Source organism: Nannobrachium achirus (assembly GCF_963921795.1).
Source record: "Nannobrachium achirus genome assembly, chromosome: 9".
Classification (NCBI taxonomy): domain Eukaryota; kingdom Metazoa; phylum Chordata; class Actinopteri; order Myctophiformes; family Myctophidae; genus Nannobrachium; species Nannobrachium achirus.
The window spans coordinates 24,240,238-24,382,737 of NC_137818.1; the positions used below are offsets into that span (position 1 = coordinate 24,240,238).

A 142,500-nucleotide genomic window follows, 5' to 3' on the forward strand; every position below is an offset into this window, starting at 1 on the left:
CCTTTCTCCTGTCCAGGAGCAGTTTTCAGAGGTGTTGGATGCCATGTTTGAGCAGCGGGTTCAGCCCCAGGACCATGTTATTGACCAGGGAGACGATGGAGACAACTTCTACGTCATAGAGAGGTCTGTCTGTCTGTCTCTGACTGACTGTCTGTCTGTCTGTCTTGACAACCTTAACCTCGCAGTGTGTGGGAGGAGGGGGGGGGGGGGGGGCTAAAATAGTTAATAATTGTATACTCTCATTGTGTGATTCGGCATCTGCCTTTTCATATACAGTATTATGCATTTGTGTGTGTAAAATGTAGGTACATTTTCATTGCCAGACTTAACTTACTGTAATTGTTCCCATGTCCTTTCAGTGAGCGACAAGTTGATTAAATGTATAGCAGGGTAGGAAACGATCTTGTAACCCATCGGCTTAATATTAATTTGATTTGTCATTTATATACAGCATATTTTCGCTAATGATAAGCCAATGGGCAATTTCCCCAAATTCGTCTTTGTTACAACTTGAGATACGAGTTGTAGTAGAAGGAATATGAAGGTTTACAGAAAACTGCGAAAGACTACGTGAGAGAATGTTCTATTAAGTAAATAAAGTACGTAAATATTGGTGTTGCATCAACACGGGGAAGAGGAAGTAACCCATTCCCCTCAGAGGCTAGCCTGTGACTGATCGGTTCTGAGACTCATCCACCTAAAAAACTATTTTTACCAGCCTTAGTTATCTTAACATACCGGTCAAAATCCTTCTCAAACTGATTGTTGGTTATCATCCAATTGCTAATTTCTTTCTGTTGCCTATTTGTACCCCCACATATACCCAGCTACAGTACCAAAGCAGTCCTGTCCTTGTCACTTTTCATCTGCACACAGCCAGAACAACACAGTTTGTTGGCTACACATGCACTAGGCACACACTGACCTTTAACGAGAGCATGCCTGCCTGATTCTATACCATACCAGGGTATCTACTCAACTGTGGAAACTCTGCTTATGACATGAGCAGGATTCATTTGGTGATGCACAATTGCATTGTGACTAATTCTATAAGATTACATCTTCACACAATTATCTTAAAAGTGAGTGTGTTCGTACGTCCATGTATGCCTTTTCTCAAGACTTTTAAAGCTGCCTTTAATTCTTACATTTTAGGTGGATAGAAATATTGCATTAGGGCAACAAGGGTTATCGATACGGACCTTTAGGAAAATGCTGTTAAGTTGGAATAGGATGTTACAAAGAACCTGGACCCTGCGAAGGGGATTAGTGAGGAACTTGTTGAAAGAGGAAATTCTGCTAATCGCGTACATATACATGTCGCGCTAGCAAGCACCCACACACAGAGTCAGTCTCTCTGCTGACAAGTCCTGTCCTTAGGCTACAGATAAACTGTGATTGGCCAGTTATTTAACAAGTCCAGAGGCCGACGCCCACCACTGATGACCTTTAATCTTGTCAGGGGGCTGGTGGGAAATAAATCACACTCCACTTCTTCTGGCTGGAGGTCTCTTCCTCAATGTAATGTGCTGTGTCTTATTCTGCTCTCCTTCTCTCTCCCTCCCTCCCTACTTTGCTGTTTTTCTGATGTTGTCCTTTTATTGGGCCCTCCCTCCTATTTGTCCTTTCTGTATTTTCTTCCCCTCTATTCCTTTAATGTTATCATATCATCTCTTCTTTTTTTCCCTCTCTCCATATACCCACCCCTCTCCCTCCATCTCTTTCTTTCTCTTTCTTTCTCTCTCTCTCTCTCTCTCTCTCTCTCTCTCTCTCTCTCTCTCTGTGCAGGGGAGTGTTTGACATATTGGTTAAAGGAGTATGCGTGGGACAGTATGACAACAAAGGCAGTTTTGGTGAGCTGGCGCTCATGTACAACACACCACGTGCTGCAACCATCATCGCCACCCAGGAGGGGTCGCTATGGGCACTGGTGAGTCTAAAACCCTTGTCTTTCTCTTCATGTCTTCTTCACTTACTATTTTCTATCTCTGACTCTCGCTCTCACTCTCTTACACAGAGGCATGAGCCATCCTGGACAGTTTTTTACTACATTTTTTACTCAACTAATGCAAACTCGTTCATGCACAAGCACTCACACACACAAGAAGTACAAGTCAAATGTGTTCTATTTTCTTCTTTGCCATTTGTTATTTTTAATTGTATTATTCAGTGATCTTTGTACAATTACCATTTTTAGTGGCAGAAACCCAATTTTTATAAACTGGTGGTATTGGTTATTCATTTTAAGAATGGACTATTTTCTCTCTATGAATGAAGTTACTCTTTTAACCACACTTGTTTTGTAATGTTGCCACCCTGTGGTCATAGTGAGGAAGTGCAGCATCAATAGTACAAAATACATTTTAGGCATTTTTCATGCCTTTCTTTTGCAAAGACCAATAAAGATTAAAAAAAGAGAGAAAACAATGTAAACATTTAGGCTATCAGACTTGTGTCCAGAGCGACATAAAAAACGACAGGGCCAGAGTAAGTACTGTAAACCTTGGTCAAACCAGCAACAGGCCAAGGACTTAACCACATTAACCCTGGTGTTGCCATTTTGGGCATGTCATTTTAGGTGGGGAAAAGCAATCTAAATATTTTCATATATTATTAAAAATAAATCTAAACTAATGAAAATAACAGCTCTATTATAAAGAGCTATAACAGCTCGTTGGCTATTATCGTTATTTGTCATACGATATAGGGTTTACAGGGGAGTACCACTCATTTTCAACTGAAAAGCTCCACCGGCTGCCTATCTGTCCGTCACGTCACACTTTTGCCCCTACTCTTATCTCTGGCACCTTTGGCCCTATCGATGCCAAACTTTGCACACACACTCCTTGGATGGCAAATCACAACTTCCACCCCTGACAGGCCAATTTTTGCAAAACACATTTTTGAACACTGCTCCTACAGATTTTGGCCCAGAATCATGCAAAGCGCTACACAGTATCTCTAAAGTCATGTCATCAACATGGATCTGTCCCATTTCCCATATTCCCTCCTGATTGGCTACGATTGCCTTCTAAAGTTTGTGTATGCGACGTGACGGTCGCTTATCTCCCGATTAGGGAGTCTTACTGGTTAATATACCTTAGAGTTGTTGTGTGGAAATAAGGAAAGGTCCCCCCTCCTGTGTTGCCAAGAACTGGAGGATTGATTGTGGGGTCATGTGATCAGTGACATCATGAAAGTGTTCTCTTTGGCTTGCAGAGTACACTTTCATGATGTCACTGATCACATGACCCCAGAGTATGACATAATGGCCACCATTTCAGCTGAATTCAATAAACACACAATATGCATATGCTATATACGGCTCACTGGAATATTGTTTGAACTCCGTTTTTCTTCCCAATTTAGTCGTTATGTCAATTAATTCCTCCGTTGTTTGTGCATTTGTGTGCGTGTGTCCTTGTTTCTGTTAACTCCAGGACCGCTCAACGTTCCGTAGACTCATTGTGAAGAACAACGCCAAGAAGAGGAGGATGTACGAATCCTTCATCGAGTCTGTACCACTACTCAAATCACTGGAGGTGAGGAGGAGAAAGGGAGGATGGTTTACATTTGTGGTCCCTTAGCAACAAGACTTCCTTCTTTCTTTCTTTCTTTGCATGTGTCTTTCTCTATCTCTCTTTCTCCTTTCATGTCTTCCTTTTATTTTTTCACTCTTCATATCTCCTACCTGCTTCACTCCCTAGTCCCTTGCCTGGTACCCCTTACTCTCAAAATTCATATGTGCTTTATTGGCATGACCAGGCTGGAACTTATGTATCCAAAACAGAGCAGGAAATTACATTGTGTGTGTGTGTGTGTGTGTGTGTGTGTGTGTGTGTGTGTGTGTGTGTGTGTGTGTGTGTGTGTGTGTGTGTGTGTGTGTGTGTGTGTGTGTGTAGTTATCAGAGAGGATGAAGATCGTGGATGTAATAGACATGAAGCCGTTCGCAGATGGAGAACGCATCATAATGCAGGTAAGGATCATTACTATAAAGCAGAGGTCTTCAACAGGGGGTCCCCGACCCCAAGGGGTAAAATAGCTCTATATTCTGATAGTAATCATTGCTACAGAGTGTTTGGTCAGTAACAGGAGTCTCCATCTCTCTCCAGCTTTTTATCAATCAGGATAAAGAACTCAGTCAGGATACAGACTAAACAAGTGAACAAAACAAAAAACAAAACAAACAAAATAAAACATTTTGTTTTAACCAGAAAATATCGCTTACCCTACCTTCAAGTGCTGGACTCATTGTGTGTGTCAGCTTTAAGTGTCAATGAAATGAAAAATAGCCTATATACAGTATGTATATTTTTTCTCACTTAAAAAGTATTTCCGTGGTCATAATGAGGACATACCTAATGGGACTATCAGCTGAGACTGTGATTGGTTGAGGCACAACAGCTAGGCCTCCTTTTCATACTGGAAACTTAAAAATGAACAAAAAGGCGATTCCATCATGATGTCTTTAATGCTTTTTGTAATGGCCAGTTGAACTCTATTCTAGTCATACTGTTAAGAGTTAATTTATTTTCTAGGATAATTGATGAGATCAGCTGTCTTAACCACTTAAACACTATACTGTATATTTCATTGACCGGAGTCCCTCAGGGCTCTATACTAGGCCCTTCTCCTTTGTTCTCTCTATACCAAGTTCGCATTTTGAGACAATTTACAAGCTCACAATGTGCTGCTGTGTCACGCACTGTATATCTCAGCACACAGCTAAGGGGTTTTGTTCTGCCCTACGCAAAGAAGTAGAGAGCTGATAACCCTCTTAGCTGTTATATAATCACAACATAACATGGCCTTTGATAAAATGGTTACCAAATATGGCAATATGAAAATCATAGACACATTCCAGTTAAAACTGTTTTTAATAACAATTTCTCTGGGATAATGTCATTATCTTTATTGTTTCTACCTTGCTCTGGTGCTCTCTCAACACCCATTTCATATTTATAACTTGTGGGGTGGGCGGAAAGGAAATGAATATTTGTCCAATATTAGTTTTGTGCTTGCTGGTGCTAATCTGCAGTTGGGTTAAAAGCAACTCACTCTGGACCTTTACATATTATCTTTTGTTTTCATGACTTTGTATTTATGGTTTTATCTCAGTGCAAATACATAAACTTGTTGTGGTGAGTGTGTTTGCTGTTTTTCCACAGGGAGACAAGGCTAACTGCTTCTACATCGTGGAGTCTGGAGAGGTGAAGATCATGATGAAGAGTAAAGTAAGTTCACCATCCTCATTAATCCTTTCTTCACTCAGTCCTCTCTTACACACACGCACGCATGCACGCACAAAAACATGGTGCATTTTTAAATATATAGTTCCTTTATCCAAAGTGCTTTACAATGTGCATTACATTAACCCATTCACACTCACATTCAGACATAGATGTCAGAGAAAACGATACAAGGCACCAACCTGCTCATCAGGAGCAGGTAGAGGTTCAGTGTCTTCAGCACTATCCAGGGGGGCAATCAAGAACTTTGCGAATCCCAAAACGGCCTCTCAGTCTCTCCCATCTGAGTAACTTCCACCCATCTTCAGAATTGTATAAGCTAAAATATGGAAAGTGATTTTGAAATTAACACAATCCTTGCCAGCTATTTTGAATTAATCCAACGGTTTACTGGCAGCGGTTTTAGTGTTTTTACCGTGTTTTCCAACGGCGACCACACTTGGGCGTGTGTGCTCCGTTGCCGAGCACACTGTGGCTGTAGTCTGTGTGAGCGAGTGGAATGTTTCCATCCTGTTGTTGTAGTGCCGCCTAGGCACCACTACACAGTGTGTGGATGGGAGCATGTGGTGCTGTGGAAAGCTAGAACCAGAGGAAAGCTTGTTTTTTTTCTGCAGAAGAAGAATTGAACCCTATGGGGAAGTGAATTTCACTTCCGGTTTATCTCGGCATGCATTCGTCCCCTAGCAACCGAGGATCGCTCGGACAGTACAGAACAGCAATATATTTATAAGATTCATTAATAAAGACCAATGGACAGAGATCTCTGTCTATGGCACAAATGTGCTTACTTTTGAAAAGAAGGACATCTCCGTCTTTGGGAAGAAATTAGTTAAAATAGTTGTTTTAGGATCTAATCTTTGCTGTTGATAAAATAAATGTACAGTAAGGTAAACAAGATGTGTTTCAGCGGTAAAGTCCCCAAGGTGGATCCATGTCTACAAGGGAAAAAAATAAATTTGATATTTGGCTAGGCCAGGCCAAAGGCTAAACTACTTACAACACCCAGATAAAAACACACAATTTTCTCCAGACTGTTGACCGTTTTCCACAAACATCTTCTTCTATCGTCATGTCTCATCCTCCTTTCTCCCCTGTGTCTTCAGACAAAGGCAGACCATGCAGACAATGCGGAGGTGGAGATAACCCGTTGCAGTAGGGGTCAGTACTTTGGTGAGCTGGCCCTGGTCACCAACAAGCCCAGGGCGGCGTCAGTCTATGCTGTGGGAAACATCAAATGTTTGGGTAAGGACACGCATGCTCTCTCTCACACATGCACGCACGTACGTGTACATGTCAAGATTAATTGTGCTGTGGTTTGTGGGATGTACAGGTATAGATCTGTCTGTATTTACAACTCTAGTTATCATCTACTGTATATCAGTGGTGCTCAAACACCACCCAAGAACCCCACTTTGTGAACCACTGATCCAGATACCTTTCCCCTATAATGTTAACTTCTCTCTCTCTCTCTCTCTCTCTCTCTCTCTCTCTCTCTCTCTCTCTCTCTCTCTCTCTCTCTCTCTAGTCATAGACGTGCAAGCGTTTGAGCGTCTGCTGGGCTCCTGTAAGGAGATTATGAAGAGGAACATCGCTCACTATGAGGAGCAGCTGGTGGCACTGTTTGGCTCCAGCATGGACCTGAGAGACTGAGCCACCCACACAACACTCCGTGCCTTCTAAACAAACATCCACACACACACACACACACACACACACACACACACACACACACACACACACACACACACACACACACACACACACACACACACACAAACACACTCTCTCAAGGGCATACAGGCAAATGTACGTTTCTTAAAGCCAATCATACACACTGATCCTGTATCTGTTTAATAAGCTTTACACAGACCAAGTTAATGCATAGACACATACAGTACATACAGATAAGCGTGCACATACAGATGATGACGTGCAGTGATGATAAGCTTACATGGATGTTTTTAATTTACATTACCATAGAGACACAATCTTATTCATTTACATTACATTGACCCTTGCACGCGCACGCACACACACACACACACACACACACACACACACACACACACACACACACACACACACACACGTATTTATTAGTTGACTCACTCTGACACACATACTAGTAACACATGCTTTGGTAATTGGTATGGTCACTTTAGTCAAACTCACGCACATGAACTAATATACAAACATGCACACACACACACTCACACCCACACAGAGCTGTAGACAACATAGATCAAATTGTCATTGTTTGAGCCAGCTTCAGCTCTTCAGAAACCATTGTGTTCCTGCTGCAATGACTAACATACACACATACACATCAAAAACACACAAACATGCAATACCACGTGCAGGCTTTGCTGTCACACAAGCAGATAACACACAACAAGCCTCAGCCAAGGACGGAACAATACAAACACACACACTCCTACAGTACATATACACACTCTCAAACACAAACAGGCACCCGCAGTTGCAAAAAGAGACACCTGGTGGGGAAAAACAAGGACAAGGAAAAAACTCAAAAAGAAAAAAAAAAGAAACAAGAAAAGTTTAACGGGGGAGAGAGAGGTTTTAGAAAACATTTTATGAGATAAACAAGAAAAAAAAGCTTTGATAAAATATTATTTAAATAAATAATTAAAAAAATGTGTTTTTCCCTCTTTGGGAGGTTGGAGGTGCGGACGTTTGTGAGCGCACTCCGTTTCTTCTACTGTCGTTGATTGAGTTGAGTTGCGTTCGTGCTGGTGAATATTGCAGTACCACAGAAGAAGTTTAAAAACCAATAAGAAGCCCATGTTTCTGGGCCATTGTTATTCTGTCACAGACACAACATGCATTGTCTACATCATTGTATTAATTATTATTAATGTATTATTACCAACATTATTATATATTCATTTATAGCTTTTTTCTGAGTTTACTTTGACCGATTCTGATTAAATAAAATATTTAAAAAGAAATCACCATCCATCTCAGACAAAATGTAAAACAGAATAAAAAAAATAATCAATCAATTATTAAATACATTATTGCATATTTTTCCTTGATTATTCATGAATGAGTTGTCCTGGATACAAAAATGACAAAAAAAGAATAAAGCAAAAATTTTGTTAAAGGTCTTGTGTGTGTTGAAATTCTGAAGCATGTACTGTATGATGTCTTTTTAGTGACTCAAAGCTAGCATGTAATAATATACTGTAATACACTATGTATGTATGCATATTTGTCACATTCCCATTCTTTTATTTGCCCTGGTTTAGGGGACGGAGAGGGTAATAGGCTTACTCTGGTCAGCTGCTGTATAACCCCCACCTCCCCCATATGAATGTTCTTCTTTTAAAGATTTCTATTGGAGCTTTTTTTATGCCTTTATTGATAGGACAGACTGACAGGAAATGTGGAGCGACACACAGCAAAGATCGCCAGGAACAGGACTCGGACCTGCGACACACTGTCAGGCATTAGAGCCTATGGGCTCTATTTTGATCCTATTTTTATGCCTAAACTTCTTTGCCTTTTTTTTACTATTTTGAAAAACATTTTTAAATACCGTATGTCAAATAGCTGATCTGCAAGCTCACAACATGCAGATGTATCAGCATTTGAAGTATTTAAAAATGTTTTTCAAAATAGTAAAAAAACGGCAAAGAGGTTTAGGCATAAGGCATGGATCAAAATAGAGCCCATTATGTGGTATGTGCCCGGACCGCTAGGCCAGCGGGCGCCCCCTGCTGTATAACCCTGTGTGAAGATATGGTACCTGACCATTCATCACAAGTTACTACTGCATACGCACCAATCCAACTACTTAAGAAACTCACTTCATTGCCCTGTCAAAAGTTCATGGCTGAGGAGAGACACTGGAGTATCTGACTGTCCAGTGTCCACAGGAACCAGTGACCTTCAATGGTTCACTGAATGGCTATTATTATGGTGAGGATGGCAGCCAGCAACTGCACCTGCAGTGTTTTCAAACCAACTCCCTCCCCACACTGTTGGGACCTGTGGGCAAATAAACCTGTGTATTTGCACAAGGTTATCCAGCCAAGGGCTGAACCAGGGGTCATTGCCATGCTGGCTTGTGGTGGACATACAAAATGAGTGGACAATAATTTTACCAGAAACGCCTAAAGAGCTAGTAGCCCTGAATGGAAATCTAATATTTCCAAGTCTTTGCCACCAGACCATTTGTCTGTGTACTGACATTGATGATCCCTGACCTGAACTGAAGGCAATTGTTGATGCAGCCTGTCCAAATTTGGTTGCAGATGATATTTTTCAAATCAGTACATTTACTCATCACAAATCAAATTCCAGTACTGTGGACATTTCTATAGACTTAAGTTATTTATAAATAATAGATATTAGGAACTAGTTCTGAGGAATTCAGAACAAGTGTTAAGTGATGTAGAAGCAGATTTGAGAAAAGTAAGCAAATGCCACCCCTCTATTTGGACTGCACCAGAGAGGGAGAGTTGCTTTGTAAAGGTTCATCCTTCAGGAAGCATAAATGCGCTCTGCAAGTTTCAGATTAGATTTTCAGATACTTTCGACCTTAAGGGTGGGGGTGACCAAAATAATTGGGGTTTAACCTTAAGGAAGCATGAATGGATAATCCAGCCAAAATGTGTGTTGGGTGGGCTAACCGCTCGATATATAAAGATATATAATATCTATTCTATTCTCTCCACTCACAGGACTAATAACCAACAGGAAAAACTTTGTATAGAGTACTGGGAGGTAGGCTGTACTTTTATATATACCAGTAAGACCCCTTAAGGGCGAGGAGCGACCTCGCCATTGGGTGCATGCATGCACACATTCGCCTGGGTGACAGCAGACTGCTGAGCGCTGGCGCTTTGGCATGGGATCAACTTTGACCCAAAAAATGCACAAACCTGGTTGGTTGTTTTAAGTTGGACAAAATGTGGCCATATTTTCACAAATACCGTACGTCAGAGATGACTGAAGTCTGACATCATAGATGTTTGACGTCATAGACCACATGAGACTGACACAATATGTCCACATATGGGCATTCCTAGATATGGGCTTAATATTGATGACATCAGGGATCTCCATATATGGGCATAAAATGGACAAGAACAGAATTAATTTGCAAGAGTACCTTTGATGACATCAGGGATCTCCATATATGGGCATAAAAGGGATTGTATGATGTCAGACGTCATTGGTCTATGATGTCAGACAAGGACATATATTTATAGGCCTATATACATATATACATTTTTTTTCCGTAGAATATATTAAATACCAAAGTGTATTTCTAAATGCAAGTACTTTTTTTTTTATCAAATAGATGAAGTACATAATTTGACAGAGCAACTGACAGTTTTGTCCACCACTTGTGTTTGTAGTAACGCCTCCGTACAAAAGATGGCAGAATATTTCACAGACACCCGAGTAGCTTCGGCAACGCTCTACCTCTTCCTCCAAGGGCTGATCCTGGACCAGTGAAACAACTGAGATCCCCTTTTTGTATGAAATTAAACCTGATCACAGTTCAGCTTGTCAAACCCTTTCGAAGAAGAGCTCTGTGGACCAAGCGTCAAGCTCTAAAAATGTAGGTATAGTATGGCTGGCTACCGCTGATATTTTTAATCTAAAAAGACATCGTTTACTCACTGCATCATATAATAGTATAAAGGCCAACAGCTCAATAAAGCGTAACCGTTAGAAATACACTTTGAGGTGCTTGCTTGCTTGTACAGCTAGTAGTAAAGTAGAACAGTTCGCAATGAATGAGCATTGAATGACAGTGACAGAGTGATAGAGTGATAGTTGTTAATATTCACTGGCGTTGACAAACTGATACAAAGATTGTCTAATTTACGTTCGAGTGTCATTGTATCAGGATTCAGGACGTTCCGGGGGTTCTTTATTATATTTCTGAGTGTGACTCTCTGACCTTATATGGAAGTGTTGGTGTTGCTGTCAAGGGAGGAGGGGGGACTGGACGGGGACAGTCACAGAACCGATTGTTTAGTCTTATACCAGTAAAACGCCCTAAGGGCGAGAAGCGACCGTCAGGGCGCGCGGAAACAACAGACTTGTAAGGGGGGGTGGGGCTTCAACAATTACAGCTCGTGACACCAAGTTTGGAGACGGCACCATGCTTGCGAAATGCGAACTGGAGTTATGGCTGTTTAAAGCCCAGCCAATAGGAGGAAAGAGGGGGCGTTTTTCATTATCAGCCACAAAGTCGTAGCAATTCAATGTACACTTACCACTAGGCTGGTGGTTGTAAAATGGTTCCATATGCTCCTGTAGAACCCCCGAGTATGTATGCAATCACTCTAGTTTTAGTAAAAACACGTTTTAATCAAGATCGCACGGAGAACAACTGCATTACCCATACTGCTAAAACTATACATCCGGTGAAATCGACCTCTCTGATTGGTGGAGATTCTTCTTCTTTTGTATATCTTGCGGTTGCCGCGAAAATAGTCTCGCGTGGCCAGACGGTTGCCTCCGCGATTTGGTCAAATGCTCCCAGCATACAGTCTGGCAAAGCAGAAAGATAAAAATGAGTGCGAGATGAAAGCGGAAGTGAAGCCCCCACGTCACTTCCGTTTCAGTCTCACATCACACATATTTATCATGATATAAATAAAAATCATATAAGCATGTTTAGCTTGCTGCTTAGCAGAAATGACATTTTAAAATATATTTTATTGAACGGTAATGCCCGTTTTCGATACTCGCCGTTAGGGAGCTGCTGTTCCAGACTCTATATAGCATTCAGAGATTGTGGAATAGTTGTCTGGCTACGCGAGACTACCGCGAAAATAGCTACTGCCCCCTGTCTGCCCGGCAGATTATTGCACTTCAGCAGAACTCTGTGGGCGAGTGTCTTTCTTTTACAAATATGATGCACTGTGTTAAAGATGACGATAAGAGCGTCCACAGAGATGACAATCACTACATGTCAGGCCATATGCTGGCCTGGATAACTAAACTGAGCGTGATTTAAGGGATATATTTCAGGAAACAAGTGACATTCGCAATGCATTCTGGGAGTGTAGTTTCCACAATTTTCTAACCCTTGTACCCTGCCCTTTTTTCAGCTTTCTAATTCATTGTTGCATTCAAAAAAATAATAATATTGTCATGATTCGTCACCAGCCGAGGTGGCTTTGTCCAAGGCTTAAAAACGTTTAAATAAATACTTTATGAAATGTCTATGGAAGAAATGAATGGGGAAAACGCTTCCGACACTTGAGTGAAGACGGGGTGGGGCTTCAACTGCGATGCTCTATGGCGGTCTAAGTCCAGACACCAAATTTCGAGACGGTACCATGCAGTTATGGCTGTTTAAAGCCCAGTCAATTCCTAGAAAAACCTATACCTGATTTATGTCACACGACTCACACCCAGTCATTAATCTATGTCCAGGACAACTTGCATCAGTGACATGAACTTTGAGTCCCTTATCCTTTATAAAACAACACATTGAAGGTCAAATTTAACTGAGGATTTTGCTGTGAGGATGTAGGGATGTAGTTTGGCACATGCCATGGACAGGGTGAGTGAGGTTCCATGGGTTCTGTTCTGTCTGTCTTGAACATAAGGAGTAACAGGAATGTTTCAGGACTCAGGAGAGGTGTAGATAACAAGGAAAGACCTCCAAAGGTCTTGTTTTAAATTTAAAAGGTCCAAACAAAAAAGCTTCTGTTTCCCTCTGTTTCCCTTCAACACAGCTTTGTGCTTTATGCATTGAATGTAGACTACACAAATAACACCTCCCAGTAGGCCTGGACAATACAGTATATCCATATCTATATTTGTCAAAAATATTGTGATATTAGATTTTTGTCCATATAGCCCAGCCCTACCTCCAAGTGTGTATGTTAGTCTCTGAGAGATGTACTTTTTCAAGTCATAGACAAGGCAACCAGGCTTCTGTCAAATCATGTCTTGTTTATCAGCCCAACACCAGTTTCCTGTTGCATTTGTCTTAACATCCCTTTTTTAGGGTTGTTTCTTCTGTGTACTGATGTGTGTGATAATAATTGAACATGCATAGACAGTGACACTTGACAAGTTTCAGGCAGTTACTGTAGTGAGTGTCAGTTGTCTCTGAATATCATTGCGCACTGTTCTCTCGTTCTGGCGTTCTGCTTTGGTGAGTTTGGATCAATAATATTTATCTTGCTGCATTCAGTGAGCTCCCTTAGTGTTTGGACAACATCCATCTGTTTTATCATTCTTTTGTGCTTCTCCTATGTAGTTTAACATTTTTTAATACTCTTTTTATTGGAGTTTTGGGCATATCAAGGTATAATTAACATCTTTTTTTAATAGGTCCATAATTGTTAGGGGTAAATTGTAGTGTACAATTATGATGGAAAAAATCATGATCATAACAATCTGACTACTTAGGCCTCTGTTGGATGATCAAGCGTACTAATAGTAACCACATTATCATAGTTTGGGGAGCTGTTTATCATTCATAGTTGTTTTATTTTATTTTGTTTTAATCTAACTTTTTATAGCATTAGGCTTACAGGATGAAATGTGTTCCATTTTCCTCTGTGGATTTGTTGTGATATTATGTTAGTCCTCTTTATACGTTTGGTCCTGTATTTACACCATAGTGAGAAGGAGGTATCAGTTTATTAATCCATTCACTCTCATTGAATGGCGAGAGTGTTATAATCACAATCACAGTGGCACATACACAAACAAAGTAGATTCTACCATTATATTAAAAGGTAAGGCCTAAAATAACACTAATCATTACAAAAGACATACATGTGTGAGTAGAGAATGTTTATCCCTAAAAATTATATATAATTTACGTGTGAGCATGTATGTGTACAGTATGTTAGAAGTTCACCTTCGTAGCTGTTACAGTACATCTTTGCAGGGTGACAGCCATACTTTTAAGTTAGTTTTAACGTGACATTTTGCAAAAACAAATGTGCAAATACACAAGTAGAAAAAAAAGAGAAAGACATTGCATTGGATGACATTTCAGGTTAAAATAAATTATAATAAAAATTATTATAAGCCATTATTTTTAGATGGGTCTTAAACGTGTATGTAGGCTACTGTATGTACAGTATGCCACTCCCTCATTGCATGTGGTATGCCATTTCCAGTTACTTCCCTTTACTGACAGCACATTTTGTCCCAATGTGGTGCGTCTATATGGCATCTCACAGTCACTCTAGTATAGTTTTGATTGACAATTCAACAATATGTCCAATTTAGCAAACAGAGGGCTTAAATGTAAGCCCTTTGTTTGTTAAATTCCTTTAAAGGACATGGGGCTAACCCAACACCATATATAAAGCAATCATATTTAGAAAATAAATAATTAAAAAATATATAGATATTGATTTAATTGACAAGTTAGTAAAATGTGAATGCCGACAGAATTAACTGTCAGAAATGACCTGATTAGCTTAACACCTTTTTCACATGATATTTATAGGTTAGTGTGCAGTCCAGTGTGACACAAGATGCATGAACTACACACACACACACACACACACACACACACACACACACACACACACACACACACACACACACACACACACACACACACACACACACTCTCACTCTCACTCTCACTCTCTCTCACACACACACACACACACACACACACACACACACACACACACACACACACACACACACCATGACACAGTGGTTCCTGGCAGTGTAGACACGCGTATGTCTTAATATAGTGACAGCATGGTGCCAGAGAGGACATGTCACTGACTGACTTCACTTTAGGAAACGATAATGTTTTATGACACCGGTCCTGTTGAAATAATTACCATACTAGTCTTTCTTCAAAAGCCAATGCTGTGTTCCAAATCCTAGAGACGGTGTGTATGTTGATGTGCAAATGATGATCCCAATTTCAAGTCGGCACACAGTAAAAGTGAAATCTTAAAAAAGTCCAACTTTAAAATAACAGATCAATCGATTTTGCATTGTACTTGCATTACAGTATAAGTCAGTATATAATTAGGCAACTGAACTGGTTTAGCCAGGTCTGTCATTTGTTCTGACTCTGGATAAAGATTCAAACTAAAAATCAAGGGTAACAGTAGAATATACTGTAGTATAACTATCCAGATTGAGTATGAGTTGGTTAGCAGTGCCTTGCTCAATGACATTTTCCATGCATGTCTGCAGCAGAGATTGAACTCAAACTCTTCGGTCATGGAACAGACACCTCAAGTCCATCCTGCTAAACCCTGGCTTAGTACAGAGGAGAGGGGGATGAACAGAAAAGGTTATAGAGGAATAGAGAGGGATAGACTGACAGATGGATTAGGGTGAGATCAGGACTAGCTGTGCTGCCGTGGGCTCAGGGTTGTCTGTGACCACGTTTGAATGCACGCCTGTATACCAGAGGAACTACCAAAGTTGTAGACCGAACTAACAGATACAAATAGATAGTTTAGTCACATCCGTGAATAAAAACTGCATGTCAATATTTTTGTTGTGTGCCAGTATCATAGCATTTGTTGACTTAACTTGTATTTAGCTCCATGACTGATTATTATATGTAAATAATATACTCTAATACTAATTACTGCAATACTGTTCTTTGCATGTCTGAGTTATTCATTGTTTGTTATATAGACGGGTTTCTTGTTTACAAACATCAGCTGACTGTATCATGTAATCAATTCCGTCCAATCCCCAAACCTGTTGTTTTGGGGAGCGCTGGTTTCATTAGCTAATTTTGGTACGGACCCTGCGCACGCATCTAGTTTTATCAGTGTAACGTGGACCAGAAACCCATCTATATATTTGGCTATATATGATCCCTTCATAGAGGTTTTGTTGGTTCAACGTGAAGTGAAACAATGGAATACAACAAATAATACATTAAATCAAAAATATATAATCCAGGTGCTCAATAACCTGCATGCACACACACTCACTCATTCATTGATTGGAGGAACTAAGAACTGATGTCACTTAAACCCTAAATCATCACAGGTGTGAGTCCACAGCATCATCATTAGCAGTAGAGTCCAGGACAGAGGATGGCGATGGGACGGAGGACATTCAGCAGAACGGGCCAACAACACAAAGACAAGCTGCGGAGGCTGTGCATGAGACTCCATCACCAACAGCATTCACCCCAGAGCCTTTGAAGAGGGACAATGTGGATTCTAGATGGAACACAGAAGCTGCATCGAACGTGAGAGCTGCAGGAACAATCGCAGTAGAACCAGCTTCCAAAGATGCCCTTTCAGACCAGCCAGGTTCAGAGTCAGACCCGGCCGAACTCGAAGGGAGGCTGCGATCGCTTCCAATCCACCACCGTCCAGACCTGCTGTTGGCGTGCGCTGACCTGGTCAACTCGGAGTGGCAGCGCAGCCAGGCAGCCCGGGTCCACGCCCTCCAGAAGTCCTGCCCGGAGTTCCCAGTGTGCCTGGTTCTCCTGCAGGGGCCGCGCCAGTCAGAGCGGCTGCTGGGCCACGCCCGCCTCTCCAGGGTCGTAGGTCACGGGGGAAGCCTGTTTGTAGAGTCGGTGGTGGTGTCCAAAGTGGAGCGGGGGAAGGGCTACGGACGGACGCTGATGGCAGAGGTGGAACGCTACGCGAAAAGCCGCGGGTTCAAGCGACTATGCCTGACCACGCATGACAAGCAGCACTTCTACGCCCACTTGGGCTACACGCTGTCCACACCAGTACAGAACGCCGGCGCCATGACGGCGTTTGTTCCCATGGAGACCCTCCTTAGGTTCTCCAGGATGGCGGTCGCGGACGCGGATGCAAACGAAGGAATGGGGACAGAAAGACAGACAGGGACGCAGAGGGGAGGAGTTTGTGGTGTACCATCACTTCCTCTACCTCCTTCTTCAATCCCTCCTCCTCCTCCACCTCCTCTGCATCCTCCTCCTCCTCCTCCTCTTCCTCCTGCTCCACCTCCACCTCCTCCTCCTCCAGGCCTCCGTCCCCCTCCTATGCCTCCCTCCACCCCCTCTCCCTCCCTCCAGTCTAAAGCGCAGCAGATTGTACAGACTTTGACTGAGACGCCATACAGAGACGCTAAGGGGACACCCATCTTCTGGATGCACAAGGATATCTGAGATACACACACACACACACACACGCCCCTTCACATAGTAATGCATAACCACATAATAGGCTCTCAAATACCCAGGCACATACATACAGTACAGTACATACATGCATACATACATACATACGTACATACGTACATACATACATACATACATACATACATATATAGAGAAACTCTCACAAACTCTCCCTAGCTCTCTCTCTCTCTCTCACACACACACACACACACACACACACACACACACACACACACACACACACACACACACACACACACACACACACACACACACACGTGTTACAGACATGTACTACAGTCTCCCTTGAAAAAAAAGAAGAAAAAAAACGGATGCTTGCTGATTAGAGTCAGGATATTGCAAAAGGCTGTGTGATTCTTTTACAGTATGTCTCTTGACTTGGCCAATCAGAAGCCAGGTAGATAAGGTATGCACTATGCAGCAATACCATGCCATCTGTGGATGATTAGGTTTGTACGATAAAGAAATGGGTTTGTGTGACTAGGAGATTACCAGCTTGAATTCATGGGTTGTCAGCCACCTTGTTGGTGAAAGCCTGGTTGTCATTCTGCAACTACACATTAAGAACAAATCGTAATACTGAAATGTTGGATCTGAATGTGCCTTTACTGAAATGTCATGTGTTTGTGAATTTTGAAGAAGTCAATTAATGTGCCTTGTGTTTTAACCATGTGGTTGAAATAAAATACCTTAAAGTATTGAGTCATGTTTCCTTGATATATTTCTTTCAGTACTAATGAACTTCAATCGAATATGATAAGCAATGAGGTCAACACAGATTTTTGCATTATTTCACATTAACAGCCGGTTACATGGCTATTTTAATTGTGGTAAATCATGACTGCTTTTGCTGTTACATTTAACAATATACTGTAGTGAAATGATTTTGCTTGTATAGCATAAATACACAAGGGCAGTTCTGGGTGGTTCACATAAGGCATGAATCATGCATGAGATATTCATATTAAAGATGAATCGCAGTCACATAAAAATAAGGTTTCTAATGACAGTGCAATACGTTTTTTCACGATAATTAACAGTCTGTCCAAAGTACTAATTTCTTTTGTTGCTTTTACAGCAAACCTGTTGCAGTATAATATGACTTTTGATGCCTTTTCCCCCCTCTCTGCTCAGGAAGGACACGTCACTGCCTAAACAGCCATGGTGCTGTTTCACCTCCCTCTCCTCTTCATTCTCCTTGTCCTCCTCCCGTATCCTCCACTGTGCACCTCCATTGCTCCTCCCTCCACCCAGGAACACTCTCCCCTCCTCCCCGGCTCCATGGCCGCAGCAGAGCCCGTTCTCAGGGACCGGCCATTCGTTGTCGTCTGGAACATGCCTACCGCTCGCTGCCACAGACACTACAGTGTCCACCTGGACCTGAGAGACTTTGACATTGTGCACAACCAACGGCAACACTTCCAAGGACAGGTGACTGGATTTGATTTGACCCAAGTTCACGTTTTCCCCATTTCCTCTAGGAAGCATTCGTGTTCTAGTTACCTACCTACTGACCTAGCTCATTCTGTCCCCCCATCCTTCTTTTCTGTCCTCCCTTAATATTTTCCATCTGTCTTTCCATCTCTCCTTACTTGTTTTCTTCCTTCCTTCTATCTGTATATGTTTCTTTGTTTTCTTCCTACCTTCGATAATTTCATCATCCATTCATCCATCCATCCATCCATCCCTTTCAGGAAATGACCATCTTCTATCGCGACCGCTTGGGGAAATACCCCTACCTGACCAAGGATGGCAAGAGTGTGAACGGAGGCCTACCTCAGCTGGGTGACCTGGCAGGCCACCTTTCCCTTGCCCAGTCACAGATCTCCGACCTGCTGCGACCCAACTTCACTGGCCTGGCGGTGATCGACTGGGAGGAGTGGCGCCCTCTGTGGAAGACAGACTTCGGAGCCAAGAAGGCGTACCGGCGAATGTCCAAAGCGTTGGTGAGGCAAGAGAGACCCGAGTTGTCTGAGAATGAGGTGAGAGCGGAGGCACAGCGGCAGTTTGACAAGGCAGCCAGGGACTTCATGGGAGAGACGCTGAGTCTAGGAGGCCGAGTTCGTCCTGGAGGTCTCTGGGGGTTCTACGGGTTCCCCTATTGTTACAATGCATACAGGAGAGAGACTGGTATGTTAGGATGTAATCCACTACACTACAACACACACACACACACACACACACACACACACACACACACACACACACACACACACACATACTCCCTCAAACACTTTGTTTTGTTTGAGAGTTGCTCTACAAATAAACAGAGATTGTTACCAGGACATTCACTCTTGCACAAGGTTATCCAACTATTGCTTATTCATTCACAAAGACTATGAGACATTTGCATTTGGACCACTTTAACCACTTGAACCCTAGTGTCCCAATTCTGTGGCAAACATCTGGTGAAAATAGCGAACTACAAGTAAGGAAAATAGGAGCCTATTATACACGGTCAACTAAGTAGGCTTAATAAGTGGTTAACTGAATACATACAGTAGATTAACAATACTGAACTGCCCAGGCGAACAAAATAGTAGTCCAGCTGGTATTTCTCAGCTGGCTGCCTCGCCTTTACACAACTGACCCATCAAAGGTGACTGTTTTCCACTCTGTTTTGGTTCCATCGAGTCTGGATAAACTCCAGCGTCTCCTCAACCGTGAATTTTGCAACCATATTTGCCGGCCCAGTTTTGTACATGTTTGACATGGCGAGTTCCTTCAGCAGTAAGGTTCCTGACCAGACAGTACAAGCATATCACCCTCTCTGTCCTTTTATCACTCCCCCACTCAGGGCAAATAAAAGCTGGTTCTGGGATTAGGTTTATTAGCATCATTGTCTCCACCAGCCGAAGGCTTGGGGGAGAGTATGTTTTCCCCTTCGTCCGTCCGTCCGTGCGTCCGTCCGTCCGTCCGTCCGTCCGTGTGTCCGTCCGTGTGTCCTCACAGTTTGTGTGCAGCTAATCTCAGTCGCCGTTGGCCCGGTCGCTGCCAAAGTGAGCACACACATTCCCTGGATGCCAATCTAGAACCTCTGCCCTAAATTTTTCAAATGGGCCTTTTCTAGCGCCACCTAGTGGCCGATGTTCACAAAACACATTTCTGTGCACTACTCTTACAGATTTTGTCAAAAAATCCTACAAATCGGTAGGCAGCATCTCGACAGTCATGTGATCGACACAGATCTGTCCGATTTTGCATATTCCATCCGGATTGGCTAAGATTGGCTTCCAAAGTTTGTAGGATTGAGCCGTTTTGAACAAAATGCCTCAAATCCCAAACGCAAAGTGCAATTATCATGAAATCGCGCACACACGTTCCCACTAGGCCGAGGAAGAAAAGCCACTTAATTTTTTTTAAATCAGCCTCATGGTGGCGCTATAACAGGCCGATTTGTGGTTTTACCTATAACTCCACCGATTAGTTTCAAACTTTGTAAGCGCACTCCCTAGAGGCTAAGGATAAACCTTTGCCCTGCATTTTTCACACCAGCCTTTTATAGCGCCACCTTTGGACCGACTTATGTAAAACACATTTTTGGATATTACTCCTTGAGATTTTATCCAAAAATCACGCAAATCGGTACACAGTATCTCTATAGTCATGTGATCAAGTCCGATCCGTCTGATATTTCATATTCCATCCTGATTGGCTAATATTAGCTTCCAAAGTTTGCAGGATTGCTCCGTTTTTGAACAAAATGCTTCAAATCATCAACGCAGCTTGCGATTACCGTGAAATTTGCCACACATATTCCCACTAGGTCAAGGAACAAAAGCTACCTTTTTTCACATTGGCCTGTTATAGCGCCACCAGCAGGTAGCCTTTAGCAAAACAAATTTTTGGAACACAATGCTTCAAATCATGCATGCAGCGTCCGATTTCCATGAAAGATCTATGGTGAAGAACATATGCCACCCTTTTTACATTGGCCTATTATACAGTAGCACCACCAGGACACACAGCCTGGTGGAGACCTGTGCTCGGAAGAGCACTGCTTCTAGTTATTTGTCTTTTTTCAGGGGACAGGTACACAGGGCAATGCAACCCCAGGGCCAGACCGCGTAATGACCGCTTGGCATGGCTGTGGCGACAGTCTACTGCCCTCTACCCCAGCATCTATCTGTCTCAGGGAATGACAGGGACTAACAACACACGGAACATGGTCAAGTATGGAGATGTACACACACCTAGCCCTCTAGCTCAGCCTAGCATTCCAGCTATTAGTGTATACATACAGTATACCTATATATTCACTCATACATATACTACAGTATCTGTCTCTCTGTCTCTCTCTCACACACACACACACACACACACACACACACACACACACACACACACACACACACACACACACACACACACACACACACACACACACACACACACACACACACACACACACAATTGTTTTCATTTTGGTTTAGCATTACAGTGGATTAAACATTTCTTCTGCCAACAGACACCGGCTGCTGGAGGCCTTGCGAGTGGCATCACTTTGGCGCCATGACAACAATGCCAAACATGCCACACCTGTCCTGCCTTACGCCAGACTGGCCTTCAGAAAAACTCTGCACTTCCTCAATGAGGTACTGCAGTGGTTCTTAATGTCAACGACTCCCAAATGTATTTCGCCGTGGTCCCTCATCTGAAAATATTTGTGCTGTTAAGAAACCAACGTTTCGATAAAGTCTTCTTCAGGGTTTGTTTCTAAATGAACGGTGCCAGAACAACATCACGTACACTATATTCAACTAACACCATTTCTGCTGGAAGTTGAGATTCCTCATTGAATCCCATGATTCAATGGGGAATCTTAGAAGGCGGGCCAAAGAGTACATCAACTGTGTGTCACTGATCACATGACCCCCAAAAACGATTCTCCAGTTCTAGGCAACACAGAAGGGGTCTCCTTTTTCTTATCGCCACACAACAGCGACAATGTATAGTAATAACATATCATTTAAGGGTTCTACACCATGCATTTCAAAATAATTTATATAACATTGTTTGTGTCGCAAAAACGTTTTTGAGGCTAAATTACCACTCCTGAATACAGAGCCCCTGTCATTTCTGCCTGGCTTTCAGAGCATTTTCAGCTGCAGTACCACCTTGTCCTGAGTGGGAGGACTGCGCTATTGAGCCAGTTTTGGCCCCACACTCCTCCTCACCTCCTGCTCAGCAGGCCTGCCCACCCCTCCCCAACCCTCTCCCAGCTCCTCCTGCCTCCCTCTCAGGCCTGCCCACCCCTCCCCAACCCTCACTCAGCACAGCAGTAGCAGTAGGTCCCGTTTGTGCTCACAGTCACAATCGGACCTAAAATCAGACAGTCCGTTCTGAGACCTGCTTACATAGATCTGCCCATAAACTGAGAAAGTCACAATGGTCAGAAATAGGACTTTGTGAGGATAGAACATGCTGGTGGGACAACAAAAAAATACATACAAATTTAAAAAATCACACCCGTGTGAAGTGGAGCTGTGTGTGTGTGTGTGTGTGTGTGTGTGTGTGTGTGTGTGTGTGTGTGTGTGTGTGTGTGTGTGTGTGTGTGTGTGTGTGTGTGTGTGTGTGTGGATCATGTGTACCGATTTTTGTGACATTTGAAGAAAATATGTAGGAAAAGGAGCAAAAAGTGTGTTTTGGAGAAAATTCAAGATGGCGGACAATCTATCATGGCGCAAATGGGCGTGGCCTATATGGGGAGATGCGTCATGGCCCAAGGAATCCAGGGAAAAAATATTTTTAATTTTCCGACCTACGGTTCAAGAGTTACAGGCCAAAACGTAAAGTGGGGTGTTATGGCGCCACCATGCGGCCAAATGACACAATTATTTTTCATTTAATCCTTGAAATCATTATGAACCTCCTCTCCAAGTCTTGAAACTCTAGCCCCTATGGTTTGCGAGAGACAAATAATTGAATGTGAGTTTTTGCGATTCCCATTATAAGTCAATGGGGAAAATTAATTCACTAATAAATTAATATCAATTAAACTATAGAACCTTTCTCTTAGAAAAGTAATAGCCCACGATTCCCGAGTAAGCCGGTCGATTTGACATATGGCGCGAGTGTGTGGTGGCAAAACTGTGGGACTAGTGGCGTGCCGAAGTTTAGGAAGTTCAGGCTACATACACACACACACACACACAGACACACAGACACACACACAGACACACAGACCCACACAGCCACGTATAGGGAGCCTGTGCTTCACACAGCTCCAAAAATGAGAATTGATGAAAATTCATGGTGTAGTCCCTTTAATGTTGAAAATGAGCAGCATTACCCTTTTCTGGGGACCCCCACTTTGAGAAACTACAACAACACACATACTTTATTGACAGAAACTTTAATTGGTAACTTCTTCATACAGGTAGCAAAGACAAATTATACGTGCTCTATGCAGTACACAACCAGAACAGGTTCTACACACAACCACAATTCTACACATTAACCATGTTTGTGCTTGTGTGTTTTTGCTTGTGTCTGTGTGTTTGTTTGCATGTGTGTACACTACAGACAGAGTTGGAAAGCACGCTGGGAGAGAGTGCAGCATTGGGTGCAGCAGGAGTGGTTCTGTGGGGAGAGCTGACGTTTGCCAAGTCAAAGGTGGGCTACTGTACCTTCCTCTCTGTACAGGACAAGTAAATGGTGAGTGAGTGAATCATCACTCACTGACCTTGATCATTCAAGTTCTATTGACCGTATCTGTGTGCTTACAGTACATGCTATATGTAATAGTGTGTGTGTGTGTGTGTGTGTGTGTGTGTGTGTGTGTGTGTGTGTGCGTGTGCGTGTGTGATGTGTACAGCATCAGTGTGAGCTCCTCAGAGACTACATGCACTCCGTCTTGGGTCGCTACATCAGAACTCTGAGGTCCGACACCCAGCACTGCAGCATCCAGCGTTGCCGCGGTAACGGCCGCTGTACCCGCCGCGACCCCAACTCCCGCCACATGATCTCCTCAACTTCAAACACGATGGCCTCTGACACCAACGAGATCAACAACTCCTCCGGTGAACCCTTCCACAAGCACTTCCTGTGTCATTGTTACCAGGGTTGGAGTGGAGAGAGATGTGATGAGAGGAAGGAGGGGGATGAGGGACAGAACAGATTCTAAGTTGATAAAAAAACAACATAACATTTGGGCATCCTGGGGTAAAGATCCTGCCCAAAATAGAAATTAGACGTTTGCCCGGGACCCAAACTAGTAAAATAGTAAATCTACAAGCTCACAACGCGTCAAAATCTTTATTTTATTTTATTATGGAAATTATTAGATTTTTTTTTCACTCCTACATCTGGCTTTCTTTAATGTAGGAAATGAAAGGGAAAAAGGGATATTTACATCACACTAACGTCATAGAGACTAACGTCATAGAAAGTAAGCAGAGACCAACATAACCACAGCTGATCACAGGGGAAAAGCCCAGTTGGGCGGTGTCCCAGTTGGGCGGCGGTGTAGCGTTAGGCGGCAAGTGTACAGCTATGAGACCCCATTGATTTCTCGCAGAAAATTTGATGAGCAATACAATGGTTATATGTCACAGTTATTGTCCACGACATTGCAACGGGCGCGAAGGCCAGCGGACCTTGGTCCTGCTCTTCGCGCCCGAGCACCGCAGGCGCGAGTAGTTACGAAGCCGTGGTGAATGCAATCGTTATATTTATGCCCAGGCCGTAAGGCCTGGGCAAGCGCACGATAAAGGCATGAATGGGATGAAGATCGCTTGCTTTACAGTCTTTACAGTCCGCCTTATCGCTGCACCGCCCAACTGGGACACCGCCCAACTGGGACTAGCCCGATCACAGACTGAACAGCCCATACAAGGAGATATGCACATGTGTCATGTTTGATACCATGCAAAGTGAGCATTAATAAATGGCTTAATATTTTTTCACCTTTTGTATACATGGATTTTTCTCCAAACTACAAATAAAATTTGTTATTCTTTTTTTCTTTTTACTGCTTTACACTTTCTTTGCAGTTGACAGTAATAGAAATGTACATTTAAATGATCCAAGTCACAAGTTAGGATTCAGCAGATTACAATTTTTAATGAACCAAGTAATACAGTATGAGCACTAAGATGTCACATCATTTTCATTTAAACATTAAAAATATTAAGAGTATTTGAGGAATATTGAGCAGTATTTACTTTTTTACAATCAAACAAACAATGGAACAATGAATTGAAATTTGTGCAAATATCAACGGTAGCCTATATTGTTAAATTCACACTTTTAATACTTCTTCATTCTAACTACATGAAGAAGTATTAAAAGTTAAGCCCAACTGCAGTGTTGGGCTCGACAAAATTCAAGCTTTCTTTTCTGTCGTCTAACTGTTGCATAATAATTTGGCCATTATAGAGCATATGATTCAGAAGTCCTTTTCGTTTTTTATTTAACTCCCCCAAAGTCCTTCAGTGTACGATTTTGACATGGAATAAAAAGAGAGGAGAGCAGAGGAGCCCATAGCTGAGGTTTGGGTAGATAAGATGCTGCTGAGCTCTGATTTCTCATGTGTACTGTAGAGTCACATTTTGTCACAGGTTCCTTTCTGTGACTGTGCATGTACATGCGTGATGTGTTTATGTGTGTGTAACACACTAGTAAGCAAAGTGTATATGTGTGTTTGTTCCTCATGGTCCTCCTTTCATGGCTGTCAGGTTGTGTCTCAGCGCCTGTAGTTCCTGAATCAACTGTGATATTTCCATGGAAACTGACTCTTTTTCTCGAACTGCTTCGGTCAGTGTTCGTAGAGCGTTGCCCTGCTGGACTGGGGGAGAAACAGACAAAGAAGATGTAAACCTAAGGGTAACAGCAAGTGAAAGACAGCAAATTGCACACATGTAATGGAAGAAGAAATCTGTCAAGTATCTAGTTAAGTCTAGTACAGGGGTCTTCAACGGTTTCAGGCCGAGGACCCCTTAGTTGAGAGAGAGAGATGAAGCAGGGACCCCCACAACCTTTTCATAAATTGCATAGTTTCATCGTTTGACAGCACAATCATCAGTGTATTTTGGATTCATGTCAATTTGTGTTTTCTGATATTTAACCACTTGAATCGTCAATACTTAATAAACTTGACCTTTCACTCTGTACTTAGTCTGCTCTTTTTCCCCTCTACACCAAAGCTCTTTGCCGAAAATAGACGATCTACAAGCCCACAACGCCTCGCAGTGTTGAGCTTGTAGATCTGCTATTTTTGTCTAAAGTTCTCAGAATATGGATACTAGGGTTCAAGTGGTTAATATCACACAAAGATTTGGAGGACCCCCTGTAGTAACTCTGAGGACCCCTGTAGGGACCTTTTGTCCTTGTGATAGTTGACCAGGAGTATCTTTTTGCACTGACTGGCTTTGTGCAGCAAACCCGTAAAAAAGGAAAAAAGGAAGGTCCAAACCAGAGGGTTTAAAGTTGAACTGAAAAATGTTTTATTCCATTTTGTTCCAGGCTACAAAACATAAATTATAGACTTGGTATAGAGCTTAGAATAGTATAAGAGGCAGCAGCAACAAAAAAACAGACGTAAAAAGCTGTGAACCTCCAATCAACTACACCTGGCCTTCTCTAGGCCAGGTTCTTAAGCTCTCCTCTCCTCCAAGTCTGCACTGCAGAGGGTGACAAAGAGGCATTAGACATCAGGTATATATGGAACATGAAGGCCAGTGGAGGCCTATTGTAGATCGGCTCCTACACACCGGCCCCAATTGTATGGCGTGTATAACAAAATACAATACTACAATACTAATGTAGGGCCCAGATCCAATACCTGGAGCACTACTGGTTGCCGATGGCAGGATTAAGTTAGACGTGTGCTCTAAATAACTGAAGTCCCAAACTTGTCCTTGAGTTCATAAATCTTATATTTATTATCTCCAAAGTCCTATACTTTGATTACATAACATAAGTAAATAAACATGACATACAGACATCAGCCCAGAAACACTGCTGATCATCTCTCTTGATTAGAAGATCAAGGTTGAAAGTCCACTTGATGCCATCTTTCAGTAAGGAATTCCTGATTTTGTCCTGGTTTAGACTCATTAGGGCTTCACGCAGTTCATTCTTTGCACCGACCAGATTGGTGCCATTATCTGAACGGATGTGAGATATTTGACCTCTCCGGCATATGAACCTCCTAATGGCGTGAATGCAAGAGTCTGTGTCTAAGGAGTAAGCCATCTCTAAATGCACCGCCCTACTGGCCATACAAGTAAAGATCACTCCATAACGTTTGACAATGCTTCTTGCTCTCTTTACTTGGATCGGTCCAAAGTAATCCATTCCAACATTTGTAAAGGGTGGAAGATCAGGTATCAGTCGCTCTTGTGGCAGGTCTGCCATTTTTTGCACTTTGGTCCTTCCTGCTACACGTCTGCACACAGTGCACTTGGTGATCACCTTTCTTGCTGCAGAGTTTGCATTTGTGATCCAGTACTTCTTACGAAGCTCAGAAATCATGTGATTTCGTCCACTGTGGCCTGTGCGTTCATGTATGTGACGCAGTATCAGGGTTGAGATTGGGTGATTTTTGTGCAGGATGATGGGATGTTTCACCTGTTCAGGCATGGCTGCACGGTTGAGTCGTCCCCCAACTCTTAATAAGCCATTGTCCAACACTGGATCCAACTTGAATATGCAGCTTGTTTTTTGCACACAAGATGGCGCCATTTGCAATTTTGCCAATTCTTCAGGGAATGTTTGACTCTGGCAAATTCCAATGATGACTTTTTCAGCCTCTTCCATGTCGTCCACAGTTATGTTCTGACCACTCACAGTGGAATTGAATACTTGCATTTTTGAAGCAACTTTTTTGCTTTGGGATCGTGTAGTTACACCAATTTCCTTGATTTCCATTTCTTTCCTCTTTTTGGCAAGTTTTCTCAGAACATCTTTGAACTTCAAATACCAAGCCACTGCCTTCTTGAGTCTCAGCCAATCCGAGAAGTGTGACAGCAGCTGGTCTGTTGGGCTTTGTGTGTGTAGAACACTGGTTGTATATGAGACAACCTTTCTTTTGACCTCCTGGTCATCCGCTGGGTTGAACTGTAAATCGGTGTAGTTAGCTGGCCAGTCATTTTCAGAATCCATGAGAAACATTGGACCTTGTATCCACTGTTTGCATTCAACAAACTTCTTGGCACTTAATCCTCTGGATGCATAATCAGCTGGGTTGATTTTTGTGCCTACAAACCTCCATTGCGCCACACTGGTATTCGCCCGGATCACAGCAATGCGATTGGCTACGAAGGTGTGGAATCGTGTTTGTTCATTGGAGATGTATTTCAACACCGTCTGACTATCTGTCCAAAAGACTGAATCTTCAAGCTCCAGTTGTAGTTCTGACTTCAGCATTTTGTCCACTTTTACAGATAGCACTGCGGCTGTGAGCTCCATCCTGGGTACTGTGATCTGCTTCAAGGGAGCCACTCTTCCTTTTCCCATCATGAATGAAACGGACACTTCCCCTCTGCTGTTTTTCATCCGCAGGTAGCTCACAGTGCCATATCCATCCTCACTGGAGTCTGAAAAGTGATGCAATTGGAAGCTTGTTGGTTCTCCAAAGTCTTTTGGTTTTATGCAGCGAGGCACACTGAAATCACTCAGTTTTGTCAGACTAGACGTCCAGTCAGTCCATTTTTGAGATGTTGTTTGTGGAATCTTCTCATCCCATCCATACTTTTGTTTGCACAGTTCCTGGAGCATATTTTTCACAGGTAGGGTTAGTGGGACCAGAAACCCCAGTGGATCATAAACTGAACTTAGTACCGACAGCATTCCTCTTCGAGTGAGTGGCTTTTCTTTCAGTGCGATTTTGAATATGAATGTGTCATTTTCAACATTCCACTGTAGTCCCAGTGCCCTTTCCATGGGCAGTTCCTCCTTATCCAAATCCAACATTTTAACTTCTTTGGCTCTGTCTTCCTCAGGAATAGCAGAGAGCACAGTGCGGCTGTGGCTCACCCACTTTGTGAGATGAAATCCTCCCATGTGACAGGCACTTGTTAGGTTTTTAACCAGTTGAAGAGCATCCTGTTCTGAGGGTATGGACTTTAGGCAATCATCAACATAAAAGTTGTTATTAATGGTGCCTACTATTTCTGGGTGGAAATGAGCCTTGTTGTCTTCTGCTGTTCTTTTCAATGCAAAGCTTGAGCAGCTGGGTGAGGAAGTAGCTCCGAATAGGTGAACAAGCATGCGATGTTCGACTGGGCTTTTACTGACATCACCATTAGGCCACCACAGAAATCTTAGAAAGTCAATGTCCTTTGCAGACACCCTCACTTGATGGAACATTGAGCGGATATCTGCCATCACAGCCACTGGCTCTTTTCTGAATCTCAGAAGCACTCCAATTAGGCTGTTTGTCATATCAGGGCCTTGTAGCAGCTCAGAGTTGAGTGACTTTCCTTGGTAGGATGCACTGCAGTCGAATACAACTCTCAAGGTTCGCTTTTTGGGGTGATACACACCGTGATGTGGGATGTACCAAACTCTCCCGTCTGTCTTTTCAAGCTGCTCTGTGGGTACCACTTCAGCATAGCCCTTTTCAATTACATCCGCTACAAAGTTGATGTACTCCTGCTTGAAATGTTCATTCTTTTCCAATTTCCTTTTCAGCCCTAGGAGGCGTTGTTCTGCAACTGAACGATTGTTTGGCATGACAATGTCATTTCTCCTAAAAGGCAAATCCAAATAATAGTGTCCATCTTTCAGTGTTACACTATTTTTTGCACATTTCATGAACTTCCTGTCTTCCATTGACATCTCAGGCTTGTCCTCAGATGCCTTCTCACTGAAGTCTTGGTTGTATTGGCTGATCAAGAGCTGCTCCACTTTGGCAATTGAAATTCTATTGCATTGGACAGTTGGATGGCTGGCTGTGTCTGTGCCATCATGACGTCCAAGCGGTCCATTGACAATCCACCCCATTCGTGTTCTCACAGCAAATGGTCCATCTCCTTTGCTGTTTATTACCTCTAATGGTTCCATGACTTTTGGGGCGTCTGTTCCAATCAGCAACTCCACTTCAGCATTAATGACAGGAATGTGCACTTTGTTCAGATAAGGCCATTTGGAAAGGTCCTCCTTTCTGACGATGTTGTCTTTAGTTACAGGCATTTCCTTCTGTGTGTATATTTCAGGCAAAGCAATGAAATCTGATTTTTCCAATCCAGAGATCTCAAGACCTGTGACAAGGTGGGATGTCACATTCTTCTCCTGGCTCATGGTACGCAGCATAATGTTTGTCTTTCTGCCTTTGATGTTCAAGTTTGACATTAATTGCGTTGTACAGAAACTAGCAGTGCTGCCAGGGTCGAGGAAGGCATAAGTCTCAATAATCTTGTCACTTTTGTTGCTTTTGATCTGCACTGGAACAATGGGAAGTGTGATGTCATTCTTACCGGCCCCAATATGGCTACAAGACTGGAAAGTGACACGTGAAGTGTTTTTGTCTCCATCTGGTGGACGTTGCTCTGCCCCTGGGCTTGTCATCTTCTCATTGAACTGTATGTGCAGAACTCCTGGGTGCAGTTTGTCACACACATTACATTTGAGGCGCCTTTTGCAATGCTTGCTCATGTGTCCTTTCATGAGACATCCAAAACACATTCCATTTGTTTTCAAAAAGTCAACTTTATCTTTGTTTAACTTTGACTTAAAGCTGGAGCACATTGCAAGTTGATGCTCACCATTGCAGAATGGACAGTGGGCTGGTTGAGCTGATGAGTCGATGCTTGTGGCAAAACTTCCAGTTAATTTGGGCTTGGGGGGCTGAGCTTTGAATTTATCTCTTGCTTTAACTTGATATGAGAATGAGTCTGTGGAAAGGTTGCCAAAGATTGGGTCAGAGTAGATTCGAACTTGCTTGTCACAGAAATCTACAAGATCCAATAACCTCACTCTGCCATTTCTCTTCTCTTGCAAATCACAGGCATATGATCTCCATTTTTCACGCACTTTGAATGGCAGCTTGAGTGCTATGGCCTTAAGATTGGATGCCACATCCAGTTCATCCATGTATGCCATGTTTTGCATTGAGTTACAGCAGCCTCTGAGAAACAGTGCGTATGCTTGTAGTGCTTTTGGATCTTCAGCTTTGATTACAGGCCAGTTTAAAGCTCGCTCTATGTAGGCACTTGCAATCTTGTATTCGTTGCCATAATTATTTTGCAACAATTTTTTGGCATTTTGATAACCCCTATTAGGGTCCATATATCGACAACTCTTAACAAGGGCTTGAGCTGGGCCTCTTGTATATTGTTCAAGAAAATACAGTTTTTCTTCATTACACTCCACTTTAGACTCAATAACTTGCTCAAATGATGCAATGAATGACTGGTACTGCATAATATCCCCATCAAAAATAACAATGTCTCTTTTTGGCAAAAAGGCATTTTGTTGTTGCTTTACAAGGAGATTTGTGAGGTCATTTTGCCTTTCAAGGACTCTGTGGAGTTGATCAGACCCCAGGGTGCCCGGTGGTGCCCTTGGGGTTGGTGCAGTCGGGTGAGAACCGACATTCTGCATCTGATGAGATGTACCTTGAGCTGGTTGTGGTGGTGTTGGTGTTCTGGGGATGATGGAATGAAATTGAGTTTCAGTTTTTGGTCTGACACTTGTAGTCTGTGTTAAAGTTGGTGTTGTAGTTGGTAGAGCAAAATCGGGTTCTGTTCCATTATTATCCATCATTTCCATTTCCTGAAAGTACTCATTCATGCCATCCGTAATTTTATCTGGAGTATCTGCATTTTCCAGGACTGAGAGTTTGGCTGACGTTACTATCAGTGCTCCCCGGATATCCAATATTTCTTTTTGCCTCCTTATTTGCTCCTTCCTTAGATTCAACTTCTCCTCCTCAATTTCCAAGTCATGTTTTTCCTTAAGTGCTGCTGCCTTAGCAATTAATACTGCCTTTTCAGCCTCAGCCTGGACTCTTTCACTTTTGTTGCTCCCTTTTGAGCTTTCTTTTGACCTTTTACTTGTAACTGAGGCCACCTCTTTTTGATCAGCAGCAGGTACTCTTGGCTCAAATCTGGCCTGCCAACTGGAAAGAGAATTAAGAAAATTACAAATAATTTCCCATTTGGGTTCAAACCATGATTTGGTATCACTTTCACACTCCTCTTCACTCAACATTTGTTGATATTGTTCGTGAGCATCTTTAAACTGTTGCAAAGTGTCATTATAATTGGAGGCATTTGCTTTAACCCAGTGCACATTAGTTGGATCTTTCATCAGATCTTTGATAACATTCATGGACCGAGTGAGCTGACCCACTTTAACCTTTCGTGCTTTGCGCATTTCTTTAATTTCTTCAGCCATACTGCCTTTGTTTGATGAATCTTCTCCTGAGTCAAGTGAGACAGTTTCAGGAGGCACACTTTTAGTGGACATTTCAGTTTCCTTTGTCAGACCTTTGTTTCCTCCTAAATCCTCTCCTGAGGTTAGTGAGGCAGCCTCGGTAGGCAGATCTTTTGTGGACATTTCTTCAACCATTTTTCCTCAATGTTCAAAGTTCATTTCATTTCATTTCATTTCAGTTGATTCCTTTTCCATTACATTTCCATCTCATTTCCATTTGATTTCCACTTCCATTTGATTCCATTTCATTTCCATTTGCATTTCATTCCATTTCCATTTCATTCAGTGTTTCAATTCACAAAGGCATAGTTCACTCATTTTCCATTTCATTTGTTTCATTTCACAAAGGCATCATAGTTCATTCATGTTCCATTTTCCATCCATTTTCCATCTTTACATCAGAGCATTTATTTTCATTAGTCCATTAATGCACACAAAATCCATTATTTCACATGTCCAAAGGCAGCCAAGTTCATTGTTGGGTTGAAACAGCATGAATTCTTAACTATTTACATACCACTCTCCTTGGCTTTTTGCTTCCAATCCAGAACTTCTTCAAACAATCCATGAATCCATATTGTCCATTTTGTCCTGTACTCCAAAAAGGCAGCTTTTTACTAATGTAGGGACCTTTTGTCCTTGTGATAGTTGACCAGGAGTATCTTTTTGCACTGACTGGCTTTGTGCAGCAAACCCGTAAAAAAGGAAAAAAGGAAGGTCCAAACCAGAGGGTTTAAAGTTGAACTGAAAAATGTTTTATTCCATTTTGTTCCAGGCTACAAAACATAAATTATAGACTTGGTATAGAGCAGGGGTCTTCAACAGGGGGTCCGCGACCCCTAGGGGGTCCGCGGAGGTACTGCAGGGGGTCCGCGAAATTATTGCTTAAAAAAAAAAAAAAAAAAAGATTTCAAAAAATGTTTTTTTTTCTTTTTTTTCATTTTTCACATATATGTTAAAAAATAAATCATGATTCTATCCATTTTGAATAGCTTGAATACATGATTACTATGCAATTGACAGATTGTTGACATTGACATTGGTTCTCAGTTAATAAGTAGTATGTTTAGAAATGGTAGTGGTACGGCCCACCCTGCTCGCTGTAACTTGTACAAAAAAAAAAATATGTCGTAGCCCCGCCCCCCCCACCCTACGAGGTGGTAGGGGGTCCCTGCCCCATCTCCCAATTAGTTTGGGGGTCCCCGACCTGAAAACGTTGAAGACCCCTGGTATAGAGCTTAGAATAGTATAAGAGGCAGCAGCAACAAAAAAACAGACGTAAAAAGCTGTGAACCTCCAATCAACTACACCTGGCCTTCTCTAGGCCAGGTTCTTAAGCTCTCCTCTCCTCCAAGTCTGCACTGCAGAGGGTGACAAAGAGGCATTAGACATCAGGTATATATGGAACATGAAGGCCAGTGGAGGCCTATTGTAGATCGGCTCCTACAACCCCCTAGTGGTCCCGGACCCCCTGTGTAAGACCCATGGTCTAGTGCTAAATGGTGACTGTTCGGAATCTGTCCACATTTGTCATATCCAGCTACACATACCGGTAGGCTACTACAGCTGTTACACAAATCAGACACACAAACCTAGTTAATGTGTAAACTATTTTGGGCAAGCTAGACCTGCATATTACACTGCTAGTGAGCGAATGATCCCTATGTCTCACCTAGGAAGTAGAAGATGAGCAGTACTATAAGCAGCAGCAGTGTGACGATACCACAGGTCATGATGTATGCACGGGATGAACTGGAGTTTAACATGTCCTTTAGATAGCCCTGCCATTTACTGCTGATTGGTTGGCCTTTTTGATTGACAGTTGTCGTGTCCTGCCTGTAGACGTTCCCATTGGGTGAGGGAGTTTGAGCAGGTAGGCGGGGGGGCCTCACACCTGGAATTTTAGAAACAAGAGAATTGATATGGTATTTACAGTGTCAACTGTATTCACATTGCTTTATTTATTTACAAATTACAGTCCCACGTGAGTGACTGAGAGTGACTGAGTACCTCTGTGGCTGTGCTCAGGGTGTGTGCGGTGTAGGTCATTGATGGAGTCAACAGAATGTAGCTCTATCTCTGTCAGATCTCTCTCGCTGACTCTGTAGAAGGGAGGAGTTGTCTGTGTGGACGGGGGTCGTGACATGTCTACTGCGGCTGCTGCACAGAGATAAAATAAGTTATTTGTTCATGTTAGCTTTATTGTCTCTTCTGTAGGAGAGATGTGGGGAAGGGGGATGAAAATATGCTGTTCTCACTTTACATTACACACACACACGCGCGCGCACACACACACACACACACACTGTGAAAGAGATAAAAGTGAGAGACACAGAAAGAGAGAGAAAAGAGACAAAAGATAGGTGCAGATGCACAAAGGCTGAAGTGTGAACATAGACAAAGCATACCAGTTATGACCAGCTTGTTTATCAGTGCTATTATTAGTGCCAGTTATCAAACCCATAATGTTACAGAGCTGCTGGAATTTGAACTCGCAGCCAAAGGACAGCTGACTGGATGGATACAGACTCCTTCAAACCAATTGTTTGTCTGATTGTTTGAATAACTGGCTTTCTGACTGACTGACTGACTGAGTGAGTGACTGACTGACTGACTGGTTGGGTACCTGTCTGTCTGTCTGTCTGTCTGTCTGTCTGTCTGTCTGTCTGTCTGTCTGTCTGACTGACTGAATTATTGATTGACTGAATGGCTGTGTGACTGGCTGACAGAATAAGTGAGTGACTGGCAATCTGGTTTAGTGAATGTCTGTCAGTTTGACTTACTGGCTGACTGATTGACTGCAGGTTGTGTGATTGAATGACAGAGTGATTATGACTATAACTACATAATTGTGATGGATTGACTGACCGACTGACTGACTGAATGTGATTGAATGAGTGATTGAATTCACCATGTATCAAGTGATTGAAGTGATAGAGTAACTGATGGTCTGTTTAACGAAAAAACTGAATAGCCACGTGACTTCTGTAACTAGCTGAATGTCCAGGTGAACCACCATCTGAAGATGCCAAAACTGGACGAAGTGTCCATTGAACTCACTAGTTAGACATGTTTGCTGCCGTTACTAATTATACTGAGCTATCTTCTTGACTATGACTCCACTGTGGTGTCCTGGTGGGTCAGTGGGCCAGGATGCATGATATGTGCTTGTGATGTTGTAGGCAGGAGATCCCAGTGATCACTGTTTACATGTCAATGAATCTCTCATATTAATGTTATGTCTCTATAAAATGGCCAAAAAGACATATAATGAAATGTAAATAACCAGTGAAAATGTGCCAAATACATACCTTCTGTCACCATGAAACAGACCAGTGTGTGCGTGGGAGTGTTTGTCCCCTTGTTTCAGTATTTGTGTCTCTGAAACCATGTGCTGTTCTCCAGACTCCAGTAATTAATCCGAGGTCACACGCAAAACTCTGGAAACACAGCGTGTACGAGTAACATTGTCACCAAAGTTCATTCAATCCTTCTTCTGAATATTCCGAGTTGCTATTCCACAAGGTTCCTGGTTAAACTGTCAGAGAAACAGAGGAAAAAAACACTTCCAAGTGTTGTGACAAAGTTACAGTCCTTCCTTTAGAGACTCTCGTGGTGTGCATGTGGGTCTGTGAGAAACTGTACCCTACTTTCTCCTCCTTTTCCACCGTGAGCCTTTGTGTGTTTGTGGGTGGGTGTTTTCCCAATTCCTCTGCCAAAGACTCTCTGCCACCCGGAGAGAGATCGAGAAAGAGACACACAGAGAGAGAGAGAGAGTCCCATAACCCATTGCTCTCTCCAGTCCCCACCCTGCAGACCCCAGAGGCCTAAAATAGCTACAGAGACCATGGATGTATTATTAGGTCCTGGGCCAAAGGATTACTCACTGATCACAGACGTGGTCTAACTAGAGGTAAACATATACACTCAAATATCATTTCTCCATTTGTGAAGACATGCTGTAGCATATTTCTTAACTGTACAATTCCCGATGATGATGATCAGATATGTGTGGTATATATGATGGACATTTTTAAAAGAAGGAACAGAACACTGTAGGTTAAAACATAAATAGGACACATATAGAAAAATAAAACAGTAGCCTACATTCAAAGGCAAACATTTTTAGATACTACATAACAACCAACCATAATCACAAGAGTTTGCACATAATCAGTGCTAATCCACCCAGGGATTGTCATAATTACCCCACAGAAGTCCATTTCCACACTCAGTCAAATCAACCACTCCCAAAGCACATGCCATACAACGGCAAATGAGTGTTGCTGAGACTTGAGACAGTTTATGTGTTAAAACCTATTATAAGCATGAGGGCCTGTATGTGTTCTCAGAGAGGGACCCAAGCTTGCAGCATCATAAAGGAAAATAATAATAATAATAATAATTTGTGCAACAACAGTTCCTGACTTCAGAAGACAATCCTCTATAGAAGACACTGTACTGTCGAAATGTCAGTAACTAACTGCACCTATTAAAGGTTTTTAGATAACTTGTGTGCATACATGTGCTCCAGCCCTTTCTTTTTTTATATATTGCATACTGACCTTCTTAAAAGGGGTGTCAGTGATTAGTTTTTGTTAAAATAGGTGTTAAATACCAGTAACTCTATATTTCAATAGCAATCGTTGCTAGGCAAATTACCACTTCTTTCATCATTTTATTTTGATTATTTTTATTTTTTAGAAACATTATCATTATCACTGACCGTTTGAGGATGCTTAAGCGTCAATTCCATTTCCAATTTCATACTTCAAGCTAATACTTCATAAGCAGATCAGCTCATTGACATGTCCACAGACTCTGTCAGCTACAGCAAAATGAATCATATCAAGCCCTTAACAGTCATTATTTAATTTCAACACCACGCCTATTAAATCAAATACTTTCTTAAATTTGATGGAATCAGTATTATTTAAACATATTTTTAGTACATTTAACAAAGGTATAATTAATGTATGTGTCTTATTTCAGTCTTATTTATAGTCTTATAACTATAATTATACAGTGTTATAAGCAGATTATAGTGCATTATAAGTAGGCCTATGTTTGTAAATAATGCATTAGGCCTATTGGCTTATGCATATCAAGTGTTTCACCCCACCCATATGTTGTCCCCTGGTTGATTCAGTCAGGTCCCTGGTTCACAATCAGTTGCAAAACCTCTGCTATTTTTTGATTGAAGACTTTATTAGAAGTTTGCATAGGAAAAGGTACAGTTTCATGACGGTACAGTTCACTGGTACAAGGTCTACTAAAAGGAGATCCATGAAAAGACTAAGCTTATTTCCACTGGAAACCATTGAAGTATCTCATATAACATTGAATGACAGACAAATAGAACACAGTACTATGCAGTAGATATGTAAAGAAAAACAAAAAAGAAGACAGTAAGTCTAAAACAAACAGTAGCCTATATACAAAGAAGGGGCAGGGGAGGGTAGGGTTGGGCTAGGTTCATTTTTTTTACCAGTTGCGAACGGCTGCTGCCTGTAAGTGGTTTTTCAGGGCAATTTTAAAGGATGCTAGTGATCCACACTCCTTTATGGCCTTCGCCCTTCGGTAAGGCTTTCCACATTTTGGTGGTATAGCAGAAAAAAGAGTTTGACCCTTTGTTGGTTTTGACTCTGCATGGTTGAAAGTGATCTGTGGCGCTGCCTCTGGTGTTGTAATTATGGACATCCTTAATGTTTATAAAGTAAACTTGTTATTAACTTGTCTTTCATCTCTCCAGCTCTTTAGTAAACAGAAAATACATTTTCAGGTTGGGATATACCAATTGTATCTAATTAAGAGAGAGAACTCATAGGATGAACAAGTGAAATTGGAAGTAATAAACAATAGAAACATAAATAAACTAGAAGCAGTGCTCTTCCGAGCACAGGTCTCCACCAGGCTGTGCGTCCTGGTGGTGCTACTGTATAATAGGCCAATGTAAAAAGGGTGGCATATGTTCTTCACCTTAGATCTTTCATGGCAATCGGACGCTGCATGCATGATTTCAAGCATTGTGTTCCAAAAATGTGTTTTGCTAAAGTCTACCTGCTGGTGGCGCTATAACAGGACAATGTTAAAAAGGTAGCATTTGTTCCTTGACCTAGTGGGAATATGTGTGGCAAATGTCACGGTAATCGCAAGCTGCGTTGATGATTTGAGGCATTTTGTTCAAAAACGGAGCAATCCTGCAAACTTTGGAAGCTAATATTAGTCAATCAGGATGGAATGTGAAATATCAGACGGATCGGACTTGATCACATGACTATAGAGATACTGTGTAGCGATTTGCATGATTTTTGGATAAAATCTCAAGGAGTAATATCCAAAAATGTGTTTTACATAAGTCGGCCCAAAGGTGGCGCTATAAAAGGCTGATGTGAAAAATGCAGGGCAAAGGTTTATCCTTAGCCTCTAGGGAGTGCTCTTACAAAGTTTGAAACTGATCGGTGGAGTTATAGGTAAAACCACAAATCGGGCTGTTATAGCGCCACCATGAGGCTGATAAAAAAAAAATAAGTGGCATTTCTTCCTCGGCCTAGTGGGAACGTGTGTGCGCGATTTCATGATAATTGCACTTTGCGTTTGTGATTTGAGGCATTTTGTTCAAAACGGCTCAATCCCACAAACTTTGGAAGCCAATCTTAGCCAATCAGGATGGAATATGCAAAATCGGACAGATCCGTGTCGATCACATGACTGTCGAGATATTGCCTACCGATTTGTAGGATTTTTGGACAAAATCTGTAAGAGTAGTGCACAGAAATGTGTTTAGCAAACATCGGCCACTAGTTGGCGCTAGAAAAGGCCCATTTGAAAAATTTAGGGCAGAGGTTCTAGATTGGCATCCAGGGAATGTGTGTGCTCACTTTGGCAGCGACCGGGCCAACGGTGACTGAGATTTGACGCTCACAAACTGCGAGGACGCACGGACGCACGCACGGACGGACGGACGCACGGACACACGGACGGAGGGGAAAACATACTCTCCCTCAGCCTTCGGCTGGTGGAGACAATAAATGAACTGTGACACTTATCTTTGATAAATTGCTGTCCCGACCTGAAAAATATATAAAGCCTACATAAGTCCATTCAGTGTGAACAAACAAACCCTACATTACTATCAAAATAGAGCTTTAACTTTCGATCTCAGATACACACTTGCTGGTGCATGTATCTGACTGTATCCTATGATCTGTATGCGTTTCTACAAACCTAGAGCAAGTAGGCTAATCAGAAAACGATCACCTTATCAACTACAATTCCCACAATGCCTTGCTCGTATGGTGCTCACGGTCGGTATTTGATGTTTTTGCAGTGAAAGCAGAAATTCCTGGGAGTGCGGAGTCCAAAAGAGTTTTCGGACCTCTACCACAAAGTGTTACCGTGGCGTGACGTTTAACCAGTTTTGTGTTGGAGCTCAGCCGGCGACAAGTGTGATTATCGGAACGATCATCATGTGGACTCGGATGTTGGTTCGGGGCGGAGGGCTGGGAACCAGGGTGCGGGTTCCCAAAGAGTGTGAACGGGTAGCCTCGGTCACCCAGCAACAGAGGCATGCTTCCACTTCAGAGGTAGGCTAAAGTTAACTGGACCCATCTATGCCAGTGTTTGTCAAACTTTTTCATGTCAAGACCCCCAAATTGACACTTATTAGCCCGCGGACCCCCATTTGAAAAGACATGCCAGGGACCCACATAAGGGAAGATTTTTAACTTAATATTTCAAGGACCCCCCAGTTTGACATTCATTAGGCTACGGACCCCCCAATGGCATTTCTATCTATGTTAATTTAACTCTGAGAGTATGGGTCCATTTGGTTTCATTTGTACACTCTGAGTTACAGACCTTTCCTAACTATCATTTAGTTGGGGACCACCTGGAACTCCCTCAAGGACCCCTGGGGCCTGGGGGTCCCCGGTCGGACCCCATTTTGAGAACCACTGATCTATGCAATGAATGCAATGCACAACAAACTTGACATGCTACTTAGATCTTCTCCAACGCCTATACTTTGGCCTAAATTAAAACTATAGAAGATAGGCATATGAATTGTATTCTAATTTTGAACAAATTGTAATCATATATGTGATTGTCACAATTCTAATTTGCCATTTTGCCAAGGCTCAAGGTTTATTTGAAACCAGAATTAATGATTTCATATTTTTCAGTCAACCTTAACTGCATGAGCCCTAGATTTGTTGCTTTAACCCTTATTATACCCTCCAGTTTGCTCATGCAAACTTAATGTAGGCTACATCTGTCCCAACACTCTCTCTCTCACTCACTCTCTCTCTCTCTCTCTCACACACACACACACACACACACACACACACACACACACACACACACACACACACACACACACACACACACACACACACACAGACACAGACCATTCTTGTACTGTTTGCTCCACTAGAGAGGATGATTTTATTAAGAACACGAGTGACTGACTCCTGATTACTGTCAGGCCTTTATATTAAAGCCTCATGTTACTCATACGTTTATGATCAAAATGAATTAATACATTAATTCAGCACATTTCTATTTCAAAAATCCTGAAAATGGATTAACCTTTCCTTTTTCACAGTGAGATGATTATAATATTTCTGCCATGCTTTGAGTAAGATAAGATCATGTTCTACTGGGACAGTTTAAAGTGTTAATGTTGATTGATACAATGTAGTATGCAGTATGCAGATAGCATATCTGCATAGTGCATATCAGTCTATAAATTCATTCACATTAGGCCTACATGATTTGTGTGTGTGTGTGTGTGTGTGTGTGTGTGTGTGTGTGTGTGTGTGTGTGTGTGTGTGTGTGTGTGTGTGTGTGTGTGTGTGTGTGTGTGTGCGCGTGTGCGTGCGTGCATGCATGTGTGCGCGCACGCTTGTGTGTGTGTGTGATTGTGTACGTATGCATGAGTGTGCATGTGGGGACTGGACTAAATGATTAGTCTTCTTAAGATACTGTATATTACACACACACACGCACGCACGCACGCACGCACACACACTGACCATTCATTCAGACTTAGAGATCTGACTTTGAACTTGGATAGTTTTGTGAAATAGACAGACCTGTTGAAAAGGGACGACTGTCGGCCCTTTTCATGTCCCTTTTCATAATGCATTTCCCATAATGCACTGCAGAGATACTGATAAGCCCCCTCCATGGGCTGGTGCGAAGGTTAAAGTTTGGCATATAAAAAATAGGATACAGTGGAGTTGAGCAAACATTATTATCCCCCAAGGGAAAATTCATTTGACCCCAGCACACTCATGATACAACTGTACAAAAACAAAACATCACAAGAAATTACCCACAAGTTATAAAACATAATTAAAAAGAGCAACATAGCAGCAAGATTGTGGAACAATGAATTATGACCTGGCTTTACTCGTTGCACAGTGTCATGGCAACTGGGTCAAATTAGATAATGATTACTTTTCTGCACTCTAGAATAGTCTTTACATTCTGTACACATGCCGAAGACAGAATGCAGTGGACAATGATAGTTGTGTTAGCCTGCATGTATATTATTCAGTGATGTTTGCTTCATTCAATATTTTTCTTTTTAGGAAATGACAGATTAACAATTAAAACAAATGAAATAACGTATTCCAGTGGTTTATTTCCATTGTTTTCCTGTTATGTTCTGTCCTCAGCATTTGATCTCTCTGCACCCCAGGCTCCCTTGCAGAAGACACCTCTGTTCGACTTCCACAAGGCACAGGGAGGGAAGATGGTGGGATTTGCAGGCTGGAGTATGCCTGTACAGTATAAAGACAGTCACATCGTCTCACACATGCACACCAGACAGCACTGCTCTATCTTTGATGTCAGCCACATGCTACAGGTGAGAGACACGTGAACAGGTAACCTACACATACAGGAGGATGAGTGAGGAACTCCCACACACCCCTGACTAATTGATTAATACATCTATTTATTGAGTTCTAATAAGAGGCATGACTGTTAATTAGTGGGTTTTAGTTTTTTCTTTCATGGAAAGCTCTAGCCCCCTCTGCTGGCAGAAGCTAAAATCACTTTTGTCTGGTATTATCAGTGCTGGTGTAATCACTATGATCAGTAATAGTATAGTATTAAACAATTTTGTCTTGCTTCTTCCTTGCATGACTGAAGCTGCATTGTGAATGAGAAATGTCACTTTCAGAGAAATAGATTCTATAGAAATACAATAGAAAGTATAGCTTGCGTGTTGGTAGATTGACTCGACCAACACATCAATGTGGCTTGTTCATAATTAACCACAATGAATCCTTTACCCTACAAGCTCACAACGCATTGCATTGCGACACGTTACTTGCTACTCTGCTACTGCTACAGTATATGTGCTTCTCAACCAGGAAAATATTATGGTTATTTTGTTAACTGTTAGTGTTAACTTGTGTTTTCCATGTCAGACCAAAGTCCATGGCAGAGACAGGATAAAGTTCATGGAGTCTCTGGTGGTGGCGGATGTAGCAGAGCTGAAGGACAACCAGGTGAAACCAAACATCTGTAAACTAGATGTGTGTGTGTGTGTGTGTGTGTGTGTGTGTGTGTGTGTGTGTGTGTGTGTGTGTGTGTGTGTGTGTGTGTGTGTGTGTGTGTGTGTGTGTGTGTGTGTGTGTGTGTGTGAGAGAGAGAATGAATGAATCATTTTTTTAATTTGCGTATCTTGTCATAAGACCCATCCCTTACGGGATTATAAGACACCAAAAACATAAATAAACAATATCACATTAAATTTCTGGAAAACAGAAAGCTGTTTGTTTGTCCCATGCTTTCTCTAAATAGTCCACAATTGCGAATATCTTATTTTCAAACATCCATGAAAGCTTCTCTGCGTCAACATATTAAGTCTGAGTTTTTACAAATGTTATAATTAAGTCACAGTAGGAGCAAATCCGCTCTTCTTCTATGACTCCTCTGTACCTGCCAGTTTCAAGGTGCAGTTTTGTGTGTGTGTGTGTGTGTGTCACACACACACACACACAGTGTGTGTGTGTGTGTGTGTGTGTGTGTGTGTGTGTGTGTGTGTGTGTGTGTGTGTGTGTGTGTGTGTGTGTGTGTGTGTGTGTGTGTGTGTGCGCGCGTGCGTGATGTATTAAGCTTGTTGTTTGGCTGCACTCATGCGCACTGGATAAAGTGTTGGCTAATATGGAAATGCTAGGAAACGTTAACTCACTAAGGTGGAAGTGGGGGCACTCCAAATTAAGAGAATGCAAGACAAAGTATCAGTTATTCATTCTTTGTTTTTTTGCTCTGAAGAAGGCCAACAAATAATTAATTACTGAGCCTTTATCTGGTATTCTCTTATTTTGGAGTGTCACCTCTTCCACCTTAGTGTGGTGACCTTTTCTAACTAGTCGTTTTTGTGGCTCTGCACCCACTGCTCATGAAAGCGTCCAGAGGAAGCGCACATGCCTATCTCCCTATTATGTAAAAGCCTTTGACTTTGTCTGTCTGTCTGTCTGTCTCAACCCTAGGGATCACTGTCCCTCTTCACCAATGAGAAGGGAGGGATCATGGATGACCTGATCGTCACAAAGACAGACCGGGGCTACCTCTATGTTGTGTCTAACGCTGGCTGCTCTGATAAAGACTCAGCTCATATGAAGGTACAGACAGAGAGGGAAGTAGCTAAATAGACTGATAAGGGTATGGTCACACAAGCCGCCGGGGTGGATGCGTGATTGGCTGAAGTAGACTTCAGTGGAACTTAGTTGACTGACTATCACAAACCATACAGAGCCACCTCCCCGACAATATCGCACAGACCGTTTGTTTATTTTTGGACCACAATGCTTATTTGAGACGATTTTAAGATGACCCAATGTTATTCTCCTTAGAGAAATTGCTTCCGTGAACCGGGGGATAAGCGAGTCACCTCATGACTTCGCTGCTCTATATACTGCTTCCCCCGAGCCAGCGGGGCGCCTTATGGAGGGGAAAGGAACTGGTTGGAATAACGTGTACTGTTCCTTCCACACGCTACGTCCAACCAGGGAGACTCCCCCCTGCCAGGTGAAAAGAAGTGACTTGGACTCTTCATGCATAGAAGGAAGCATGAGGTCAGTCCGTTGTCTCCCCAGGTTGGCAGAGGGAGTGTAGCGCCCAAGATTACATTAGATAATTGACACTGGGTGAAAAATGGCTTTATCGTGGGATAAAAATGTAGAAAATGAAACAGTGTGAAAGCTACCTAACTTCAAGTCGACAACTGACCAATGTTGACAATGTTGAAGAATTTTGGGCTGTTAGGCTTTTAACTCTTTTACTGCTTCGGACGTTCCCGCTCGCCTCAATTTTGACGGCGGCGCGTTGCCAATACGAACGGACGTTCTTTTACCTTGTCTGATGACTGTAAGCTGATGAGAGGTCACGCGGGTGTGTACAGTAAAAAACATCTCCCGTAATGCTGCTTTCCACCACACGTAAACATCAATGATGTCCAATTCACTTCCTGGCTGTTCTCTGTGGACCTGATCTAGATTATGCATTTCTATGCTCTGAACGACGGAAAGAGGGGAGGGCCATCTCACATCCATTCCTTGCATAAGGCTTCCCCCTGCCGCCAGCTTGGCTAAAGTACACATATAATAGGTCCAATGAAAAGAAAATCGTTTGGAAATAAATAATCAATAAATCTTTTTCTATAACATCGCAAAGGTAAGCTGCTTTTTGCTGGCACCAGCCCCAATAAATAAATAATAAATCTGGCAGTAAAACTGTTAATGGGGAAAAGACATCTAAAATGTATGCATGTGTGTTTTGTAGGCCAAAGTGGCAGAGTTTAAGGCAGCAGGCCTTGATGTGGATCTGGAGTTCCTGGAGGAATCTCTTATCGCTCTGCAAGGTGACATTTCTTTCTTTCTTTCTGCTTCCCTGTTCTTTATGAAAAATGTACGAATGATATCCTACTTCGCCACCAGCCTCATGCCTACCATTAATTGGGTTATTTAAATAATTGACTGACGGCCTAAAAACTGTATGTGTTTAGGTCCATCCATGTCGCGGGTACTCCAGGAAGGGTTAAAGGACAACCTCAGTAAACTGACCTTCATGACCTCCACCGTAGCCACAGTGTTTGGCATTAAGGACTGCAGGGTCACCCGCTGTGGGTATACCGGAGAGGACGGAGTGGAGGTGAGCGCCACTATCTATGGTTCTCTCCATCGATTAATGGATGGATAGACTGATTGACTGACTGACTGACTGACTGACTGACTGACTGACTGACTGACTGACCATATTTTTCCTGTACTTGATTTGTGGCATGGACAACACACCATGAAGTATATAAAAACACAGTAGTTATAAATAGAAAGACAGTAGGCAGATATAATACAACTGTAAACAGTAAAGGCATTAAAAACAACACACAACAATGGTTGTTATTACTGACTGTGTTAATTTCTATCATGTTGTCTTGTTTCTCTGCGTGTGTACAGTACCTTCTCAGTTCTAACTCTCTCTGCCTCTCTGAATTTCTGTGTCATCTCCTGTCGGCCTAATGTACATGTAAATGTGATACTAGCAGAGACGGCCCCCATCTCTTATGTACCTGTACAGCTCTCTCTCTTACATTATGTCTTATGTCTTCCACCACTTTGTCAGATCTCAGTGCCCAGGTCCAAGGTGGTGGAGCTAACAGAGAAGTTACTAGCCCACAGTGAGGTGAAGTTGGCTGGCTTAGGCGCCAGGGACAGTCTAAGGCTGGAGGCAGGGCTTTGTCTCTACGGCAATGATATTGATGAGACTACGACTCCTGTGGCGGCAACTCTAGTCTGGACTATAGGTGAGGCTCTGCTTTTCCTTTGGCTGCTCCTGCTCCGGCCTCCTGGCGGGGATAATAAACAACCAACAGGCAGCAATGACTGGCAGCAGCATTCGCCTTGCCCCGTTTAGCATGCATTTAGCCTCATCTACTCGAGTAGGTATTTCGCTATGAGGAGTCAATGCACTGGACAACCCTGCTTCTGAGTAGGGTCGGTCAGTGCACGCACTCAGTGCACCTACAGTAGGGTGCAGTGCACTGTAACAGCGGCAACGCACCGAATGCAATGCATTTTAAAAGACCAGAGAGCACAATAGTGCTCTCAGTGTATACGAACGCACTCTGAATATTAACATATTAACACATTTTTATTTCAAATTTATAACAAGTTCAAACTCCTATAGCATGGCGGTGCTACAGTATATACACAATGGTCAGGGGAAGACTGTGTGAATATGTGGGGTTTTATGTTCACTGCAGACTGACATATTATCCAGTCTGGATAATGTTTATTTTTTTTACTCTAATATCGATTTCCTTTCCTCTCACAACAGGGAAGCGTCGCCGCCAAGCGATGGATTTCCCAGGTGCTGACATCATTGTGCCTCAGATTAAGGCAAAGACGGCCAGGAAGAGAGTTGGCCTGATCTCTACTGGACCTCCTGTCAGACCGCACACTCCAATACTCTGCCCCGAAGGAAACGTGATAGGTCAGAGATTAATGACTGTCTTGTTTCAATGAGAGAGGGAAGTTGTGAGTGAGCAAATGACTGAGTATGTGTGAGGAAGTAAGTTCTCATTGGCTTTTGTCTTCAGGTGAGGTGACCAGCGGATGCCCATCCCCCTGTCTGAAGCACAACGTTGCCATGGGTTACGTGGATGCTGCATTCACCAAAAACGGAACGGCCGTGCAGGTGGAAGTAAGGAAAAAGGCAGTGCCTGCTACTATCAGCAAGATGCCTTTTGTACCCACCAACTACTACTCTGGCTAGAAGGGGACTCACACACATGAATGCACACACACACACACACACACACACACACACACACACACACACACACACACGCTTGTACCTACACACAAACATGTACTCCTACAGTACTGCAAGGTGTACTGTAGTACAGCAAGGTGTACTGTAGGGGCACAAGACATATTTTCCTACTCGTTCCCATAGTAATGCTGCCCCCCTGTGTTTACCTGCAGCAATGCAGTATTAATGAGACCTAGAAGAGTTCAGAATCAACTTTATTGTCACAGGTTTACAGGTGTAAAACAGTGGGTAAATTCATTTTGTGCAAATTCCATCGTTTTTGGTATTTCCATAAAAAAGTATGGGAAGAAGAAAGGGGGTGGGGGCAATTGGTTAGAGAGATCAATCAATAAAATTAAAATATCTACGTATTTACTAAGGGTGCAACGGTTTACAACTTGTACGGTTCGGTTTGATATTTTGGTGTCACGGTTCGATACTTTTTCGATACAAAAAATAAAGAGAAATGTCCTTGATTTATAAATGTATTTTTATAACTACGTATTTTTTTGTTTTAACTTTGAACAATATGGTACCCAACCTTGGGTAGTGGTTCTCTAAAGTGGGCTCTGCGGACCCCTAGGGGTCCTTGAGGGGGTTCCAGGGGAATGTGGATGTTGAGTGGTATTGTATTGTTCGGTACAGGGTCATTCGGTTCGGTATTCGATATTCGGTTCGATATGTTGCACCCCTAGTATTTACACATGGTACCTGAGGTAAGACATTACATAAGGTGTGGTTAGTACCTGAAGCAAGACATAAAGGTGCAGCAGATATACTGTATACTGTACATGATATGTTAAGGTGCGAGAAAAACAAAACAAAAGACGTGCGTCAACTGAATGATAAAAGAAAGAAAGAAAGCTTTGTCTAAATTCATAAAAGAATGTGAACACAGGTTTTGTGTGAACTAGTGACTATCTCTGCTATATTTTCTAAATCTCAAAATCATGTTATTCAACCAGTGCAATTAATGCACAGGAATTTGCAGCCACGCACACACATACACGTGTGTCTACACACACACACATGCGCGCGCACACACACACACACACACACACACACACACACACACACACACACACACACACACACACACACACACACACACACACACACACACACACGTAAGAACAGTTCATATTACAATGACAACAGGGCCTCATTAGCCAAACAAAAGGCACACTGCAAGCAAACTATTGATAGAATACTTGTAGACTACATATGTCCCTACTGTATGTGCAGCCAAACAGAATGGTATACTATACAGTGTGTTAAGAGTAGACCGTTGAGTGGTGATGTATAGTCTGTAGTGCAATGGTCCAACTTATGTTGAATGGAATGAGATTGAACTGATCGACTGTGAATGGTTGTCAATATTGACATTGTCATAAGATTGTTTTAATAAGAAATGTGCAGCCCTCTCCACCTTTCCTTTATTGACATAACAGTATGAAAACTGAGAGGGAAACCACATAAGGGAGGCACAGAAGAAACTGCTATGTAAATGGTTGTGTGTGTCAAAATATATGGTTCCACAAGAACTATTTTAACATGCAGTACATTTATTGAGAGTTTAACTGACCAACAAATCCAGGTTACATACGTAAATGTGTAAAATACATGAAATGTGGACTACATCTTTTATATATATTTATCCTTTTACAATTGTACTTAATGTACTTTTTTTAATGGAGCTTATAATAACAATTGTAACTTTTCTAATGAAACTGTAAATATTCACCACCAGACCAAAACAATTCGATTTCATATGGCTCTTTTGACATTACATCACCCGATATTTGGTTGTTACCATTAGGTGATGTGACTTGAGTCTCTGCCCTTGTCTGTTGTTTTTATTATGGCAATACTATGGAATGAAACATAATGGTCACAACTGCATGATAAGGATATTGTATTGACATCTTATCCAGTGTTTTGTAACCTAATGTTCATTTGACAAACCAGCTCTTGAAATTGAATGGAGAAATAATTGCATAATAAACATTTAATTGGATGAGCCTTGGGCTGCTCTCTTAATGTTCACAAGAGCCAGATATTTGTCATAATATCTAACATGGTTATCCTGTTAAATTACAGGAACTCTTGAGTTGATACTGTAGCACCTTGTTGAACCACAGAGAGGATTCTTTTTGTCGACCTGACATGTTTGTTCTGTTATTTAGCCTACTACTGAAATGTTTGATTATTTAATTTTTTTACTTAATCTAATGATGTTGTCTTTGACTAACAATTCCAGGTAGTTTTGCACATCTGGTGGATGTGCCAATAAATTGAAAGGGAGATACAGTGTGTTGACCTTTCTTTAATGGTTTATTGGGCCTATGCCTGCTTGTCTGTCTGTGTCCCTTTTATTCCCATATATGGGGTTCTGTGTCGGTTACCCATGCCCAAAATATGGAGTCCAGGCCGGCGATGTCAGTAGGCTATATGAAATCATGAGGAGTACTTGATGAGTACTCCATATATGGGGATTTGTGGATGCATGCATGTATCAATATTTTGGACAACAGCCAATCCCAGCAATGTCCCATTGGCACAGTCTCCCACAGGTCCTCACCTCAGCAATATGCACACAGAGTTTAAAGTTGATGGGTCAGACAGTTCTCGAGTGCAGGAGAGACGGACAGATTTTGCTCATTTATTGATGGATGGTTGTCTTATAGCTGTGAAGCTTTGATACATAAATTATAAAATGAAAAATTGCACCTGTGCCAAGTGAGCAAACATGACACACATGCATTATCTCCTTGTATGGGCCGTTCTGTCCGTGACATCAGCTGTGGTGATGTTGGTCTCTGCATACTTTCTATGATGTTAGTCTCTTGTGACGCGGACATAGGGACATATAGGGACCTACACACAAAGCCAGACTAAACACTAGCGCCGCTCAAAACCAATAAGATTAATTAAAAAATGAAAATTAAGCTACTGTTAGTTATTTTTATTTAATATGTATTTGTATTTAATATATATATATATATATATATATATATATATATATCTTTTTTTTTACTAACTGTATATCTGCAAGCCTCTTAGTATAGTTTGAATCTTTTGGGGCTATTGCAACTTTTAGACTTATGACATTTGCTTGTTTTATTGTTTTCGTAAACCAATCAGGTCCAATAAATAAAGGCCTTTATTACTCACGCATAACTCGCGTGTGTGTGTGTGTGTGTGTGTGTGTGTGTGTGTGTGTGTGTGTGTGTGTGTGTGTGTGTGGCTTTATTTAGAAATTGGGGGCCTATATTCCCTGTTTGACTAGGCATCTCGATAGGGGGTTGGTACAACAACGATCTGGCAACCCGGGCTACCGGTCTGCTCAGCGGTTACTGAGAAGATGGTGGACTTGGCGACAACAACGTGCTCCAAACTCCGTCCTAAACACTTTGACAAAGACTTACCTTCTCAACCTGGAATTAGATATAGATTACCCGGGGACAACCATAGATAATAGTCAGTGACACCACATCGTGGGAAGACGGTTTGTCCCTCGTCACAACTCTGAATTCCAAGACGGAAGCCAGAGAGAGGAGTGAGAGAGAGAGAAATAAGAATTGTTGTTGAAGGAGAAACGTGGTGGTGTCGGCTAGCTTTGGGATTGAAGCTGGCTGTCGTCGTGTAAACACAAAGTGTGTGCGTGGGTGTGAAGTTTTGGAAGATTTTTCAGCTGTGGAGATTGTCCCGTCGCCTGTTGCTGCGTTCGCACCAACTGTCAAACGTGTTAACTTGGCGACTGATAACAACAAGAGGCTAGCTAACCGTGTACTTGACTAGCTTGTTGTGACTTTGGGAAGAAAGTACGTCTCCACAATGCCGCGGAGTAAGAAGGGGAAACGTGGCTCCACTAAGCCGGGTAAGTGTGCAGTAATACCTGTTGTGTTTGCTAGCAGACGGGTTAAGCCCCTGACAATAGCTAAGTTCTAACGCGGCCGTTATTACAAAAGGACACTGTTTATTACGCGCCACACCTAACGGCATGACTGCCTGTAGCCCGGCCGGCTTTTTACCATCATGCCATTCATATGATGCCATATGGCAGCAAAGATATAGTGTCACCGTCCTCATGTCATGTGCTTGTTAGTCAGTTAACTTCCCTACGGCAGTGGTGGGAAAAGTACTCACATTTTGTACATAAGTATAAGTGTAAATACCGCAATGTAGAAATATTCTGTTACAAGTTAAAGACCGAAATTCAGTAAATGAAGCCTACATGGTTACATGTCTCCATATAAGTACTGGTATACAAATGTACTTAAAGTACAAAAGTAAAAAGTACTCATTATGCAGAATGTCACAGTTCGTTCACACATTTTCAAATGTACAAAGCTCCTTTGAAAATAGCTTGTATCGGCTATTTTCAAATGGACGAAATGTATAGGGGCTGAAGTGGTTTAATGTAAGTTTTGTAATAGGCCTAATAATCAAAATCTTAAAGTAACTAGTAACTAAAAGTTTCTAATAATTGTAGTTGAGTAAAAGTACTTAAAACTGGAAATACTCCAGTAAAGTAAAAACAATACCTCAACTGTACTTTTTTACCATTTTCAGTACTTGAGTAAATGTTACTTTACACCACTGCTGAATATTTACTATGTATGGCAATATGTGTACTACTAGTGTGAAAACATACCCAGCACATCCTCAGTGTTAATTAATTTAACCCTGAGAGTCTGATTGTACTGTACAAATCTAACGACATTTGCACACTACTACACTTAGTTAAATTGATACATTAACAATGGATTGACTGTGTGTAATAACATTGCTACATGCTCTTGGGGATATGTGGAAAAACTTTGTTGTAATTGTGAATAGTTCATTCATCATAGATCACCATGCAGGAGGAGAAGAGCTTAACTTGCAAAAATGGACCACATGTAAGGTTAACCACCAGGGGCGTCACACCAAATTCTGGGCCCTGGGTACAAGGATTCACTGCGGGCCCCCCATGAATGTTAACTATTGAAAAACAGCAGATATACTGCGAGCTTGTAGATCTGCTATTTTTGAAAAATCGTGAAAATGTGTGCCAAGAAACCTATGTTTCCATGTCAGTGATGCTCAAACTTTTTCATGTGAAGGACCCCCCCCCCATCTCAAAATATTTAGTTCCAGGGACCCCCCAGAAGCAACATTTTTGTTACAAATGTTCACTAAAAAAATACATATATTCAAAGATTTGCGCACATTTTCACGACTTTTCAAAAATAGCAGATCTACAAGCTCGCAGCGCGGCACTCGGTGCCGCGCTGTGAGCTTGTATATCTGCTATTTTTCAATAGCTAAAGTTACTAGGGCCCCTCCACCTTGGGCCCTAGTAACTCAGTCCAACTTTCCTACCCCTTGTGACGCCCCTGTTAACCACAGAGGTGCGTGCTATTTTTAGCAGGAGTGATCTAGCTGTCACTGAAAGGAGCACAGGAGAGCTGGGTGAAAATCGTGTACTACTAGCCCAAAATGGAAATAAGCAAAGAGGCCTTTTAGTTTATACATGTGGACTGGATTTGGGTGTGTTTGATCCAATAATATTGCTATTTATAGCTTTAGATGAGAGAGAATTGTGCGAATCATGCATGTGCCTGGCTGAACATTTGGAGCCGCCTCCACGTGCTATGGAATGACGTAGGCGGGGGAGCACACACAGTTATCACGTGTAGCGCCTACATACAAATGATACAACACATACTCTTCTTGAGGGCAGATGTCTGTAGGGAGACATGGAGGAGGTTCACACTCACAGTATGAGAGAGAGGAAGGCCGGTTGGTCGGTGCGCTCAAGTCGTGACTCAAATGCTTGCATATAGTTTCTACCAAATGTGTATATTTATACGCTTATGGCTTAGGGTCGATCCATACCGTTATAAGGAGCCTAACTAATTTCGGTTCGGCAGTAGGCGAACCCAAATATGGTTCGCATCCCCCGGTTCGGGGGGGCGTCAGCCGACTAAATTCGGCTCTACGGTGCTGACGAAATGTTGTGACCTCCCGACTTAATTTCGGTACTCAGCGGTGTCTTCTCATTCATTCATCCCGGCTTCACGTTCATATTCTCGGCTGTGAATCCAAGGAAACAGCCGTCGTTTGTGTGGGAGACACGCCGACTTCCAAATGCTTGTGTGGCCGTGTATTGGGCATCAGAGAGCGGATACTGGAGACGAAGAGTGGTGGACTGGGAGGCGCGCGCGCGACACACACACACACACACACACACACACACACACACACACACACACACACACACACACACACACACACACACACACACACACACCTTTGCTGCGTGTATCGCTGCTAACGCGTCGCCGACCGTTTTAAAGAGAAAAGAAGAGCTTAAACACAACTTTGCTAATTGCTAGTGTTCCGTGTTGATATGTTTTTTTTCCACGACGAGTTGTGTGACTGCGTGATGACATGCATGCAGCAAGGGAGGCTGCACGTCTATAATGTGAGCTTGTAGATTAAATGTTTTTGACAGAGCTCGAGCCGAGCGTTTGTGAGTGTGAATGAGAGAGAGAGAAGAGACCCCGCTGGTGCTGCTGCCTGCTGGAGCTGCTACTCACTGGACCTCCAGTCATTCAGTGTGCAGCGCGAGGGCAAGTCAGATATGTATATCCGCCCTGCAACGCTCATTCATCGGTCGTCATGCCACGGACCTCCAATATTTACAAGCGACTTGGGCACTAGCCGTTAAGAAAGTATGGATGAACTCCCCCCGAACCTAAATAATTTCGGGTCGGGGCGTCCTCCCGAACCGAAATTAGTTAGGCTCCTTATAACGGTATGAAACGACCCTTAATCTGTTTACATTTGTTGTATGGCTAGTAAATGCAATGCTGCAGCAAGCACTGCCACTGTGCAACATAAAAGTATTGAAATCAATGTAATTATTGGTTAAGTTGAGCTCATACCAGTTCTGATGCTTTCTTATCTCCTTCATGGCCACCCACCCCTTTATTGCATCCATTTAATTTCAACCATGCTTTTTTATCCATTTATCCATGATCGTTCTTTTCACTCACTCATTCATCCACCCAAACATCCATTCATAATTCCTTACTCCACTGCTCCATCATCCCTGCCTCCCTTCACCCACCCGCCTTCCTCCGCTGTTCCATCCCTCCGTCCGTCCTCTTCTAGGCTCCCTACGGCAGGAGGTTCTTCAGCTGCAGCTGTCTGCTAAAGCTCCACTCTCGAAAGGTAACCCCCTCCCCCCTCCCAATCCTTGGCCCTGCTCTACCTTTTCAGGCACAACTTGACTTGTGCTCAGAACTCCACTGTGTTGCACGACAAGCTCTGATAGCCCTGCACGTGCCAACGGCCTCCACATGAAGCTTTCACATCCAAGTTTGAGAGCTGGATTCGGGTATTACTTGCTTTTACTCAAAGCAAGTAAGTCAAATGCTTTACTATGACATCTTTGGCTCCTGTGCACAACCAGTAGACCTGATCATATCAGTTGCTTAGTCTAACCCCACTTTTTTTGCATGATGAACGGCAAGCCTAGTCCACCACTTTTAGTTTTAACAATTTCACAAGTTGGATTCCTTTCTTGAACATTACTTGGCGTTCCCTCCAAGTGCATTTACTTGCTGAATTCCTCCTTTTCAGCATGGCTGTCCTAGCCTGCATGCTTTACCAAAATAATAACTATAACTTTTGTTTTACTGTTAGTGATTCCTTTTTCCCTGGATCTTTCTCGTTTTTGACAGTTCGTTCATGTGCCTGACTGTTCATGGAAAGAAGCTCTTTTGCAGTCTGTTGCTAGTAGCTTTGAGACTGCGAGGCTCGTTCTTCTTGTGTGAACTCCTCCCTTCCTTAACCTTGCAGCTAATTTCATCCACAAATGGCTGCCGCGACCTGGCCCTATTTGATCACTGTCCATCATGTCCTGCAGTGCTGCCAGTCAACTTGTTCATTTGAATATTAATCTTATCTGCCTTGCCATATTGCTGAGGCTGACATTGAAAAGTTGGTTACTTTGTAAATCTCATTTGCACCTTTCTCTCTGTCTCGACTGTACCTCTGGTCTCTCTCTCCCTGTCACTCTGTTACTTTCTCTTTACATTTTCAGGACCCCCATTCTTTTGCGTGTCAGTACTGGCATCTCAGTTTCATCCATTTATGTTACACTGATTCCTTTGCTATATATTATTGGATCTCTTGTTGTTTCCCCCAGGCCAAAGGCTTGGTCGAGACTACGTTTTTGCTCCTGTACGGCATGTGTGATTTTTGTCCAAACCTCGCTCAAATTGGTACACATTATCTCTGTTGTCATCATGTGATCAAGATGTATCAGTCAGATATTTTGTATTCTATTCCGTTGACTACGAAGTTTCCTGTAGGGGCCCGTTTTGCACTACATGCTCAGTGATGTCATTACGTGCGCATCCCGCATCAAAAACTCATTCAAGTCGCCCAGGGACTCATTCATGTCATGGTCCTGGGGTCCCGGGGATGCGCCTCCATTGGAGTCCATGTTAAAATAACTTCTTCTACTTAAGTTGCTATATTAGTTTAGATAGTTTAATTCGTTTTTTAATGTATTGTGCAAGATAAACACTGTAAAGATTTATTATCAGTTAAACCTGGAACAGCTAAAAACTATTTTCACTAGTGGTTCTCAAAGTGGGGTCCAGGTCCTGGGTCCTTGAGGGAGTTCCAGGGGGTCCCCAGATAAATGATAGTTAGGAACCTAATAGAACTTTATGGGTCTGTAACTCGGTGAACAAATGGAACCAAATGGACCTGTTCAATTTGTACTCTAGTATTTTAACATTTAATATAAATTGGGGTCCCAGTGATATAAATATAATTAAATGGGTGTCTGTAGCCTAGTGTATTTAGACATCCTAGTTTTAAGTTCAAACATTAGCCAAATTGTAAAATAAATATAAGAAATAGGCAAACATTTTGAAAATAGTCGATCTACAAGCTCACAGCACTCGAAAACATTGTATTGAGGACTCATAAAACTTTTTTGGGACCCATTTGAATGACCACCTGTGGGTCCCGGGACCCATTACATTGAAAACCTAGTAACATCACTGCATGCTACAAGCACCGCTGGACCAATCAGTGAAAAACTTTGCATGCACACTTAGAGTAGGCCAGGGAAGAATCTCCTATCCACCCAGTTATATTACGACCATGAACATATTCTTAGTTACTACTCCTTTCCAAACCTCACGCAAATCATAAACATTATCTCGTACTAGTCATGTGATCAAGATGTATCTATCACATTTCTCATGCCATTCTGATTGCTTAGCATTGATTGGCTTCCAAAGTTTGTGGGGGTGGCCGTTTTGCCCAAAATGCCACACATCATGAATGCAGCGCCCTATTTCTGGGAAACTGCACGCACATTGCCACTAAGCCAAGGAAAAACCTACATCCTACATTTTTCAAATCTCATGGTGGCGCTTCAACAGGACAATTTATGAAGTGCAACTGTGTGTATTAGGGAGTTATACATGTCAAGGTTGATTACTAGGACAGTGATGACGACGTTTTAGACTTTGTAGTGTGTGTGGGTGTGTGCAGGCCCGTTGGCCAACTGGTCAGAGACCGTTCTGTAACCAAAAGATCACAGCTTTGATTTCAGCAGCCATTATGTCACATTGTCTCTGAGAAAGACACTGAAATTCAGTTTCAGCTTCACCTAGCTAATGGCTGCTCAGATGGTCATGATGAGTGCTTGAGGGGAGCTGTTAGAGGACGACTATCCCACCAAATACATGCAAAGTTGATTTGGCAAAATGTTTTCATTCCAGTGAGAGAGGCATCGAGTGAACCAAGATAGGCATAGGCACAGCTTATTTTTATTGAACTTAGTTCAATATATGAAATGTATACCTCCAGTCCGACAGCCATTAGATACTGTGCTACCATTCATGTACCCAGGGGCAGCCACTGCAGTACAATACAGAAAAGATACTTCTACACTTGCGGAAGTTGATGGTCAGCAGTGATTGCTTATGTATTCTCAGCCCATTTTGCAATATCATTATTATAATAAATAATAGTTTAAATGACTAGTATTTAGTAGACGAATAGTAGGGGCTGCAATGTTTAGTGGACTATGTGCACACATCCCTAAGGCCTAGACATCTATCTATTTGCTGTCCTACAGTGTAACGTCAGCACAGATGTATTTGTTGGACTTTTACCCCACCTCTCTCTGAGCCATAACTGTGATACTATAATCTGAACAAGGTCTTTACAGCCCATCATGACATCAGTTCAATTCCAGCTGAAAGCTCCAGAGTCCCTCTTATGTATATTCTAAATCACTACCAGTACCAGTCTGGTATCCCTTAATGTTCACTGCATCCAACAGCAGTCATGCTGCATGGTCAGCATTTACTCTCTCAAAAAGGAATGTTTTACAAGCAGCTTAGACAGGGTATGGTGTAGTGTGTGTAATAGATCCGAGTCTGAGTTAGTTTAAATTAGACTTTCAGCTGATATACAGTATCTCATCATGTAGTAAAAATGGAGTAACTGTGGCTCAGCCATGTAGATGCCAACCCAGTCGCTATGTCATAAGTAAAGTTTAAATTCAGTTCATGTACAGTTCACTCCCAGGCCGAGGTATCCTCTCTCAAGTAGTCAAATAACACAATTGCAGTAGCACTGTCCTGAAGGAAAGATTACAGAATTAAATAGATTCAAATGATCCATAATGGCTACATTGTCTATATAGGCTATATGCATTTAAATTACCCCCTATTCAAATACACTTAATATAAGTCAAAGGAGGCGGAGTTCAACAAATTCTTCTTTGGAATAGGCTGTGAAAGTTAATTCTAACATGAAGTAGGGTTTTGCTGGAAGTTACATAGCGACTTTGAAGGCTTGAATGCCTAAATGGGAAGTAACCCAGTAATGGGGAAATACAGCCCTGTACAGTAATTACACTGCATTTCCCACTTTCACTGCTGCAACAATCACTTTGAACTCTGGTTCACCCTGGGAAGACCTTGTTGACCTTTCAAAACACGCTCACACAAAATGAATGCCTATTCTGCACACACACAATTACACAAACGTGCACACAAAAATACAGAGTGAATGGCTGTTGCACACACACACACACACACACACACACACACACACAGAATGAATGCCCCTTCTGGACATACACAACGTGAATAAATGAATGGTGTCACTAGTCTTCAGTAATCCCAGCAACAGTAGAAAGCCCTTAGCCAGCAGGAACACCACAGTTAGCCTAGCTTAGCTTAGCCTGCCTAGCTCTTCTCTTGTCCAGCCTTATGTATGTCCATGTCCAGCATTACAAACCTGTGTACATGCTTAATCTCTCAAAATAGACCTAGACTCACATCATGTACACTTCAACAGTAATGCACACACAAACTCACATCAGTGAATTCAGAAATCCTTAATTTGCTTACATTTTATTAAATGTGCTTAATGTAGAATACTGCTATTATGCTCCACTTGTGTGTAATTGCAGAGCAAAACCGCTATGATTATCTAAATTATTACCGTGACATGGTTGTCACAGACTTCTCTTCTGATCGGCATGTATCCCTGTGTGATCAAATAAGCAATTAAGATTCAACCAATCAACCATACATTAAGTTTGCATCAAAACGGGAAAGAGAAGATCTCTGTCTTGCTCTGAAAAGTTGAGAATATTGTATTTTAACTTTCATGCAATAAAAAGCACATGCCATTGCCAGGCCCCCCCATGACTTTCTTTTGCTTTCTAGGGTGTCATAGCCCTTCACGTGAGCTCTGCCCAGTTCTTTGCACGCGACAAACTGCTCCCAGTTTATCCCTCATGTATGTGTGTGTATGTTAACATTTCTATAAAGAGTGCTCTACTGGTGTAGTGTTACTGACAGAACCAAACAGCTGAACAGTAGAGTGAGGCTAGTCACCTTCCTTCACCCTGATTACACAGCTGCCTGGGAAATGACCACCAAGCCAATGGTGGTCATTTCATTAGTGCATTCTGGCTAATGGCCAGAATGCACTAATGCAACTTGTCACAACTACTTGCAACAAAACAGTTTTAAGGCCAGTCCTCACCAATGCAACTCCTTGCAACTGCCATTGGGGATAATGGTCGCAAGTAGTTGCATGTTGCAAGGAGTTGCATTGTTGTGGACTGGCCTTTTTAAGGGTTCATGACATGTAAATGTACTCTTTGGTGAAAAAAATCTTTGGTTTCAACATCACGATTCACGAGTCAGTGCTCTGAAATCAGTTGATTTACGAACAGTCAGCAAGCTAATAAACACACCCAGTGTGTGCGTTTTGAGTTTTGTGCTCTAAATCTTATAACGGGAACGCTTCTGAGCACACACAATAGAGAGTGCCGTATTTCAAGACCGTATTTACGAAGTTTCTTTTACACCACTCTTCTGCCATGCCCCCATTGTTGAGTAACAATGCTCTAGCCACTTAAACCTCTATGTTGGGAAGTTCTCTCAGCCACTGTTAAAATTGGTCTCCTCTGGGAGACATCTTACATCTTTAATTATCTTGACCCTCTACCTCTCGTTCTGTCCTGTAGGAGGTAAGAATGGGGTGAAGGGAGAGTCTGGAGCCAGTGATGATGACCTGGCCTCTGACGTTCTCAGCCACTACAGTAGTCCCAGTGAAACTGCATCTGTACTAGAGGAGGGAACAGGTGGGTACACATGCTATATTCATACAGTACATACGTGCATTCATTACTTGACACTATACTAATAATGATACGATTAACATTATTAAATATAATACTGATACAGAATGCTATTATTTGAATATTAAAGGCATTTGACATTTCACAGTTTTGTTTTTTTTGGGGGATTCTCACTCCAAAATCCTGAAATATCAGTGGTTTTGTTGTAGTCTGACCGCTTTGTTTTTTGAATGTGTACCAGGAGGAGGAGAGCCCGTAGATGAGCTGACCGCCCAGGAGGAGACCGAAGACAAACTCAAGCAGTGTATTGACAACCTGATGGATAAGAGGTGCATCTTTACCTAATCTAATCAACAGTAGCTGTAGGCTGCAGTCCAGCTCCTTTGTGAACGTGTGGTATTGCATTAGGAGGCTCAGGAATGAACTCAATGTGAAGGTTCTCCTGTGTGGGTTGTATAACCACTTTATCATCATCTATTTCTTCTTTTTTTTTGCCAGTCCACAGGCAACCAGTTGTGTGAAAGTTGCTAATCTATAGAATCTTTGTTTGACCAACATTGTTCAGTTTGATTGAATGATTAAGTGAATGAGTTATATGATTAAGTATTTCTAAAGATCGGTATTTCCATTTGGCCAAACGAGATGTTGATGAATAAAATTGGGGGAATAAAAGAGACCACAAAACAGTGGGTTTTTAATTAAGCGTCTTACATTTCAAATTCTTTCTGTCAGTGCTAAGACTCGTCTTGCGGCTCTGGAGTCTCTGCGTCAGGTCTTCTGCTCCAGAGTGCTGTATGACTTCTTGATAGAGAGACGACTCACCATCAGTGACTGCCTAGAGAGAAGCCTCAAGAAAGGTGAGAGATGAAGAAGAGATGTGTGAGAGACAAAGAGAGAGACAGCTGTATTTGTTTGCTTTGGAACAAAAGTATATACAAGACAAGAAATGTGAGACAGACTGTGTGAAACACGTGAATGGTGTTCTCTCTCTAGGGGGAGGAGAGGAGCAGGCAGCAGCAGCCACAGTGTTCTCCCTGCTGTGTATCCAGCTGGGCGGAGGCGATGAGGGGGAGGAGGGCTTTAAGATGCTCCGCCCCATCCTCAGCACCATCCTGATTGACGGCTCTGCCAGTATATTGGCACGCCAGAGTGTAAGTGACCACTGTAACCCAGTTCTGAATTTTTTTTCCGCGTCTGTTTTTTGGGTCTGGTCCATTTGGTTCTGAGCTACAGACCCATAAGGGTCTATTTCGTTCATCATTTAGCTGGCGACCCCCTAGAACTCCCTCAAGGACCCCACTTTGAGAACCTCTTTGTCCTACACACCAGTGGTGGAAAAAGTACTCAAATGTTTTACTTCACTAAAAGTATCAACACTGTAATGTAGAAATACTGTTACAAGTAGAAGTCCGGAATTTAAAATGTACTTGAGTAAAAGTACAGAAGTATTGGTGCCAAAATATACTTAAGTACTAAAAGTAAAAGTTCTCAGTATGCACAACAGTTTCCAAATGTATAAAAAATCCTTTGAAAATAGCAGATCTTCAAGCTCACGTGTCGCTTTGTGAGCTTGTAGATCTGCTATTTTCAAATAGCCATCATGGCTGAGTGGTTAATGTATGCTTTACAAAGTACCAATTGTCATATAAAAATGTAGTGGAGTAGAAGTAGAACATTGGAAATACTCCTGTAAAGTAAAAGCAAAGTTGTACTTAAGTAAATTCACTAGTTACTTTACAGAATCAGAATCAGAAACACTTTGTTGCCAAATGCATCACAAGGACACACAGGAATTTGTTGTGGTGTTACAGCACAGATAAAAACACAGACAGAACACATTTAAGACACTCAAGACATGATATAACCCATACGTAAAAACATCATTAGAGTCTTTAAAAATCAGTAGAATAAAAACTAGCTAACAAGAACAACGGGGGGTGGTGGAGAGGTCCTTATTCAGGAGGGACACGCCCCTCAGGGAAAAAACTATTCAGGTGACGAGTGGTCTTGGTCCCTATGGCTCGGAAGCGTCTTCCTGAGGGGAGCTTCTTGAAGAGACCATTACCAGGGTGAGAGGGTCAGAGAAAATCCTCCCTGCCTGCGTCCTGACTAGGGATGGCCAACGGTTAACCGCTACCGTTAAACCGATAAGAAATTGGTTACCGGTAAGCACTAACGGTTAATTTTGACCGATAAAAAAAGAAAAGAAAAGGGAAATCAACCCATGTGTCACACCAAAAGCCCCGTACACCAATATCTACGCAACATCAAGTCACCAACCATGCAACTATACGCGCTGTGGTCACACATTTCTGGACACCAATGTCTGTGTAACATCCATGCATTCATGCAACCGCGAGTCTGCGATGCTGCTGTACACGCTGACTTGTTCATCAGGAAACAAATGCTCCCTCGTCGATTGGATTTTACAAAACAGACCCCCGTCGTCACATTGAATCCCGTTTAAGAAGAGCTTAAAACACAACTTTCTAATGTTACATGTTGATGACGTGAGGAACGCTAAAGTCGTCTTGGTTACATAGTTGGCGAAAATAACAAAGCTCAGAGTCGCAAATTCAATGATCGCTGCATCAGCACACACAAAACACGGGCGAGAGAGAAGGAAATGAATGAAATGGACATCACGTTTAGCCGATTCAACCATTCCAAAAGTCATACGATTGGAAGTTATTGCTCTACTACATGCGGCTACATGCGAGCGTCTCCGACGTCTTGCTGCTGCCGCTGCTGCTGTTTTGTTAGGCAACTGCCAGGGAGTGCACAGAATTTTAGAGAGGCATGGGCTGACATTTCTAAAAGGGCTTTTCAGACGGATAAAAGTTAAGGGCGCAAGCCCCTTTTGCTGTATGTGCGCACGTGCCTGGCGAGCGCATCACATTAGACTGATCACTCATTTCAATCCCACCGTTTCTTTGCAAAAACATATTTATTTTAGAAAACATTTGTATTCTTGTTTCTCCCAGTTTTATTGTTTTTAATGTGTAAATATAGCACTTTATTATGGGGAAAAACGTGTGTAGGCCTATTTTCCTTTTTTAAATCGCTAAAATAGCGCATTTTTGAACACATTTCCTTAACGGTTAACGGTTAATTAACTGATAAGGCCTGACGGTTATCGGTTAAGAAAAAATCTCCATTTGGCCATCCCTACTCCTGACCAGCTCAATGTCAGCTTCTCCGCTGTTCTAACAATCCTTTGCAGTCTGTTTTTTGCTAGGGCTGAGACAGAGCCAAACCACACAGAGATGGACGAGGAGAGAATGCTCTCGGTGGTGGCTCTGTAGAATTGAGTCAGGACTGAACGGGAGACGTTGAGTTTCCTTAGCTGTCTTAGGAAAAACATCCCACAGTGGGCCCTTTCCCACTTGAGGTCATTGGTGATTGTGGTGCCGAGGAATTTAAAGGCTTCCACTTCCTTGACCACCGCGCTATTTATTATCAGAGGTGCAAGTGGGGAAGGGGATTTACGGAAGTCCACGACCATCTCAACCGTTTTGAGTGGGTTGAGCTCCAGGTTGTGCTCAGAGCACCACACAGCCAGGTCGGTCACCGTTTGTCTATAAGCAGACTCATCGTCGTTCTTTATAAGACCTACCACGGTCGTGTCATCCGCGTATTTGATCACCCTGATGGTCGGATTAGTGGATATGCAGTCATTAGGTCAGTCAGCAGGTACAAAAATGAGGATAGTACACATTCTTGGGGTGCCCCTATATTGGTGACCCGAGGATCAGACAGATGGGGGCCTAACCGCACCTGTTGGGTCCTGTTGGTGAGGAAGTTTTTGATCCACTGGCTGATGGAGGGGTCCACCCCCAGGGCTAAGAGCTTCTCCCGGAGCCGCTCTGGTAGAACGGAGTTAAAGGCAGAGCTAAAATCAATGAACAACAGCCTCGCATAGGAACCAGAGGTGTCCAGGTGTTTCAGCTACACACAAAAATATTTCCTATCACTTGAAACTTTGTTGCCTGATGATAGTTGGGATGCGTCCCTTGTTTTTTCCCCCGTATGTAACCAGTGACCAACAACCGTTGATGTAAGCACTTACTGTAGCACTCATTAGTAACATGCAACAACCTTTTTACACTTTGAAGCTGGTCAGGACAAAATGTTTGATGCCCAACAAATACATTGTAATTGTATAGCTTAAGACAGAATTCTGTGATGATGTATACCAGCGGTGTAGAAGGGCCCAGAGTAGGGCTTCAACTAATGATTGTTTTCATAATCACTTAATCTTTAAATAAATAATTTGATTATTACAAATAGTTGTATTAGCAAAACTGTACATAATACGTCACTAAAGTAAGTGTGTGTGTGTGTGTGTGTGTGTGTGTGTGTGTGTGTGTGTGTGTGTGTGTGTGTGTGTGTGTGTGTGTGTGTGTGTGTGTGTGTGTGTGTGTGTGTGTGTGTGTGTGTGTGTGTGTGTGTGTGTGTGTGTGTGTCTTTCAGTGTGCCAGGGCTCTTGGGATGTGCTGCTATGTCTCTGCTGCAGAAGAGGGAGAGGTGAGAGAAACCCTCTTAATGGCCTGATCAAACAAGCCCTTAGCATTTAATTCTGGTGTACTTATTTAATTAATGCACGGTAAGTACATGTACTATTGTATATAGGGTGTGCCAAATGTAGTTCTAAGAGCGGCCATTTCTTGGGTAAACACAGTAATACAGTATCTGGCTTAAAGTCCTGTTTGCAATTTGGTGTTAGGGGAGTTTCTCACCTGAACTGAGTCAGTGGGTCCCTAGACATGAAAAATCACCGAGGTGCTCGTTCGCCATAGTGCCACGAATGGCGCAATGGCCACATCAAATATGGCTGCCATCGGCTATGATGAAAATCCAACTTTTCTGTTTCTGGGTGTATATGCACATGTAATACCTCTATTTGGACTAATTGTGGTGTGGGGAATTCATTTCTGATATTGTTTTGACCATTTTGGGTGATTTGGACCTCAAAGGGTCATGGTCAAGGTCATTTTGCTATTCCGAAGACCGTGGGCCATAACTTGGCCATTGTTAGGAGTAAAAACAGGTGCAGTAGGTCTAAATCAACTAATGCTGACATGTATAATTCATTTCTGACATTGTTTTGACCATTAAGGATCATCTTGTCTTTGAAATATCAATGTCAATACCATTTTTCAAAAACGATTTTGTTCATTACTTGCACTTTTATAGTATTTTTTGTAAGTTTGTTACTATTTTATAGTAAGTTTGTTTTGTTTTAACAAAAGACATACTAGTGAGACATACAACAAGTAAACATCCACATTTAACTTTAAAGCGGGGTTTTAAATAGGTGTTTAAATGAGCAAATAAGACTATTTACGAATAATTACACAACAAAATCACACACAAAATTAAATAACAATTTCCCTCAAAGTGCACCATATTGTGATTGTGTGCATGCAAGTTAGTATGAGGTGTTTTTACAGGATGGATTTGTCATTGTTCCATGGCAAAATATGATGCACAGAACTCCATCAGTGTCGAGTGTCTTGCTTCAGACATGGCAGGATTGTACTAAAGTCAAAGTGCTCCTTCCATCCATCAGAGCTTGACATTTACTTTTTGAGGCAGTTGTCCTTTGGACAAGTATATTTCCCATTCACTTGTCCAGGGACAAAAGTCACTTGTCCGGATAAAAATGTCATACATTGAAATAATAACAAAAGGATGGCTCCCTCCACTAGTATGGGCACTTGTCCCGGACAACAGGACAAGCCTTTATGTCATGCCCTGTTCCATGTTCCATTGGTTCTAGTCTTTCCTCAGGTTCCTTGGCAGGTGGCAAGAAATGCGCTAGAAAGGTGCCTTGTTGGTCTCAGCAGTTGTACTTCTCTGCTACCAATACTGTGTCTTGTTCTGTCAAGGTCTTTGCCTCTCCAAAGTTTGTTAGATATTGTAGCCAAGCCATAACTGCATGTTTAGTCCCCACCTGGCCCATGCAGTCGTCTCCAGTCTCCAAGGCATATGTGCCTTGATCACTGTCTTGGCTAGTGGTGCTCCAAGATGAGACTGCTTGATGCAGTGGAAGTGAGTCTCACCAGTGCCATACGGCTGCCAGATCTCCTTCATCCCCAGTGCTTGGAGATATGGGGTGTAGTATAGCAGTAATGTGAAGGAGACAACAACTCTCTGGGGTCCGCTCATAGTTCCGACATCCCATTATTCTGACCATTAGGTTAGTGAAGGTTAGGGATAGGCTTAGTTATAATGGAGGCTGTACATGCACCAGGTGTCAGCCTCCTCAATCCTATTCAAGATGTCTGGGATCTCTTCTCCACAAGCGACATCATCAACAGAGACAACAGAGCTAATAATGGTAAATGGACTGCATTTACAGTATATAGCGCTCTTCTCCAAAGCGCTGTACAATGTATTTCACATTCGCCCATTAGGGGTTCAGTGTCTTGCTTAAGGACACTTCGAAAAATAAGCAGGAGGAGCCAGAAATCTACCCTGAAACCTTCAGATTCCAAGGCAGCCGTTCTACCTACAATGCCACAAGCGTGAATGGACACCATATTCCGAACACACAGCTGGAGAGCTGTCTGTTCTCCTCAGACACCCAGAATTTGTAAAGTTGATGAGGGGTGGGTGCGTCTGTCGACTCTGTTATCTCTGATGATGAGTGGCTCCCTGCAAAAGGGGCTGGAGGTGAAGAGATCCCAAAGATTGAACTAGATTGAGGAGGCTGTCACCAAGCTGATGGTACATGTGGAGTCAACTGGCCCTATTATAACTAAACCTACCCATAACCCTAACCTAATGGAGGGAATAATGGGTCGCCAGGATTATGAGTGGACCCCAGAGAGTTGTCGTAGTGATACTTCCAAGCACTGGGGATTAAGTAGATCTGGTATAGCAGTATGGCACTAGGTGTGCAGCGGCACCTGCTTCTGCAGCATCAAGCAGTCTCTCATCTTGGAGCACCACTAGCCAAGACAGTGATCAGGGGACATATGCCTTGGAGAATGGAGATGACTGCATGGGCCAGGTGGGGACTAAGCATGCAGCTATGGCTTCTGACCGAATACAATATCTAACAAACTTTGGAGAGGCAAAGACCTTGACAGAACAAGACACAGCATTGGTAGCAGAGAAGTACAACTTCTGAGACCAACAAGGCACCTTTCTAGTGCATGTCTTGCCACCTGCTTGCAACAGCCAAGGAACCTGAGGAAAGACTAGAACCAATGGAACATGGATGGATGCAAGGAACACTTCGACTCTCGAGGATATGGCTGCCTTGCTGATGGATATCGGTGCATCATATGATATTTTGCCATGGAACAATAGCAAATACATCCTGTAAAAAACACATCATACTAACTTGGATGCACACAATCACAATATGGTGCACTTTAAGGGAAATTGTTATTTAATTTTGTGTGTGCTTTTGTTGTGTGATTTTATTTGTCACTTTTATTCGTAAATAGTCTTATTTGCTCATTTAAACACCCATTTAAAACCCCCCTTTAAAGTTAAATGTGGATGTTTACTTGTTGTATTTCTAACTCGTATGTCTTTTGTTATAAACAAAACAAACTTACTATAAAATAGTAACAAACTTACAAAAAATACTATAAAAGTGCAAGTAATGAACAAAATCGTTTTTGAAAAATGGCATTGACATTGATATTTCAAAGACAAGATGATCCTTAATGGTCAAAACAATGTCAGAAATGAATTATACATGTCAGCATTAGTTGATTTAGACCTACTGCACCTGTTTTTACTCCTAACAATGGCCAAGTTATGGCCCACGGTCTTCGGAATAGCAAAATGACCTTGACCATGACCTTTTGAGGTCCAAATCACCCAAAATGGTCAAAACAATATCAGAAATGAATTCCCCACACCACAATTAGTCCAAATAGAGGTATTACATGTGCATATACACCCAGAAACAGAAAAGTTGGATTTTCATCATAGCCGATGGCAGCCATATTTGATGTGGCCATTGCGCCATTCGTGGCACTATGGCGGACGAGCACCTCGGTGATTTTTCATGTCTAGGGACCTACTGACTCAGTTCAGGTGAGAAACTCCCCTAACACCAAATTGCGAACAGGACTTTAAGCCAGATACTGTATTACAGCCTTACACAGGTGTTCTGATTAGACTATAGCATTAGTTCTATGCAATCAAACAATTGAAACACCTGTGTTTTGACCCAAGAAATGGCCGCTAAGGACTACAATGACGTAGGCGCTGGCACACACTATATGGCTATATTAATGAGTTTATTAATGCATTATGTCCTCTATCCTTTGCCTTCCTGTTTTTTTTTTTTTTTTTTTAATCTTTGTACCCCCCTCTCCTCCATGCTTTAATTTTGTACATGCCTCTGTAATATTTTCCTTTCATCACGTCTCTTTTTCTACCAGGATCTGATCAAGTCAATGAGCCACCTGGAGAGTGTCTTCATGTCTTCCTACCCCAACAAAGAGGGAACACTGCCCACACCCAAACCTGGCAACCCTGGCCTCTACACTGCTGCCCTGCAGTCCTGGGCTCTGCTGGTCACCCTGTGTCCTGCATCCAGACTGAATGTACTCTTAGACCTGTGAGTTTACACATCCGTTTCTATTACTATATTTGTTAGGTCGATCCATTGAGTTCTAGTGAATACATAATACTAGACCTTACCCGTTCGAAGATATGTGCTCCAAAATATGTCAAACGCACCCGGTGAAAGTGTGTGTGAGAGAGAGAGAGAGAGAGAGAGAGAGAGAAACATTCCTAACTGTGAGAGAAAGGGGTGTGTGTGTGTGGGGCTACAGATCCCATGGCCTGGAGGAACGGACCGTAACCCTGGCAACAGACAGCAGAGTTCAACAGAAGTGGTTAAGAAAACGCTAATTTAAAGTGCTTTAATTTGGGAGAAATGAAATTCGGGCTCCGTCAGTGTTGGTATAATGCTAATGGCCAATACCATGTGAACTTTGGGATCAGTTGCTGAAGCGAGTGAATAGATAAACGTAGATAAGCGTGAGCGTTAGAGCGTTAGAGCGTGAGCGTTAGAGCGTTAGAGCGTGAGTTTGCTCCTTTATTAGTAGGATATGTATAGTGTAAACATGCCCAACATTTTTTGCCCAACAATGATAATAATAATTCCATGTTAAAAGGTTTACCATAGTCATAATAACATGACAGTAACACTAATTCTAGCATTAACCCTCAACCTAAACTTTAAGGCTTTGTATTCCTAACAGAGGACATTTGGTCCACAAAATAGAATGTCTTGTCTAATCACAGCCATCCATCTCTCTCTCTCTCTCTGTGTGTCTCTCTCTCTCTCTCTCTGTCTTCCTTCCAGTCACCTCCCTAAATTGCAGGCCTGCCTGGAGAGCAGTGACGTCAACTACAGAATTGCTGTTGGAGAGACCATAGCTCTGCTAGTGGAACTGGGTCGTGACATAGATAGTGTAAATACTCAGAGATTCACACGCACGACAGTGCACACATGCACAGTCATATGCAATTGTTAAATCAGAAACACCATGTACCTCACTATAATTAAGCAATATTACACGAGAGGGTGTGGCTTATCGTGATTATTGTACTGCCTGCGTTTCCGTAGGCAGCGCAGAAGTTACAATAATCACATAACCACATAATATTGCGATTATACAACTGTTTCCCTTTAAAAAAACATGTCTACTTCATTTCATTGTAATTAAGATATTCAATAGGAATTTTGATTATTTTTTTTAATGCCATAGTGTGGGGAGAGGGGAGCTGCTTCAGCTCTTTTACCACCAGTGCAGCTGATATCTTTGTTTGATTAGACCTGTGTGGTAGTGCTTGTTATTCACACGGGTAGAGAGCTATTTCAACCAATCAGATTGCTTCGTTACTTACAGTGAGAAAATAAGCCCCATGGACAGTTGTTATTACTGTAATATTGTACTGTACATCAAGTTAGTGTGGTAAATAATATACTGCCATGAGCAGTGATTTGCACAGTATATCATTATTATTGAACCTTATTTCAGTCTTCTGTAAATATAATTGAAGTGTGTGTATCTGTGTATGCAGGAATTTGAGGTTGATGACAGTGACAGTCTATGTGAGTGTCTGAAGGGCCTGGCTACAGACGGCAACAAACACAGAGCTAAGAACGACCGGAGGAAACAGCGCTCCATTTTCAGAGAGGTCCTGCACTACATAGAGGTACGCACATGCATGTTGTCTTTCAAATGTATGTGTATGAGTGCGTTTTGCAAGGGAATCTCTGAGAAGTGAAAAGGATGTGGTGTTGTGTCATATATACTATGTTGTTTTTGTGTGTGTATTCTGTGTAATATGGAAGACAAATCACACTGTGACCTGCTAGCTTTTAATCTGTACTCATTGAAATCCAACTAGTAAATCTGTAATCCGCACAACCTTTTTTGTGTGTGAATAAAGTGTTATTTTACCTTAGCCTAGTAAACGACCAACTTCCGTTCTCATGAAATGGTTTCCGGAAGAGGGCGGGTACGAGGCTAATTTTACCTGGTTTGAGAGTTTTAATCCAATATAATGGTAGGACCACTACTAACTAATTGACAAAGAACTTGCATGAAAGTCAAGTGGACACAACTCACCTTCCCAAACAAACTCTCCATTTATTTAACAGTAGAAATGTTGGCACTCTTGTGTGGTCTCTCTCCGGGTCTAATAACAGGTAAGGACATGAAAGCTACTCTCTTCTGTCTCCAGAATGAAGATTTTACAGTGGAGAAGATCCGGTTTGGGGTGGAGGGCGTGTACATCGACAGCTGGATAAGGAGACATATCTATGATGCCTTCAAGGAGACCTTGGAGTCAGGAGTTAGACATCACTTGCAGGTTAGGATTTGTACATACACCCACACACACTGATATCCAATGCTTTTTCTACCATGCTGTGTTTACTCCAGAGTAATATCTGTTAAATTAACATGACCTCTTGATGTATTGATTACTAATAGGTCAGATGGCAGAATGAAGTATTCATTGTACCTTGAACAGGTCCTGGATCATCTATACTTACATTCCTCTAAGAGCCGCATCCCACTTCCAAGCCCATTCACGCCCACTTCACATCCACCTCAACTCATAGCTAGATCAGATGTAGGTCGGTAGAACTCACGGAATACTGCCCTAACTCTATCATTGGCCCCCCGTTGCCATGGTGACCGGTGACCGCCGTCCATTGGCTCGTATTCCCAGCTATGGGACCGGCGGATCCAATTTCAACCGAGGGGGGCGTAGCCAGAACACACACGCACGCACGCACGCACGCACGCACACACACACACACACACACACAAAAATAGCTAATAGTTAGCTCACAACTTTACACTTTTCTCTTTCACCTCAATCGCAGTAACATCCGTATACACCACGTCATCGCATCACGATTTCTTTTTTTTTTTTCAAAACTTTTTTTTTTCCAATTTCTTTTTTTTCAAAAAAATGTTTTTTCTCAAATTTTTCCTCAAAAAGAATCGCCATTACACACACCACACTGCCGCAACATGGCGGTGAGGGCCGCTCAGCGGCCTGAACTCTAGACTTCGGGCCGCAAACTTCTAGTTTTTGACATGCAGTGCCTTTCTCAAGGACACTAGACTGTAGATGACACCTCACCATCCAATAGCTAGTTTTACATCACAGAGGAGAGACTTAGAGAAGGAGAGACGGAGAGGGAGAGAGATGGAAGCAAAAATAGCAAATATTATCAACTATTATGTTGTCGAGGAACATTGATGAGACGACATTAGCCGGTAATTAGCATCATACTAGCAATGATCGCCGTCCTATCCACAAGATGACGAGTGAGAGCGAGAGACAAAGAAGCTTTGTGTCCGTGTCGCTCCATCTCCTCTCTCACTCACTCTGCTTTATGAATCTTTGTCTGGACAGCGCTGTGTGGAAGAGACGTTGCATGTTGTTGCGACCTTTAGAAATCTCCCCAATGACAACAAAACTATGTTGATAATGTTGACTAGACTTGAAATGAGCGTGTACATTTCACTTGAAATGTACATGCTCGTATTATCAACTAGGATGCAATAATACAATGGAAAATAAGTGCTCATGTACTGTAAATGTTACCATGTTGGTAGGTGGTGGCCTGCTACTATGCTTACTATGTGCTGATAACCTCAGACCCCAAACATAAATGATAGCAGTTCAACAAAGCCACTAAGCTGAATGAATGAGAAACTGAAGCCATTACCAATAAAGCCTATCAGCATGGTATTACTTTAATAAATTATACTATAATAGCAGGCCACAATAACAACTGTAAATGACCTTATTACCAAGATGTGTGTGTGCGCTAGGGGTGCCACGGTTCGTGTAGTCCACGGTTCGGTTCGTACCTCGGTTTTGGGGTCACGGTTTCGGTACGGTTCGGTACGTGTTTTCCATAAAAAAAACAAGAAGTTTGACTTTCCAAAAATCTCTTTTTATTTTGCTTCTAAGCAAATTGAATTATGACAGTGCCTCTTAGCCTTAACGTGGGTTAAAAAAAATAACAATATAAAATAAAAATAAAAAGGGGGGAAAAAGATTTTCTTTTCTATTATCATTATCATCAATATTGGCCATCGTCTTCAGTTACAAGGTGCTTTATTTATGAACAAATTGTTTTGCACACAACAAGAGATACTATAGTAGGCTTCAAGCTTGAGCAAATAGCCTCTGTAAGTTTTCAGTCATTACTATAAATAGACGGGTGTGAGTGTGTTCACTGTGTTGCCAAATTTTGCGAGAGGAATAAGCAACCAGGTCTATGAAAACAAGGCTTAAATAAGTGAATATAGGCCACGTGAGGTCTTTAAACCTATATACGTCGGCTATTTGAAAGTGGCCGAGCCGATCTACAAGCTCACCACCGCATCCACCATTATTTAGCATACAAGCAACTTTACATAAAAACAAGCTCAACGTGGCTTATAATAATCAGACATGGCAGCACACCATGCGTTGTCCCTCCACTATGCAGCCACTGAGACAAGCGGGTGTCTGACACTGGCTGGGGGCTACGCTACGTTTGGGTTTGTTGCTTGCAAACGCTGCCTGCTATGGCCAGTCTAAAAACAATCTGTAATGATGTATGGGACTAACAACAACAAGCAGATTTCTCCTGGACTTGTTCTCCATGTTACAACAACTAGCCTACAGTGCGTGCGCTCCGCACTGCACAGCTTAGCAACTAACAAGACTGGCTTCGTTTTGTTTTTCCATCTCTGTGAGGACTCTCAACTGCTCTGCTCTGCTGCGAGTGTGAATGTCGCTCTTGTGAGTAGGTGGGGGTGAGGGCTACGGTGATTGGACATTAGTGCGTGTTTACTCGCGGAGCGGGGTTTAGTGGAGATTGTCTTGTGCACGATGCACAGTGTCTGTCCAGCTGTAAGAAATTAATTAATTGCAAAACCGAAAGTCCGCGGTTCATAAAGGCGTATTGAACCGTGCAGGGCGTACCGTACGGTTCGGTTTTATACCGTGAACCGTGGCACCCCTAGTGTGCGTGCGTGCGTGTGCGTGCGCTCGTTCTAGTGTTAATGATACTGCTTTTAGTTTTGGGTAAACTGGTTTTTAATTTGATTCTGAGTGACATTAAAAAAGCCCTTCTTAAATCTGACTTGCCTACACCTGCAGAGACCCTCTAGAATAGATAAAAGCCTATGTAACTCGAGGCTAAGCTGTCAACCGTGTTTTGAATATTTCTCACTCTACCTTTATCCATTCCTGTTTCTGTCACTTTCTTTCTCTTTCCCTTTCCGTTCCTTTCTCTTTTCTCCCCTATCCAGTTCAACCCTCTATTGAGAGACATCTTTGGCCTGGGCGCTCCCCTCATCCTGGACGCAACCATCAAAGGTGCTAAGATCTCCCGCTTCGAGAAGGTGATAATACTTAATAATGAATACATTCATGCTTTATTCAATACTTTAATTCATACAGCTATATAAAAAATAGGATTGGGTTAACTGTGTACACACAAATACATCACTATCCATTTAGGACTGATTAAAAAGAATGCATTTAAGTAATATAAATTATTTACTGCTGCTTTTAAAAGAAGTTCCCAGTGTGGTTCTCCACTTAGGTGCTGGTACCGCTTCATGAGTTCAAGATGTTAAAACATTTTCTATTTTACCTTCCAATAGCATCTATTCAACTCGGCTGCCTTCAAGGCCAGGACAAAAATACGAAACAAAGTGAGGGACAAACGAGCTGATGTCATGTGAGGAACAACGCAAAAAGAAAGGAGGAAGGCAACCGAGAGTTGTGGAGGAGTGGCAAGAGAGTAAAGCAAACTCCACAGGTATCAGACAGAGCGCAGAGGAGGAGGAGACTATCTCACGAAGCTGCCTTCATAATTTTACTTGAAGCCAAGGCTGTCACGTTGATGGAAGTTGATAGTTCATATGGTTGTTTCATTTCTACTCTTCCCCTTGAAACATCGTCCACAAGATGCAAGATGGTCACTCTTTTCTCTCAGACCCAAGGAGTAGAATCAGACATTTTGATATCCAGTGGAATTATGTGGAATCCCAAAGGCCATTATATGGTGGCCATTTTGTCTCCCTCCTCTAAAAAGTGTTTGCTTTAAATCCCTATGGAACACAAAATGGTGACAGTAACACAAGGGTACAATAAAGGCTAGGTCTGGGTATTGCTCGGTGTAAATGAGTTTTGATACATTTACTATTTGCGCAAAACATCACAATTCTTCATTGAGAGCTTTCTTATGCCCTTCTATGTTGGATGAAAGCATTTTGCTTTTTTAAATAGAAGCACCATTCAGTACCTTCCAACTGGACTTAGTAAATCATCTCAGAAAAGAAAGTGTTGGGAATGTTAGGAAAAGTATTTGTATCCTTTTATTATCAAGCTCGATGCAACCTTGTTGATGCCTTAAAAATGTATTGACACCAAAGATTGGTACAGTGCCAATATCAATGTCATTCTTAGATAACCACTCCTGGCATCTATCCTCTTAAAGCCAGCCACAAATTTAGCTTCGCCTTCACTCATTGTGGTCTGGCAAGGCTCAACAGGCATTTTCTTGGGCTGTGGGTGTCGCCAATGAGCAGTTGAGAATAGACCAAAATGACTTTGTTTGCAGGTGATTGAATCAGCCTTTAAACAGTAAACCTTCATGACGTAGAACCAGCGATGCTAGTTTGTACAATTTAATTCTGAACCCAGTTGGGAGAATAGAGAAAACATCTTCTCCCTCGAGAAAGGAATCAATTAGCTTATTTTTCAATTAATTTATGAACTCCAGCTCTGAAGGAAGAAAGTTAGCAGCATCATCGCTAATTTCTCTTTTAAGTGCAGCCATTGTTGTTTTCAAAATATAATCTCCCAGTTTGGCAGGAAGTCTATATGTAGCTGAATGTCTCCTCATTCAGGGACCATTTTAATCACATGTCCACTGCAGAGCGAACTGCGAAGAGGCCAGGCCTACTGAGAACATTCACATAGAAGGATTAAATTATTTTCAAAGTCAAACTATAGTATAGTCATCAGCGAACCCATGTTTAAAAACAAGAACACAGTCTGGAGGAATCTGAGATACATTAATAATAATTAAACCCAAGTTAATCTAAACAAGGTTTGTTGCAGCAATATGGCTAATGACTTTGCTGTTTGATGTTTGAAACCCAACAATATCTTAATCAGACTTAACCAGTAAATCATAACTAGTCTGATTTTAATTGACATTAAAAGCAGGCTAGGCCAATAACGTAAGCCCTAACACCTAGTGTGTCCTGGTAGGCCACAAGTGTAAAGCATTTTTATCGCTAAAGACATTACTCGCCCTGTCTGGCACCACGGTTGTTAAAGCCATTATTGGGTCATTCTCTCGAGACAGAGTCATGATAGCTTACGCTTCTTCAAAGGAAGAGGGACAACCCGGGTGGGTGTTCCCTTTTCTTAGACGATGGCTAGCCAGATTGTTATTGGCTAAACCAGTAAGCCATACCACGTCTGCACCAACGAGGCTAATTAACTAGCTCTGACTAGCCCTGTTGTAGAATCTAGACTAAAACGAGGCCCTCGCTAGTCCGGTTTTGACCTTGTAATGAGAAACATACTCATTATTGTCCCGAGCCCTCCTGTGTTCCCTTCTGTCTAGTCCTCTCCTCTCTTGACCCAGAACGGCTATTTGAGCTGCCAAACTAAGAACTGACGTGTGGTGTTTGAGTGTGTTATTTCTGATTTATATTGAACACCAATGGAAATATAATTATATACATGATAACGAAAAAAGATGCCTGGGGATAAAGGAAAAAAAAGAAGAAAAAAAAAGATAAATATATATATATAAAATAAATCTAAGGGGTATTATCTTTGTATGAATATTTTTTGAAAAAAGGAAAAAATTACAAACAATTTCTGGTGTTTTGTATGTATTTTACTTTCTAATTTATTGAAAGTGGGAGAACATTGCTACATTGTTTTTAAATTACGTTTTAAAGAAATAAAATAACAGTTTACAGATCATTTTGGGATGGACAAAGATGACTAAAAGGAGAATTTCTATTTTGTTTGTGTATTATAGTGCAGGAAAATGTACAATATCTGTTGTGTGCATACAATAGGGATTTATTCGAAGGAGACGTTGATGAAGAATAAAACATGAGTTGGGATCACATGCCATTCCCGGAACCGCCTTTTTGAAATGGGATTTTGCCAGGCTGTCATGTTATGGTGCTAAAGAACGGTGTGCTAAGAAACCAGTGATCCTAGATGGCTGATTGCGACCGAAGGTCGCAGTTTAGTATGTGAAATGGCACATGCTGACTCCGTCTGGACGTGTACACTTTTTTACGATCTATGGTTGCCACTCTGACATCATGCTCAGGCCTTTAAGTTAAGGCTTAAGAGCTGGTACTTGAGACAATTAAAATAGAGCCCTTCGTCTTTATATTAAGCTTTCATGTGTGCCCCTACAGGCCACATATGCATCTCCTCCTGAAACTTGATATGGAAGCAACTGTTATTAACATTGGGAAAAACTGGTGGTAGGCCTATTTTTTGCCTACAAGGTGCAGAATGTTGTTGACTGTTTATCATTATTCACTCTGTGTAGTGCTTTTCAAAGGTCCCTACGCAGCGCAAAACAAAGGGCCAGCGATATGGCCTCTGGCTAAACTGTCTGGTGGTTCTGGTTATAACCCCAGGTTTGAGTAATGGCGCATGGATAACTAATTGATCAAATGAAATAAATAATATTGGATTTGATGTTAAGCCTGTGTTTCAGAATTCAACGTTGTCACATCACAGGTTTACAGGTGTAAAGAAGTGGGTGACTTTCTTCAGCCTCCAGGCATTTGCAGTTTTTGGGACGGGTGGGTGGTTGCAGCGAGAGGAACGAGGAGAAAAAAATAAAATTATCAAAAGAAAAATGCAAGATCTACATTTATAACAAATTGTCATGATTTTTAACATGAGTAACTTGTGACAAGGTGCAAAAAGTAGTAGGTATATGTGTACTGTACATGTGAGGTTGAAACAAGGTGCAGGTTATTAAAGTGATCCCTGACTAATACGACAAATATGCCTTATTACATTATAATTGTCCTCTAAAACTACAATGTAAAATTTAAAACACCTCAATTATTTTATTTATTCTAGAAATAGCTAATCTTTCACTCAATAGGGGAAATGCCCGTCGCAAGTTGATGTCATAAATGTCAAGTGTGATCTATCCCTATGGAATTTATGGCATGCATGTGAAAATAAAAACAAACGTAATACTTCCTATGGTTAATATGAGCATCAAATCAATATTTCAAATGTGTTTGTGTTTTGTTTTTTTGCACATGCATGCCATAAAAATGACACATGACATTTATGACATCAACTTGCGACAGGCATTTCCCCTACTGAGTGAAAGATTAGCTATTTCTGGAAGAAATAAAATATTTAAGGTGTTTTTAATTTTACATTGTAGTTATAGAGCACAATTTAATGTATTAAGACATATTTGTCGTATTAGTCAGGGATCACTTTAAAAGCTCTATAATAGAATGTATATATACACATTAAGTTTGTGTATGTTTGTGTATTTATACACACATGAATATACAGATCCATCTAAAAAATGTAGAATATTGTGTAAAAAAGCATTGCAGATGGCAGCTCCCAAAATCATAACTGACTGCGGAAACTTCCCACTGGACTTCAAGCAACTCTGACTTCAGAAGGTTGACATTTCTCTATTATAAATCCTTGCGTGAGTGGTCTGTGTAAAATATTTTGAGCTAGATATGCATGTGTTAGTAGGCCATTAAAAAGGAAAAAAAAATCAAAAGGTTTGGAATAATTCACTGCATGTGCAATATATCTAGATTTCTAGAATATAAGAAAGTTTCATGAGAATTTACTTTTACACTATCCTTTTTTAGATGGATCTGTATATGTTTATCAATGTTTTAAATTGGTCGAAATTCGTTTAAAATAAATGGCAGAGTTGTCCTATCCCCGTGTGGCCAGTGTGTGTAATTACACCCCAGTGGGACCAAAGTGGTATCGTCCATTGGAACCAACATGGAGGCGCTGCATAGTGAAATGTTTGTCGATACGTTTTGAATCAAAGCCAGGAAAGGGGGAAGTCTGGCACGAATACATTAACAAACTTTGCCCCAATCGCTGCTATTTTTTCTTCCACAGCGCTTAAAAAGTAACGGTACTGTAATATGCGAATTGTTAATGTATGCGTGTCTTTGCACTTGTCTGTGTCCGGGAGTAGCTGTTGTTGAATGTGCTCTAGGAACTTGTTGATTAACTTGCAAGAATTTGCATGAAATAGCACGTTAGTAACTTCTAGACATGGAAAAGACGGAACCACGAGTTATAAGTGCTGTGTACGCCGAGTGCAGCGGGTTGCCGTCACCCTTGTCCGCCAACGTAACGGACCAACAACAAGTGAACGGACAGAGAGTGTTCACTGTGACCGCAGGTGAGCGGCTGACTGATCCAACCGAATAGAAGCGGCCGAGCGCACAACGAAAATAGCAGATTTACAACAACCCCGCAGTGCATTGCATTGCATCAATGCTTTTAGATCCGCTATTTTCGGAACGCGCCACTGCCAGGCTTTTGCTGCCTCGTAATAATCATTGCATAAAGGTTACACTGACACTGCACTGGTGGAAAAAGTACTCAAATGTTCAATGCTGCAATGTAGAAACACTCTGTTACAAGTAAATTAAGGTCCGTAGACCGTAATTAAAAATGTACTTGAGTAAAAGCAGCTACAAAAAAGACAAGTATAGGCAGGCACCAAAATATACTTAAAGTACCAAAAGTAAAAATACTCATTATGCAGAATGTCCCATTTCAAGTTTTCAAATTAAAATAGCAGATCTTCAAGCTCATGTGTTGCATCGCGACCCATTGTGAGCTTGTAGATAGAAAGGTTGAAGTGGGTCATTTTTGTAATGTAATAAATATCTAAAACAAAGTAACTAAAGTTTTCAAATAGCCTAAATGTATAGTAAGGGTGCCCTCACACCAAAATACCCAGTTGAATCCGCCAATGCATGTCAATGAGAATGGAGTGTTTTTTTTTGCCAGTAGAGGATTTCTGCAAAAAACGCTCCATTCTCATTGAAATGCATTGGCGGATTCCACTCTAGGTATTTTGGTGTGAGGGCACCCTAAAAGTACAATATTTGGATCCGAGATGTAGTGGAGTAAAAGTATTCGAAATTGGAAATACTCAAGTAAAGTACAAATACCTCAAAATTGTACTTCACTACAGTTTTACACCACTGTGACACTGTCAGTGACTCCACACATGCAGCCTTCCTTGGGAAGTCCCAGTCACAGACTATAATGTATTTTATAGAGTCTGACTTTCATAGATATGCAAATGTCCAAATCGATAAAATACATCTATGATAGTCTTGAACCAAGGCTACAGCTACACACAAACATGCCATACATTATCTAGCGATGCTTTTACTGTGGCCGTAGCCTGCTTGGACACAGGCTGTCAGACATTTGGACATTGCTGTTGTCGATTCTGACATTGTGTGTCATAGATAGATAGATTCTAGTACACAAAATGTAAGAATCCATCAAATAAATCTTGATCCAAGGCTTGTAGTAGTCTGGGAGACTGTAAAGTATTCACAAAACCAGTCTGTTGTGCCAATGCATAATTATGATATGGCATCTGCTGTTTGTGCTCATTAATTATTATATATATTATTATTATATCATATTAATGTGCAAATGTGAATTAATGCAATGTAATGTTGTTGTAGTTTTATTGTATTGCTTTTTTTTTTTTTTTTTTTTTATGTATTTGCAATATGACTTGTATGGACCCCAGGAAGACTAGCTGATTGCTACGGCATCAGCTAATGGGGATCCTTTTCAAATAAACAAATAAACAAATTATATATTTTGTGCAGAGTGGAGTCAGACTGATTTGGTCCGAGGTTCAAGGCTGCGCTACAGCCAGCACTGGACTGTGATAACAGACAACACTGACCACAAGACTATCAGCACTGTCCTGCCACCAAGTCCCTGTATACCTGTACAGGGAGAGTAAGTAGACACCCACAGACATGTCAACGACCTACTGATTTTCGTCGTTGTAGGGTGGAAACCTTGTATGTCCAAAACCGTTTGTTTTGTATTTATCATTTTAAAAATGATTTAAACTAGTGAAAACAGCCAATCTACAAGCACATAACGGTTGTGTGCTGGTTTCACTACTTTTGTGTGATGGCCATATCAGATGAAGCAGTGCTTTAGGCTACTTTGCAAAAAAACTAACAAATTTGAAACTTGGAAATAAAAGGTTTCTGTCCGACAGTGACGATATACAAAGAAGGGAGAGTGTTTTCTGCTGGTGTTTCAGTCCGAGTTTATCAAAGGGTGCGTTCGGAAATGCGCACCGGGTGTGTGCTCAGTGTAGTGAGTGCCTAAACCCAACCCTAATCCTAAGTCTAACCTCAGTAAAACTATGCCTAAACTCAACCCTAACCCTAACCTTAAACTCAGTAAAACTATGCCTAAACCTAACCCTAACCCCTAACCCTAACCACACCCGGTGCGCATTTCCGAACGCACCCTTTGATACACTCGGACTGAAGCACCAGCAGAAAACACTCTCCCATACAAAGAAATTAAAAGTATATTACAATATGCATGCATGGATACATATAGTACGTGGTATGTATACTTATTTATGTACATGCATACCTGTACATATAGCCTACATTAATCCAGCATTATTATCATAATAATCTATTGTAAAATAGGACATAGATAATGTGAACACTTTAAATATTGATCATTTTATACACGTAGGCTATGTTTTCCATGTGGAGATTTGCTCCTCTGCTTCCTGTTGTAATAGGTCACTGAATAGATGCGCTCCTGTTGTTACCAGATTACTGAGCTGATACTCTAATGTTGTAACCACGTCACTGAATAGATACTCTGAATATATATCCCTTTTATTGAGAATGAGATAGTCTCCTGTTGTTACCAGGTTGTTGAGAAGATACTCTCCTGTTCGAGGACTGAGGGCTGTTGTAAGAGAAACAGCCGGTCACCAGCTCCTAGAGGTAACGAAGAGAGACTTTAATATCCAGTTAGAGGATTAAAGGGTTGCTTGTTACAGGGATGGATTTTTGTGCTGGCTTGAGAAAGATTGAGTGATTGATTCATTGATTCATTCATTCACTGAGGGAGTGGTTGAAAATTGACACATTAAACTGTACCGCAAAGATAAAGAAACAAGATAATAAAGGGTTATTACACACACACACACACACACACACACACACACACACACACACACAAAGCCTGAGTAGACGATAAAATGACCCAAAATGCTTGGAAAGTGAATTATCCCTTTAATGTCAATTAATGCTTTGATCACATGTATGTGAATGTGCCTGCTGTGTGATATGTGTACCTGTAAGTGTAATGGTCTCTGTATTGACGTGAAGCATGAAGGACCAGGTCATTGTTTTGTGTAGTGCAGTTGTATATCATAGCTGTATGCCCAACACATTTCCCCTCTAGCAAAGTAAAAGTCTAGCTTGCCCGTTCTTCATTGCTGACAGTTTCTCTGTCCACATGACCTGTTTAGTCTGAAAAGTAAACCTTTTTTGTTGCAGTTTCACTTTCTTGTCTCTGTTTACTATTGTTTAGATATGGGACAGCCAGGGTCTCAGGAAGTGCCTCGACCTTACTGCCCTCAGCAAACATGGCAGAGTGTATGACGATGGTGAGATTTTATTAGACTTTGTTATTTCCAGAGGTTGAATGCATACAGAGTACATTAAAATCAATGGACCAAAACATTATGTGTGTGTGTGTGGGGGGGGGACGGACAGAGAGAGAGAGGGCGAGTATTGCTGTCATCATAGTTACATGGCGCGGTACTGTATTTGAGTATGTGTGTGTGTAGCTGATCCATATACCTGTATATATGATGACATTCTAAAGGGTGTCCCCCCATCCAGCCCAGTTTGGCTGTCTGTCGTGGTCCGACTGTGAGACCAGGCTGTTGTATGTAGCTGAGAAGAACAGAAGCTCCTCGGAACAACATGGTGGAGAATCAACAGGTCATAAGGTAAAACAATGGACACACTCGCAGCAGAATTAGCACACGTCTAAATAGTGCCTGACCGATGTCAGATGTGCATATGAAAGATTATTTTGTGCAGGACAGGAGTGTGTACAGTGAGGACTGGGGTGAAGGTCTGACCAGTAAGAGTGTCCCAGTGGTGTGTGTGGTGGACCTGGTGACAGGCACGGTCAGCGTACTGCAGGGCATCCCGCCTCATGTCTCCCCTGGACAGGTAACTACATTCACACTGCTGCACAGCACGGTAATAGCTGCAGTTATTCAATAGTTATTCAATGTTTTCAGGCCAAGGACCCCTTAGTTGAGAGAGAGATGAAGCAGGGACCCCCACAACATTTTAATACAGTAGATTCCATATAGTTTCATTGTTTGACAGCACAATCATCAGTGTATTTTGGATTCATGTAAAGTTTTCAGATATTTAACCACTTGAACCGTCAATACTTATTAAGATTTGGAGGACCCCTTGTTGAAGACCTCTGCTCTACAATATAAATAAAAGCAATAGTAAAAAAAAATGTGTGTGTGTGCGCGTGCGTGCGTGCGTGTGTGTGTGTGTGTTTATGTTTATGTTGATGTACAATTCATCCAGGCTCTATGGGCACCAGACAGTCAGTCTGTGGTGTTTGTCGGCTGGTGGCACGAACCCTTCAGGCTGGGCCTCAAGTTCTGCTCCAACCGCAGGTTAGAGAGTCCTGCTACATGCATTTAGGAGTCCCCACTCCATAGTCAAATATTGTTTTGGCTCAGTATGCATTGCAAAACAAGGTCAACCTAGAGGTGTACATGTACATACAGGATTGTCTTAGGTAATCTAGGAAACTTGTAGGGAAGAGACCTGGCATGAGACAAGCTTTCAAATGCAACAACCTCAACCTTCTGCAATGATCAGTTGAGGAATCTTTAACAATGTGTTCATCAATAATTGACATTGACCTTTGACCACCTAATTAGAGTTTTTGAGCTTGATTTATTGATCAGACATTTCTGTAAATGAGTGAAACTTGGTTATTACATTGCAGTGTGTATTGACCTTTCTACCTTTATCCTGATTCAGGTCAGCGTTATTCAGAGTCGATCTGGATGGACGCTGTGGTGAGTTTAGACCTTCTTTATCATTGTTCACTCGTGTTCAAACATGCTAGAAGTTTTCTTGCTTGCAACGTAGCTAATGTAGTAGTGGCATGGGCACGCACACATACTGTACATAGAGGCCAGCAGTAGAAGACTACTGCTGGTATGTATCTCTAGTCAATTGCTGTCCCTTTCTTTCTGTCTCTCTATCTCCATGTCTCTCTTTCAGAGTGTCTGTCGGTGGACAACATGTCTGTGTCCTGTCCCAGACTGAGTCCAGACAGGACGTGTCTGGTCTACCTCCAGGGCAGCGTGTTTGGACCTCACAACCAATGTTTGAGCCTGCAGCTCTTAGACCTGGGGAGCAGGAAGACCTCTACACTCCTGGATGTAGTCAACAGACCACAGTCAGGTAGGTCACGTCTGTGCTATCGCTTATTAGGACCCACAGCTCAGTTGACTAGTGGTTAGAGTATCTGCCCTGAGACGGGGAGGTGAGGGTTAAATAAGAGTCATAGGCTCTAAAAATGGTACCCAAAGCCTCCCTTCTTGGCATTCAGCATCATAGGTTACATTGGGGTCCCTGCGACCTACTAGCATTTAGGTTGTGTACTTGGACATCAAGCTGCCTCACGCCTATACTATTTCAGAAACCGGAACTAGGCTCCTGAACTACAGTATGGGCCTCAGGGATCAGAAACCATTGCTTTCCAAGACTTACTTATTGTTTAGTAGGGCAATTAATGATTATTTTCCTAATCGATTAATCTGTTAATTATTTGATTAATCTGTGCAAATAAGACCATAAATAAGAAACAAATACATTATTGTAATTGCTTAAAGGTACAATCTGGGACTTATTAGTATGAATACAACTTTATTTTAAGCTATCTGTATGATAGAGTATGTTATTACAATAATATAACTAGCACATACGCAGTGAAGTGGTTGAAGGTAGCCTCCCTGCTCTTCCAATTAAACATTTTGACCCTGGTTGACTATGTCCATAAAGTTAAAGCCGATCCCGAGAATACTCGTGAAAAATACTCGAGTACTCGGAGTGCCGATCCCGAGTATATTCGCGCTATATACTGTATATACAGTAAAGCTGGCAAGCTTACCATACGGTCCGTTGGAAAGTGCTGGCACTATCGGCCTCGCCGATTCATCATCATCGCGGATCCACGTGCACAAAATAGTAATCCCTTAACATGGTAGCCGACGGTCTATCACACTTTTGAAGCCAAGGATGGCATTAGATTCTCGCTATAATAACACAAGCTGAAAGGGAACGATCCGCCATTGCTCCAACCGCATGGGAAGATGACCACTTCCGGTGAATGACGTCATGACATCAAACAGGAAATGTTTGCGCAATCGACTTCTGGCCTTCAAAATAAGAGACTGGCCGCGGACGGAGCAGGCGAAAGGCGCACTGGACATTTAACCCGTTCATGTCTGGAGCACTAAATGGGTTAAGCCGTCGGTGCACAATATTGGATGTGCCATGTGCCATCATCTTTATGGTAGTTAACACGTTGTTGCAGTTCTCTTCATCAGAAGAGGGAGATAACAGACATAAAACAGTGAATTTGTTTCCTGTGTATCCCCCTACATTTCCTCATCAAACTGTGTATGATTGTGGTTGGAAATCAAACATCATGCTTTGAAATTGCTTCACATGTTTACCCAGCAGTCAAAAACGGTCTGATTTTATTATTATGGAAAAACAAACATTCAAACACCATTTAGATAGATTTTTTGGTGATCGATAATTCGATTAATCAATACACCCGTGACGCTTAATCGCCATAACGCCATTTAATTTCCTTTTCCTGTCACCAGGTCAGTTCGCAGGTGTGTATGAAGCTCTGCCTACGTGCTGCTGGTCCACAGACAGTCAGAGAGTGGTATTCAGTAGCGCTAATAGGAACCGCAAGGTAAACAAACACACACACACACACACACACACACACACACACACACACACACACACACACACACACACACACACACAATCTCACATTATCATGTTAATTCTACAAACAGTACATATAATTAATATTTCTCTGTCTGTCTGTCTGTCTGTCTGTCTGTCTGTCTGTCTTTCTCTCTCTGACAGGATCTCTTCGTGTTTGACCGGAAAACAAAGACAGTTTCCTTCCTCTCCGATAGTAAGACACCGTCCTCTCCTCTTTCTCCTCCTCATCCACCCACACATTCTCCTCCTAACATCTCTCCTCCACCTCCTTCTATCACACCTCCTCCTCCCCCATCTCCTCCTCAGTTTTACCCTTCTCCTCTCAGCTTCACTTATCCTTCTGCACCACCTGTTCCTGTCATCCGTCCTTGTCCTGCTACCTCTCTTTCCTTTTTCCCCTTTCCTCCTCCCCCTCTTTCTCCTCCCCTCCCCTCCTCTCCTTCTCCTCCTCTCCCTTCCGCTCCCTTTCCTCCCCCCACTCCACACTTTGACCTCATCCCGTCATTCTGTCCTGCAACTCCTGTTTCAGAGCCTCCCCCGACTTCTCCTCCTCCTCCTTCTCCTTCTCCTCCCCATAATCTTCCCCCGCCACCGCCACCTCCACCTCTTCTTCATCTTCATCTTCAACATCGCCGAAGACAGGAAGTGGAAGGTATGACAGAGAGAAGCCAGGCATCTCTCCTAACTGGTTTCAAAATAGAAGTCCCTGTTTGGATTGAGTGTCACTGTCTTTGGCAATTACATTCTGCATACAGTATGCATGGATGGCTTTGGTGACTTTATATTTCAAAATGTTGAGATCCTAAAAACAGAAAAAATAAATAAAAGCCTAAAATATCTCATTTTTAAATCCCCTCTCTCTTTCCCTCCATATATCTTTGTATTGTGTGCCCCCCCCCAACACACTCACACAGAACCCAGTGCAGTGTATGGCAGTTGGAAACTACTGACACTACAGAAGGACCTGATGGTGGTCAACTGTTCCAGTCCCAACACACCACCAACTCTGGTATGTACCTGTGTATATATACAGTATACACAGAAATACATACGGCACATACTGTACATGCAAAAATACACACTGAAAAAATAGGATAATTTGCTTATTCGTGTGTGTGTGTGTAGAGGATGGGTTTCCTCCCATCAGCAGGTGAGAGTGTGAGCTGGACAATCCTGCAGCAGCCTGCGGTGGCCCTTGACCTGGGTTGGACACTCCTGGATGTTAGCCCCACACCAGAGGAAGACAACACACACTACTGTGAGCCTGACACACACACACACACATACACACACACACACACACACACACACACACACACACACACACAGGCGCGCACACGCCTGGATGTTAGCCCCACACCAGAGGAAGACAACATACACTACTGTGAGCCTGACACACACATGCACGCAAGCACACACACAGTTTAAGACCTTCACACAAATTACTATTAAGATGCTATTTTCTTTCTTTCTCTCTCTCTCTGTAGCTGGTCTAGATTTTGGTGCTGTACTCGTCAAGCCTTGTCATCTTCTCCCTGGAGCGAAGATACCCCTCATTGTCTTCATCCATGGTCACTATCACATTTTCTACTTTTTTATTTATCTTAAGATTTTCCTTTTTAGATTGTCCCTGTGCCTTAACAGTAGGAGTTATTATTGTGATTATGATAAAGTGTTTATTAACACTTATTGCATTAAGTAATAACGCAATAACGAATACAATTTCAGGCGGTCCTCACTCCCAGTTCCCTGCAGAGTGGAATGTCACTACAGCTGGACTGGCTAAACTGGGCTTTGCTGTTCTAATGGGTATCTCATGCACACACACACACACACACACACACACACACACACACACACACACACACACACACACACCTTTTTGAACATTTTACCACTGATCACCTTTCTCTCTCGTTCTTTCTACAGTGAACTACCGCGGTTCTACGGGCTTCGGTCAGGACGGCATCTTATCCCTGATTGGTCAGATTGGTAACCAGGATGTGAAAGATGTGCATGTATGTATTTATATGAACAGGTATTGTATTTATTTATTTTAACAAACTCTGATTTAATCTAATTTAATTTCCCAGAGGATAGGTATTGAGTGTGTGTCTGGTAGGCATCACCTTTAGAACTGTAAATGGTAGCAGATGTTTTATTGCGACCGTAGGTCGCAGTTACTTGCACACTATCCAAACCTCCACCGGCTGTCCCTCCGTCACTCCCTCCGTCACTCCCTCTGTCACACGTCACACGTCACACTTTTGCCCTGCTCATATCTCTGCAACCGTTGCCCCGATCCATGCCAGATTTTGCACACACACTCCTTGCCTGCCAAACTACAACCTCCAAGGACCCCCGGAGTTTCGGGGACCCCCAGGTCCCTGGGGGACCCCCAGGTGTAAAAAATTACCAAATGTGCAAAAATGACCAAATGACCACCCCAACGGGGCTGCTCTCTCTGTGTCACACACACACACACACACACACACACACACACACACACACACACACACACACACACACACACACACTCTCTCTCTCTCTCTCAAACATAATGTGTGACCTGCCAAGTGGCAAGGAATGTTGCCACTGTCCTCTCTCTCTCTCACACACACACACACACACACACACACACACACACACACACACACACACACACACACACACACACACACACACACACACACACACACACACACACACACACACACACACACCCCTTCACACCAGGGAGTCCAGGAAGGATGAGCCTCCATGCTTAAGTGTCAGGTGATCATTGCTGAAACCTCAGAACAATAGCCACATATTAGCAACCATAAATACAGATGCCCACCCTTTAGCTAACAGAAACTGCTTTTGTAAATGCTGGAATGTTAAAAAGGTCATCTCTTTCACTTTCAATTGTATACATTAGCTATTGTTCATAACTACACAGTCATGTCATCAAAATGCATCTGTCCCATCTAGCGCCACCATCTGGCTGATTTTTAAAAAACACATTTTTGGACACTGCTCCTACAGAATTTGCCCTAAAATCACACAAACCACTACACAGTATCTCTACAGTCACCCTGCTCCTACAGATTTTGCCCTAAAATCATGCACACCAGTACACAGTATCTCTACAGTCATGTAATCACAACGCATCTGTCCCATCTAGCGCCACCATCAGGACGATTTTGCACAAACTACTTTTTGGCCTATTTATGGAGATAAGCGACCAACGGTCGCTTATCTCCCGATTAGGGAGTCTTACTGGTTTACTCAGAGTTTGTTGTTAACATTCAGAGCCTTGCTGAATGAAGGTCACTACACGGAATAAAACTATTGTTTTATTGAGTATAAAACTTTAGTTTTATTGAGTCCTCTTCGTTTTTACTGTATCACCCAGCTGCCATGTGTTTGGAAAATATTTGTTGTAACTGGTTGATTACCTTTTCCCAGCGAGCAGTACATACTGCTCTGCAAAGCGACCTGACCCTTGACCCCAACCGCCTGGCTGTGATTGGTGGATCCCACGGTGGTTTCCTTTGCTGTCATCTGGTTGGTCAGTACCCAAACTTCTACAGAGCGTGTGTGGCCAGGAACCCTGTTATTAATGCTGCTACTCTACTGGGGACCAGTGATATAGTGGACTGGTGAGACACACACACACATACACTCACAACTTGTCAGGCATTTTCTTCTTGGTTGCCTCTTGGTTCATTGGTGCTGCACTAAACACGCACGAACACACACGCACGCGCGCGCGCACACACACACACACACTAGGGCTGCAAGCGAACCTTCGGGAATTTGAACGTTCGTTCGTTACATTGGCAATCGAAGTTCGAAATTACACGAAAAATAATTATCAGAATGTGATAGGCCTATTCAGAATATCACAGTAGTAGAGATAGCCAAATACGACACTAACAGTTAATGGTGACCGTTATAGTAGTTATAAAATGCACCAGAACAGCTTGGAGCGGTTTGGGGCTGCGAACCAGCCTCACTGACACACGCTTGATGACAGTAGTAGAGTGAGAGCAGCTGAGCTGGGCAGAGACAGACGTGTGTGTGTGCTCTGAACAGCGAACACCCATCCATGCACCCAAAGATTAAACAGCCTTTCTCCTAAGCAAGAGCAAAGATGGATTTTCATTGCAACCCCCTAAAGGATCTATAATGCGATTTCTGGGGTTGTTACATCGAGACCAGTTCAGCCCAAACGCGACGCGCTCCGACGCAGTCACCAAGTCTAATCATCATCCGTCCATCATACATTGAGCCTGTTCGTCAACAAACTGCGCAACATTTTCTCCGATTGGGTTGGATTGTCCAAGTGTTGGCCTAGGTGTTAATGCGGTCACGCATCCACGCGTTTTCAATGGATAAAACAGGTACAGTACGTTCGATGGTTCGATGGTCCGATTGTTTGGTTTTTATTCAATCGAACGGACCATCGAACATCGAAGGTTCGATGGTCCGTTCGGAAAAACCCCCCGAAGTTCGAATCCCTAAAACAGGGCTAGATTACAGCCCTAACACACACACACACACACACACACACACACACACACACACACACACACACACACACACACACACACATCCAGCTTTCTTTACTTCTTTGTGCCACTCTTTCTCCATCTGGCTGTGTGTGTGTGTGTGTGTGTGTGTGACTGTGTTGTTCTCTGTCTCTCCAGGCGTTACTCCTGTGTGGGAATACAGTATTCATATGACCAGATACCTACAGCTGAAGCTCTAGCTGCCATGTTGGAGAAATCACCTATCACACACGCTGCCCAGGTCAGACACACACACACACACACACACACACACACACACACACACACACACACACACACACACACACACAAGAAAAAAAATGTTTGTTAAGCAATCTTCTCTATTGTTTTGGCGTACATGCCTTCCTCAGAAACCTATTGGTTGCATGTTCCTTCAAAATCCATTCATGATTCAGTGATCGATTGAACTTTGTATATATATTAGCTATATAATTAGCCTCGTTCTTTTTAAGCCCATATATGGAGACCTCTGTATCTGTCTGTCCTTGTCCCTTTAATGCCCATGTATGGAGATCCTTGATATCATCAGTATATGCCCATATATGGGCAATTAGGCATTCCTCCCTTTTTGTAACCATATGGAGTTGACTAATTTGTTTGCGCCTGAGGCCATGAAGACAGATTGAGGTTAGACGCCACACTCCATATTTGGGCATAGCAGCATTGGGATCTCCTGATATGGTTATTGCTGAGTCATGGTGTCATGAGCGTGGTCCGCCCACCCACTCACCTATCCTTCCATCCATTCATCTTCAATCCGGAATCGGGTCGCAGGGGTAACAGTTCCAACTGAGAATTTTCCTACATTTGCGCTGATATAGATCAGGGTACCAGTGTTGCTGATGTTGGGGGCCAAAGACAAGAGAGTGTCTCCTCACCAGGGAGTGGAGCTCTACAGAGTTCTGAGGAGCCGGGACTCACCTGTCAGGTAGGACGGCTAACGGTTTTCACCACAAACGAAGCATCAGTTTTACATGGAACAGGAACAGGAATGAATAAAGGCCAATCACTGTGAGAGGAGATGCGTTCTAAGCTCCAGATGTGTGTCTTCCAGGGTGCTTTGGTTTCCAGAGGACGGACATTCTCTGGCCAGAGTGGACACACAGGCTGACTGCTTTCTCAATACTGTGCTGTGGCTGCAGCAACACCTCTGAACACACACACACACACACACACACACACACACTAGGGCTGGGCAATATATCATAAGACTAGACATCATCTGGGATTTTGTGATATGACATATTTTACAATTATTTCCTTTTTTTATACACATTGCATGTAGATCGTCTATTTTTTAAATGTTTTTTCAAGTTGAAAATAAAATGTATATTCATCACAATATCCATAATGAGATATTTGGTCAAACATATTGCCCCCCACACACACACACACACACACACACACACACACACACACACTATCTTGTACCATTTTTTTGCAGATTCTTCTTCTCACTATTTTCCACAATAACTTTTTGATGGAATTTATTTCAACAGAAGGATATTTAAGATTTTCTTTTTTTATGTTGATTCTTTGTTCTATTTGTTATGTTACTTATAAATATAAATAAAATATGTTTGTCACTTTCATTCTTTGTTCTACTGAATATGATATAATGGTTTCCATACTTGGAAGTCCAATTACAATTTATCTATGAAAATTATTGTTGGCGTTATCATCGTTATTGGATGATACGGCGATAAGCCTCTCCCGAATCCGACCTACTTATGAATGTATTCTCTTTTTCCATTTCTTGAGTCTAAGATTATGATCAATTTGAAACTAAGCAATATGCTTTACCCAATAGAATAGAACACCTAACCCCATCCTATGTGAATGCAGAGCTTTAAATATTGAACTCTGGATAAAACAATGCAGTCACTCCATTGATTCAGAATCATATTTATTGTCACATCACAAGTTTACTGGTGTAAAACTGGGTGATCTTTTGTGCAAGCTCCATAGTTTTTTATTGTTTCCAGTAGGTAGGTCCATTACAAAGAGCGAAAGTCCAGGGCCAGCCTGATGACAGGCAGTGATCATGCCTTTTTGTTAATAATTATTGTTAGTACCAACCTACTGTAATATGATGCTTTTATTGATATTAGACTTTGATCTGAATGATCTCTGCTACAGAACACCTGCTGTACAGTAAGAGAACACATGCAGCAATACAGGAATCCTTTTTGACTACTGTATATGTAGATGTTTCAATAAGATAGAAGTATTTGTTGATTTCCGTGAGAAAATTCAGGTGTCATGGCAGAAACAGCAGTTATCACCCTTTTTAATCATCTGCTATAATGCAATGGCACCCACAAACCACTTTCGTCCTTATCCCCAACTTCCTAAACTCCCCCTTTCTCCTAACCAATCCTCTGCTCTTCATTACTCATACACCTCATTGAACCATCGTTACTCTTCAGCCCCTTTTCCCCCTTCCATTCCTTCCATTCTGTACATAGAGTACCTCTATGATCCTCCATTAGCTTTACACCCCTCAGTCATCTTCAGAAAAAACGCTCTCCCTCGACCCTCGCTCTGCTCTCCATCCGCTCTCCCATATCTCCATCTGCTTTCCTTTTTACTACCAGCAGCTCACAGACCCCTTGTTACCCTCTCAAAGCCACTATGTCCTTCTTCCTCTTGTCCCTGTCTTTCATAAACTCTACCTCACGATTCTCTCTTTTCTTTTTCTTTTTTAAATGTTACTTTTTCTCAATTTAAACTTTCTGGATATTTCTGTTTATAGCCCTGCTAGAGGTGAGGCTCTAAGGATGACAACACTGGTTGGTTGGTCTGTACGACATCTAGATATCTACATATCCCACAAATGAATGTCTGGGTTGCCTTGGAATTTGCTACTCCTCCTGATTTGGTGACTCCATTTCCTTTCCCCCCTTTGCCAGCCTCAGGCCAAATTTGAAGATATGTCAAAATCTAGTCAGCAGATTTGCCGTGAAACTCAGGGCAAAATGTAAGATATCTCATATCTTTATTTTAGTGACCTCGTGGCCTTTCCTCTAACAAGACACGTCACATACCGTAAGGAAAAAAAGTTTAAAAGGCACTTCATAGGTTTTTGCTTACAATATCTTATTTTTTCAGGGAATATACAAAATATAACCCTCGAGAGAGACACAGAAATATGAGATGACAGGAATATGGTGTGAAAAAGGAGAGTGAGTGCAATGGAGAGGAAGAGGAGGGACAGAACGAGGATAGTTTGTGTGTGTTGTACTATGCAGGACAGAAGTTGGCTGCACGTCTTACAAAAAGGTAAGTTGACAAACCATGTCTATTGTATTAAGGGCCATCCACACTAAAACCATAACTATATTGTTCACCATTATCGTCATTCTAGTTGTAGTATGGATTCTATCATACACTATAGTTAAAATACCGGTAATCTGTCTTTAGTGCTTGCTTGGTGAGCTTCTTAAATCATAGACCTAACATAATCTTACTAGCAGATGTGCAACAGGGTTAGAGTTCAAACATGATATCAGTCAGATAGAAGATCATAAACCTTGAGTGAGTACGTGCGTGAGCATGCCCTGCATGCATTGTGCAGTAGCCTACAGAGCTGGTGGCTGAGTTGTTCTCCACGTTCCCCGTAGCCTACTTTCCACCCAGACAGAGTGGAAGATCAGCATTTGAACTTAAAGCGGGAGATTATTGCCTTCAAAATGTTCTCAATGAAGCAAATGGAGAGGTGGGTGGTTCTGTGATCATTGTACTATTAGAGAGCACATCTGTTTGGACTGGTTAAAGAGTACATTTGCTATTATGTGTCTAGCAGAAAAAGATGAGTTGAACATTACCTCTGACTGGCTTCGGAAACCAAAATGGCAGAGAAAAGGACATCCTGCATACCAAAAAAGTAAGTAGACAATGTGTACCTGTGTGTATAATGTGTGTGTAAGATTATTTCAAGCACAAACACAAATATACATACGTATATTTATGTGGTAAGAATTGTTTTTGTTAGAGGAGCTCATAGAGGTTAAGAGTGTGTTAATATTTGTCTACCTAACTTGTATTTCTGTGTTGAAGCTCAAACTAGCTCCAGAAACCAGTCTTACCTAGACATACTTTCATTAAAAAGTGATGAATTGCTAGTCTTTGATCAGGTTTTAAGTTGTAAGCCCATCCCAGAGAGAGAGACAGAGACAGAGAGAGAGAGCAGGATATCGCCTATCATCGAGTACATTTTCTGCTAATGTTATGTGTCTAGCAGAAAAAGATGAGTTGAACATTACCTCTGAGACCGGCTTTGGATACCAAAATGGCAGACGAAGAGGACAGCCTGGCAAAAAAGTAAGGAGACAATGTGTACCTTCTGCTCCATGTCTGGAAATCATACAAAATGTGCCTTTAAGTTGCCATTTTATAATTGCTAAATACACACACAAAAAAGGTTATAAAATGTTAAAATTATGATTTTCTAGTAGATTGTTTGGTACGATAACCTTGCCTAACTTGTCTAACAATTTGTTTGAAACGAATGGTGTTAAAAAGAAATCCAGAAAAAATCCAGATAAAATAGAATACTTTTATTGTCAGTTTAAAATACAATCAAAACAGTGTCACCATTTAGAAAACACCAACGTGGATTAAACACAAAAAAAATAAAGTTTCTTTTCCATTGTGGTCCACCTTGAGAACAACACGCAAAACAGAACATTTAAATCATTTATATATAAATTTGGAAGCAACAAATACAGGACAAGAAGTAGGCTACATGATGTGCATAAAAAGTTATGAGATATTTTTTGCACAAATTAGTGGAAATACTATAAAATAGCAGAGCTTCAAGTTTGGATCCTGGGGAATCAAATGTCTATTTTGGGTCTAAAAGGTTTTGGAACAACTGTCCTAGTGCATGACTGAACTTGTTGATGTCATTGCACTTTGCACAGTTCTTATTGCCTCATCTCCTACGACACTGATTCTTGGAAATTGTAAATTTGGATGACTGCACTGCAGTTGGAGTCATTCTTATCAGCCATGTACCTTTTTTATTATACTTTTGTTTTATGACAAGATTATAATCAAGTCAAAGCAAGTGAAACCAGTCTATTTTATACCCACCAATGCAATAGGTCTGTGCGCATAATGTATGTGTAAGATTATTTTTCAAAGAGTTTAGAGTTAAGATTTCTTTCTTTGAAGCTCAAAAGAGTCTCAGCTAAACATGGTTCCATAAAAAGTGATGGGACCATTAACATTAATCAACCAGTCAACGTTGGTAGAGAAAATGTAGCCACTGAACCACGGTAGGAAATAATGTGTAATAATTGTGTGGTTACACAATTATTACAAATTATGTTTAACTTACTCTAAAACTTTCCAAATTTGATGATATGATATTCATTCCTCTTTGTTATCTTGGTAAGTGGATGTGAACAAAAAAGAGAGGACATTTGTTTCCATATTGCTTCCTGTATGAGGCCAATTGTGTTATGTTAACCTTTAACATTGTATCACCAGGCTTTTCACATTGCAGTAAGTCTGGTTTTCATTCCAAACTCACTATTGTAATGATAGGATTTAGAATTCGCTAACCAGTTCTGGTTATATCCGCTGCTTGTTCCCACACCTGAATGCTGGATCAAGTAGTCTAGCAGTCTCGCCAGTAGCCAGATATTTGGAAAATGGATCGTCCAAACTAAGTATTTCTCCAAGTACTGGAAGCATGTTTCAGCTCTTGTTTCCGCCCTGGTGACACAAAGTTATATCCGCTCTAGACCGGGTGAGAAAACTACAAAATGTCTAATTAACGTTAATAGAAGCGGCATAGCCATGTCCAACCCAGCAATGTGTCTCTGATATGTGACAGGATCAAATTAGGTATAGCAGATATTAACACTGGACTAGGAAATTGTGATTATGATCGTTATTGTGTGTGTGTGTGTGTGTGTGTGTGTGTGTGTGTGTGTGTGTGTGTGTGTGTGTGTGTGTGTGTGTGTGTGTGTGTGTGCGTGACTGGGGAAAGAAATGTAAGATCCAATTAAAGATAAACTAAATTGTTTTCTTCTTCTCTTTCTACCAGGGTTCATCAGCAGAAACCAGACTCTCCTGTACCCAGCTATGTCTCCATGAGAAGTGACCAGTCCCATGATGGACTTATTGACTTCAAACATGGACACCACTCTACTGATCAAAGGTTTGAAGCTGACCGACACATGATTGAAACATTAACATTGTTTCAAAACCCATCATAATAGAACACTGTTCGAAAAAGATGATCTCCTTCTTCCACTAATCATTTACTCATACAACATTAACATTGTTTCAACCCCATCAAATTAGTAACACTGTTAGAAAAAAAAGCTTTCAATAAGTATCACTCTATTATAAAGCTGTGTGTGTGCATTTCTTATGTGTGGTTATAGAGAGAGAGAGAGAGAGAGAGAGAGAGAGAGAGAGAGAGAGAATAAGTAAATAGTAAGGAGATAATCTATTAATTATGTCCTACTCTACTGATGACAGAAGTTTCTGATATTTAGTGAAGTAAAATTTGTTTTATGTAATGACTGCTCCAGGTTCAATCGCTTTCACAATACGGTCCTATCAGAATCTCCTTTACAATGCTGTCCAGTCAGAGTCCCTCTTTGACTAGAAATGGTTGTGGATTCCACTTGAATGGTATGATTCAATAACAATGAACTAAATAGTTTTCATCTTCTCTTTCTACCAGGGTTCATCAGCAGAAACCGGAATCTCCTGTACCCAGTTATGTCTCCATGAGAAGTGACCAGTCCCATGATGGACTTATTGACTTCAAACATGGACACCACTCTACTGATCAAAGGTTTGAAGCTGACCGACATGATTGAAACATTAACATTGTTTCAAAACCATCATAACACTGTTCAAAAATGATGATCTCCTTCTTCCACTAATTATTTACTCATTCTCTCTGTAACCACACATAACACATAAATCAACACACACACACACACACACACACACACACACACACACACACACACACACACACACACACACACACACACACACACACACACACACACAGATAACCCACTTCAACTTTCCCAATGGAAATGACACCTATATTTCATCACTGTCAGGCAGAAACCTCATATCTCCAAGTTTCCATTCAGTGAATTAAAATGTATTTTATAATGGCTGCTCCAGGTTCAATCGCTTTTACAATACCGTCCTATCAGAATCTCCATTACAATGCTGTCCAGTTAGTTACTCATTGACTAGAAATGGTTGTGGATTCCACTTGGATGGTATGATTCAATAACAATAAACTAAATAGTTTTCATCTTCTCTTTCTACCAGGGTTCATCAGCAGAAACCAGACTCTCCTGTACCCTGTTGTGTCTCCATGAGAAGTGACCAGTCCCACGATGGACTTATTGACTTCAAACATGGACACCACTCTACTGATCAAAGGTTTGAAGCTGACCAACACATGATTTAAGCATTAACATTGTTGCAAAACCATCATAATTAGAAACACTGTTAGAAAAAAAAAGCTTCCAAATCACTATTATAAACTAAAGCTCTCTCTCTGTGTGTGTGTGTGTGTGTGTGTGTGTGTGTGTGTGTGTGTGTGTGTGTGTGTGTGTGTGTGTGTGTGTGTGTGTGTGTGTGTGTGTGTGTGTGTGTGTGTGTGTGTGATAATTAACATGTCTGATAGAAGCGATCTCCACGATTAGACACGAGCCGGGTCGTTGATTTCTATGTATTGTATTGTGGGAGGGGTTGGGCTCCACGGCGGGGCGGGCGGATTAGAAAAAACCTGACAGACGCACTATTGAAACATTAACATTGTTTCAAAACCATCAAATGAGAAACACTGTTAGAAAGAAAGATTCCAATAAATATCACTATATTATAAAGCTGTGCATGTGTGTTAAGGAGAGATTGCGTAAATGATTAGTGGAAGGAGATAATCTATAATTATGACCTACTCTACTGATGACAGATGTTTCTGATAGTTTTCATCCTCTCTTTCTACCAGGGTTCATCAGCAGAAACCACACTCTCCTGTAACCAGCTATGTCTCCATGAGAAGTGACCAGTCCCATGATGGACTTATTGACTTCAAACATGGACACCACTCTACTGATCAAAGGTTTGAAGCTGACCGACACATGATTTAAACATTAACATTGTTTCAAAACCATCATAATTAGAAACACTGTAAGAAAAAAAGGTTCCAACTAGAAGCAGTGCTCTTCCGAGCACAGGTCTCCACCAGGTAAGGTAGGTCATGGTGGCGCTAAATGTGAAAAGGGTGCCATGTCTTCTTTGGACTTTTAACGGCAATGTGACGCTGCATGCATGATTTGAGGCATTTTGTTCCAAATTTTTTTTGCAAAATTCAACCTGCTGGTGGCGCTATAACAGGCCAATGTGAAAAGGGTGGCATTTGTTTCTTGACCCAGTGGGAATGTGCGTGCAGAATTTCTCTGTAATCACAAGCTGCGTTCACGATTTAAGTAATTTTGTTCAAAATGGACCAATCCTGCAAACTTTGGAAGACAGATCTGTCTTGATCCCATGACTACTACTGTGATACTGTGTACTGATTTGCATGTTTTTTGGATAAAATCTCAAGGAATAATAGGAAAAAAATGTTTTACATAAGTCGGCCTCCTGGAGGCGCTATAAAAAGCAGATATGAAAAATGCAGGGCAAAGATTTTTCCTTGGCCTCTAGGGAGTGCACAAACAAAGTTGTACTCTGATCAGTGGAGTTATAGGTAAAAACACATCGGCCTGTTATAGCACCACCATGAGGCTGATTTGAATTTTTGTAAGTGGCATTTATTCCTCTGCCTCTTTTTCTACCAGGGTTCATCAGCAGAAACCAGACTCTCCTGTACCCAGTTATGTCTCCATGAGAAGTGACCAGTCCCATGATGGACTTATTGACTTCAAACATGGACACCACTCTACTGATCAAAGGTTTGAAGCTGACCGACATGATTGAAACATTAACATTGTTTTAAAACCATCATAACACTGTTCATAAATGATGATCTCCTTCTTCCACTAATCATTTACTCATTCTCTCTGTAACCACACATAACACATAAATCAAACACACACACACACACACACACACACACACACACACACACACACACACACACACACACACACACACACACACACACACACACAGAGACCAGTAAGACTCCCTAATCGGGACGGGAGATAAGCGACCGTAGGTGGCTTATCTCCAAAAATAGGGCAAAAATGTGTTTTTCCAAAATCTTCCTGATCCATGTTGATGACATGAGTGTAGACATGCTGTGTAGTGATATTCGTGATTTTAGGGCAAAAACTGTAGGAGCAGTGTCCAAAAATGTGTTTTAAAAATCGGCCTGAAGGTGGCGCTACAATAGGGCCATGTGAGAAATGAGGGGTGGGGTCTCCGCGTTGCCTTGGCGGACGAATAGGTACCGGCCCCGGCTCTCCCGGACGCTCCTAGCCCGAGTTACGGCATTTTATGTGCGCTGCAGTGGCAGGGGGTCCTCCACTGGGGGCGCCACCACTTTTGCATCCGTTCTGGAGCACCAGGAGTCGGTGGTCCCCGGGAATTCCCCGTGAGCAGCCCCGTTGGGGTGGTCATTTGGTCATTTTTGCACATTTGGTAATTTTTTACATGTCCCTGGGGCTCCGGGGGTCCTTGGAGGTTGTAGTTTGGCAGGCAAGGAGTGTGTGTGTGTAAAATCTGGCATGGATCGGGTCAACGGGTGCGGAGATATAAGCAGGGAAAAAGTGTGACGTGTGACGTGTGAGCACATTTGGTCATTTTTTACATCTGGGGGTCCCTGGGGCTCCGGGGGTCCTTGGAGGTTGTAGTTTGGCAGTCAAGGAGTGTGTGTGCAAAATTTGGCATGGATGGGGACAACGGTTGTGGAGATATGAGCAGGGCAAAAGTGTGACGGACGGACGGACGGACGGACGGACGGACGGACGGACGGACGGACTGACTCACTCACCCACGGACAGCCGGTGGAGGTTTCTACAGTAAGTAGCTCCCTACGGTCGCAATAATCCACTTCAACTTTCCCAATTGAAATGACACCTATATTTCATCACTGTCAGGCAGAAACCTCATATCTCCAAGTTTCCATTCAGTGAATTACATTTTATTTTATAATGACTGCTCCAGGTTCAATCGCTTTTACAATACCGTCCTATCAGAATCTCCATTACAATGTTGTCCAGTTAGTTACTCATTGACTAGAAATGGTTGTGGATTCCACTTGGATGGTATGATTCAATAACAATAAACTAAATAGTTTTCATCTTCTCTTTCTACCAGGGTTCATCAGCAGAAACCAGACTCTCCTGTACCCAGTTGTGTCTCCATGAGAAGTGACCAGTCCCACGATGGACTTATTGACTTCAAACATGGACACCACTCTACTGATCAAAGGTTTGAAGCTGACCAACACATGATTTAAGCATTAACATTGTTGCAAAACCATCATAATTGTGGGCTCGCCTGGAAGGCGAGCACACGTATGTTATCTTCATTATTTATTTATTTCTATATTTATATACTAGTCAGTATCTCCTCAAAACTTTGGCGCGCTTCATCTCTTAAACGCTTAGATATGCTATCTATATGCTATCTATATCATTGCGTTCACACAGGTCTGCTCTCTGATTTGATCCAAATGTCTAAGCTGTGTGATGTATAAAACTATAGTTATAGTTAAAACTATAAATAAATGTCCCTCTCCACTCTACTGATTACACAGCTGTGATCAAGAATCAAGTCCGGGCGATGGGATGTAAATCCCATAGCCATATATCCTAGAGCCCGCAGGGACAGTCAGCCATATTAGTGGTTGTTGTTGGTTGTCAGGGAGATATCAAAACCAATGCATTTCCAAGTCAGATCCACAAACACAATAAAAGCCATGCTCCACTCCTCAGTCTGGAGTGGCCACATAGAAGAACGCCTTGGTTATAGACATAGTGGAGGACAGATGTGATCTGGGATTGTTAGCCTACAGTATATGCACTCAATATACTCCACTACAGTTGGAGTCCATTTGACAGTTGCTGGTTCCCAAACACAGAATCAAAAATGTAGATCTAGAACACATAGAATATGTACAGTACAGTAAGGTTCAGTAGAGTACAGTAAAAGTACAGTAAGGTTCAGTAGAGTACAGTAAAGTACAGTAAGGTACAGAAAGGTACAGTACAGAAAGGTACAGTAGAGTACAGTACAGTAAGGTACAGTAAAGTACAATACAGTACAGTAAGGTACAGTAGAGTACAGTAAAGTACAATAAAGTACAGTAAAGTAGAATAAAGTACAGTAAGGTACAGTGGAGTACAGTAAAGTACAGTAGAGTATAGTAAGGTACAGTAGAGTACAGTACAGTAAGGTACAGTACGGTACAGTAGAGTACAGTATAGTATAGTACAGTAAGGTACAGTACAGTACAGTAAGGTACAGTAGAGTACAGTACAGTAAGGTACAGTAGAGTACAGTAAAGTACAGTAAGTTACAGTAGAATACAGTAAAGTACAGTACAGTAGAGTACAGTAAAGTACAGTAAGTTACAGTACAGTACAGTACAGTACAGTACAGTAAGGTGCAGTACAGTATAGTAAGGTACAGTACAATACTGTAGGGTACTGTACCTTACAGTACCTTAAAGTATCCTATTTGTTGGGTTGGAATCGAGCCCACACTGTTTCGAAGGAACAGTATTTCTAGTTAGAAACACTGTTAGAAAAAAAGCTTCCAAATCACTATTATAAACTAAAGCTCTCTCTCTCTGTGTGTGTGTGTGTGTGTGTGTGTGTGTGTGTGTGTGTGTGTGTGTGTGTGTGTGTGTGTGTGTGTGTGTGTGTGTGTGTGTGTGTGTGTGTGTGTGTGTGTCTAATAAAAGGAAATTAGTGATATTTTAATTAGGTATTACTACAATGTTATCAGTTAGAAGTTTCTAAAACTCAATGCACCAACATATTTTTGAGCGGTGCTAACCGCTCCTATAGACCGCATTTTTACCAAAACCATGATGTCACAAATGATGATGACATGAGTCCGCTAGACCAATGAAACACTTCGATTCTGTTGATCTGTCCATGATGTCATAGTCACATAGGCACCCGATTGGTTAACTCTGATTTAGAACGCGTTTAGGCCGCGTAAAATACGTCATAACGCGTTTAGGCCGCCTAGATACGTCATAAAAAATTATTGAGCGGTGCTAACCTTGAATTTCAAAATTGTATTAGATGAATATTCACTTATAAGCGATAAAATAACCACACTTTTAGACAGACTGTGGAAGATCTTACAGGTTATAAATGATAGCCAACTAATACAAGTTTAAAATACAAATAAACACAATATCCACTGGGTATCCACTGATTGCCCAGTTCTTCGGGCTCTTCGGGCCCAGCTCTTCTTGAAAGATTCAGTCAAGTCAGTGGTCTTGAACATAGCTGACAGTTGTTGTACTTGGCTGACAGCTGTTGTACTTGGTTGTACAGCTGTTGCTGCAAGGTCTGTGGTTCCAACATTTTTTAAATACAAATAAACAGCTTTTGGAATGCAAAGTAACATGCTGTCACTAATGAGGGTAACATGAGTTAACTAGACCAAATGTTCCGCCCCAGGATAACGGATGATTCTTTGGTCAAAATAATCGTGGTATGAAATTCAAATACTTCGGCTTTGCCGAAATAATTAGTATAGGGTCATAAACAAAAATCTAGAGGCAAATAAGGTCCCTGGTTGCCTAACTGACGACCACCAGAGTCATCAGGCTCTGGTGGCAGAGCTGGTTCTGTCCAGAGATGGTTCCGTCCTCTGTATGGTGTAAAGGTCAGGACGCACGAAAACCTTATATAGTCTGAGCAGACCTCTAGACTGACATCATACACAACACAAAGAATATTGCCATGCATGCCTGCAGTTAAAATACCAGAATATCGATTACAATGCTGTCTAGTTAATCATCACACATGGATGGTAAGATAAAAAAGAGAACTAAAATGTTTGTATTCTCTCTTTCTACCAGGGTTCATCAGCAGAAACCAGACTCTCCTGCACCCAGCTGTGTCTCCATGAGCAGTGACTGGTCCAAGGATGGAAATATTATTGACTTCAAAGATGGACACCACTCTACTGATCAAAGGTTTGGATTGACCAGACACATGATTGAAAACCCCACAATAAGTACTAGTAAGACGCCTCAGGGCGACATGCGACCACTCTAAAGGGCGAGGTTGTGCCAATTCTTTGCCATCTGACAGTGATGTATCTCGTACCAGTTACCCATATACTGTATGGAGACCCCTGGTACCCATATATGGAGATCCATGTACTGTATGTGGAGATATGCTGTGAGAGCCCAAACATGCTTACTCAGTCCTATGATGTCTATGACATCTGACATCATACCCTTTCATGCTCATACATGAAGATCCTTGTCTGTAGAACCAGACACACAGATATGGGCTGTCTTGGCCATCTGTCATGGCCATATATGGATTCACTTAGTGTGGTATGTGGATGATGTGGCCTCCATATATGTACATTCCCATATGAAGACCTGTTAGATATGGGCTTAATGTTCACAACATCAGGGAACTCCATATATGGGCATAAAGGGATTTTGTTAGTGTGCCATCTCAGTGAAGCCAGAGTGTAACGTCAGAATCGTTGTTTGACTAGAAGTGGTTCTGGATTCCACATGGATGGTATCATTCAATTAAAAACTAGACCAGGTCAACCTGGTTGTGCCAGACCCCCTGTCTGTCATCATCATTTATGACATCATGCCTTTTGTAGGCATGTCATCATCATGTCATCATCATATATACCCTTTATATAGAAAAGGGACAGACCGACATTTGCTTATGTAGGCATACCCATTTCATGGGTCTGGCAATAAACTGAATAGTTTTCATCCTCTCTTTCTACCAGGGTTCATCAGCAGAGACCAGACTCTCCTGCACCCAGCTCTGTCTCCATGAGCAGTGACTGGTCCAAGGATGGAAATATTATTGACTTCAAAGATGGACACCACTCTACTGATCAAAGGTTTGAAGTTGGAAGACACATGATTGAAAACCCTACAATACTAGTAAGACGCCTCAGGGCGACATGCGACCACTCTAAAGGGCGAGGTTGCGCCAATTCTTTGCCATCTGGCCAGTGATGTATCTCGGACCAGTTACCCATATACTGTATGGAGACCCCTGGTACCCATATATGGAGATCCATGTACTGTATTTGGAGATATGCTGTGAGAGCCCAAACATGCTTACTCAGTCCTATGATTTCTATGACATCTGACATCATGCTCATACATAAAGATCCTTGTCTGTAGAACCAGCTACACAGATATGGGCTGTCTTGGCCATCTGTCTTGGCCATATATGGATTCTGTTAGTGTGGTATGTGGATGATGTGGCCTCCATATACTATGTACATTCCCATATGAAGACTTGTTAGATATGGGCTTAATGTTGACAACATCAGGGAACTCCATATATGGGCATAAAAAGGGATTTCGTTAGTGTGCCATCTCAGTGAAGCCAGAGTGTAACGTCAGAATCGTTGTTTGACTAGAAGTGGTTCTGGATTCCACATGGATGGTATCATTCAATTAAAAATAAACTGAATAGTTTTCATCCTCTCTTTCTACCAGGGTTCATCAGCAGAGACCAGACTCTCCTGCACCCAGCTCTGTCTCCATGAGCAGTGACTGGTCCAAGGATGGAAATATTATTGACTTCAAAGATGGACACAACTCTACTGATCAAAGGTTTGAAGTTGGAAGACACATGATTGAAACATTAACATTGTTTCAAAGCCATCAAATTATAACCACTGAAAAGAAAAGCTTCAAATAAGTATCACTTTTATGGCCCTTCACTGAAAGTCATTGTTAAGTTTTTTCCATTTAGATTATTGTTACAATACTGTCAGGGCATGGGTATACCTTGGATTTGCGGGTTGCACCATTGCGCCGATCCGCCACGTATAGCACCATTGCTCTCATCAGCACAGAACTGAAGGTCTTCTGATTTTCTTGACCTGAAATTCAAATGATTATTATTATCACTGTATCTCCGTACAATATTACGTTACACATTTTTCTAGTAAATTCTATCGCAATTAAAGCTGTCCTATCAAGATCACTGTGAAAAAGCCATATAATCTTTAGAACTGTATTTCCCAATCTGGCCTTGTCTTTTTCAAAGTAGTCCAACATTTTTACAGATGACAACTTGCTTTTATCCACTGTCTGCCTGTATGTTCTCAAGGTATCGCAATATTAGACCAACTGTCATAGATAGAGAATGTATTATCCTGTAACTTTGTAACATAATTGTTGTCTTTCACAATACATTTGTACCTTGCTGTTCTATTATTTTCCTTTACCCACTTAGTTATTTAGGCGTTACTGGTGATTATAAAAAATGATCTCATTGTGTATTTCGTGTGTATTTCGTGAAAGCATCAAGTCATCCCCTCAATAACATCATAATCAATATAATCTATTTGGACATACAGTATTTGATCTAAATATGTATTTATGCTTAGAACCGACCAGCAGAAATCAGGGGATCTCAAAGGCCAGCCTGACCAAGCAGATAAATCAGACAGAAAAAGTAAGTTTAGCTTGAATTATGAATTCACAAAAAGTGGTTGTGCAATGCTTTGACTAGTAGTTTCCTTGATACTTAAATACTTTGCAGCAGATTGCATTTCCTCATATTTGTTTTGTGCATACTATTTCTTTCTTTTATATAAATGTTTCTTCTGACAGCGTGTGCTCTCTATAAAGGCTGTAAGATGAATATTATGTACACACGGGTGAATTTGTGAAACTCATATTTTTCTCCTAAAGACTAGGTATTTATTTCATTAATGAATCCCTGTATCAGCTATTCCTTAGTTGTGTTTTCTGTTCATGTAGAGAAACTTTCAGAAGACCTGAAGAAGAGAATCTTGGATAAGTGTGAAAAAACAATTCCTGCGACTCGAACAGACGCACATCTCTACATCTTAAAGGCAGAAAATGAAGATACCAACAAAGACAAGGAAGGTGGAAAGAGTGTAGAAAAGAAAACAAAGAAAAAAGTGAAACAAATCAAATATGATCAAATATTTGACTCACGGATTTACCAAAAGAAAAGAAGAATAGTGCTAACAAAGGGAGAGACTGGTATCGGTAAAACGTTTCAATCCCAATGCTTCATGGTCGACTGGGCAAAAAACATGTCCAACAAAGACATTGACTTCCTGTTTTCACTAAATTTTGCGGAGCTGAATTCAAAGATTGTTGATCATCAAAGCTTAGAGGAGCTGCTTCATCATTTCTTTAAGGAAGCCGAACAATCAGGAATTCCAAACTATGAAAAGCATAAAATAACATTCATCTTGGATGATTTGGATCAGTGCCAACTTCCCCTTGACTTTGATAAGAATCGCGAGTTGACAGACATCACAGAGAAAGCTTCAGTGGACGTGCTACTGACCAACCTCATCAAAGGGAATCTGCTTCCCTCTGCCCGTCTCTGGATCATCTCCAGACCTGCAGCAGCTGACAAGATTCCTCTACAGTACATTGATACTGTGACAGAGTGTGGAGGTATGTTTCTAACTTTGCACTTATAACATCATATGTTACTGTTCCAAAGATTTTATATACTGTGAAGCTAAAAATACTGAAAATGCAACCCTCGTTTCAACAGACCAATATTTTGATTGTATGTGTAAAGCAGCCTTCCAATAATACCATAAAATAAATATTGTAACATCCCCTATTTACTGTATATTTATATTCATTTAGATGAGTACATTCAACACTGTCTCCAATCACATCTGAAGAAGAGAATCCAGGACCAGGAGTTTGAAAAAAGAATGCCAAAGAAACTGTTCGAGGCACCGATCTACATCACAGACAACATAAAGGGAAAAGAAAGCAATGAACAGGAAGATGGGCAGAGTGAAACCACTTCCAAGAAAAAAGGATCACAAACCACATATGACAAAATATTCAAATCCACATCCTGGTTTAGAAAGAAAATCAGAACAGTCTTGACTACAGGAAATGCTGGAGTTGGCAAAACATTACAAGCGCAACGTTTCATGTCTGACTGGGCCAATGGCAAATCGAATCAAGACACTGACTTCCTGTTTCCACTCAATTTTGCGGAGCTGAATTCAACTGATGAAAATCTAAGTTTAAATGAGCTTCTTCATAATTTCTTCAAGGAATCCAAACAATCAGGAATTCCACAATATGAAAAGCATAAAATAACATTCATCTTGGATGATTTGGATCAGTGCCAACTTCCCCTTGACTTTGATAAGAATCGCGAGTTGACAGACATCACAGAGAAAGCTTCAGTGGACGTGCTGCTGACCAACCTTATCAAAGGGAATCTGCTTCCCTCTGCCTGTCTCTGGATCATCTCCAGACCTGCAGCAGCTGACAAGATTCCTCTACAGTACATTGATACTGTGACAGAGTGTGGAGGTATGTTTCTAACTTTGCACTTATAACATCATATGTTACTGTTCCAAATATTTTATATACTGTGAAGCTAAAAATACTGAAAATGCAACCCTCGTTTCAACAGACCAATATTTTGATTGTATGTGTAAAGCAGCCTTCCAATAATACCATAAAATAAATATTGTAACATCCCCTATTTACTGTATATTTATATTCATTTAGATGAGTACCTTCGACACTGTCTCCAATCACATCTGAAGAAGAGAATCCAGGACCAGGAGTTTGAAAAAAGAATGCCAAAGAAACTGTTCGAGGCACCGATCTACATCACAGACAACATAAAGGGAAAAGAAAGCAATGAACAGGAAGATGGGCAGAGTGAAACCACTTCCAAGAAAAAAGGATCACAAACCACATATGACAAAATATTCAAATCCACATCCTGGTTTAGAAAGAAAATCAGAACAGTCTTGACTACAGGAAATGCTGGAGTTGGCAAAACATTACAAGCGCAACGTTTCATGTCTGACTGGGCCAATGGCAAATCGAATCAAGACACTGACTTCCTGTTTCCACTCAATTTTGCGGAGCTGAATTCAACTGATGAAAATCTAAGTTTAAATGAGCTTCTTCATAATTTCTTCAAGGAATCCAAACAATCAGGAATTCCACAATATGAAAAGCATAAAATAACATTCATCTTGGATGATTTGGATCAGTGCCAACTTCCCCTTGACTTTGATAAGAATCGCGAGTTGACAGACATCACAGAGAAAGCTTCAGTGGACGTGCTGCTGACCAACCTTATCAAAGGGAATCTGCTTCCCTCTGCCTGTCTCTGGATCATCTCCAGACCTGCAGCAGCTGACAAGATTCCTCTACAGTACATTGATACTGTGACAGAGTGTGGAGGTATGTTTCTAACTTTGCACTTATAACATCATATGTTACTGTTCCAAATATTTTATATACTGTGAAGCTAAAAATACTGAAAATGCAACCCTCGTTTCAACAGACCAATATTTTGATTGTATGTGTAAAGCAGCCTTCCAATAATACCATAAAATAAATATTGTAACATCCCCTATTTACTGTATATTTATATTCATTTAGATGAGTACCTTCGACACTGTCTCCAATCACATCTGAAGAAGAGAATCCAGGACCAGGAGTTTGAAAAAAGAATGCCAAAGAAACTGTTCGAGGCACCGATCTACATCACAGACAACATAAAGGGAAAAGAAAGCAATGAACAGGAAGATGGGCAGAGTGAAACCACTTCCAAGAAAAAAGGATCACAAACCACATATGACAAAATATTCAAATCCACATCCTGGTTTAGAAAGAAAATCAGAACAGTCTTGACTACAGGAAATGCTGGAGTTGGCAAAACATTACAAGCGCAACGTTTCATGTCTGACTGGGCCAATGGCAAATCGAATCAAGACACTGACTTCCTGTTTCCACTCAATTTTGCGGAGCTGAATTCAACTGATGAAAATCTAAGTTTAAATGAGCTTCTTCATAATTTCTTCAAGGAATCCAAACAATCAGGAATTCCACAATATGAAAAGCATAAAATAACATTCATCTTGGATGATTTGGATCAGTGCCAACTTCCCCTTGACTTTGATAAGAATCGCGAGTTGACAGACATCACAGAGAAAGCTTCAGTGGACGTGCTGCTGACCAACCTTATCAAAGGGAATCTGCTTCCCTCTGCCTGTCTCTGGATCATCTCCAGACCTGCAGCAGCTGACAAGATTCCTCTACAGTACATTGATACTGTGACAGAGTGTGGAGGTATGTTTCTAACTTTGCACTTATAACATCATATGTTACTGTTCCAAATATTTTATATACTGTGAAGCTAAAAATACTGAAAATGCAACCCTCGTTTCAACAGACCAATATTTTGATTGTATGTGTAAAGCAGCCTTCCAATAATACCATAAAATAAATATTGTAACATCCCCTATTTACTGTATATTTATATTCATTTAGATGAGTACCTTCGACACTGTCTCCAATCACATCTGAAGAAGAGAATCCAGGACCAGGAGTTTGAAAAAAGAATGCCAAAGAAACTGTTCGAGGCACCGATCTACATCACAGACAACATAAAGGGAAAAGAAAGCAATGAACAGGAAGATGGGCAGAGTGAAACCACTTCCAAGAAAAAAGGATCACAAACCACATATGACAAAATATTCAAATCCACATCCCGGTTTAGAAAGAAAATCAGAACAGTCTTGACTACAGGAATTGCTGGAGTTGGCAAAACATTACAAGCGCAACGTTTCATGTCTGACTGGGCCAATGGCAAATCGAATCAAGACACTGACTTCCTGTTTCCGCTCAATTTTGCGGAGCTGAATTCAACTGATGAAAATCTAAGTTTAAATGAGCTTCTTCATAATTTCTTTAAGGAATCCAAACAATCAGGAATTCCTCAATATGAAAAGCATAAAGTAACATTCATCTTGGATGATTTGGATCAGTGCCGACCTCCCCTTGACTTTGACAAGAATCCCAAGTTGACAGACATCACAGAGAAAGCTTCAGTGGATGTGCTACTGACCAACCTCATCAAGGGGAATCTGCTTCCCTCTGCCTGTCTCTGGATCATCTCCAGACCTGCAGCAGCTGACAGGATTCCTCTACAGTACATTGATACTGTGACAGAGTGTGGAGGTATGTTTTAGATGTCAAATACAGACAGAACAAACAGAAATCAGAATATATTACTGTATATTCCTTATTATTTTCCTCATTGTATAGTTTGTTAATGTTAACATAGTTAGTTAATTACAAAGTGAACCACAAAACTACTCAAGTATGAGTTTAAACTGAAACAAATTGAAACAGTCTTCTAATATTGCTTGTTGGTATGTTTTCTATTCATTTAGATAAGCACCTTCAGGTCAAACTTGCATCAAATCAGAGAATGAGAATCCTGGATCTGCTTAAACACCAATTGGCTGGAAATGAGATTGACACACATCTCCAAATCCTAGAAGCAGAAAAGGAAGAAGCCAACAATGACTGTAAAGATGGACTGATTCAAACAACAGCCACAAAACTATTTGAACGCACAAGGCCAAAGATGATCAGAACATTGCTCACAAAAGGAGTGGCTAGCATTGGTAAAACCTTCCAAACACAAAAGTTCATGTTGGACTGGGCAAACGAAGAATCCAACAAAGAAACAGAGCTCTTATTTCCACTCAAATTTGCAGAGCTGAATGCTAGAGCTGACAAAGACCAAAGCTTCATTGCACTACTTCATCATTTCTTTGAGGATGCTGAACAATCAGGAGTGTCCCACTATGACAAGTATAACTTAACATTCATATTGGATGGTTTAGAACAGTGTAAACTTCCTCTGAACTTCAACAATCCTGTCTTGACTGACATCAGAGAGCCAGCCTCAATGGATATGTTACTGACCAACCTCATCAAGGGGAATCTGCTTCCATCTGCCCGTCTCTGGATCATCTCCAGACCTGCAGCAACTGACAAGATTCCTCTTCAGTACATTGATACTGTCACAGAGTGTCGAGGTATGTTTCCAGTTGCGCAATAAAATCTTTATAACATGTTTTTATAATTCACATAAAAAAATTACAGAATACTTAATCATTAACGTGCACATTTTTCCACATATAAGAGAAAGAAAGTATCTATTCATAGGTATTATTTTATCATACATTATTATTTTCACTCTTCCTTATTATCACTGATGTACTGTATGTTGTTTCATTCAGAATCACTGGAGCGTCGAAAGCAGCTGTCATCAAGCATAAGGAAGAAGTTGAATCAAGAGATCCGTCACACTGAAGACCCAAATCATCCTAATCAGAAAAACACAGAGCACATCATAAGAGTAAGCAGCAGTGAAGAGCTCAGCAAGGACCATGAGATGGGACCGACTGAACGATCCACCACAAACAAGAGATTGGTAATGTCAATCTCTGATATGTTTCAACCTGGGAAAAATGGACCAATCAGAACAGTGCTTACTAAGGGAGAGGCTGGCATTGGTAAAACCTTTCTGGTACAGAAATCCATCCTAGAGTGGGCTAGAGGTGAAACTAAAAAGGACACTGGTGGATGGGCCAAATTGATGAAGACCATATCTGGAAAGGATAGAACCAAAGGCACAGAACTTATATTTCCTTTGACTTTCTCTACGCTAAATTTTGTGGATGTGGATCTGAGTTTGGTGGGACTTCTCAACCATTTCTTCGAACAAACTAAAATGTTTGTAATTTCCAACTATGCAGAAGTTGATGTGATGTTCATCTTTGAAGATTTAGACCTATGTCAACTTCCTCTTGACTTTGACAATAATCCTGACCTGACTGATATCAGAGAGCCAGCTCCAGTAGATGAGATTCTGACCAACCTCATCAAGGGGAATCTGCTGCCATCTGCTCGTGTCTGGATAACCTCCCGACCTGAAGCGGCCCATAAGATTTCTCCCCAAATTGATGCTGGGGACCATTCAGACACTGAAATACGTGGTAAGGTTATAGATGAAGCCCAATACAATACAATATTGTATATTTTATTGTACTACAATGCATAATATTATTTGAAATATACATTAAAAATGTACGTTCTTTGCCATTTTCCAACAGAGAAGCCTGATGTGGCAAGTCAGCGGAAACTGAAATCTTTCCTGACCGAGCGATTTCGCAGGGTATTTGAGGGTCTTTTTAAGCACACCAATTCGGCCCTTCTGAATGAGATCTACACAGACCTCTACATCATTGAAGGAGGGACTGGAGATGTCAATCATCAGAATGAGGTCAGGCAGATTGAAGGAGCAGCATTCAAACCAGAAGAAACACCCATCTTGTACTTTAACATCTTCAAGCCCAGATCTGGAAAAGAAATCCGGACCGTGCTGACAAATGGAGTAGCAGGCATAGGAAAAACAATTGCTTCACAGAAGTACATGCTGGACTGGGCTGAAGAAAAATCCAACCAGGAGACATACTACACATTCCCATTCCTTTTTCGAGAGCTGAATTTAAAAAAAGAGGAACAATACAGTCTTGAGGGACTTATTCATGAGTTCTTCCCAGAAATGAAGACATCAGAAATCGACAACTATGACAAGTACAAAATCTTGCTTGTCTTGGATGGGCTTGATGAGTGGAAGCACGATCTCAACTTCAACAGTGACATCTGCAAAGACGTCAGAGAGAAAACCTCTGTGAATGTTCTCCTGGTAAACTTGATCCAGGGCAATCTGCTTTCCACCGCTCGCCTCTGGATCACCTCTCGACCCGCAGCGTCCAGTCGTATCCCTCCTGAACATATAGATCTTGTAACTGAGGTACGAGGATTCAATGACCCACAGAAGGAGGAGTATTTCAGGAAGAGATTCAGTGACAAAGAGCTTGCCAACAAGATAATCTCACATCTCACGAAATCAAGGAGCCTTCACATCCTGTGCCACATCCCAGTCTTCTGTTGGATCACTGCTACAGTTCTGGAAGACATGCTGAGCACAGATGAGAACAGAGAGAGCACAAAACAAGGAGAGATTCCCAAGACACTGACTGACATGTTAATACACTTTCTTGTGCTACAGTGCAGACAGGGTAATGTGAAGTATCATAAGACAAATGACACATCCAAGACAGATGAGCCAGACAAGTCACATGATTCAGACGACTCTGATGGGTCATTTAAGTCAACTGTATCAGATCAGCTGGATGAAATAGATGACCCAGATTCATGCTGGAATTCAGAGAACAAGGACCTTGTTCTTGCCCTCGGCAAACTGGCCTTCGAAGAACTGGAAAAAGGCAACCTGGTCTTCGTTGAACAAGATCTGACAAGTCGAGGCATAGACATCACAGAAGCTGTCGTCTATTCTGGCTTATTTACACAGATATCACGAGACGATGATCTGTTCCCAAGGAAGATGTACTCCTTTGTCCATCTGAGCATTCAGGAGTTTCTGGCTGCTCTTTATCGCTTTCTCAAATTCAGCAACAGGGATTCCTACAGAAAAAGTGACCAACCTGCATCTACGTTCTACAAGTGCGCCGTGGACAAAGCTTTAGACAGCAGTAACGGAGACTGGGACCTGTTTCTACGCTTTCTCCTCGGCTTCTTACTGGAAACCAATCAGAAACTTCTGCATGGTCTCCTAAAGCTGACCGTAGAAAGGAAATCACATAGACGCAAAGCCAAGCTCGAAATAATTGCATACATCAAGGAGAAGATCAAGGGGATGCTCAATGCAGATCGAAGCATCAACCTGTTCCACTGCCTGAATGAGCTGGGTGACCATTCTCTCGTGGAGGAGATCAAGAAGTACTTGTCATCAGACAGCGCCCCTTTTAAAGATTTCTCCTCTTCACAGTGGTCAGCTATGACATATGTGTTGCTGATGTCAGATGAGAATCTGGAGGTGTTTGATCTGAAAAAGTACTTGAAATCAGAGCACGTTCTTCTGGGGATGCTCCCAGTAGTCAAATTCGCCAAAACTGCTTTGTAAGTAATTCCCAATATTATTTTGCTTGCTCTGGCAGTCAAAGTCAGAGTTAGCTAAAGATATTAATTTCTGCTTCGGACAATTCTGATTTTCTGCTAAGAAAACCGGTTTTGATGATTGCTGTTTATTAGTCTCAAGTTCAAAACTAAATAAAACAATGATAAATTCAACAAGGAACAGTTTTGGCCTGTATTTCTACTATGCTGATTTCATTCATGTTTTCACAGGCTGAGTCGGTGTGACCTCTCTCAGGAATCTTGCAAAGGTCTTGCATCTTCAATTCTCAGCTCTAGTTCTGCCAATCTGACAGAGCTGAACCTGAGTGACAATGACCTGTTGGATGTAGGCATCAAAGAGCTCTCGGAAGGCCTGAGGATGCCACAATGTAAACTGAAGATACTGAAGTTAGTAGCCTATTTGTTACATTTAAATGTCAGACATTATGCTAATAGTTCTGATTCAGACCTACTTACATTTTGTAGTCCTACTTACATTTTTGCAACGTTTATTACAGGTATTTTACAGTCAACAGTCAAGTAATAACAGCATGAAACAATTTGATTATGCACTTTTAAGACTGCTAAGTATATAAGACTGCTAAGTATAGAATAATAGGATTCAAAAGCTGTTTTAATTTAGTTTGTCCTCTGTGTGTGTGTGTGCGTGTGCGTGCGTGTGTGTGTGTGTGTGTGTGTGTGTGTGTGTGTGTGTGTGTGTGTGTGTGTGTGTGTGTGTGTGTGTGTGTGTGTGTGTGTGTGTGTGTGTGTGATCTACAGGATTTCAGGTTGTCAGGTGACAGAGAAAGGCTGCAGCTTCCTGGGTTCTGCTCTGACGTCCAACCCCAATCACTTGACAGAGCTGGATCTGAGCTACAATCATCCAGGAGACTCAGGAGTTCTCACTGCTATCAAAAATGACGAATCGTCAGCCCTAGAGATACTCAGGTACAATCCAGTGTATATTGTATGTACATTATGGATATCTGTGTGTGTGTGTGTGTGTGTGTGTGTGTGTGTGTGTGTGTGTGTGTGTGTGTGTGCGCGTGTGCGTGTGTGCGCGTGTGTGTGCGTGTGTGTGTGTGTGTGTCTTATAGTAACACATGTGCATTTTGTACAGATTGGACCATGGTGGCGAGCATCGGTTAAAACCAGGCTGGTTGAAGTGTAAGTTCTCTACAGATATTGTATTTTTGTTATTGCTTACTTAATTTGGTTCTATGATTGTAGAGGCAGAATTCAGATGTAGAATATCCGTCCCAAATTGGCATCAGCTGAAATTGCTACCTTCAAAGGTGCCTTCTTTTCAGGCAATTCTAAAGGCAGCAACACATGTACAGCATCCTATTGCATGGTGCTAGTCAACAAGTCAGAGGCATTTATTGACAAATTTTATTTTTTGCAATTGTTAATGCTGCCATCATGTTCAGAATTTGCATTAAAGCTCTAATGTAAAAAAGACACAAAAAAGAAACATTAGTTACTGTGTGGCTGAAAAGGTCAGCGAGAACTTCAATCATATGCACAATCCTGCATCCTCCACGACTGCATAGGGCTACAGAGGTTTTAGGTTTAGTTATGGCGTTTATCCTGTATGAACTATGAATCTGCAGGAGACTGTTTAATGATGCGGTAAGCAGTTGCTTTCCTACACAACTCTATCCTTGCGCTATTATCAGACAGAAGGCTGTTGTCTTGATAAACGGGCCATCATATTGTATGTTTTCCTGTTATAGTTAAGTAAATGTGATGCACAGTGCTTGAACAGTCTGTGTTTTATCCACTACCTTTCTTTGCCATTATCATAGGTAACATTTCATAACGTCTGATTTATACTGTACAACAAATATTCACAATGCTCACAATATTGCATTGCATAATTTAATATAACAGGTCAGACATAGAAAACCACTGGAGCACAAGTTGAAAGTCGTTGAGTCGCCATATTGTTCACATCCCTAATTGTATCTTAATATGATCAAATATTATACTGCTAGTTGCAATGCTTTGTTTGCCATAGCCTAATGCCCTGTTTAATAAGCTAGAATAATAATAATAACCATTGTAAGTTCTGCAATGTTTTGTATGTGTAATGTCCTCATCAGATGCTGTTGATCTCATACTGGACATTAACACAGCGAGCCAGAAGCTCATCCTGTCTGAAGGGAACAGGAAGGCAAGACGGAAGACGAAGGTGGAAGAGAAGGTTCAGTATCCTGACCACCCAGACAGGTTTAGAAGGACACAGGTGCTGTGTGAACAGGGTCTGACAGAACGCTGCTACTGGGAGGTGGAGTTGAAGGGAGCAGTCGGTATTGCTGTGGCCTACCGAAGAGTCAACAGGTATTGGGACAGTAGCGGTGGACTCGGATCCAATGACGCGTCTTGGAGTCTGATCTGCTCTGAAGAAAAATCCAAATTTACCTCCAATAAACCCAAGTCTGATAAATCCAGGGAATACATTGCCAGGCATGATAAAGAGACTACTGTTGTGGAATCTGACCCTTCCCAAAAAATAGCAGTGTTCCTGGACTGGGAAGGTGGTACTCTGGAGTATTACAGTGTGTCCGAAGGAACACTGACCCACATACACACCTTCCAGGCCCAGTTCACCGAACCCCTCTACCCTGGGTTCTGGTTTAAGAAGGGCTCAGTGTCTCTGTGTCAGGTGTGTGGAGATGACTCCCATGTGATCAGTACCTAAATGTCGAAGGGTTTCAGGTGCTTCCGCCAATCAAAATAAATGTAACCCACAGGAATTGCTTAGTGTACCTCATATCAACACGAAGGCACTACAAAAATCCACATCCAGAAATGTCAATGGTTAATTTCCCATTCTTCCCATTCAGTCCTACAGTAAATGAACACCATAGACAACTTAATCTGGTTATACAAAGTATTTTAAGTCATAATCAACATTTAATCCACAAGGTGCGAATGTTTTCAGACGGCCAATCCAATAATGTTACCACCACCTCCTAACATCCAGTTTACATGAAATATTTTCAATACTGATATGTCTTAGTGAGGAAATAGGATGATTGTTTTCAACAAAAATATATGTAATGCATGGGATGTTGCTGGTTGAGGAGGAGGTGAATATCACTGCACCAGGTGGGCTCTCAGGCTACTTGTACCTATTTTTATTGTTGACATAACATGACAATGTAGCTCTGCTCTCAATATATATATATATCCATATAGTCCATAGTCCATATATGGACTATGAACTCTTATTCTTACTCTTACTCTTATTACTTTATAATGAGTGATTGAATTAACCTGCTCAGATGTTCTTGATCTGAGTTCCAGCAACAGCTGATGCCTGTCTGTTCATTCTGTAGTTATTCCTCTTTTGGTGTTATTGCACTTGTTATCTGGTCCACAAGTGTAAACCCTGCACAATGAACCTCATTCAACCGTGTTCAACATATCATTAGACTGATAACATAATTGCCTATGTCATATTTTGAAGGTTTTCAGGAAAGAAGAAAATAAAAAATAAACTGTTTGATTATCCTATGAGGCTAACGGTTTATAAACATTTCATTTGTTTTGCTGCATTATTTAATTGTATATGTGACAGTAAGAGTAGGAGCATAATGTTTCGGGGGGCATATACCCTGAAGAAAAATGTCATTTAGCAAACCTACGAGAGGGACAGGTGCGATGCCTGATGAAGGTCTGAGTAAAACGTACCAATTAAAGTTTTGTAAATGAATGAACTGTCATGTTAAACATTAAAATATTTACATTTTCCACAGGTAGTTTTAATTTTAGAGAAGAGATCAAATTAAAACTAGGAGGAACTAAGAACTAAGTAGGTATGTGACTGTCAAGAGGCATAGTTACTTTCTAAACCATGTGTTTAGAAAGTACACCACTAGAGGGCAGCACAGACTGAGGGATGGGGGAATGAAGTTGACATCACTCAACTGTTCACAGAAGATTAAAAACAGACTAAGTTGCATTCAAATAAGGGAGTATGTTCATTCAAAGTATTTATGTAACAATTGAACAAAATCTCAAGGCTCAAATGCATTCACTTGCAACACATAAGGAAAGCTCTTATGGTACTTGGCAGTTCTGGGAAATAATAGCAGATAAAGATTCCAATCACATCTGTGCTGTGGGTTTTAAAGCCACTTCTCTGTTGATCATCTGTTGCTACTTCATAAGGTCACAGCCCTCAGACTGCAGGTCACAGATCAAAAGGTCAGACAAAACAGAACTGTACTTCTGAAGGCAGACCCACACAGAGGGGTCAGAGTTCACACACAGCAAGCGGGTGAAATGAAGAACCCAGGGTGCATGGTGGCTCTGCCAGTTAGTGCTCAGAACATATAGCTGTCGGCCAGAATCATCCATATTTCACAAGGACGCAGGTTCAAATCCGACCCCTAAGCTCGTCTTGCATGATCTCCCCTCTCTGCCATTGGATTTCTATCTACTTTGCCCTATCTGAAATTAAGCATTAAAATGCTTAAATTAAATCTTACCCACAGCAAGGCAACCCAACACTCTGAGAGAGGGGAATGTAATTAAGCCTATACATTTTTATATTGACATGAAATCAAAGTTGGCTCAAAGTGAGGTGTGAGAGGGAGATATTTAGCTCAGTTTTGATTTCTCTCCCCTGGTCTCTCTAGTATCTCCCAGTGATCTGATACTGCTCCCCACTGCTTTTCAATCCCTCATATACCCGCCCCGCCGGTAGATTTCCTCACTCCACCCCCTCTATGTCTTTTACCTCCTTTCCCTTTATTCATCATAACCCCCCAACCTCCCCTCTCAACCATGTTCTTTTTCTTCTTCTCTTTCTACACCTCTCCTTCACTCTCCCTCTCTCTCTCTCTCTCTCTCTCTCTCTCTCTCTCTCTCTCCCCCTCTCTGTCGGGGGGAGAAGTGATTGTACAGAATGTAGATGAGGGGATAAGAAATGGGTTGGGGAGAATTATGGAATGAATGGAAGGGAGAGGACTAGAGAAGTTAGTCAATTATTTTAAAGCCATTTTAAAAATGTAAGGGGAGAAAGGTATTAATGAATAAAAAAGGACATGAAAGACAAAAACCTGTTTATTTGTTCCATCTTTTTTAATTTAGAGTAGTCAATTATTTTACCCCCTTTTTCTTGTTGCTATTTATGATGAAACCAAACTTATAATTCATCAAACTTAACCCATCAACTCATATTGTGTGTTTACAAACTGTCCTTTTGGAAATTGTTACAGAGAAGTGCATTGGTTTATACGTATATGCATGAGAATGTGGAACGAGGAAACGAAACGGAAAACAAAATGCAAATGGGGGCTGTGTTGTTTGCCATTGTGCAACATCAATAGCAAATGTTTGTGATGCGTGTAAAAGAGGGCCATGCATGTGGAGGCAGGTTTCAGACTTTGTGTTAGTGTTTGTGTCGTTTGGTGTGTGTGTGTGTGTGTGTGTGTGTGTGTGTGTGTGTGTGTGTGTGTGTGTGTGTGTGTGTGTGTGTGTGTGTGTGTGTGTGTGTGTGTGTGTGTGCACGCGCGTGCGTGCGTGCGTGCGTGCGTGTCCACCAAATGATAATTCTTGTGTGTTTACATGTGCCTTAGTAACCTGGTTATTCCAACATTTGGCAGTACACTCTGATTTCAGAAACATCACATACTGTAGCCTAAACTTGGTTTCCTTTTCCATGTAAAGCGATAAAGAGAAAGCTAGATTTCTGTGGGCGAAACCAGGATACTTGGTAAGGTATATCCATACCCTCGTTTCTTAATCATTTTAAATATACTTTGTTGACTGGTGGCCCTCAGGGGTCTGTATATTTTTCTCCGTCCTTTTTTCCCTCTACCCCAAATATCTTCACTGAAAATAGACAATCTATAAGCTGACAAATGCTTAAGCTGAAAACATTTTTGTCAATTTACTCTCAGAGTTAAATGTAATTTAACTTAGAGTGTACAAATATAACCTATTGGTTCCATTTGAACACTCTTACTCTTTGAACACCCTGGGGGTCCCCGACCTGACGTTGAGAACCAGTGGCTGAGCCCACCAGTCGGTGTGCTTCAGTACCTCGTACTGCTCAGTGCTCAAACGCACTAAGCTCACAAGATTTTCTGGCAGCCTTCACCTCTTCTGGAACACTCTGCTGTTCTCTACACTCCAACAAGATGCCATCTAAAGTCCATAGTCTAAATCTACATCCCATATGCTTTCCCCATGAAATTTGTTTCGGTGACGTCTCCACTTTTTCCCGGCTGTCAGCTGAGTGCCTGCCCTAGGTCCTCGGCTACGGACATGGAGAAATACCTACTCTAGACTACTCTCTTGATAAACATATTTCAAACTGGACTGTTGAAAGTTTCTCCAGTGGCCTCCCCACAAGAAAGCAATACATTTTCTCCATGCTTCTGGCAAGCTGAGCCTCCATGCGAGCCTCCAGCTGCTTCGGGTTCCAATGGTCCATGCACAGCAGTGGCGTCATCGCCCCGGCTACAGTTGCCCGGTGTAAGCCTGCACAAATTCCACTATCATTCACTTCCCATGATTTACAGCACCAATTCTGACCAATTTCATCTTCTTCCTCCTCCTCCTCAAGGCAGAGTAGATCTGCTGAACTGAAGGAGTTGATCCCCAAGATGTGTCATACATGAGAGCTTTCTTCTCCCTAAACCCCTAACATCAATACATATTCCACAGTTTCTAGGATTTAACAGTATATCACACATCACAAACACAATCTCGGTTTTGTAACTTTAACCACTTCTTCTTCTTGCATGTTTCCGTGTATCCTCCTCCACTGTCTTGGGAGTGAACCCTTTCTCCTTTTGCCATTCCCTGCTACAACCTAGTATCTGTTCTTTACCTGAATCCCTGTATGGCCTGTCACCCACGCAAAACACACTTAATAGATTTAAGAATACAAGAAAGAGAGAGACACATGAGTTGGGCTGTCAAGGCGATGGATGTGTTGAAATGGTGGTAAGTTAACATTAAGGTAAGGTTGTAGACATAGTGGTGATTGTATGCATGTGTCCATAGCCTACAGGCCTGGCAAACCCCTACAGGAAGATGGTGTTGTACATAGCCTGACAGGTCCATGTAACCAAAAAAAAAAGAAAAGAAAACGCTTACATAGTCATACTAGGTCATTAAGACAGGAAACAACTGGACTTGGTGGATAGCGTCACATTCATCTCTGTTGTACCGTCACACACATACACACACACACACACACACACACACACACACACACGTGCACACACACACGCACACACACACTCAGGTGTGCAAGCATGTTGGCATTTGGCACACACTCATCCATCACTTTGACAGTCAGTTGGTACACACACACATGTACGCATGCATGGACACACAGATACTTGAGCAGGCCCTTGTTGCTAATGTTGTACCACTTAAGCTGTGTGTTTTCGTATGGCTGTAATGGATGAGTCCATTAGAGCTAAGTAGTGGGGGTGGATATGCTTCACACCCCTATTGAAGGAAAAGTGGACTTTCTCTCTCACAGCAACAAACTTGAATCATCAGTTAAGGTGATGAAAGGTTATAGGGTAATGACTTAACCCTTGAAGCACGCGCACACACAAACACACACACGCACGCACACGTAATGTAGGCTAAGCGCACACACTGTCTGTAGCCTCTTCTATGTATATTTTTGTCTGCATTCCTGTCTCTCTTCATTCTCTCTGCTTCTCCCTGTTTCTGAACCTTCCTCTCTTTCCTTCCCCCCTTCTCTACATCTCTCCTCCCTCCTTTGTCCCTTTCTCTCCTGCTCCCGCTCTCCTCCGCCAGTTGTCTTTACATCGACGAGATGTTGTCAACTGTATGGAAGGAAAATACGTAAGTGAGAATATTTTGCCAACGCACACAATTGACATTTCCTTTCAGCAGTCAAGAGTTTTGTAAGAGGAGGTGGTGAGAGTCTCAGGTCTGGAGAGAGAGAGGGAGAGAGAGAGAGAGAGAGTCTGTCTGTCTGTCAGAGTTAAGGCCACAAAAAACACCAGTAATGTCACTACACGTTCACAAAAGTACAAATGTGCGCGTGCGTGCGTGCCTGCTGTGTGCATGCGTGCGTGCGTGTCTGCTGTGTGTGTGTGTGTGCGTGCGTATATGCACACATGCATGTGTGTGTATTTGACAGGAAGAGCTGCATGTACAGGAGTGTTTATTTATTCAGTCTACTTTTCATTAATGGACTTTCAGTCCCCCTGAACACACAGATGAGGGAGGGAGGGAAATGAGAGAAAAGATGGGAGAATGAAGAGAAGCTGGAAGGGGAAGTGTATAGGAAGGAATATGGGGTTCTTTCCGTTTCTATACTTCATGTCCCTCCCCACATCATTCCCTTTGATGTGAAGAGGCATATGGATGGATGGTAGGGTTGCCAACTACCTCAAATTCAAAAACCCTTTCTAAAAAAAATAAGGAACACCTAGAAAAGGAAAGAAATCTCACTAAATATGTACAGTTTTTGTATATTATTACAACCTGTATTATAGTGTGTACTGTACATGCAGTATATGAGCTCAAAAATAAAATAAAAAGTGGGTTGGGACCCCCCCCCCCCCCAACCCTGAGAGTTGAGGCATTACATTTTGTATGACACGGTTCTATTGTGAAAATAGCTCTAATAATTGACAATTTGGCCAGTGTATTATTTGTCATATTAGAGGTATTAAAAAGTCCTTAAATTGTCACTTTAGAAATGTGCAGAGACCCTCTATACACTTAAACTTTATGTTGGTTTGTTTACTGTTGAGTGAGAAAACAATGTTGCACATTAAGCTAATCATCTGTGGACCCCCCACAATAAACCCACAGGTTGAGAACCACTGCAATAAGGGACACGTCTTTTGGTTTCCAAATAATGGACGATTCCATATTCAAAGGACGCTTGGCAACCCTAATGGATGGAGAGGATGAGAGGGATAAAAAAGACAAAGGGAAGAGAGACAGACTGATGAGTGCACATGCAACACGTCTCAGAGGGAGGGCTAAACTGACGCTTCCTGCCACTGGAGGGGTCAAAAGTTGGGGCACGGCCTTCTGGGGAATGAGCATGTCATCGGCAGCCAGCTCCATATGAATCATTACACCAACGTGTGTGTGTGTGTGTGTGTGTGTGTGTGTGTGTGTGTGTGTGTGTGTGTGTGTGTGTGTGTGTGTGTGTGTGTGTGTGTGTGTGTGTGTGTGTGTGTGTGTGTGTGTGTGTGTGTGTGTGTACGTACGCACGCGTGCGCGATATTTACTTAAATGATAGTGTAGACTGTTTGTTTTATCCTCTGTGTACCTCAATGTGTGTTGTGTTCTTTGTACATACATAAGCATATTATGTAATTGTTTATGTTACATTGCTCTTAGTGTGTGTGTGTGTGTGTGTGTGTGTGTGTGTGTGTGTGTGTGTGTGTGTGTACGTGCGTGTGTGTGCATGTGTGTCCGCTCCCTTATTGATGAATGAAGGGTATTTTTCTACTGAGTTCACAGGTTAAATTCTTCCACTGGAAACATTTAGACACTCAAACCCCTTCTAAGCACCTGGGGACAGCATACGCACACACGCGTGCACACACTCCTTTACTTCGAATTGAGCAACAGTTCGCCCCTCATGTGTATTGTGTGAAATGCAAAAAAATAGATGGTGGTCTGGGTGTATGTATTTCCTATTGTGAACAGGCTGCTGACAGCACGCAAGTGTTTGTGAGTTGAATGAGAAAGACACAGAAACTGGACTACCGCTGCATTGCTGCCCCTATAACCCATAATGAATTTGGACAAAACTGGATGCAAGTTGAAGGTTAGTGGTGACTTCAGCTATGTGTAACACTCAGAGGCCTTGCAAGAGAGACAGTCTGAGTGCCAATATCACAGTGGTTCTCAATCTTTTCAGGCCGTGACCCCCAAAATAATCATATTTTAACTGGGGACCCCCCCACCCTGTCGAGCACTAACATTTGAGGCATTACATTTCGTATAACACGGTTCACGCGAGGCGTTGTGAGCATGTAGATCGGCTTTATTTCACAATTTCTGCCTCTAATATTTGACAATTTGGCCAATGTTTAATTTGTCATTTCAGAGGTATTAAAAAGTTCTTACATTGTCACTTTAGAAATGTGCTATACACTTAAACTTTATGTTGGTTTGTTTACTGTTGAGAGAGAAAACAGTGTTGAACATTAAGTTAATCATCTGGAGACCCCCCAAAATAATTTGGGGACCCCCCTGGGGGTCCCGAGTCCGACCCACAGGTTAAGAACCACTGCAATATCAGTTAGTTCTGGTAGACATGCAGTTTACACAGTGTTAATTTATCCACTGAGAATGTTGAAATTAACACCGGGGATTGCAGTATAATGAGATAAGTATATAGAGAGACATGCAAAAACGCTAAGGGGATGAGAAATCTATAGTGGCACCTGATGCCAGACAAGCTGTTTGTTATTCAATCCAGAGCAAGGATAGCCTGGAAACCAGAAAAATCTGCCAGAGCAAAAAATAAATTAAATAAAAAAAACACACCTGTGTGAACTGAGCGGTGGTTTACCCCCCCCCCCCCCCCCCCCCCTTCCCCCCTGTGTGTGTGTGTGTGTGTGTGCGTGTGTGTGTGTGTGCCTGGTCTGGCCTGGCCTGAACAACAGCGCCCCTCCCTTAACATGTGTGGTCATAAAAGGTACTGCAGGCCTGCAGGCTACATACAGACACACACACACGGACGGACGCATACACACACGGCCACGTATAGGAGACGGTGTAACCACCGCTCAAAAAAGAGAAGAAGCTCATGCTATTAGTCTGGGCTGGCCATGCCAGGCTAGAGCAGGGGAGCATGTGGAGGCCATTGGGCCAATTATCTGTTAGACCCCCTCCACTCCTACAGAAAGCCCACTAGAAGAACGGGCAGTTCAGCACAAGCAAACCCACTGCTCAGGTGTGAAAGTGTTCAAGAAAGCAAGTCTATACATTTTAGCATACAGCAAAATATGTACAGTATTTATATAACATGAAATATGATATCCCTTTTTCGATAGAAGGTTTAGGTTTCCAATATCAGTAATTCTTTTTCACAGGGGTGTGTGGGGAAAATAACTATAATACTATATATAGGAAATTATTAATTGAAATAAAGCATGAAAAGCATTTCCTACAGCACACATATTCAGAACATATTTTGAGAGAATATAAGACCAGTAGTTGCCACCTGAAACAATTAATATAATCAAGCAGTATTCTAGTCCATATCTTCTGGAAAGAGCATACAGTAGGAGAGTCCTTTGTCCTTTTGTTTGGGGGACCCAAATCATTTGAGAGCTAACCTATAGTAAACTGATAATGGGTCCCTGGTAATCAAGGGCACCTGCATGCATGGGCACTAGCCCATTGGCCCAGTCCACAGTCCGTCCCTGTTCCAGAGGTGTCTACCAGCACACTGCTTATAGGTGGAGAGTATCCCAGTTTATCTCAAAGTCCACATGGTCAACGAGCAACAGAGCTTTAATGTGTATGTTTAAGTGTTTGCCTTAATTGGTATGTGTGTGTATGATAAGAATGTGTGATAAGCTGTGTTTGAGTGGTCCTGGGCGCCAGTAGCTGTAGATAAAGAAGGGTTTAGGGAACCAGGAGGCTGCCTTGGTTATTTTCTTAGGAGAGGAAATAGCAGAGTAAACCATTGACTAATTCCTTATTTTTTCTTTCTTTCTCCCCCCCCCCCTTTTTTTTTACACAATAGAGCCATGTCATAGAATGTTTGCAGAGGGGAGAAGACAGAAAAGAGAGGAGAGTGGGGAAAAATAATTGTGCCACGGTCCCTAACTGAAGGTCATGACCTGATGATGTCATAAGTCAGTGCCAACAACATCCAGACAGTTGTGTTGCTAATAAAGACAGCATTAATTCACTGAAATAGTAAAACAATGTACGTAAGAATTCCACTACAAGTTCTATAGTGTAGTTAGCTCATTAGTATAAACACTACACATCCTGTAACTTCCTGGCAGGAAAGGATCATGGAAGTTATTTACTCTGCCCAGCACATGCTGCTGGGCTTTGATATCACCTGTCAGTGGATTATTATTATGATGGGAGTTTCAAGCTGACTGGAATCCCACCACAAGAGATAGAAGGTAAGACAACGTTCACATACTGTTCTTGTGTGCATTGCAGTTGGATGTAACCTTTTTCATGTTTGCGAGAGATGACTCTATCAATGTTGTCAACTTTACTGATTCAAAAGTGTTACCGATAGTACTACAGTATATGTGGCCCTGTAGCGCTCTAGTAAATTAACAGTGCATTTATATATAGCGCTTTATAGAGATTGTGCACCTGCTCACCGGGAGCAACTAGGGTCTTGCTCATGGTTGGCAGTGTTTTGTTTGAATTAAATGGTGATAAGGAAACATTGATGCCTGCACCCAATGGCTATAGTTTCCATTTCTTATGGAATACAATCATGATCATGGATTCATTGATGACTATTGTTCACTGCTTTTATTGTGAATCTCCTAACCTAGCCGCAAATTGCAACACTAGATTTTTTTTATAATGGCCGAATCTAGGGTTGCAATAGCCTACCTCCCATAGGCAGCCGATGCATGAAAACAGTTTTTTGCTAACTGATTGTATTAAACGACTTCAAACTCACCAATATTGTAGCTCTATGGAAAGCTTGGAATTTACTCTTGCTAACTGCAAAGTGTTTGTTTCTGAAAAATCCACCGAAGAATTGTTATGATTTATTTTCTGTCAAGAAATCCGAGCAGACATGGTTTATTTTCTAAGTGCTGAACTTCGGAAGCGCTCGTCTTCTATAACGCCATGTACCGCTGCCACCTGCATAATGTGACATTTAGAACCAGGTGGTCACAGGACCGTTGAGGGATTTTCCACGAGCGCTTCCAAACTCCGGGACTTAGAAAAAATGATCACCTGAACCAAATTTCTTGGATAGAAAGTAGCTCCTAACATGTCTACTGTGGATTTTTCTGAAACAAACACTTTGCAGTTAGCAAGAGTAAATTCCAAGCTTTCCATAGAGCTACAATATTGGTGAGTTTGAAGTCGTTTAATACAATCAGTTAGCAAAAAACTGTTTTCATGCATCGGCTGCCTATGGGAGGTATTGCAACCCTAGATTCATCCCATTATAAAAAAATCTAGTGTTGCAATTTGCGGCTACTCCTAACCCTACCCCTACCCCTACCCTCAGCCTAAATAACTGCAGTATCAAATGGGCTGAAGATGTGTTAATACTACAGCAAATATGTGAAGTTTGATCTATGAAACTGAATTATTTGTTTTGAGGGTTCTGAATCCTTCCAGAATGTTCTGTGGTGGCTGCTCCAGCCAATCAGGGCCCTCAGGCTGGCAGATAAGGTTTCTGATTGGAGGTGATGAGTTGCTCCTGGGGTTTCATATGGAAGCTGGCCGGCACCATATAGAAGAGTTCTCATTCCATAGCTTAGAGCATTTTCTCTGTTTTTGTGCAACACTTTTGTATGATGTAGGTATAGGGCTTTAATTTACAAAAAAATATACACATTTGAAACTTGGAGATATGAGGTTTCTGCCTGACAGTGAAGAAATGGTAGAGTAGCCTAGAGACCATCTTCAACCACCGCTGATGTGTTGGTTATATTGTGTTCACATATTATACAGATTGATTAACATGATGTTTTATTCATTAACCTTTTAAACATTTTCTTGTGTCCATCTGGGCTCTATACTAGCATATCTCTTGTCTTTGTTTTGCTGAAAATATCTGATCTACAAGCTCACAATGCATTGCATTCATTGTGAAGGTAGTCTAATTATTTTATGAATGAAGTAGTGAATCTACAGATCATTTGCTCTGCCACTTTGGGGAACTGTTTAGAAACGTAACATGTTTGTAACTTTTCTTGCCTTGCCTGACATCAGACAGTGTTCGTATTCAAAGGTTAAACTCAGGTGATCACATTTCATCATTCTGAAGGCCCAGCAAACAATCTGCTAATCCGCTGACTAGAGACAAATTGCCAGACAATGGTGAGGTGTGTGACGAAAGCCAGCTCTTTCAAAAGTAATTTATTTATTTCCCCTGGAATTTTAATATATACACACATTTCTCACTGCCTTAAACTCATTTCTTACATACCTGTTCAATATTTCTATGGCAGGTGCTGGATTTCAATGTTTTCTGTCTATCTCTTCCTGCTTTTTGCATGAATTGGATCCTGGTCACAGTCCTGCACCATGAACACCATACCTTTCTCTCAACCTGTGTCTCCTGACAAGTCTGGCAAGCCTTGCAGCGATTAGTGGATCTGGGGTCCATATAGACCCATACAGAACTGGGGTGGAGTGGAGTACTCTTGGGATGGACACTTGTTGAAGCTGGTCTGGATTTACTGGTGTCCAGGGAGGTATTTAGCTGGGGGTGTGCGTGCGTGCGTGCGTGCGTGTGTGCGTGCGTGCGTGCGCGTCCGTCTGTTGAGGGGATTCGTAGTTGGCTTCTGAGCTGCTGTCGTCTGTTGGCTTGCAGAGGGAAAGAAAATGTTATTAATGGGATAATGTATGATTCAACCTGATGGCTGGAATGTGTGTTTAACGTCTGCTTCCGTGAATGGATGCACATGGATTTCCCTCTTTCTCATGCATGACAGTGTGCCAGTGACAATGTGCAGTGTATGAGAGACCGTGCATGTACGACAATAAACCTGGATGCTCAGTTTCCTCTCATGTCTTCAGGGAAGCATGAGAAACACTAGGGCCTGAGGTGTCTGGTAAAGTGGAGTGCTTTTTGGATGGACACTTGTTGAAGCCGGTCTCGTTTTACTTGTGTCCAGGGAAATATTTAGATGGGCGGTGTGTACTACTGTGTAGGTTAGCTGCTCTTGGTCTGTGTTTGTTTGTGTACGCCTCCCTCCCCATTCAGGCTAAAGACAAAAAAATTCACATAGGCCTATTTATTTATTTTTGACTGAGTAAGTATTGAAATTGTGGGAAACCTTGTTTTGTAGGCTTTTCAATCGTCAGAGAACCATACTGTTATGTATGATATTTGTATCTTTAAGTCCAATATGTGTCAACTTCGACAAACCCTGTCTACTGAATTGTTGGTCATTCTGGTTAACAACTTTAACCCTTGTGACCCAGTCTTTCACACACACACACACACACACACACACACACACACACACACACACACACACACACACACACACACACACACACACACACACACACACGCACGCGCGCACACACGCACGCACGCACGCACACAGTACCTCACCTCCATTCAGCAAAACCGCACAAACACTCATTTATTCACTTAAAGCCTGGACAAGGAGCTCTCGAATAAAATGTATCTTCAGAGAGAAAGTGAGAGAAAGAGTGAATGAATGAATGAAAGAGAGGGGGAGGGTAAATGCAATTTGAGAGCCATTCATAACATGGTGTCAATTAGCAGCAACGTTGATCAACACTGAACTCACAATGAATGGAGCGAAAACAGGAAAGATTATGAATGAGAGAAAAGAGAGTGAAGAGGAGGGGTGCGGTTGGAAGTGGTTGTGTAGAAGGTCTCCATGGCTGCGTTGTGCGCCAGGGGCCCGGAACTAATGTCATAAAGCAGTTAAATGGTTAATTGTGCAGGTTTTATTTTAGGTCTGGTCAAAGGCCTGGACGGGAATTAGGCTGAAGACCCAGATGCAGCTTGTGTTGAAGTGCTGGTTGCCACACTGCTCCTGACATCTCCTTTCAATGCATTCTCATTCCAGCCCTCCATTCTCTCTCTCTTTCCCTATCCATCTCCATCCATCTTTCATTGACAACTGTTTTTCATGGGTGTAATTTATTAGCTGCTATAATCACAAGCATAAGCACACATGCACACACAAACAAACACGCACGCACGCACGCACTCACGCGCGCGCGCACATACACACACACACACACACACACACACACACACACACACACACACACACACACACACACACACACACACACACACACACACACACACACACACACACACACACACACACGGCACAACCCTGAATAGAGTTCCAAAGCTTTTGAAGCATTCATCAAACATTGCAACCTCAAGGATCCCATTCAGCCTGCTTCCTCCTTCACAGACGAGCGCGTACGTGTGTTTGTAAATGTACTTGAAATAATGTTGTCAGTAACTGTTTGTAGTTGTGACAAAAAACAGCCTGTAAAGTGTGGAGAGTGCGGTTTGTGTTTGTGAATGTTGTGTGCTCTTGAGATAACTTTTGGCCTATTACATGGCTATATAATATTATATTGCTGCAATTTTCAAAGCGGGTTTGCTAGTTAGTTTTGTAAACGCACACTACAGTTGTAGTTATTGTTTTATGTAACCTCATTTTTATTTTTATTTCAGCGCGCGCGCGCGTGCGTGTGTGCGTGCGTGCGTGCGTGCGTGCGTGCGTGTGATACAGCTGCATTCACCCATTTATTTCTCCCTGTTGGCCAGGCTAGGCTTCCGCTTCACACAAGCAACACAATATGATGAGACCCATGATACTGTCTGTGTGCAGGCATTCGTGTGTGCATGTGACAGTGTATTGTGTGCGTGTACACAACACAGCACCACAACATGTGCGTGCATGATGCATGCCTGTATTTAAAGACCCCATGTCTTTTCCATTCAGACCCAGATGGAGGGAAAGGAAACTAAATTAGCTCTGACAGGAGAAAGAGAGGAAGATATGTAAGCAGAGAGAAGTAGTAAATCTTGATTTAATAAATACATGTGCACACATTAGAAATTGGATATACAAATAGGCCTAATACCTATATAAAAATTTTAATCAGCAGTTTTAAATTGTCACCTTACGTATATCTCTTATCTCTGAGTGTTTGCCTGCTGCAGCTTTTGCGTGCTATCAGGCTTTGTTTGCCAAGTTCATTTGACTTGGCTGTCATTGCTTGTCCAGTGTCTGTAAATCAGGGTGGACCCGTGGAGCGTCATATGCTTGCAGTTGATCTTTGATCTCACACAACTACCCACAACACACACACACACACACACACACACACACACACACACACACACACACACACACACACACACACACACACACACACTATCTCTCTTTTACGGTTGGTATTATGATCATCTTTGCCACAGAATGTGACTGATATGGTTTAGAGCCCTAATCCTGGTGGGTTTTGATGGCAAAGTCGGGTTTATGACCCAATAATCAAATATAGACATGGTTTGTTACTGGACAGCCGTAAAAAACTTTCACATACTGTAAAACACACTGTGTGCGTTCGCACGCACGCACAATTCACTGTGGGTGTAACAAGTGTCAAAACTTGCTGCTTGTGGTCCTTTGTGCAAAGGGGAAATATGTTTGACCTGATAGTGTTGCTATGCCATGGCGTCACCAAATTCGGAAGTGATCATTCTCTGGAGTGCATGAAAGTGCACAGCAAATCCCATGGCAATCCAGCCACTAGTTTTTAACATGTGATATTTGAGACCGTACTTAAACAAATGATGGACCAAGCAAAACCAGCGTTGTTATCCTTACAGACCTTCTGCTACAAAATGTCCAGAAAAGTAATATTGAAAAAAGTCAAAATAATGAAATAATGTACAAATGCGATTGGGAGGGTGAAACAAGAGGGGTGTGGACTGTGGACCTTTTGAGAGACGAGTGTTGAAATATAATGAAATAGAATAGATGATGAGGGACATGGTGGTGGGGAGGGGGGGGTGGAGAGGGAGGTGGAAGAATTTGGAAAAAGGGCAGAGGGGCGAGAGGCTAACGATAGCTCTGTGATGATGGGAGAATGGAGGGAAAGCAGAGACAGAGGGAGAAAATGTTTCAGAACATGGCAGACGGCTGTAAGACTAATGGAGGTTTAGAGACGCACAGTATACATTATAAGTCCTAATGATGGGGGTAATATGAGGGACGGAGAGGTGCAGAATGGAGGGAATGATTTGGAAGGGGGCAAGGGGCTGAAGGGTAATGATGGTTCACCAAAGTGCATGAGTAATAAAGAGCAGAGGCGGATGGAGGATGGGGGAGTTTAGGCAGGAGTTGGAGAAAGGGTCAATGGGGTTCATGGTTAATAAAGGCCTTTTTTTATTATTATAATAGCTTACTAAAAAGGACATCAATGGTACTATAGGCATTGTTGGAGTGCTGGATGGCAGTACACACATTTACTTTGTCTCTTTGAGGTGATTTGTATTGACGGTTTCAAACTGACAACACTCACAGTGAACATTCCAACACAAATTCTTTACTGGTGGATACATGTCTACCATTGTACTAACAATTATGACATTGTAATAAACACAATATTAAGCTGACATTAGGCTAAAGTGGTTGATGATTGATTTCCTATGTTGTTACTTATGCTAAGTAAGGTACATATTAACCATGCAGCAGCCTACACGGAAATATCTAATGGTTTGACTTTCTCCTAACAACATGGAGACAAACACGAGTGTTTGGATGAAAGCTTTGGTGATTCTCTCCGTCCTGCTTTAGTTGGGGGAAGGAGAAGAGGGAGGGAGGAAAAAGTCATCAATTATGGGGTCGCAAGCCGAAAATAGCTGATCTACAAGCTTACAACTCGTCACTTCTGGGAAGCGCTGTGAACTCTGCAATTTTTGACTTGTGACACCATCTTACGCCTGGGTGGAAATCAGGGCTAAGAGTGTGCTGGGCTATAAGGGTAATGAGGGTGCAATGAGCTATATAGCATCACTGTCAGGCAGAAACCTTGTATCTCCAAGTTACATATTTGTTGTTTTGTCGTAAAGCAGAGCCCTGCTTCATCATACAAGACTGTCATACAAAACTAGTGAAAATGGCAGATCCACAAGCACACAAGGCCTCGCATCTATTTTCACTATTTTAAATCAGTTTTAAAATGATAAATACCAAACGAACGGTTTTGGACATACAAGGTTTCCACAACAATAGGTAATAAAAATAATGGAAAGGGTGAGGAAGGGAGGGAAAGAAGCCAACAGGTGCTGGCCATGTGTACACTGAATCACTAAAGACACACACACACACACACACACACACACACACACACACACACACACACACACACACACACACACACACACACACACACACACACACACACACACACTCTCATACATTGTCACACAGGACTGCAAAATTGTGTGCATGCGGAATGGAAGAGACACAGATGCTTCCCCTCTCTCTTTCGCACATGCATGCATTCACACATTTTGAGACACAATCCAGAGCTCTGCAAGTTCTTGTGTGTGTGTGTGTGTGTGTGTGTGTGTGTGTGTGTGTGTGTGTGTGTGTGTGTGTGTGTGTGTGTGTGTGTGTGTGTGTGTGTGTGTGTGTGTGTGTGTGTGTGTGTGTGTGTGTGTGTGTGTGTGTGTGTGTGTGTGTGTGTGTGTGTGTGTGTGTGTGTGTGTGTGTGTGTGTGTGTCCATCCAGCTGATGAATGAGAGGCTGTGCGTGACACAGAGGGAGATGACAGAGGTCCTAAATTCCTCTGTTTCTGCTGGGAGTCGTCTCAATTATTTACTTTCCCCACTCATGTATTCATTCTAAAACGCACCGCAGCACTTTAGGACTACCACACACAAAGACAGAGATACACACACTCACATATGCACGCAAGTGCACAAATGTGCTACACACACACACACACACACACACACACACACACACACACACATATCGCACACATAGCAAGGATCTTTCATCTGTCACATCTTCAATGTGAAGACTTATGAATCTTGGAATCAAAGTACAGATGCTGAAAGGAAGTTTAAGAGGTCAAGTGCAAATATTTGTAGGTAATGGCTGCAGTTCTTGATGCAGTGTAGACCTTTTTCCAGAGCGCTGCCGTGTAGCTGTGCAAAGTGGTGCCGCTTGACACCGCAGTTATCGTTGCTTCTCTGAGAAATCGGTCTATATAGAATCACATATCTGCGTGCGCGTGCGTGTGCGTGCGTGTGCGTGTGTGCGTGTGTGTGTGTGTGTGTCCCATTGGCCATTGAAATAGTGATGTGCGGGGTAAGTGGAGGAGGAAAGCTTTCATGTTTAAAATATGTTGTCATGGTCTAAAATAGATGGCCTGGTTTCAGGATGCAGTTGGCACCAACATGAACACACTGGAGACCAGTGGTGCCCCAGACTGCAGTCTGACCCACGCAGTGTCACTCACTCACTCACTGCTTCACTCTCTCACTCATTCACTCTCTGCAACCTGCCACGGGCATCTAAATAAACACACACACACGCGCGCGCACGTACGTACGCACGCACGCGCGCGCGCACACACACACACACACACACACACACACACACACACACACACACACACACACACACACACACACACACACACACACACACACACACACACACACACAACATATAAATTAATACATAATATGGATTGTGAAAATATACTACGATATGTAACTGAGCACTTGCACTTGCTCCCTGTGTTTGCTCTCACTAATCCAAGCTGAACATTCACACACAGATTATCTCTTACTGGCCGGGTGAACAAGTAAGATTATACTTTATTGGCTTGATGATAAGTAAATGATCTAGCCCTGTATTCATGTATATCAGTTATGCTAAATTAATAGTGTATGTGTTCCCCCAATTCATCTTATGACTCGTTTTTGCCTCCCTCCCTCCTCCATTCCTTCTCTCTCTCTCTCTCTCTCTCCCTCTCTCACACGCACGCACGCACACGCACACACACACGGTTCCCAGGAGTTCTCATACATGGAGGGGGCAGAATCTTCAATCAGACTCCTGCAGCCCAGTAATGCGTGTGTGTGCGTGTGTGCGTATGGGTTTGAGAGACACAAAAGCAGCTGGGCACCATGACCTCCTCGCCCACTCAATAGTGAGGGCAGTGCCAGGTCAGAGCACCTCCTACAGGGGGCAGGTGGTACTTTAGCCCCAGGCTGAGGCTTCGGCCTGTGGGAGTATCTAGTGTATGTGACCTCTTGGTCTAGGCCAGGGCAAGGAAGGGCCTGGGAGCAGAATGTCTGTCTGAATCCATGCCAGCCATGTTTGGCTGTCTGTCTGTCTGTCTCTCTGTTTCTCTGTCAGTCTCTCTGTCCATGTGTCTATCTCAGTGGTTCTCAAACCTTTCAGGCCGTGACCCCCCCAAAATAAGCACAAGCCAAGACAAGACAAGGACTTGTAGGGAATTGTAGGAGTTGATGTATTACATCTTGTTTGACTCGGCTCCACATGCAGATAAATATTGTGAAAATAGCAGATCTACAAGCTCACAACACCTCACAACGGTTATTTTCAAAAGAATTGAAAATAATATTTTCATTCTTTCAAAATCTATTTTAGGTATTAAAAAGTCCTTAAATTGTCACTTCACTGTCATCTGTCCATCCCAACAAGACTGAAATCGGGATCAAGTCTCTAGAGTCTATAGCAGATAAAGATGTGACACAACCTGAGTCTAGAAGCGTCTTAGCAAAGAAGAGCACTTCCAGCAGCAACAAACGTAACGGTAGGCTAGTCATATGACAGTCCAGTATAGTTTATTGTTTATGGTTCCCCATTAGTCAACGCCTTGGTGATAGCTAATCTTACAACATGTGAGTCAGACTTATTATATGTGAGATGGTTGTGAGTTCCAGGACATTTGTGCACTACTAGCTAACTGTAATGTGCATTGAGGAGGTTTTTGGAGCTGTGTGAAGCACAGGCTCCCTATACGTGGCCGTGTGGGTCTGTCTGTGTGTCTGTCTGTGTGTCTGTATGTAGCCTGAACTTCCTAAACTTCGGCACGCTACTAGTCCCACAGTTTTGCCACCACACACTCGCGCCATATGTCAAATCGACCGGCTTACTCGGGAATGGTGGGCTAGTAACTTGCTAAGAGAAAGGTTCAATAGTTTAATTGATATTAATTTATTAGTGAATTAATTTTCCCCATTGACTTATAATGGGAATCGCAAAAACTCACATTCAATTATTTGTCTCTCGCAAACCATAGGGGCTAGAGTTTCAAGACTTGGAGAGGAGGTTCATAATGATTTCAAGGATTAAATAAAAAATAATTGTGTCATTTGGCCGCATGGTGGCGCCATAACACCCCACTTTACGTTTTGGCCTGTAACTCTTGAACCGTAGGTCGGAAAATTAAAAATATTTTTTCCCTGGATTCCTTGGGTCATGACGCATCTCCCCATATAGGCCACGCCCATTTGCGCCATGATAGATTTTCCGCCATCTTGAATTTTCTCCAAAACACACTTTTTGCTCCTTTTCCTACACATTTTCTTCAAATGTCACAAAAATCGGTACACATGATCCATGAGTTAGGAATGACAACAGTGCTGAGATCAGCGAAGTTAGGAAGGTCCTTGTGGATTAGGGATGATTTAAGAGCTTGGATTAAGATAGTACATCCACACTTTATACAAAATACAGTTGTTAATCTTGTGGTCTTGGATAATTCAGCCTAGATTTACAAGTCTTTCCCGACATTGTTCCATGTTATTATTGTGATTATTTCTTTATCAGGAAAATATAGTAGAGAGAGAGAGAGAGAGAGAGAGAGAGAGAGAGAGAGAGAGAGAGAGAGAGAGAGAGAGAGAGAGAGAGAGAGGCAATAAGAAGAACTACTATAGGAGAGGAGGACACTGATTCAGATTAAAGAGGGCAGAAGGAAGGTATAGTGGGGACTGACAGGGCCAGTTTATAATAGTTTTAATTAAAACACATCTGTCTCTGTCGCTCTCTATCAGCTGTACCTCTTTCTCACTCCTCTTCTTTTTCATGTACTGTATCACTCTCCCAGTTTCTCAGTTTATGGCTTTCACTTTGTCTTGGTTTTTTAATAATCTTCCTCTCCCCTCCACTCTCTCTCTCTCATGAGAGATGACTTGGCAGCCAGGGTGACATTGCTGCTGTTATCTCCTGCTTGGCACCTTTTGAAATTCAGTGCGTACAGTACGTGCGTGTAAACATTATATTGAGGGTGAGGCAGATGCAAAGGCAGACCTTCTGTTTACCTCTACCACTCGCTTTTCGTCACCTATGAACTACAGTAACACAAATTAAGTCTACCTATCACATTGTACGATGACAGTGAAACTATTGATGTCAGTCAATGTTTGCCAGGGCAATTTTATTACCTCAAGAAAAAAGAAGAAGCAAAATGTGGGTCTTGACTTGATAGATGAATATGTGGTTTTGCAGTTCTCTATAAATGGAGCTGAAAATATCTAAATGCTATTTTTGACACGACTAGAAAAGACTAGAAAGATACAAATGGAAATTCCAAGTGTGGTTGGCATGGATAATTCACTAAATAATTTATATAATGTTAACTATGTAACGTACCTACCTTTTTATCTTTTGATCCGACAACAAAAGGCGCTATATCAATCCTATATGACACCATCTCTAATCTGAGATCCGCGCCGTTGGATAGGATAAGAGCTGACTGGGAGCGGGATCTAGGGCTCACATTATCAGAGGAAAAGTGGGACTCAATTTTTTCTTCTATACACAAATCTTCCCTCTGTGCCCGTCACTGTTTAATACAGTTCAAGATAGTTCATAGGGCCCACATTTCTAAAGCCAGACTTGCAAGCATATATCCCGACGTAAGTTCTAGCTGTGATAAATGTAACAATGAGGCCACTCTTATACATCAATACTGGACGTGCCCACGGCTACAGCCGTTCTGGGAGGGTGTATTCAGCACGCTATCCAACATTTTACATCGTGACATAGACCCAGACCCCTTATTAGCTCTGTTTGGTACAGTTGGAAGCGAGGGCCTTCCTCTAACACGGACGGAAAGTCGTATGGTCGACTTTGCTTTATTGATCGCTAGGCGCGCCATTCTGCTTAAGTGGAAGGATGTTGCCCCGCCTGTGCTCGACCTGTGGCTTCGCGCTATAATGTCCTGTCTGGAATTGGAAATGTTGAGGTTCTCAATTGCCGGCTCTGAAAAGAAATTTTATAAAACCTGGAGCCCTTTTATGATGTTCTACCATAATACTCAAACGGTGTAGTGTGGCGCTTACCTGTTTGACCAACCCAGTGCGCAGCAAGCTTTGATTATTTATTCTGCTTTACTGTTTTGATTATTTATTTACTTTGTTTTGACAGTTCAACCGTCCTGGGGATTGAGGGTGGGGGGAGGGGGGATAGGGGATGGGTTTTATTCACTCTCATAATAATGTACTCTGTTTTTCTACATGTGATGTATCCATCTTTTTGAGATTGTTTACCCGCCTCTGGGCTTTGCTCATTTGAAAATTGAATAAAAAGATTTGAAAAGAGAACTATGTAACGTACCGTATCTCTTAGCAAAATGCACCCTTACAGTATGTGTCTCGATGAAGACGGTCGATTTGACATATTGTCAAGTGGGAGGAGTAGCGTGGCAAAAAAAGGTTTATCTGGAAAAATGGAATAAAGTCAGACAAGTACTAGTCTACACTAACTAGCTAATAGTCATTGATTACGCTGCTCCCTGTATCATGTGAAAGCAGTAAAGTTACCACAGTACCTTTGCCAGTGAAAGTCCCTGTATTTTTACATGTTGGTAGCTGTATACTGATAGCACCAACCTCACTGCACGAACATGGCCCAACATATCTGACACCGCTAGAAATCAGCCAGAGCCTGCGATGTGGATTATTATCTATAATGCAAAAGACCTCCCTGTTGAATTCCACATCTCTCTGACATTCTCTGACTTTGACATTTTCTGTTTCCCCTCAAGGCCAAAATGAAGCCTGGGTGTGGATTGTGAAGCCAAGCAGAAGAGACACATCTTCCTGGGCTGGATGTCCCATAGGATCTGGAGATCCTGAAGACTGTCCAACAGAATGCAAGGTTGGGAGACACAAGGATTCTGTGTGTGCTTGTGTGTTATAGACCAGGGTTCTTCAACGTTTTGAGGCCAAGGACCCCTTAGTTGAGAGAGAGATGAAGCAGGGACCCCCACAACCTTTTCATAGATTCCATATAGTTTGCATCGTTTGACAGCGATTCATGTCAATTTGTGTTTTCTGATATTTAACCACTTGAACCGTCAACACTTAATAAACTTTCAATCTGTAATTAGTCTGCTCTTTTTCCCCTCTACACCAAACTTCTTTGCTGAAAATTGCCGATCTACAAGCTCACAACGCCTCGCAAGTGAGCTTTTAGATCTGCTATTTTCGGCTAAAGTCCTCCAAATATGGACACTATGGTTCAAGTGGTTAATGTAAAAAAGGTGAAAAAAGTCACAAAGATTTGGAGGACCCCCTGCAGTAACTCTGAGGACCCCCCAGGGGTCACATACCCCCTGTTGAAGACCCCTGTTATAGACAGATGGTGACTTGGTGATAGCAGAAGCAATTCAATGTGTAAACAAACAGTAGTTACTCAAAATAGACGAGGAGAGCGATATACGTATGGATAGAGATAAAGAATGAGAGTCAGTGAGATGGAGAAGAGTTGAGATAGAGTGAGTCACTGACCATGAGGTCCTGGTCGATAGCTGCCCTGTCAGATACCATTAGAGGAGATGTATTTGACCTGGTTTCAGGACACAGTTCTCTCATACATACAGTATATGGTGACCCAGCGCTGTGGTCATTCTGATGCATACTGTGCACTTTACCGGAGATCTAAAAAAAACAACGAAACAGTGGAGACCGCTGTTAAATCACGTCAACTGATCATGTGGAAGTGAATGGATTCTGGGTTAAACGCCTGGTTAGAGATGACAAAACATATGTTACATTTGATTATTTCCATCTTGTTCTAAAACAGTTGGAACAGTTCATGTTCGAAGGTTTTAGACCAGATACTGGAAGGAGTACAGTATTTTGTTTTTTAACATGTTTTCATGGTTGTGTGACTCAAAACGATGTCAAAGCTTTGGATGAAGTACATCCACAACCAAGCTTGGCCCCCAGTAGAAGACATACCCGTTCTGTGTGCAGTGGAAGCCATAAAATGCATTTTCGGGAGCAGGAACAATGCTGCGGTGCTGCAGCATTGGAAACAGGAGAACCGACAACTTTAATCTCTTTCTTTCTCTTCATCCCCTATCCGCTCTGCTCCTCTTCTCCCTCTCCCTCCGTCTCCTTTTCAACTCTTAATGAATGTTCACCCGCGGGCTGGCCATCCATTGAGAGCAGTGATTTGTGATGTTATTATGTGTGTCTCGGTTACCAGGTTGTTTGGTCCCCCAACATAAACCCTTTTCACCAGCGGGGTCAGCTATGTGAGGTGCACTTGATTTACATTGTCAGGTACGCCAGCACGTTGCAACGGCTTAAAAGGGATCGCTATAATGGCCCAGTGATTTAGTATGCAGCAGTAAGTCGAGTGCACCTCAGTTATTTCAAGTATTTCAACTCCTGACACACGTAAATGTACGAAAATAAGGCCTCTCACCACCCTTCACTTTCACTCAGTCACAGGACACAGCCTGTGGCCCTCCAAGAACTAATTGAATTACTGTAGATTGTGGTGTGGCAATTTAGTGAGTGTGAGATGTTTGTGCATTCACATTTGGGAGAGAGAAGCTGTGCGTGTGTGTGCGTGTGTGTGTGTGTGTTGGCGGGCCGCAGCTGTCATTCAATCCATCCAGTTTGAGGTTGTAAGTGTTGACCAATCACCTTCTACATTCCATCTCCTTCCCATGGTCCCCTGCACCCAGGGAGTGTGGCCACAGGGCGTTGTCATGGCACTGAGGTGATGAGGTCACCCCCTGGTAGAGACGTGCGGTTGGATCACAGCTGGAGGGGTTCAGGAGAACGAGAAGCAGAAAGGAAGAGAGACTGAGGGGTTGGACAGCATCAGGAAAGAGAATAATTCATTCTATTTAGCTAGGTCTGTTTAGACATTTAACATGTCTTATATTTCCTTGAATGATCTTATCTTGTTTCATCTTATCTAGTCGTCTTATCTATCTGTCTGTCTCTCCTGGTCTTTCTTTTCATATGGTTTTGTGTATGCGAGTGTGTTCATTTATCCTTTTGTAGGCTACAGTAGGCCTATACTCTGAGACTACAAATGGGTGAGGGTCCATGTGGTTCCATGTGTGACTGTGTGTACACCCTCAGAGTTAAATTAACACTCAGGCTTTCACAGTGTATGAGATTTCAAGGGGCCTACAAGCACATGGCAGCGGTTACTAACTATCCCCACCTGAAATGATCTATTCACAACCAGTACGAGAGGAATGTGAGCTAGAGATCTCTCCGATAATCATGTATGTCCAATAGGTCATCATACCCATGTCAAAGTAAGTCAAACGTTACTTTTGAAGCAAATCTGTGTGCTACACTGATAGTGTTTCAGTGTGACTTGGTTGTTAGTGAAGAACCGACAGAGCAAATTCAATAGGCTCCTCTCCTCTTTCCCAGACCCCAACATATAATCCTGTATAAAACCAGTTATGTGTTCTCAGACACATTGAGTTTCTGTATGTGATTGTTATCTGAGCCTCATCATTTGTCACACTATTTTGTTTTATGTCTACTCACTAGAGTCTAGAGAGGATGTATGTCTCTGCATTTAGATGATATGGTGTGACCATGCAAGTATTGCATTTGGTGTCTCTCACCTCTCTTTCTATCCCTGTCTGTCCCTCTCCCTCTCACCCTGTCCCTCTTGCTCTTTCTCTGTACATTTACAAGTGTTCTTATCTCAGTAGAAACATGTGTTTCCACGTATCGACTTTCATTCCTGCTTTCATGTGAAGCACACGCTAAGAACGTTGTAATGACCTTTTATTTATGATCCATGATGGCTCTGTGTTCTCTCTTACTCGCTCCACACACACACAGGCACGCGCGCGCGCGCACACACACACACACACACACACACACACACACACACACACACACACACACACACACACACACACACACACACACACAC

General features: G+C 42.0%; 7 protein-coding genes and 2 long non-coding RNA genes across 11 annotated transcripts in view; all 9 read left to right on the top strand.

The window, feature by feature from the left end:
* Nucleotides 1-8,282, top strand: part of prkar2aa (protein kinase, cAMP-dependent, regulatory, type II, alpha A) — a 67,141-nt gene extending 58,859 nt beyond the window's left edge. For both annotated transcript variants that reach the window (XM_080733338.1, XM_080733339.1), the window contains exons 5-11: nucleotides 17-123; nucleotides 1,789-1,930; nucleotides 3,441-3,542; nucleotides 3,903-3,977; nucleotides 5,170-5,235; nucleotides 6,354-6,492; nucleotides 6,776-8,282. In XM_080733338.1, coding sequence (XP_080589464.1) covers nucleotides 17-123; nucleotides 1,789-1,930; nucleotides 3,441-3,542; nucleotides 3,903-3,977; nucleotides 5,170-5,235; nucleotides 6,354-6,492; nucleotides 6,776-6,900 — 756 coding nt within the window. In that variant the 3' untranslated portion in view covers nucleotides 6,901-8,282. The remainder of the gene's footprint in view (nucleotides 1-16; nucleotides 124-1,788; nucleotides 1,931-3,440; nucleotides 3,543-3,902; nucleotides 3,978-5,169; nucleotides 5,236-6,353; nucleotides 6,493-6,775) is intronic.
* Nucleotides 8,283-10,656: 2,374 nt separating this feature from the next.
* On the top strand, nucleotides 10,657-17,350 carry naa80 (N-alpha-acetyltransferase 80, NatH catalytic subunit; the record flags this gene model as incomplete). The annotated part of the gene is made up of 2 exons (XM_080732632.1): nucleotides 10,657-10,733; nucleotides 16,252-17,350. 2 exons carry the CDS (start codon nucleotides 10,657-10,659, stop codon nucleotides 17,348-17,350), a joined length of 1,176 nt encoding a protein of 391 aa, XP_080588758.1.
* A 1,194-nt stretch (nucleotides 17,351-18,544) lies between these two features.
* Nucleotides 18,545-25,020, top strand: hyal3 (hyaluronidase 3; the record flags this gene model as incomplete). The annotated part of the gene is made up of 6 exons (XM_080732633.1): nucleotides 18,545-18,814; nucleotides 19,078-19,513; nucleotides 21,409-21,556; nucleotides 21,852-21,978; nucleotides 23,909-23,998; nucleotides 24,201-25,020. 6 exons carry the CDS (start codon nucleotides 18,545-18,547, stop codon nucleotides 24,507-24,509), a joined length of 1,380 nt encoding a protein of 459 aa, XP_080588759.1. The 3' UTR covers nucleotides 24,510-25,020.
* Nucleotides 25,021-28,829: 3,809 nt separating this feature from the next.
* amt (aminomethyltransferase) lies at nucleotides 28,830-49,909 on the top strand. The gene is made up of 10 exons (XM_080734196.1): nucleotides 28,830-28,888; nucleotides 40,095-40,350; nucleotides 42,471-42,638; nucleotides 43,207-43,287; nucleotides 44,275-44,406; nucleotides 45,566-45,644; nucleotides 45,789-45,934; nucleotides 46,406-46,586; nucleotides 47,120-47,275; nucleotides 47,382-49,909. The coding sequence occupies exons 1-10, from the start codon at nucleotides 28,845-28,847 to the stop codon at nucleotides 47,555-47,557; spliced, it is 1,419 nt and encodes a 472-aa protein (XP_080590322.1). The 5' UTR covers nucleotides 28,830-28,844; the 3' UTR covers nucleotides 47,558-49,909.
* Nucleotides 49,910-51,082: 1,173 nt separating this feature from the next.
* Nucleotides 51,083-76,628, top strand: ifrd2 (interferon-related developmental regulator 2). 2 transcript variants are annotated; one of them, XM_080733097.1, is made up of 12 exons: nucleotides 51,083-51,476; nucleotides 60,171-60,287; nucleotides 60,526-60,613; nucleotides 61,017-61,141; nucleotides 61,278-61,435; nucleotides 64,758-64,811; nucleotides 68,696-68,874; nucleotides 69,628-69,736; nucleotides 70,350-70,484; nucleotides 71,016-71,144; nucleotides 74,099-74,191; nucleotides 74,456-76,628. In XM_080733097.1, the coding sequence occupies exons 1-12, from the start codon at nucleotides 51,434-51,436 to the stop codon at nucleotides 74,534-74,536; spliced, it is 1,311 nt and encodes a 436-aa protein (XP_080589223.1). In that variant the 5' UTR covers nucleotides 51,083-51,433; the 3' UTR covers nucleotides 74,537-76,628. The 2 variants fall into 2 exon arrangements, with proteins under 2 accessions (XP_080589223.1, XP_080589224.1); XM_080733098.1 differs by lacking the exon at nucleotides 64,758-64,811.
* A 2,341-nt stretch (nucleotides 76,629-78,969) lies between these two features.
* LOC308291355 (acylamino-acid-releasing enzyme) lies at nucleotides 78,970-91,772 on the top strand. Its single transcript, XM_080733349.1, has 20 exons — nucleotides 78,970-79,263; nucleotides 80,726-80,861; nucleotides 81,814-81,889; nucleotides 82,482-82,557; nucleotides 82,796-82,905; nucleotides 83,000-83,134; nucleotides 83,513-83,604; nucleotides 83,978-84,015; nucleotides 84,224-84,406; nucleotides 85,840-85,934; nucleotides 86,117-86,168; nucleotides 86,890-86,984; nucleotides 87,101-87,233; nucleotides 87,463-87,546; nucleotides 87,704-87,784; nucleotides 87,905-87,993; nucleotides 89,426-89,619; nucleotides 90,670-90,772; nucleotides 91,374-91,480; nucleotides 91,607-91,772. Exons 1-20 carry the CDS (start codon nucleotides 79,134-79,136, stop codon nucleotides 91,704-91,706), a joined length of 2,109 nt encoding a protein of 702 aa, XP_080589475.1. The 5' UTR covers nucleotides 78,970-79,133; the 3' UTR covers nucleotides 91,707-91,772.
* Nucleotides 91,773-107,581: 15,809 nt separating this feature from the next.
* LOC308290599 lies at nucleotides 107,582-110,297 on the top strand. The gene is made up of 4 exons (XR_013962305.1): nucleotides 107,582-108,079; nucleotides 108,281-108,970; nucleotides 109,172-109,861; nucleotides 110,063-110,297. It is a non-coding gene; the product is annotated as an uncharacterized lncRNA (long non-coding RNA).
* Nucleotides 110,298-110,532: 235 nt separating this feature from the next.
* On the top strand, nucleotides 110,533-111,908 carry LOC308291616. Its single transcript, XR_013962346.1, has 3 exons — nucleotides 110,533-110,752; nucleotides 110,968-111,621; nucleotides 111,826-111,908. It is a non-coding gene; the product is annotated as an uncharacterized lncRNA (long non-coding RNA).
* A 169-nt stretch (nucleotides 111,909-112,077) lies between these two features.
* On the top strand, nucleotides 112,078-117,685 carry LOC308290725 (protein NLRC3-like). The gene is made up of 6 exons (XM_080732634.1): nucleotides 112,078-112,584; nucleotides 112,702-114,574; nucleotides 114,803-114,979; nucleotides 115,352-115,519; nucleotides 115,692-115,738; nucleotides 116,677-117,685. Exons 1-6 carry the CDS (start codon nucleotides 112,185-112,187, stop codon nucleotides 117,273-117,275), a joined length of 3,264 nt encoding a protein of 1,087 aa, XP_080588760.1. The 5' UTR covers nucleotides 112,078-112,184; the 3' UTR covers nucleotides 117,276-117,685.
* The last annotated feature ends 24,815 nt before the right edge of the window (nucleotides 117,686-142,500 follow it).

Coding starts and splice junctions, on each gene's coding strand:
- amt (XM_080734196.1), top strand. CDS start 28,845: ATGAATGAAACGGACACTTCCCCTCTGCTGTTTTTCATCCGCAG. Junction 43,288..44,274: donor CAGAGCTGAAGGACAACCAG/GTGAAACCAAAC, acceptor TCTCAACCCTAG/GGATCACTGTCCCTCTTCAC. Junction 44,407..45,565: donor AAGACTCAGCTCATATGAAG/GTACAGACAGAG, acceptor TGTGTTTTGTAG/GCCAAAGTGGCAGAGTTTAA.
- ifrd2 (XM_080733097.1), top strand. CDS start 51,434: ATGCCGCGGAGTAAGAAGGGGAAACGTGGCTCCACTAAGCCGG. Junction 64,812..68,695: donor CTGCTGCAGAAGAGGGAGAG/GTGAGAGAAACC, acceptor TTTTTCTACCAG/GATCTGATCAAGTCAATGAG. Junction 69,737..70,349: donor TGGGTCGTGACATAGATAGT/GTAAATACTCAG, acceptor CTGTGTATGCAG/GAATTTGAGGTTGATGACAG.
- LOC308291355 (XM_080733349.1), top strand. CDS start 79,134: ATGGAAAAGACGGAACCACGAGTTATAAGTGCTGTGTACGCCGAGTGC. Junction 80,862..81,813: donor TGTATACCTGTACAGGGAGA/GTAAGTAGACAC, acceptor TGTTGTTACCAG/GTTGTTGAGAAGATACTCTC. Junction 87,547..87,703: donor CCTCATTGTCTTCATCCATG/GTCACTATCACA, acceptor ATACAATTTCAG/GCGGTCCTCACTCCCAGTTC.
- LOC308290725 (XM_080732634.1), top strand. CDS start 112,185: ATGAAGACCATATCTGGAAAGGATAGAACCAAAGGCACAGAACTTATA. Junction 114,980..115,351: donor TGTAAACTGAAGATACTGAA/GTTAGTAGCCTA, acceptor TGTGATCTACAG/GATTTCAGGTTGTCAGGTGA. Junction 115,520..115,691: donor TCAGCCCTAGAGATACTCAG/GTACAATCCAGT, acceptor CATTTTGTACAG/ATTGGACCATGGTGGCGAGC.